Consider the following 130,724-nt stretch of genomic DNA (forward strand, 5'->3'; position numbering starts at 1 on the left):
CTCAGACGCTGGTGCCGTTGGTGGAAGTTTGGGGATTTTTTGATCGTGGGAAGGTTCGTACAGAAAGCAGCCTTCCAGCTCTTCAAGGAGTTAGTCAGCAGGACCCCCTGGGAAGAGGTCCTCAGGGACAAGGGAACAGAAGTGCCGGCAGACCTTGGAAGGTGCATTCCATAGAGCACAGGAGCTCTCAGTTGCCAGGTGTAAGAAATCCGGCAAGGAAGGGAAGAGAGCAGTACGGCTGAGCTGAGATATGCTGGTCAAACTAATGAGCAAGAGGGAACCGCGCAAGCAGTGGAAGCAGTGGAAGCGGGGACAGGTAAGGGATGCAAAGAATAACTAAAGGGCTTCTACAGGTACGACAGCCAGAAAAAGAAGGCTAAAGAAAGTGCACCCGCCCTGCTGAACAAGAATGGTTGCCTAGTATCAAGAGACGAGGAGAGAGCTGAGGTACTCAACAACTTTCTTGCCTCAGTCTTGGCTGGTAGCCTCTCTCCTCAACCCTCTCAAGCCAATGGACCGCAGGATGGAGACGAGGGGGCTAAAGCCCCTCCCACCACCTGAGGAACCGGCACACCCACAAGCCTATGGGACCTGACGAGATGCATCCCAGAGTCCTGAGGGAATTGGCTGGTGGAGCTGCCAAGACACTCTCCATGGTCTCGAAAGGCCATGGCAGTCAGGTGAAGTCCCTGGGGAGTGGAAGAAGGGAAAGAGTGTGTCCATCTTTGAAAAGGGTAGAAAGGAGAACCTGGGGAGCTACCATCCTGTGAGCCTCACCTCTGAATGGGAAGGGGGGTTGCGGACTCTGCGTTACACATAGTCTCTGCCACTCCTTCCTCTTCACGCTGCTCCCCTGCTCCACGGTGGGGTCCCACCCACGGGAGAAGGTCCTTCACAAAATTCTCCAACGTGGGTCCTTCCACCGGGCTGCATTTCTTCACGGGCTGCTCCACCGTGGGTCCCCCACGGGGTCACAGCTCCTGCCAGAGGACCTGCTCCAGCGTGGGCTTCTCTCCGCAGGAGGGCAGTTCCTGCCAGGAACCTCTTCCAGTGCAAGCTCTTTACGGGGTCACAGTGTCCTTCACGGTACATCCACCGGCTCCGGGGTGAGGTCCTCCGTGGTCAGCCCACGACCTGAGGGCAGGAAGGGCATGAGTGGAACCTCACACGGTTCGTGGGGCGCTGTGTGCCCGAGATGTTATTGTGCGCCAAGCGGTGCCTCCAGGAGTTCCTTTTCTGCTCCCAGGAGACCACGGATGGATGCCAGGATTTAGAGCATTGCCTGCGGCTGAAGGCCAAGGTCCAAAAGGAACTTTCAAAGTATAACTGAAAAGCATAACTAGATGTTAGCATTAACAGTCATTTGCGCCACAAGGCATTTGCGCAGGGAAGGTGGACAGCTGAAACAAGCCATGAGGGCCTTGTGGGGGTGTTGGCTTCGCAGGGAGTGTGGCCGATACTAATCCTGACTTGTGCATTACCTCAGGCCTGCCTATCTGGAGAGCAGCTGGGCCCTGCCAGGTGCTGAAGGGCTATATGAGGTCGCTATCTCACCTGCCTGTGCCCATGTGTACCGGCCACGGGCTCTAGATGGCGTAATGCAGTGGAGGGGAAGGTGGAGAGGAGGCTGTGGGCTGTCCGTGTGCATTCTTGTCTTCCCATTCCCCACTCCTGCCGCCCTTTGGAGCCATGCTCTTGCTGATAGCCATTGGCTGTGGAGTAGCCAGGGTTGTCTTTGTTAGCTCCAGGGGAAAGGGCACAAACCAAAATCTACTGCGGTGAGTCCCACCCTCCCCTTGCTCCACCTCTTCCCTGAGCAGACTGGAAGAGCTGCCGCAGAAGGAAGGAGGACTCGCAGGCCCAAGCTTGGATGCAGCACAACTTTAATGAGTCCAAAGAAGAAAAGGAGGTGGTTCACAGAGAGCAGCAGGGGCAGCCACTAAGATGCGGTGGAGCTCCTGCAGGGTGTCCATCTGCCCACCCTGCAGAGGGAGGGAGGCCAACAGGTCCCCGCTAGGCTGGTGTGGGGAGGCGGTGACAGGAAAGGTAAAGAAGAGAGAGAAGGGATTAGAAGAGCAAAACAGTGGCCCGAGGAGGTGAATACAGTGCCCTGAAGCTCTGTCTCCTGTCCAGCAGCACCATGTTCTGAGGTCTTGGAAGTTCTTGGCCAAAGTTGTTGCCAGCCGCTTTAGCAGGGTCGACATCTGCTGCCACAGTAGCGGTTCGTAATGCAGGAGAGGTCAAAGCCCCCGGAGCTGATGGGCACTCCATCACAGCTGAGGATGCTGCCAACAGCAGCGGAGGTGGAGGAGCCCACAACGGTGTTCTGTGGGAAGGAGCTGAGGATGGGGCCGGGCAGGGTCACCACCACGGGGGAGGGCTGGATGACGACGGTGGAGTTCTGGCACTGCCTGACACAGGGCTCATTGCAGCTGTTGGCCAGCGGGGTCGGGCCGCAGGGCGAGCAGGGCTGGCAGGGCTGGCACTGGTCGTAGCAGGACATGTCTCTGGTCCAGCGGTGCACCTGGGAGAGAGGGCAGGGAAGAAGCAGAGCACAGGGATACATGAGGGGCAGCGCTGCACCCAACCACAGTGGAGCCAAGGCACCTCCTGGCCCAGCACGCGCTGCCCAGCCCAAAGGCCACGAGCCACCTCAACTAAGTCCCAGCCCCTCTCTCTGGAAGACCTCCTCTCCCCTTCCCTCTCCCATGAGAATCAGTTCCCAGCCCTGGGCTAGGACAGCCCATATCGGCTGAGGCACCCATCGAGGAAAGACCTGATCCTGAAGGAGGAGGAGGAGGAGACGAGGCTTCACTCTCACCTGATTCCCAAGGAGAAGGAGGCGAGAGAAGTGGATGAGAGGGCAGAGAGTTGGGCTGCCTTTTATAGTAGACCTGCATTGCCTGAGGCCCAGAGGCACCCTTTGGGGAAGTAATAATTTTCTGACAAGCTCACGTCAAATGCGGACCATCCCGGCCAATGGGACGGGCTGTGTCCTGGCTTCCTGCACTGCTGCCTTTTCATTTCCTGGCTTACGCCACGTGCTTTCCCAGATGAAGGCTTCTGTAAGTGCTGGGAGGAGAGGCCTGAGGATTTCCAGGATGGAAACACGTCAGCGCAGGCAGAAGACTCAGATCAAGTGCTGGCGGCCTGCCGTGCAGGCAGGTGATGATGTGCACCTGGGTCATACCTGTGGGCTTGTTTGTGGCAAAGTTTGCAGGAAATGGGCATCGCTCTCATGCTTCTTGTCCGGGTGCACAAAGGCTCCCATGTGAGAGGTCATGTCACATCTAGCCCCCAGCATCTGCTCAGCAGAGTCCACAGTTGCGGATGTGGACTTGGTGATTGACGGTCGGACTTGGTGATCTTTTGGGGTCTTTTCCAACCTTGACGAGTCTATGTTTTCCTGGCTTGCGTTACGTGAGCATAGAGATTTTGGCGTGCTCCCATGGAGGCACGCACGAGCACACGTCGGTCAGCCTGTACTTGTGTGAGCCTCATCATGGGGACGTGCGCAGGTCACAGCAGGGGGACTGTCCCGTGGTGCGTCCAGGAGAACTGCAGAGTAGCACGTTGCCCTTGCCAGAAGGAGCCCATCTGCAGCTGAACGGTGGTGCCTTTGGCCTGGCAGAGAGCTGCTCAGAGAACCAAAATGCACTCCCTTATGCCCTCTCGCGTCCTCCCTTTCTTGCTTTACGTACGGGGAGAAAGAGCAAGAAAGCCTGCCCGCCTATGCAGGCCGTTATCCTGGCATTGTATCCCCTGACGGGGCAGTGTTGCTGGTGACTGGGCGGGACAGAGGCTCCTCATGTCCACGCCAATGCCACCACTCAGCCTGGTGCTGAGTGAGGCAGGGCCTACGACCTCGCACCGAGTGGGTACTGGAGCGAAGGGACCAGGGTCCAGATGATGCTCTGCTGTGAGACGTGGGACTGACTTTCTGGGTGGCACAGGGAGAGTCAGGCAGCTGAGGACGCCTTTGGTGTTGAAGCACCAGGAGTCCCATGCTCCCCACAGAAACCTGAATCTGAGGGCACAGCACCTGTGTCTGGGAAGGCAGGGACATGTGCTTCAGGGCCCAGCTGCAGAAACTCTGCTGCTGTTTCATGAGGGAGGTCAGGCAAGTTCCCTCTTTGTGACAGAGGCTGCAGGTACCTTGTAAGGGACCTAAGTGCGTCCTCCACCCTAGTCTGCCTTGTCTTTGCTCCAGCTTAGAGGCAGTGTAACCGAGGGCCACCCTTCTCCCTTTGTTGACCTTGCTGAGATCATGTCCAGGTGGTGCTGCTGGGAGGCTTCAGCCAGGCCTGACTGCCCTTCCCATGGGAGCCGCTTTCAGACTCAAGTTCAAGGACATTAGATAGCTGTCATATTAGAGCACTTATTCAAACTCTTTAAGCGTGAGGAATAATACCATTTATCTTAAGCTTATTCAGCATTCCATCCGTGCCTTACTGAAGCCTGGACTGGTTCCTCTCTCTTGGAATTCGTATCCCTCTAACTGTGCCTCATACTCTCTTGGACCCACTGCAGCCTGTTTCTGTGGCAAGGCTTTGGGAGGTGGGGGAGAAGGGTGCAGGGGTGCCCCCTGTGAGAAGAATCCAGTGGCTACCGCCATGTCTGACAGAGCCAGTTCCAACCGGCTCCAACACGGACTATCTGCTGCACAGCGCTGAGCCCGTTAGCAATGCTGGCTAACACATCTTAGAGAAAGGGCAAAAGCCTACACAGGAAATGAGGAATGGAGAGAGTAAACCATTTGAGAAACAGTCCCGCAAACACCAAGGCCAGAGGAAAGGGAGGAGGAGGAGGAGGAGCAGGTGCTTCAGGCAATGGTGCAGAGATTGCTGGGCAACCTGTGGGAGAGACCACGGTGCAGCAGACATCCACATGGAGGATCCCGCGCTGGACCAGGAGCCCATGGAGGATCCCACGCTGGACCAGGTGGATATCCCCTGCTGGAAGTGTGGCCTGTGCAGAGCCCACGCTGAAGCAGGCTCCTGGCACCAACTGCGGGCCCTGGAGGACCCCCATGCCGGGGCAGTCTTATCCGGAAGGACTGCAGGCCGTGGACTGGACCTATGATGGAGCTGGTCTTGAAAGACTGCAGCCTATGGGAAGGACTCATGCTGGAGCAGAGAAAAATGTGAGGAGAAAAGAGCGGCAGGAAGGAACTGTTGTGTCCTGCCACAACGCTCCCCCATTCCACAGTACACTGTGCGGCTTGCGGGTGGAGGAGATGGAGAGCCATGAACGAAGGAGGGAAGTCGAGGCTGTGAAAAAGAGGTGGGCATGGAGGTGTTTTAGAGGGTTTTGGTCTGTTTCTCACCATCCTGCTCTATTTGTAATTGGCACTATGTTAAATGAATCTTCCCCAAGTCGAGCCTGCTTTAAGGGTGGCAGCATTTGGTAAGTAATCCCCCTGTCTTTACCTTGACCCACAACCTTACTTTCACCTGACTTTCTCCTTACTATCTCCTTCTGCCCTGTGGAGGAGGGAGCGTGAGAGATCAGCCGGGTGTGTTTGGAAGCCAGCCAAGGTCTCCCTGGTTCTGCAACAACTATGGTAGTTAGAAGTGCCATGTGTGCTTTTTACATTGCCATGCTTTTCTTTTTTTCCTGCTTCCTATCTATGCCATCAGGAGCAGTCTCTTCCTCCCACTGTTGTTCCCTTCAGAGGACGGTGGGCAGTGATGTCAGGTGGCCTTTGTGCTTGTGTACCTGGGCACCAGTGGCAGGTTTAGAGCCATGGGCAGAGCACAGCTCACCAAACCTCCTGCCGTAGCCTCAAATGTACAAGGAGTCCCCACGGTCTGCGCGGGAGGAAAGCCGTGAATGGGAGCTACTCTCTTGATGACCTGCTGTGCTGGTTTTGGCTGAGAAGGGGTTAATTCTCCTCCGGGGTGGGGTGGGGGGTGGGGGGATGGGGGTGTCGACAACCTTTCCAGCCTCCCGCGCTCTGCCGCGTCGGCGGGAGGCTGGGAGGGGCAAGGCCACGGCCGGGGCGGCTGACCCCGACTGGCCAATGGCATGTTCGTTCCATACCATGTGACACCATGACCAGTATAGCAAGGGGGGGCAATCTGCGGCTCAGAGGAGGCGTGGCTTTGGGTCGGCGGGCGGTGAGCGCTTGCGTCGCTTGTGGTCTGTTTCGGCGGTTCATTCCCCTACCCTCTCCCTTCCCCTCCCCCCCACCCCGCGTTTTGCGCCTCTCATTGTTCTCCTTACGTTGCATTTTTGTTGTTGTTTCTTTTAATTTTAATTATTTCACTGTTCTTATCCCAACCCACGAGCGTTACCCTTCTGATTCTCTCCCCCATCTACTGGTGGGGGAGTGAGCGAGCGACTGTGTGGGGCTGAGCTGCCGGCTAAACCACGACACCTGCTCTCTTCAGCTCTTTCTGACTCTGCTAGGAAGAGTCCTGCATGACAACTGGTGACAGAGAAGAAACACCCACTCCCTTGGCTGCCTCAGACCCCCTCCACCTTGCATTTCTTTCCCCAACCATCCAGCCCCTCACTGGCTCTCTTTCCCAGCCCGTTCCCTCTCAACGTCTCCCAGGCAGGTCAGTGCAGATGATCTCGGCTGTCTTTGTAGGCCCAAATTTCTGAGGTTCAAGCACCAAAGGCTGTTCTCCACGAGCGGTAGGCTTCAGGGGAGGAGGGACCTAGGAGAAGGGGCCCAGTACAGTTCTCTTCTCTTGGCAGCCTGGCAGGAGGCCCTTCTGTGCAAGGCTGAGCTGTGGGCAAAGGCCCTCAGCACTCCCGTGGCAGCCCTATTTCCCCTACGCGCCCAGAGATCTGCACCCAAAGATCCTCTTTCTGAGAGGGGCTGGCGTTGGTGGCCTGAGGGAAAAGAGAAGGTGGTGAGAGAGCTTCTGCCATGGAACTGTTCTTCCCTCGCGCGCCAGGATGGGATTGTACTTGCCGTGAGCTGCAGAGAGAGAGCCTGGGCTGTTCTGGTCGGTGCTCTCTCTACAGTACCATGGGAGGAAGGGTCAGTCGCTCACCTGTGTCTTCTTTTAGGCCCATGCAAGAAACCCTTTTTGTCCTGGAGGTGCTCGTTCTGATGGGAGGTGGGGATGTGCGGTGCGCCAGGCACCTCAGCCTTGCAAATCTGTGCAACCACCCGCTGGGCCGCACGGGGCACTGCATGGTGTGGCAGAGGAAGAGGGGATCTGCCCTAGCTATCGTTGCCCTTGGATGTTCTCACTGATTATTCACCCGATTAACACCTGGCTCAGACGCTGGTGCCGTTGGTGGAAGTTTGGGGATTTTTTGATCGTGGGAAGGTTCATACAGAAAGCAGCCTTCCAGCTCTTCAAGGAGTTAGTCAGCAGGACCCCCTGGGAAGAGGTCCTCAGGGACAAGGGAACAGAAGTGCCGGCAGACCTTGGAAGGTGCATTCCATAGAGCACAGGAGCTCTCAGTTGCCAGGTGTAAGAAATCCGGCAAGGAAGGGAAGAGAGCAGTACGGCTGAGCTGAGATATGCTGGTCAAACTAATGAGCAAGGGGGAACCGCGCAAGCAGTGGAAGCAGTGGAAGCGGGGACAGGCAAGGGATGCAAAGAATAACTAAAGGGCTTCTACAGGTACGACAGCCAGAAAAAGAAGGCTAAAGAAAGTGCACCCGCCCTGCTGAACAAGAATGGTTGCCTAGTATCAAGAGACGAGGAGAGAGCTGAGGTACTCAACAACTTTCTTGCCTCAGTCTTCGCTGGTAGCCTCTCTCCTCAACCCTCTCAAGCCAATGGACCGCAGGATGGAGACGAGGGGGCTAAAGCCCCTCCCACCACCTGAGGAACCGGAACACCCACAAGCCTATGGGACCTGACGAGATGCATCCCAGAGTCCTGAGGGAATTGGCTGGTGGAGCTGCCAAGACACTCTCCATGGTCTCGAAAGGCCATGGCAGTCAGGTGAAGTCCCTGGGGAGTGGAAGAAGGGAAAGAGTGTGTCCATCTTTGAAAAGGGTAGAAAGGAGAACCTGGGGAGCTACCGTCCTGTGAGCCTCACCTCTGAATGGGAAGGGGGGTTGCGGACTCTGCGTTACACATAGTCTCTGCCACTCCTTCCTCTTCACGCTGCTCCCCTGCTCCACGGTGGGGTCCCACCCACGGGAGAAGGTCCTTCACAAAATTCTCCAACGTGGGTCCTTCCACCGGGCTGCATTTCTTCACGGGCTGCTCCACCGTGGGTCCCCCACGGGGTCACAGCTCCTGCCAGAGGACCTGCTCCAGCGTGGGCTTCTCTCCGCAGGAGGGCAGTTCCTGCCAGGAACCTCTTCCAGTGCAAGCTCTTTACGGGGTCACAGTGTCCTTCACGGTACATCCACCTGCTCCGGGGTGAGGTCCTCCGTGGTCAGCCCACGACCTGAGGGCAGGAAGGGCATGAGTGGAACCTCACACGGTTCGTGGGGCGCTGTGTGCCCGAGATGTTATTGTGCGCCAAGCGGTGCCTCCAGGAGTTCCTTTTCTGCTCCCAGGAGACCACGGATGGATGCCAGGATTTAGAGCATTGCCTGCGGCTGAAGGCCAAGGTCCAAAAGGAACTTTCAAAGTATAACTGAAAAGCATAACTAGATGTTAGCATTAACAGTCATTTGCGCCACAAGGCATTTGCGCAGGGAAGGTGGACAGGTGAAACAAGCCATGAGGGCCTTGTGGGGGTGTTGGCTTCGCAGGGAGTGTGGCCGATACTAATCCTGACTTGTGCATTACCTCAGGCCTGCCTATCTGGAGAGCAGCTGGGCCCTGCCAGGTGCTGAAGGGCTATATGAGGTCGCTATCTCACCTGCCTGTGCCCATGTGTACCGGCCACGGGCTCTAGATGGCGTAATGCAGTGGAGGGGAAGGTGGAGAGGAGGCTGTGGGCTGTCCGTGTGCATTCTTGTCTTCCCATTCCCCACTCCTGCCGCCCTTTGGAGCCATGCTCTCGCTGATAGCCATTGGCTGTGGAGTAGCCAGGGTTGTCTTTGTTAGCTCCAGGGGAAAGGGCACAAACCAAAATCTACTGCGGTGAGTCCCACCCTCCCCTTGCTCCACCTCTTCCCTGAGCAGACTGGAAGAGCTGCCGCAGAAGGAAGGAGGACTCGCAGGCCCAAGCTTGGATGCAGCACAACTTTAATGAGTCTGAAGAAGAAAAGGAGGTGGTTCACAGAGAGCAGCAGGGGCAGCCACTAAGATGCGGTGGAGCTCCTGCAGGGTGTCCATCTGCCCACCCTGCAGAGGGAGGGAGGCCAACAGGTCCCCGCTAGGCTGGTGTGGGGAGGCGGTGACAGGAAAGGTAAAGAAGAGAGAGAAGGGATTAGAAGAGCAAAACAGTGGCCCGAGGAGGTGAATACAGTGCCCTGAAGCTCTGTCTCCTGTCCAGCAGCACCATGTTCTGAGGTCTTGGAAGTTCTTGGCCAAAGTTGTTGCCAGCCGCTTTAGCAGGGTCGACATCTGCTGCCACAGTAGCGGTTCGTAATGCAGGAGAGGTCAAAGCCCCCGGAGTTGATGGGCACTCCATCACAGCTGAGGATGCTGCCAACAGCAGCGGAGGTGGAGGAGCCCACAACGGTGTTCTGTGGGAAGGAGCTGAGGATGGGGCCGGGCAGGGTCACCACCACGGGGGAGGGCTCGATGACGACGATGGAGTTCTGGCACTGCCTGACACAGGGCTCATTGCAGCTGTTGGCCAGCGGGGTCGGGCCGCAGGGCGAGCAGGGCTGGCAGGGCTGGCACTGGTCGTAGCAGGACATGTCTCTGGTCCAACGGTGCACCTGGGAGAGAGGGCAGGGAAGAAGCAGAGCACAGGGATACATGAGGGGCAGCACTGCACCCAACCACAGTGGAGCCAAGGCACCTCCTGGCCCAGCACGCGCTGCCCAGCCCAAAGGCCACGAGCCACCTCAACTAAGTCCCAGCCCCTCTCTCTGGAAGACCTCCTCTCCCCTTCCCTCTCCCATGAGAATCAGTTCCCAGCCCTGGGCTAGGACAGCCCATATCGGCTGAGGCACCCATCGAGGAAAGACCTGATCCTGAAGGAGGAGGAGGAGGAGACGAGGCTTCACTCTCACCTGATTCCCAAGGAGAAGGAGGCGAGAGAAGTGGATGAGAGGGCAGAGAGTTGGGCCGCCTTTTATAGTAGACCTGCATTGCCTGAGGCCCAGAGGCACCCTTTGGGGAAGTAATAATTTTCTGACAAGCTCACGTCAAATGCGGACCATCCCGGCCAATGGTACGGGCTGTGTCCTGGCTTCCTGCACTGCTGCCTTTTCATTTCCTGGCTTACGCCACGTGCTTTCCCAGATGAAGGCTTCTGTAAGTGCTGGGATGAGAGGCCTGAGGATTTCCAGGATGGAAACACGTCAGCGCAGGCAGAAGACTCAGATCAAGTGCTGGCGGCCTGCCGTGCAGGCAGGTGATGATGTGCACCTGGGTCATACCTGTGGGCTTGTTTGTGGCAAAGTTTGCAGGAAATGGGCATCGCTCTCATGCTTCTTGTCCGGGTGCACAAAGGCTCCCATGTGAGAGGTCATGTCACATCTAGCCCCCAGCATCTGCTCAGCAGAGTCCACAGTTGCGGATGTGGACTTGGTGATTGACGGTCGGACTTGGTGATCTTTTGGGGTCTTTTCCAACCTTGACGAGTCTATGTTTTCCTGGCTTGCGTTACGTGAGCATAGAGATTTTGGCGTGCTCCCATGGAGGCACGCACGAGCACACGTCGGTCAGCCTGTACTTGTGTGAGCCTCATCATGGGGACGTGCGCAGGTCACAGCAGGGGGACTGTCCCGTGGTGCGTCCAGGAGAACTGCAGAGTAGCACGTTGCCCTTGCCAGAAGGAGCCCATCTGCAGCTGAACGGTGGTGCCTTTGGCCTGGCAGAGAGCTGCTCAGAGAACCAAAATGCACTCCCTTATGCCCTCTCGCGTCCTCCCTTTCTTGCTTTACGTACGGGGAGAAAGAGCAAGAAAGCCTGCCCGCCTATGCAGGCCGTTATCCTGGCATTGTATCCCCTGACGAGGCAGTGTTGCTGGTGACTGGGCGGGACAGAGGCTCCTCATGTCCACGCCAATGCCACCACTCAGCCTGGTGCTGAGTGAGGCAGGGCCTACGACCTCGCACCGAGTGGGTACTGGAGCGAATGGACCAGGGTCCAGATGATGCTCTGCTGTGAGACGTGGGACTGACTTTCTGGGTGGCACAGGGAGAGTCAGGCAGCTGAGGACGCCTTTGGTGTTGAAGCACCAGGAGTCCCATGCTCCCCACAGAAACCTGAATCTGAGGGCACAGCACCTGTGTCTAGGAAGGCAGGGACATGTGCTTCAGGGCCCAACTGCAGAAACTCTGCTGCTGTTTCATGAGGGAGGTCAGGCAAGTTCCCTCTTTGTGACAGAGGCTGCAGGTACCTTGTAAGGGACCTAAGTGCGTCCTCCACCCTAGTCTGCCTTGTCTTTGCTCCAGCTTAGAGGCAGTGTAACCGAGGGCCGCCCTTCTCCCTTTGTTGACCTTGCTGAGATCATGTCCAGGTGGTGCTGCTGGGAGGCTTCAGCCAGGCCTGACTGCCCTTCCCATGGGAGCCGCTTTCAAACTCAAGTTCAAGGACAGTAGATAGCTGTCATATTAGAGCACTTATTCAAACTCTTTAAGCGTGAGGAATAATACCATTTCTCTTAAGCTTATTCAGCATTCCATCCGTGCCTTACTGAAGCCTGGACTGGTTCCTCTCTCTTGGAATTCGTACCCCTCTAACTGTGCCTCATACTCTCTTGGACCCACTGCAGCCTGTTTCTGTGGCAAGGCTTTGGGAGGTGGGGGAGAAGGGTGCAGGGGTGCCCCCTGTGAGAAGAATCCAGTGGCTACCGCCATGTCTGACAGAGCCAGTTCCAACCGGCTCCAACACGGACTATCTGCTGCACAGCGCTGAGCCCGTTAGCAATGCTGGCTAACACATCTTAGAGAAAGGGCAAAAGCCTACACAGGAAATGAGGAATGGAGAGAGTAAACCATTTGAGAAACAGTCCCGCAAACACCAAGGCCAGAGGAAAGGGAGGAGGAGGAGGAGGAGGAGGTGCTTCAGGCAATGGTGCAGAGATTGCTGGGCAACCTGTGGGAGAGACCACGGTGGAGCAGACATCCACATGGAGGATCCCGCGCTGGACCAGGAGCCCATGGAGGATCCCACGCTGGACCAGGTGGATATCCCCTGCTGGAAGTGTGGCCTGTGCAGAGCCCACGCTGAAGCAGGCTCCTGGCACCAACTGCGGGCCCTGGAGGACCCCCATGCCGGGGCAGTCTTATCCGGAAGGACTGCAGGCCGTGGACTGGACCTATGATGGAGCTGGTCTTGAAAGACTGCAGCCTATGGGAAGGACTCATGCTGGAGCAGAGAAAAATGTGAGGAGAAAAGAGTGGCAGGAAGGAACTGTTGTGTCCTGCCACAACGCTCCCCCATTCCACAGTACACTGTGCGGCTTGCGGGTGGAGGAGATGGAGAGCCATGAACGAAGGAGGGAAGTCGAGGCTGTGAAAAAGAGGTGGGCATGGAGGTGTTTTAGAGGGTTTTGGTCTGTTTCTCACCATCCTGCTCTATTTGTAACTGGCACTATGTTAAATGAATCTTCCCCAAGTCGAGCCTGCTTTAAGGGTGGCAGCATTTGGTAAGTAATCCCCCTGTCTTTACCTTGACCCACAACCTTACTTTCACCTGACTTTCTCCTTACTATCTCCTTCTGCCCTGTGGAGGAGGGAGCGTGAGAGATCAGCCGGGTGTGTTTGGAAGCCAGCCAAGGTCTCCCTGGTTCTGCAGCCACTATGGTAATTAGAAGTGCCATGTGTGCTTTTTACATTGCCATGCTTTTCTTTTTTTCCTGCTTCCTATCTATGCCATCAGGAGCAGTCTCTTCCTCCCACTGTTGTTCCCTTCAGAGGACGGTGGGCAGTGATGTCAGGTGGCCTTTGTGCTTGTGTACCTGGGCACCAGTGGCAGGTTTAGAGCCATGGGCAGAGCACAGCTCACCAAACCTCCTGCCGTAGCCTCAAATGTACAAGGAGTCCCCACGGTCTGCGCGGGAGGAAAGCCGTGAATGGGAGCTACTCTCTTGATGACCTGCTGTGCTGGTTTTGGCTGAGAAGGGGCTAATTCTCCTCCGGGGTGGGGTGGGGGGTGGGGGGGTGGGGGTGTCGACAACCTTGCCAGCTTCCCGCGCTCTGCCGCGTCGGCGGGAGGCTGGGAGGGGCAAGGCCACGGCCGGGGCGGCTGACCCCGACTGGCCAATGGCACGTTCGTTCCATACCATGTGACACCATGACCAGTATAGCAAGGGGGGGCAATCTGCGGCTCAGAGGAGGCGTGGCTTTGGGTCGGCGGGCGGTGAGCGCTTGCGTCGCTTGTGGTCTGTTTCGGCGGTTCATTCCCCTCCCCTCTCCCTTCCCCTCCCGCCCACCCCGCGTTTCGCGCCTCTCGTTGTTCTCTTTACGTTGCATTTTTGTTGTTGTTTCTTTTAATTTTAATTATTTCACTGTTCTTATCCCAACCCACGAGCGTTACCCTTCTGATTCTCTCCCCCATCTACCGGTGGGGGAGTGAGCGAGCGACTGTGTGGGGCTGAGCTGCCGGCTAAACCACGACACCTGCTCTCTTCAGCTCTTTCTGACTCTGCTAGGAAGAGTCCTGCATGACAACTGGTGACAGAGAAGAAACACCCACTCCCTTGGCTGCCTCAGACCCCCTCCACCTTGCATTTCTTTCCCCAACCATCCAGCCCCTCACTGGCTCTCTTTCCCAGCCCGTTCCCTCTCAACGTCTCCCAGGCAGGTCAGTGCAGATGATCTCGGCTGTCTTTGTAGGCCCAAATTTCTGAGGTTCAAGCACCAAAGGCTGTTCTCCACGAGCGGTAGGCTTCAGGGGAGGAGGGACCTAGGAGAAGGGGCCCAGTACAGTTCTCTTCTCTTGGCAGCCTGGCAGGAGGCCCTTCTGTGCAAGGCTGAGCTGTGGGCAAAGGCCCTCAGCACTCCCGTGGCAGCCCTATTTCCCCTACGCGCCCAGAGATCTGCACCCAAAGATCCTCTTTCTGAGAGGGGCTGGCGTTGGTGGCCTGAGGGAAAAGAGAAGGTGGTGAGAGAGCTTCTGCCATGGAACTGTTCTTCCCTCGCGCGCCAGGATGGGATTGTACTTGCCGTGAGCTGCAGAGAGAGAGCCTGGGCTGTTCTGGTCGGTGCTCTCTCTACAGTACCATGGGAGGAAGGGTCAGTCGCTCACCTGTGTCTTCTTTTAGGCCCATGCAAGAAACCTTTTTTGTCCTGGAGGTGCTCGTTCTGATGGGAGGTGGGGATGTGCAGTGTGCCAGGCACCTCAGCCTTGCAAATCTGTGCAACCACCCGCTGGGCCGCACGGGGCACTGCATGGTGTGGCAGAGGAAGAGGGGATCTGCCCTAGCTATCGTTGCCCTTGGATGTTCTCACTGATTATTCACCCGATTAACACCTGGCTCAGACGCTGGTGCCGTTGGTGGAAGTTTGGGGATTTTTTGATTGTGGGAAGGTTCGTACAGAAAGCAGCCTTCCAGCTCTTCAAGGAGTTAGTCAGCAGGACCCCCTGGGAAGAGGTCCTCAGGGACAAGGGAACAGAAGTGCCGGCAGACCTTGGAAGGTGCATTCCATAGAGCACAGGACCTCTCAGTTGCCAGGTGTAAGAAATCCGGCAAGGAAGGGAAGAGAGCAGTACGGCTGAGCTGAGATATGCTGGTCAAACTAATGAGCAAGGGGGAACCGCGCAAGCAGTGGAAGCAGTGGAAGCGGGGACAGGCAAGGGATGCAAAGAATAACTAAAGGGCTTCTACAGGTACGACAGCCAGAAAAAGAAGGCTAAAGAAAGTGCACCCGCCCTGCTGAACAAGAATGGTTGCCTAGTATCAAGAGACGAGGAGAGAGCTGAGGTACTCAACAACTTTCTTGCCTCAGTCTTGGCTGGTAGCCTCTCTCCTCAACCCTCTCAAGCCAATGGACCGTAGGATGGAGACGAGGGGGCTAAAGCCCCTCCCACCACCTGAGGAACCAGAACACCCACAAGCCTATGGGACCTGACGAGATGCATCCCAGAGTCCTGAGGGAATTGGCTGGTGGAGCTGCCAAGACACTCCATGGTCTTGAAAGGCCATGGCAGTCAGGTGAAGTCCCTGGGGAGTGGAAGAAGGGAAAGAGTGTGTCCATCTTTGAAAAGGGTAGAAAGGAGAACCTGGGGAGCTACCGTCCTGTGAGCCTCACCTCTGAATGGGAAGGGGGGTTGCGGACTCTGCGTTACACATAGTCTCTGCCACTCCTTCCTCTTCACGCTGCTCCCCTGCTCCACGGTGGGGTCCCACCCACGGGAGAAGGTCCTTCACAAAATTCTCCAACGTGGGTCCTTCCACCGGGCTGCATTTCTTCACGGGCTGCTCCACCGTGGGTCCCCCACGGGGTCACAGCTCCTGCCAGAGGACCTGCTCCAGCGTGGGCTTCTCTCCGCAGGAGGGCAGTTCCTGCCAGGAACCTCTTCCAGTGCAAGCTCTTTACAGGGTCACAGTGTCCTTCACGGTACATCCACCTGCTCCGGGGTGAGGTCCTCCGTGGTCAGCCCACGACCTGAGGGCAGGAAGGGCATGAGTGGAACCTCACACGGTTCGTGGGGCGCTGTGTGCCCGAGATGTTATTGTGCGCCAAGCGGTGCCTCCAGGAGTTCCTTTTCTGCTCCCAGGAGACCACGGATGGATGCCAGGATTTAGGGCATTGCCTGCGGCTGAAGGCCAAGGTCCAAAAGGAACTTTCAAAGTATAACTGAAAAGCATAACTAGATGTTAGCATTAACAGTCATTTGCGCCACAAGGCATTTGCGCAGGGAAGGTGGACAGGTGAAACAAGCCATGAGGGCCTTGTGGGGGTGTTGGCTTCGCAGGGAGTGTGGCCGATACTAATCCTGACTTGTGCATTACCTCAGGCCTGCCTATCTGGAGAGCAGCTGGGCCCTGCCAGGTGCTGAAGGGCTATATGAGGTCGCTATCTCACCTGCCTGTGCCCATGTGTACCGGCCACGGGCTCTAGATGGCGTAATGCAGTGGAGGGGAAGGTGGAGAGGAGGCTGTGGGCTGTCCGTGTGCATTCTTGTCTTCCCATTCCCCACTCCTGCCGCCCTTTGGAGCCATGCTCTCGCTGATAGCCATTGGCTGTGGAGTAGCCAGGGTTGTCTTTGTTAGCTCCAGGGGAAAGGGCACAAACCAAAATCTACTGCGGTGAGTCCCACCCTCCCCTTGCTCCACCTCTTCCCTGAGCAGACTGGAAGAGCTGCCGCAGAAGGAAGGAGGACTCGCAGGCCCAAGCTTGGATGCAGCACAACTTTAATGAGTCCGAAGAAGAAAAGGAGGTGGTTCACAGAGAGCAGCAGGGACAGCCACTAAGATGCGGTGGAGCTCCTGCAGGGTGTCCATCTGCCCGCCCTGCAGAGGGAGGGAGGCCAACAGGTCCCCGCTAGGCTGGTGTGGGGAGGCGGTGACAGGAAAGGTAAAGAAGAGAGAGAAGGGATTAGAAGAGCAAAACAGTGGCCCGAGGAGGTGAATACAGTGCCCTGAAGCTCTGTCTCCTGTCCAGCAGCACCATGTTCTGAGGTCTTGGAAGTTCTTGGCCAAAGTTGTTGCCAGCCGCTTTAGCAGGGTCGACATCTGCTGCCACAGTAGCGGCTGGTAATGCAGGAGAGGTCAAAGCCCCCGGAGTTGATGGGCACTCCATCACAGCTGAGGATGCTGCCAACAGCAGCGGAGGTGGAGGAGCCCACAACGGTGCTCTGTGGGAAGGAGCTGAGGATGGGGCCGGGCAGGGTCACCACCACGGGGGAGGGCTGGATGACGACGGTGGAGTTCTGGCACTGCCTGACACAGGGCTCATTGCAGCTGTTGGCCAGCGGGGTCGGGCCACAGGGCGAGCAGGGCAGGCAGGGCTGGCACTTGTCGTAGCAGGACATGTCTCTGGTCCAACGGTGCACCTGGGAGAGAGGGCAGGGAAGAAGCAGAGCACAGGGATACATGAGGGGCAGCACTGCACCCAACCACAGTGGAGCCAAGGCACCTCCTGGCCCAGCACGCGCTGCCCAGCCCAAAGGCCACGAGCCACCTCAACTAAGTCCCAGCCCCTCTCTCTGGAAGACCTCCTCTCCCCTTCCCTCTCCCATGAGAATCAGTTCCCAGCCCTGGGCTAGGACAGCCCATATCGGCTGAGGCACCCATCGAGGAAAGACCTGATCCTGAAGGAGGAGGAGGAGGAGACGAGGCTTCACTCTCACCTGATTCCCAAGGAGAAGGAGGCGAGAGAAGTGGATGAGAGGGCAGAGAGTTGGGCTGCCTTTTATAGTAGACCTGCATTGCCTGAGGCCCAGAGGCACCCTTTGGGGAAGTAATAATTTTCTGACAAGCTCACGTCAAATGCGGACCATCCCGGCCAATGGTACGGGCTGTGTCCTGGCTTCCTGCACTGCTGCCTTTTCATTTCCTGGCTTACGCCACGTGCTTTCCCAGATGAAGGCTTCTGTAAGTGCTGGGAGGAGAGGCCTGAGGATTTCCAGGATGGAAACACGTCAGCGCAGGCAGAAGACTCGGATCAAGTGCTGGCGGCCTGCCGTGCAGGCAGGTGATGATGTGCACCTGGGTCATACCTGTGGGCTTGTTTGTGGCAAAGTTTGCAGGAAATGGGCATCGCTCTCATGCTTCTTGTCCGGGTGCACAAAGGCTCCCATGTGAGAGGTCATGTCACATCTAGCCCCCAGCATCTGCTCAGCAGAGTCCACAGTTGCGGATGTGGACTTGGTGATTGACGGTCGGACTTGGTGATCTTTTGGGGTCTTTTCCAACCTTGACGAGTCTATGTTTTCCTGGCTTGCGTTACGTGAGCATAGAGATTTTGGCGTGCTCCCATGGAGGCACGCACGAGCACACGTCGGTCAGCCTGTACTTGTGTGAGCCTCATCATGGGGACGTGCGCAGGTCACAGCAGGGGGACTGTCCCGTGGTGCGTCCAGGAGAACTGCAGAGTAGCACGTTGCCCTTGCCAGAAGGAGCCCATCTGCAGCTGAACGGTGGTGCCTTTGGCCTGGCAGAGAGCTGCTCAGAGAACCAAAATGCACTCCCTTATGCCCTCTCGCGTCCTCCCTTTCTTGCTTTACGTACGGGGAGAAAGAGCAAGAAAGCCTGCCCGCCTATGCAGGCCGTTATCCTGGCATTGTATCCCCTGACGAGGCAGTGTTGCTGGTGACTGGGTGGGACAGAGGCTCCTCATGTCCACGCCAATGCCACCACTCAGCCTGGTGCTGAGTGAGGCAGGGCCTACGACCTCGCACCGAGTGGGTACTGGAGCGAATGGACCAGGGTCCAGATGATGCTCTGCTGTGAGACGTGGGACTGACTTTCTGGGTGGCACAGGGAGAGTCAGGCAGCTGAGGACGCCTTTGGTGTTGAAGCACCAGGAGTCCCATGCTCCCCACAGAAACCTGAATCTGAGGGCACAGCACCTGTGTCTAGGAAGGCAGGGACATGTGCTTCAGGGCCCAACTGCAGAAACTCTGCTGCTGTTTCATGAGGGAGGTCAGGCAAGTTCCCTCTTTGTGACAGAGGCTGCAGGTACCTTGTAAGGGACCTAAGTGCGTCCTCCACCCTAGTCTGCCTTGTCTTTGCTCCAGCTTAGAGGCAGTGTAACCGAGGGCCGCCCTTCTCCCTTTGTTGACCTTGCTGAGATCATGTCCAGGTGGTGCTGCTGGGAGGCTTCAGCCAGGCCTGACTGCCCTTCCCATGGGAGCCGCTTTCAAACTCAAGTTCAAGGACAGTAGATAGCTGTCATATTAGAGCACTTATTCAAACTCTTTAAGCGTGAGGAATAATACCATTTCTCTTAAGCTTATTCAGCATTCCATCCGTGCCTTACTGAAGCCTGGACTGGTTCCTCTCTCTTGGAATTCGTACCCCTCTAACTGTGCCTCATACTCTCTTGGACCCACTGCAGCCTGTTTCTGTGGCAAGGCTTTGGGAGGTGGGGAAGAAGGGTGCAGGGGTGCCCCCTGTGAGAAGAATCCAGTGGCTACCGCCATGTCTGACAGAGCCAGTTCCACCCGGCTCCAACACGGACTATCTGCTGCACAGCGCTGAGCCCGTTAGCAATGCTGGCTAACACATCTTAGAGAAAGGGCAAAAGCCTACACAGGAAATGAGGAATGGAGAGAGTAAACCATTTGAGAAACAGTCCCGCAAACACCAAGGCCAGAGGAAAGGGAGGAGGAGGAGGAGGAGGAGGTGCTTCAGGCAATGGTGCAGAGATTGCTGGGCAACCTGTGGGAGAGACCACGGTGCAGCAGACATCCACATGGAGGATCCCGCGCTGGACCAGGAGCCCATGGAGGATCCCACGCTGGACCAGGTGGATATCCCCTGCTGGAAGTGTGGCCTGTGCAGAGCCCACGCTGAAGCAGGCTCCTGGCACCAACTGCGGGCCCTGGAGGACCCCCATGCCGGGGCAGTCTTATCCGGAAGGACTGCAGGCCGTGGACTGGACCTATGATGGAGCTGGTCTTGAAAGACTGCAGCCTATGGGAAGGACTCATGCTGGAGCAGAGAAAAATGTGAGGAGAAAAGAGCGGCAGGAAGGAACTGTTGTGTCCTGCCACAACGCTCCCCCATTCCACAGTACACTGTGCGGCTTGCGGGTGGAGGAGATGGAGAGCCATGAACGAAGGAGGGAAGTCGAGGCTGTGAAAAAGAGGTGGGCATGGAGGTGTTTTAGAGGGTTTTGGTCTGTTTCTCACCATCCTGCTCTATTTGTAATTGGCACTATGTTAAATGAATCTTCCCCAAGTCGAGCCTGCTTTAAGGGTGGCAGCATTTGGTAAGTAATCCCCCTGTCTTTACCTTGACCCACAACCTTACTTTCACCTGACTTTCTCCTTACTATCTCCTTCTGCCCTGTGGAGGAGGGAGCGTGAGAGATCAGCCGGGTGTGTTTGGAAGCCAGCCAAGGTCTCCCTGGTTCTGCAACAACTATGGTAATTAGAAGTGCCATGTGTGCTTTTTACATTGCCATGCTTTTCTTTTTTTCCTGCTTCCTATCTATGCCATCAGGAGCAGTCTCTTCCTCCCACTGTTGTTCCCTTCAGAGGACGGTGGGCAGTGATGTCAGGTGGCCTTTGTGCTTGTGTACCTGGGCACCAGTGGCAGGTTTAGAGCCATGGGCAGAGCACAGCTCACCAAACCTCCTGCCGTAGCCTCAAATGTACAAGGAGTCTCCACGGTCTGCGCGGGAGGAAAGCCGTGAATGGGAGCTACTCTCTTGATGACCTGCTGTGCTGGTTTTGGCTGAGAAGGGGTTAATTCTCCTCCGGGGTGGGGTGGGGGGTGGGGGGGTGGGGGTGTCGACAACCTTGCCAGCCTCCCGCGCTCTGCCGCGTCGGCGGGAGGCTGGGAGGGGCAAGGCCACGGCCGGGGCGGCTGACCCCGACTGGCCAATGGCATGTTCGTTCCATACCATGTGACACCATGACCAGTATAGCAAGGGGGGGCAATCTGCGGCTCAGAGGAGGCGTGGCTTTGGGTCGGCGGGCGGTGAGCGCTTGCGTCGCTTGTGGTCTGTTTCGGCGGTTCATTCCCCTCCCCTCTCCCTTCCCCTCCCCCCCACCCCGCGTTTCGCGCCTCTCGTTGTTCTCTTTACGTTGCATTTTTGTTGCTGTTTCTTTTAATTTTAATTATTTCACTGTTCTTATCCCAACCCACGAGCGTTACCCTTCTGATTCTCTCCCCCATCTACCGGTGGGGGGAATGAGCAAGCGACTGTGTGGGGCTGAGCTGCCGGCTAAACCACGACACCTGCTCTCTTCAGCTCTTTCTGACTCTGCTAGGAAGAGTCCTGCATGACAACTGGTGACAGAGAAGAAACACCCACTCCCTTGGCTGCCTCAGACCCCCTCCACCTTGCATTTCTTTCCCCAACCATCCAGCCCCTCACTGGCTCTCTTTCCCAGCCCGTTCCCTCTCAACGTCTCCCAGGCAGGTCAGTGCAGATGATCTCGGCTGTCTTTGTAGGCCCAAATTTCTGAGGTTCAAGCACCAAAGGCTGTTCTCCACGAGCGGTAGGCTTCAGGGGAGGAGGGACCTAGGAGAAGGGGCCCAGTACAGTTCTCTTCTCTTGGCAGCCTGGCAGGAGGCCCTTCTGTGCAAGGCTGAGCTGTGGGCAAAGGCCCTCAGCACTCCCGTGGCAGCCCTATTTCCCCTACGCGCCCAGAGATCTGCACCCAAAGATCCTCTTTCTGAGAGGGGCTGGGGTTGGTGGCCTGAGGGAAAAGAGAAGGTGGTGAGAGAGCTTCTGCCATGGAACTGTTCTTCCCTCGCGCGCCAGGATGGGATTGTACTTGCCGTGAGCTGCAGAGAGAGAGCCTGGGCTCTTCTGGTCGGTGCTCTCTCTACAGTACCATGGGAGGAAGGGTCAGTCGCTCACCTGTGTCTTCTTTTAGGCCCATACAAGAAACCCTTTTTGTCCTGGAGGTGCTCGTTCTGATGGGAGGTGGGGATGTGCGGTGCGCCAGGCACCTCAGCCTTGCAAATCTGTGCAACCACCCGCTGGGCCGCACGGGGCACTGCATGGTGTGGCAGAGGAAGAGGGGATCTGCCCTAGCTATCGTTGCCCTTGGATGTTCTCACTGATTATTCACCCGATTAACACCTGGCTCGGACGCTGGTGCCGTTGGTGGAAGTTTGGGGATTTTTTGATCGTGGGAAGGTTCATACAGAAAGCAGCCTTCCAGCTCTTCAAGGAGTTAGTCAGCAGGACCCCCTGGGAAGAGGTCCTCAGGGACAAGGGAACAGAAGTGCCGGCAGACCTTGGAAGGTGCATTCCATAGAGCACAGGAGCTCTCAGTTGCCAGGTGTAAGAAATCCGGCAAGGAAGGGAAGAGAGCAGTACGGCTGAGCTGAGATATGCTGGTCAAACTAATGAGCAAGAGGGAACCGCGCAAGCAGTGGAAGCAGTGGAAGCGGGGACAGGCAAGGGATGCAAAGAATAACTAAAGGGCTTCTACAGGTACGACAGCCAGAAAAAGAAGGCTAAAGAAAGTGCACCCGCCCTGCTGAACAAGAATGGTTGCCTAGTATCAAGAGACGAGGAGAGAGCTGAGGTACTCAACAACTTTCTTGCCTCAGTCTTGGCTGGTAGCCTCTCTCCTCAACCCTCTCAAGCCAATGGACCGTAGGATGGAGACGAGGGGGCTAAAGCCCCTCCCACCACCTGAGGAACCGGAACACCCACAAGTCTATGGGACCTGACGAGATGCATCCCAGAGTCCTGAGGGAATTGGCTGGTGGAGCTGCCAAGACACTCTCCATGGTCTCGAAAGGCCATGGCAGTCAGGTGAAGTCCCTGGGGAGTGGAAGAAGGGAAAGAGTGTGTCCATCTTGGAAAAGGGTAGAAAGGAGAACCTGGGGAGCTACCGTCCTGTGAGCCTCACCTCTGAATGGGAAGGGGGGTTGCGGACTCTGCGTTACACATAGTCTCTGCCACTCCTTCCTCTTCACGCTGCTCCCCTGCTCCACGGTGGGGTCCCACCCACGGGAGAAGGTCCTTCACAAAATTCTCCAACGTGGGTCCTTCCACCGGGCTGCATTTCTTCACGGGCTGCTCCACCGTGGGTCCCCCACGGGGTCACAGCTCCTGCCAGAGGACCTGCTCCAGCGTGGGCTTCTCTCCGCAGGAGGGCAGTTCCTGCCAGGAACCTCTTCCAGTGCAAGCTCTTTACGGGGTCACAGTGTCCTTCACGGTACATCCACCTGCTCCGGGGTGAGGTCCTCCGTGGTCAGCCCACGACCTGAGGGCAGGAAGGGCATGAGTGGAACCTCACACGGTTCGTGGGGCGCTGTGTGCCTGAGATGTTATTGTGCGCCAAGCGGTGCCTCCAGGAGTTCCTTTTCTGCTCCCAGGAGACCACGGATGGATGCCAGGATTTAGAGCATTGCCTGCGGCTGAAGGCCAAGGTCCAAAAGGAACTTTCAAAGTATAACTGAAAAGCATAACTAGATGTTAGCATTAACAGTCATTTGCGCCACAAGGCATTTGCGCAGGGAAGGTGGACAGGTGAAACAAGCCATGAGGGCCTTGTGGGGGTGTTGGCTTCGCAGGGAGTGTGGCCGATACTAATCCTGACTTGTGCATTACCTCAGGCCTGCCTATCTGGAGAGCAGCTGGGCCCTGCCAGGTGCTTGTCATGGTTTCAGCTGCGATAGAGTTAATTTTCTTCACTCTAGCTGGTATAGTGCTGTGCTTTGGAATTAGCATGGAAAAAACCTGTTGAGATAACACACAGATGTTTAGGCTGTTGCTGGGCAGCGCTGATACTAGTCAAGGACATGTCTAGCCTCCCATGCTCTGCTGGGTGCACAAGAAGCCGGGAGGGGAGGGGGCACAGCTAAGAGAGCGGATTCAAACTGACCAAAGGGATATTCCATATCATGTAACGTCATGCCCAGTATGCTACCTGGGAGGGGCTGGCCGGGAGAGGGAGGGAGCAATCGCGGCTCGGGGACGGGCAGCGTCGGTCGGCGGGTGGTGAGCGGTTGTATCGTTCGTGTTTCTGCGTTTTTGTTCCCTGTTTTCCCTTTCCTTCCTTCCCCCTTTTATTATATTAACCTTACTGTCATTATTATCATAATCATTTATCATCATCATTCTATTGTAGTTATTAAACTGTGCTTATCTCAACCCACAAGTTCTTTTGCTCGTCCGATTCTCTTCCCCATCCCACGGGGGTGGGGGGGGGGGGTGAGCGAGCGACTGCGTGGTGTTCAGTTGCCAGCTGAGGCTGAACCACGACAGTCTATTTTTGGCGCCCAACGTGGGGCGAGAAGGGTTTGAGATAATAACAGTTGCTGGTCACAGCATTGATTAATCTGCTCGCAGTATTAGCTTGTCCAGTCTTTACCATGCTGATTGTAAAGTACATGTTAAAACTTGCTGTTGGTTCTGTCAGCTGGCTGTGCTCTGCAGTGATTAGAGATATTTTGCCTAGGAGACTTGTTATTAAAACACTGGCCTTGACTGTTATCAGTTATTTAGGTTTTGCATGGAAGCCGTTACTGTACTACAGCTACCACCTCATGGAGGCAATTAGCAATTATACCTCCTCCTCTGAGGAGTTTTTTATGGAGGAAATACAGAATGGCACCGTAGCTAATATCTTATGTAATGTCTCCTCCCTCCTTACAACAACTTTTCAGTATCTTGAACATCCTTGTGTAGTTAAGATACATCTGTTGATATTGCTTTGGCAAGTGGTATCAGATCTGTCTAAGGTTAGTAAGCAAGTTAAGAATATAATCCAGAGATCTGTCCCAAGGCTTGATAGCTATGCGTGGCAGGGTATGTGGGAAAGTATGGGCAAATGCCTAAGACGGTGGGCACCCCCTGTGGTGTGGGACTTCACCCCTGAACAAGTGCAGAATCCTGAAAAATTAGTAGAACATTTGGAGGAAATATGTTGTCACCCTGGCAATTCCAGAGAGATACAGATCACTGCCATGTGCTGGGGTCTGGCTTATGCCTATCGAGCCCTATTTAACACTATTCAGTACCCCCAAGGGAAAGAGAAGGGAACTACTCCGACCCCCGTGACAAGTACTGCGGCCACCCAAACCCTCATGACAGACACTGCAGCTACTCCAACCCCAGCGACAAGCACTGCGGCCACCCAAACCGCCGTGACAGAGACTGCAGTTACTCCAACCCCGGTGATGAGCACTGTGGCCACCCAACCTGCCGCGACAGAGACTGCAGTTACTCCAACCCCGGTGATGAGCACGGCGGCCACCCAACCCGCCGCGACAGAGACTGCAGCTACTCCAACCCCGGTGATGAGCACGGCGGCCACCCAACCCGCCGCAACAGAGAATGCAGCTACTCCAACCCCGGTGACAAACACTGCGGCCACCCAACCCGCCGCGACAGAGACTGCAGCTACTCCAACCCCGGTGATGAGCACGGCGGCCACCCAACCCGCCGCAACAGAGAATGCAGTTACTCCAACCCCGGTGACGAGCACTGCAGCCACCCAACCCGTTGCGACAGATACTGCAGCTGCTCCAACCCCGGTGATGAGCACGGCGGCCACCCAACCCATTGCGACAGATACTGCAGCTGCTCCAACCCCGGTGATGAGCACGGCGGCCACTCAAACCCCCACGACAGGCACTGCAGCTACTCAAACCCCAGTGCCAAGCGTTGCAGCTGAACCAGAGGACCAACCTGTGCCAGTATCAGTCGCCCCTATACGCAAGAAGAAATCATGGAAGAGAAAGTCAACTCGTTTAGAAAGAGATTACGATGAACCAGGGCCATCACGAGAAGAGGAGGAGGAGGAGGAACCATGTGTACAAGAAACGGAAACTACCCGATCTCTATCCTTGAGTGAGTTGCGGGATATACGGAAAGATTTCGGGCGTCATTCAGGTGAGCACGTTATCACCTGGCTGCTCCGATTCTGGGATAATGGGGCCAGTAGTTTGGAATTAGAGGGGAAGGAAGCCAAACAACTGGGATCCCTCTCTAGGGAAGGGGGCATTGATAAAGCAATTGGAAAAGGAACACAAGCCCTCAGCCTCTGGAGGCGGCTCCTGGCCGCGGTGAGAGAGAGGTATCCCTTCAAAGAAGATATTGTATTTCGCCTAGGAAAATGGACGACCATGGAGAAAGGCGTTCAGCATCTAAGGGAATTAGCCGTGCTTGAGGTGGTTTATGGTGACCTGGACGATCAACGGTCCTCCAAAGATCCAGATGAAGCCGAGTGCACACGACCCATGTGGCGGAAGTTTGTACGGAGCGCACCATCCTCGTATGCAAACTCATTGGCAGTGATGTCCTGGAAAGATGACGAGACACCAACGGTGGCTGAGTTGATTGATAGACTCCGGGAATATGAAGCGAATCTCTCTTCCTCGCTCATCTCTGCTGTTGAGAAACTGTCCCGAGAGTTCCAGCAACTCAAAGAAGATATGTCCTACTCCCCACCAGTACGGACCAGTATCTCAGCCATTAGGAGTAATCGTCCCTTGGCTCAAGAGAAGGGATACACACGACGGGGCACCCTATGGTTTTACCTGCGTGATCACGGAGAGGACATGAAGAAGTGGGATGGAAAACCTACCTCAGCCTTAGAGGCGCGGGTACGTGAGCTGCAAGGGAGAACAATTACTCAGGGAAGTTTCTCCAGGAGAGCTGCTGCCCCAGTTTCCCGTAAGCAATTCTCTAGACAGAGGAGCAGAAGTGCTGATGGCCTGACTGATCTTAACAGAGACACCCGTGATTCATATCTACCGGAAGTGAGTGATGAATACTATGATCAGGACTAGGGGGGCCCTGCCTCCAGCCAGGTGGAGGAAAGGGATAACCGGGTTTACTGGACTGTGTGGATCTGATGGCCTGGCACATCTAACCCACAGGAATATAGAGCTTTAGTGGACACCGGTGCACAGTGTACCTTAATGCCATCAAACTATATAGGGGCAGAACCCATCAGCATTGCTGGAGTGACAGGGGGATCCCAAGAGCTAACTGTATTGGAGGCCGAAGTGAGCCTAACTGGCAATGAGTGGCAGAAGCACCCCATTGTGACTGGCCCCGAGGCTCCGTGCATCCTTGGCATAGACTATCTCAGGAGAGGGTATTTCAAGGACCCAAAAGGTTACAAGTGGGCTTTTGGTGTAGCCGCCTTGGAGACGGCGGAAATTAAACAGCTGTCTACTTTGCCTGGCCTCTCGAAGGACCCTTCTGTTGTGGGGTTGCTGAAGGTCAAAGAACAACAGGTGCCGATCGCCACCACAACAGTGCACCGACGGCAATATCGCACCAACAGAGACTCTCTGATCCCTATCCACGGGCTCATTCGTCGACTGGAGAGCCAAGGAGTCATCAGTAAAACCCACTCACCCTTTAACAGTCCCATATGGCCAGTCCGGAAGTCTAATGGAGAGTGGAGGCTAACGGTAGACTATCGTGGCCTGAATGAAGTCACCCCACCGTTGAGTGCTGCTGTGCCAGACATGCTAGAACTTCAATATGAACTGGAGTCCAAGGCAGCCAAGTGGTATGCCACAACCGATATCGCTAATGCATTCTTCTCAACCCCTCTGGCAGCAGAGTGCAGGCCACAGTTTGCTTTTACTTGGAGGGGGGTCCAGTACACCTGGAATCGACTGCCCCAGGGGTGGAAACACAGCCCTACCATTTGCCATGGACTGATCCATAATGCTTTGGAACAAGGTGGAGCTCCCGAACACCTACAATACATTGATGACATTATCGTGTGGGGCAATACAGCAGAAGAAGTCTTTGAGAAAGGGAAGGAAATAGTTCAAATCCTCCTGAAAGCTGGTTTCGCCATAAAACAAAGTAAAGTTAAGGGACCTGCACGAGAAATCCAGTTCTTAGGAATCAAATGGCAAGATGGTCGTCGTCAGATCCCCATGGATGTGATCAACAAAATAACAGCCATGTCTCCACCAACCAGCAAAAAGGAAACACAAGCTTTCTTGGGCGTTGTGGGTTTTTGGAGAATGCATATTCCACACTACAGCCTGATCGTAAGCCCCCTCCATCAAGTGACCCGGAAAAAGAATGATTTCAAATGGGGCCCTGAACAACAACAAGCCTTTGAACAGATTAAACGGGAAATAGTTCATGCAGTAGCTCTTGGGCCAGTCCGGGCAGGACAAGATATTAAAAATGTGCTCTACACCGCAGCCGGGGAGAATGGCCCTACCTGGAGCCTCTGGCAGAAAGCACACGGGGAGACCCGGGGTCGACCCCTAGGGTTTTGGAGTCGGGGATACAGAGGGTCCGAAGCCCGCTATACTCCAACTGAAAAAGAGATATTGGCAGCATATGAAGGGGTTCGAGCTGCTTCAGAAGTGGTTGGTACTGAAGCACAGTTGCTCCTGGCACCCCGACTGCCAGTGCTGGGCTGGATGTTCAAAGGAAATGTCCCCTCTACACACCATGCAACTGATGCTACGTGGAGTAAATGGGTTGCACTGATCACCCAGCGGGCTCGAGTAGGAAACCCCAGTCGCCCAGGAATCTTGGAAGTGATTATGGACTGGCCAGAAGGCAAAGATTTTGGAATATCACCAGAGGAGGAGGTGGCACGTGCTGAAGAAGCCCCACTGTATAACACACTGCCAGAAGATGAGAAGCAATATGCCCTGTTTACTGATGGGTCCTGTCGCCTTGTGGGAAAGCACCGGAGATGGAAGGCTGCTGTATGGAGTCCTACAGGACAAGTCGCAGAACCTGCTGAAGGAGAAGGTGAATCGAGCCAGTTTGCAGAGGTAAAGGCCATCCAGCTGGCCTTAGACATCGCTGAACGGGAATAGTGGCCAGTGCTCTATCTCTATACTGATTCCTGGATGGTGGCAAATGCCCTGTGGGGCTGGCTGCAGCAGTGGAAGCAGAACTGGCAGCGCAGAGGCAAACCCATCTGGGCTGCCGCACTGGGGCAAGATATTGCTGCCCGGGTAGAGAACCTGGTTGTAAAGGTACGGCATGTGGATGCTCACGTCCCTAAGAGTCGGGCCACTGAAGAGCATCGAAACAACCAGCAGGTGGATCAGGCTGCCAAGATTGAAGTGGCTGAGGTGGGTCTGGACTGGCAGCATAAGGGTGAACTATTTCTAGCTCGGTGGGCCCATGACACCTCAGGCCATCAAGGGAGAGATGCAACATACAGGTGGGCTCGTGATCGAGGGGTGGACTTGACCATGGACGTTATTGCGCAGGTTATCCACGAATGTGACACATGCGCTGCAATCAAGCAAGCGAAGCGGGTAAAGCCTCTGTGGTGTGGGGGACGACGGCTGAAATATAAATATGGGGAGGCCTGGCAAATTGACTATATCACACTCCCACAGACCCGCCAAGGTAAGCGCCATGTTCTCACCATGGTAGAAGCAACCACTGGCTGGCTGGAAACATCTCCTGTCCCCCACGCCACTGCCCGGAACACTATCCTGGGTCTCGAAAAACAAGTCCTGTGGCGACATGGCACCCCAGAGAGAATTGAGTCAGATAATGGGACTCATTTCCGAAATAACCTTATAGACACCTGGGCCAAAGAGCACGGCATTGAGTGGGTGTATCACATCCCCTATCACGCACCAGCCTCTGGGAAAATCGAAAGATACAATGGACTATTAAAGATGACACTGAGAGCAATGGGGGGTGGAACATTTAAACACTGGGATACACATTTAGCAAAGGCCACCTGGTTAGTCAACACAAGGGGATCTGCCAGGCGAGGTGGCCCGGCCCAATCAGAATCCTTACGTACTGTGGAAGGGGATAGAGTCCCTGTAGTGCACATAAAAAATATGCTGGGCAAGACAGTCTGGGTTATTCCTGCTTCCAGCAGAGGCAAACCCACTCGTGGGATTGCGTTTGCTCGAGGACCTGGGTGCACTTGGTGGGTGATGCGGGAGGATGGAGGAGTTCGGTGTGTACCCCAGGGGGATTTAATTTTGGGTGAAAACAGCCAATGAACTGAATAATATGCTGTTAATTGTAATATGATGTTGTATGTCATCACTACTATGGTTGCATCAGTGGAATGTTATCATGGTGGGAATCTCCCAATTAATGATAATAGCAAATGAACTTTCAATGGAACCGAGCAAAGTGCAGCAGTGAGAGAACACGAACTACCAGTGCAGCGGTGATGGAACAAGGACTGACATGCAACAACCTGACCCCACGCACACCGCCGCACCGAAAGACCCTTACAAGAGATGAAATCCAAAGTCATGGACTAAATGAACTCAATGGATATTTCACAGGCATTCTACAGGGGTGTTCCATAAACTAGTGGAATGATAAATGAAAATCTGTATATATATATATATATATATTGTTAAAGGATAAGAAGATGGATAAGGATTATTGAAGTTGTACTGAATAGTATGGGACCTGAGCATGATGTCAATGATACGGAATAAGGGGTGGATACTGTCATGGTTTCAGCTGGGATAGAGTTAATTTTCTTCACTCTAGCTGGTATAGTGCTGTGCTTTGGAATTAGCATGGAAAAAACCTGTTGAGATAACACACAGATGTTTAGGCTGTTGCTGGGCAGCGCTGATACTAGTCAAGGACACGTCTAGCTTCCCATGCTCTGCTGGGTGCACAAGAAGCCGGGAGGGGAGGGGGCACAGCTAAGAGAGCGGATTCAAACTGACCAAAGGGATATTCCATATCATGTAACGTCATGCCCAGTATGCTACCTGGGAGGGGCTGGCCGGGAGAGGGAGGGAGCAATCGCGGCTCGGGGACGGGCAGCGTCGGTAGGCGGGTGGTGAGCGGTTGTATCGTTCGTGTTTCTGCGTTTTTGTTCCCTGTTTTCCCTTTCCTTCCTTTTCCCTTTTATTATATTAACCTTACTGTCATTATTATCATAATCATTTATCATCATCATTCTATTGTAGTTATTAAACTGTGCTTATCTCAACCCACAAGTTCTTTTGCTCGTCCGATTCTCTTCCCCATCCCACGGGGGTGGGGGGGGGGGTGAGCGAGCGACTGCGTGGTGTTCAGTTGCCAGCTGAGGCTGAACCACGACAGTGCTGAAGGGCTATATGAGGTCGCTATCTCACCTGCCTGTGCCCATGTGTACCGGCCACGGGCTCTAGATGGCGTAATGCAGTGGAGGGGAAGGTGGAGAGGAGGCTGTGGGCTGTCCGTGTGCATTCTTGTCTTCCCATTCCCCACTCCTGCCGCCCTTTGGAGCCATGCTCTCGCTGATAGCCATTGGCTGTGGAGTAGCCAGGGTTGTCTTTGTTAGCTCCAGGGGAAAGGGCACAAACCAAAATCTACTGCGGTGAGTCCCACCCTCCCCTTGCTCCACCTCTTCCCTGAGCAGACTGGAAGAGCTGCCGCAGAAGGAAGGAGGACTCGCAGGCCCAAGCTTGGATGCAGCACAACTTTAATGAGTCCGAAGAAGAAAAGGAGGTGGTTCACAGAGAGCAGCAGGGGCAGCCACTAAGATGCGGTGGAGCTCCTGCAGGGTGTCCATCTGCCCGCCCTGCAGAGGGAGGGAGGCCAACAGGTCCCCGCTAGGCTGGTGTGGGGAGGCGGTGACAGGAAAGGTAAAGAAGAGAGAGAAGGGATTAGAAGAGCAAAACAGTGGCCCGAGGAGGTGAATACAGTGCCCTGAAGCTCTGTCTCCTGTCCAGCAGCACCATGTTCTGAGGTCTTGGAAGTTCTTGGCCAAAGTTGTTGCCAGCCGCTTTAGCAGGGTCGACATCTGCTGCCACAGTAGCGGTTCGTAATGCAGGAGAGGTCAAAGCCCCCGGAGTTGATGGGCACTCCATCACAGCTGAGGATGCTGCCAACAGCAGCGGAGGTGGAGGAGCCCACAACGGTGTTCTGTGGGAAGGAGCTGAGGATGGGGCCGGGCAGGGTCACCACCACGGGGGAGGGCTCGATGACGACGATGGAGTTCTGGCACTGCCTGACACAGGGCTCATTGCAGCTGTTGGCCAGCGGGGTCGGGCCACAGGGCGAGCAGGGCTGGCAGGGCTGGCACTGGTCGTAGCAGGACATGTCTCTGGTCCAACGGTGCACCTGGGAGAGAGGGCAGGGAAGAAGCAGAGCACAGGGATACATGAGGGGCAGCACTGCACCCAACCACAGTGGAGCCAAGGCACCTCCTGGCCCAGCACGCGCTGCCCAGCCCAAAGGCCACGAGCCACCTCAACTAAGTCCCAGCCCCTCTCTCTGGAAGACCTCCTCTCCCCTTCCCTCTCCCATGAGAATCAGTTCCCAGCCCTGGGCTAGGACAGCCCATATCGGCTGAGGCACCCATCGAGGAAAGACCTGATCCTGAAGGAGGAGGAGGAAGAGACGAGGCTTCACTCTCACCTGATTCCCAAGGAGAAGGAGGCGAGAGAAGTGGATGAGAGGGCAGAGAGTTGGGCTGCCTTTTATAGTAGACCTGCATTGCCTGAGGCCCAGAGGCACCCTTTGGGGAAGTAATAATTTTCTGACAAGCTCACGTCAAATGCGGACCATCCCGGCCAATGGTACGGGCTGTGTCCTGGCTTCCTGCACTGCTGCCTTTTCATTTCCTGGCTTACGCCACGTGCTTTCCCAGATGAAGGCTTCTGTAAGTGCTGGGAGGAGAGGCCTGAGGATTTCCAGGATGGAAACACGTCAGCGCAGGCAGAAGACTCAGATCAAGTGCTGGCGGCCTGCCGTGCAGGCAGGTGATGATGTGCACCTGGGTCATACCTGTGGGCTTGTTTGTGGCAAAGTTTGCAGGAAATGGGCATCGCTCTCATGCTTCTTGTCCGGGTGCACAAAGGCTCCCATGTGAGAGGTCATGTCACATCTAGCCCCCAGCATCTGCTCAGCAGAGTCCACAGTTGCGGATGTGGACTTGGTGATTGACGGTCGGACTTGGTGATCTTTTGGGGTCTTTTCCAACCTTGACGAGTCTATGTTTTCCTGGCTTGCGTTACGTGAGCATAGAGATTTTGGCGTGCTCCCATGGAGGCACGCACGAGCACACGTCGGTCAGCCTGTACTTGTGTGAGCCTCATCATGGGGACGTGCGCAGGTCACAGCAGGGGGACTGTCCCGTGGTGCGTCCAGGAGAACTGCAGAGTAGCACGTTGCCCTTGCCAGAAGGAGCCCATCTGCAGCTGAACGGTGGTGCCTTTGGCCTGGCAGAGAGCTGCTCAGAGAACCAAAATGCACTCCCTTATGCCCTCTCGCGTCCTCCCTTTCTTGCTTTACGTACGGGGAGAAAGAGCAAGAAAGCCTGCCCGCCTATGCAGGCCGTTATCCTGGCATTGTATCCCCTGACGAGGCAGTGTTGCTGGTGACTGGGCGGGACAGAGGCTCCTCATGTCCACGCCAATGCCACCACTCAGCCTGGTGCTGAGTGAGGCAGGGCCTACGACCTCGCACCGAGTGGGTACTGGAGCGAAGGGACCAGGGTCCAGATGATGCTCTGCTGTGAGACGTGGGACTGACTTTCTGGGTGGCACAGGGAGAGTCAGGCAGCTGAGGACGCCTTTGGTGTTGAAGCACCAGGAGTCCCATGCTCCCCACAGAAACCTGAATCTGAGGGCACAGCACCTGTGTCTAGGAAGGCAGGGACATGTGCTTCAGGGCCCAACTGCAGAAACTCTGCTGCTGTTTCATGAGGGAGGTCAGGCAAGTTCCCTCTTTGTGACAGAGGCTGCAGGTACCTTGTAAGGGACCTAAGTGCGTCCTCCACCCTAGTCTGCCTTGTCTTTGCTCCAGCTTAGAGGCAGTGTAACCGAGGGCCACCCTTCTCCCTTTGTTGACCTTGCTGAGATCATGTCCAGGTGGTGCTGCTGGGAGGCTTCAGCCAGGCCTGACTGCCCTTCCCATGGGAGCCGCTTTCAAACTCAAGTTCAAGGACATTAGATAGCTGTCATATTAGAGCACTTATTCAAACTCTTTAAGCGTGAGGAATAATACCATTTCTCTTAAGCGTATTCAGCATTCCATCCGTGCCTTACTGAAGCCTGGACTGGTTCCTCTCTCTTGGAATTCGTATCCCTCTAACTGTGCCTCATACTCTCTTGGACCCACTGCAGCCTGTTTCTGTGGCAAGGCTTTGGGAGGTGGGGAAGAAGGGTGCAGGGGTGCCCCCTGTGAGAAGAATCCAGTGGCTACCGCCATGTCTGACAGAGCCAGTTCCAACCGGCTCCAACACGGACTATCTGCTGCACAGCGCTGAGCCCGTTAGCAATGCTGGCTAACACATCTTAGAGAAAGGGCAAAAGCCTACACAGGAAATGAGGAATGGAGAGAGTAAACCATTTGAGAAACAGTCCCGCAAACACCAAGGCCAGAGGAAAGGGAGGAGGAGGAGGAGGAGGAGGTGCTTCAGGCAATGGTGCAGAGATTGCTGGGCAACCTGTGGGAGAGACCACGGTGGAGCAGACATCCACATGGAGGATCCCGCGCTGGACCAGGAGCCCATGGAGGATCCCACGCTGGACCAGGTGGATATCCCCTGCTGGAAGTGTGGCCTGTGCAGAGCCCATGCTGAAGCAGGCTCCTGGCACCAACTGCGGGCCCTGGAGGACCCCCATGCCGGGGCAGTCTTATCCGGAAGGGCTGCAGGCCGTGGACTGGACCTATGATGGAGCTGGTCTTGAAAGACTGCAGCCTATGGGAAGGACTCATGCTGGAGCAGAGAAAAATGTGAGGAGAAAAGAGCGGCAGGAAGGAACTGTTGTGTCCTGCCACAACGCTCCCCCATTCCACAGTACACTGTGCGGCTTGCGGGTGGAGGAGATGGAGAGCCATGAACGAAGGAGGGAAGTCGAGGCTGTGAAAAAGAGGTGGGCATGGAGGTGTTTTAGAGGGTTTTGGTCTGTTTCTCACCATCCTGCTCTATTTGTAATTGGCACTATGTTAAATGAATCTTCCCCAAGTCGAGCCTGCTTTAAGGGTGGCAGCATTTGGTAAGTAATCCCCCTGTCTTTACCTTGACCCACAACCTTACTTTCACCTGACTTTCTCCTTACTATCTCCTTCTGCCCTGTGGAGGAGGGAGCGTGAGAGATCAGCCGGGTGTGTTTGGAAGCCAGCCAAGGTCTCCCTGGTTCTGCAACAACTATGGTAATTAGAAGTGCCATGTGTGCTTTTTACATTGCCATGCTTTTCTTTTTTTCCTGCTTCCTATCTATGCCATCAGGAGCAGTCTCTTCCTCCCACTGTTGTTCCCTTCAGAGGACGGTGGGCAGTGATGTCAGGTGGCCTTTGTGCTTGTGTACCTGGGCACCAGTGGCAGGTTTAGAGCCATGGGCAGAGCACAGCTCACCAAACCTCCTGCCGTAGCCTCAAATGTACAAGGAGTCCCCACGGTCTGCGCGGGAGGAAAGCCGTGAATGGGAGCTACTCTCTTGATGACCTGCTGTGCTGGTTTTGGCTGAGAAGGGGCTAATTCTCCTCCGGGGTGGGGTGGGGGGTGGGGGGGTGGGGGTGTCGACAACCTTGCCAGCTTCCCGCGCTCTGCCGCGTCGGCGGGAGGCTGGGAGGGGCAAGGCCACGGCCGGGGCGGCTGACCCCGACTGGCCAATGGCACGTTCGTTCCATACCATGTGACACCATGACCAGTATAGCAAGGGGGGGCAATCTGCGGCTCAGAGGAGGCGTGGCTTTGGGTCGGCGGGCGGTGAGCGCTTGCGTCGCTTGTGGTCTGTTTCGGCGGTTCATTCCCCTCCCCTCTCCCTTCCCCTCCCCCCCACCCCGCGTTTCGCGCCTCTCGTTGTTCTCTTTACGTTGCATTTTTGTTGTTGTTTCTTTTAATTTTAATTATTTCACTGTTCTTATCCCAACCCACGAGCGTTACCCTTCTGATTCTCTCCCCCATCTACCGGTGGGGGAGTGAGCGAGCGACTGTGTGGGGCTGAGCTGCCGGCTAAACCACGACACCTGCTCTCTTCAGCTCTTTCTGACTCTGCTAGGAAGAGTCCTGCATGACAACTGGTGACAGAGAAGAAACACCCACTCCCTTGGCTGCCTCAGACCCCCTCCACCTTGCATTTCTTTCCCCAACCATCCAGCCCCTCACTGGCTCTCTTTCCCAGCCCGTTCCCTCTCAACGTCTCCCAGGCAGGTCAGTGCAGATGATCTCGGCTGTCTTTGTAGGCCCAAATTTCTGAGGTTCAAGCACCAAAGGCTGTTCTCCACGAGCGGTAGGCTTCAGGGGAGGAGGGACCTAGGAGAAGGGGCCCAGTACAGTTCTCTTCTCTTGGCAGCCTGGCAGGAGGCCCTTCTGTGCAAGGCTGAGCTGTGGGCAAAGGCCCTCAGCACTCCCGTGGCAGCCCTATTTCCCCTACGCGCCCAGAGATCTGCACCCAAAGATCCTCTTTCTGAGAGGGGCTGGGGTTGGTGGCCTGAGGGAAAAGAGAAGGTGGTGAGAGAGCTTCTGCCATGGAACTGTTCTTCCCTCGCGCGCCAGGATGGGATTGTACTTGCCGTGAGCTGCAGAGAGAGAGCCTGGGCTCTTCTGGTCGGTGCTCTCTCTACAGTACCATGGGAGGAAGGGTCAGTCGCTCACCTGTGTCTTCTTTTAGGCCCATGCAAGAAACCCTTTTTGTCCTGGAGGTGCTCGTTCTGATGGGAGGTGGGGATGTGCAGTGCGCCAGGCACCTCAGCCTTGCAAATCTGTGCAACCACCCGCTGGGCCGCACGGGGCACTGCATGGTGTGGCAGAGGAAGAGGGGATCTGCCCTAGCTATCGTTGCCCTTGGATGTTCTCACTGATTATTCACCCGATTAACACCTGGCTCAGACGCTGGTGCCGTTGGTGGAAGTTTGGGGATTTTTTGATCGTGGGAAGGTTCATACAGAAAGCAGCCTTCCAGCTCTTCAAGGAGTTAGTCAGCAGGACCCCCTGGGAAGAGGTCCTCAGGGACAAGGGAACAGAAGTGCCGGCAGACCTTGGAAGGTGCATTCCATAGAGCACAGGAGCTCTCAGTTGCCAGGTGTAAGAAATCCGGCAAGGAAGGGAAGAGAGCAGTACGGCTGAGCTGAGATATGCTGGTCAAACTAATGAGCAAGAGGGAACCGCGCAAGCAGTGGAAGCAGTGGAAGCGGGGACAGGTAAGGGATGCAAAGAATAACTAAAGGGCTTCTACAGGTACGACAGCCAGAAAAAGAAGGCTAAAGAAAGTGCACCCGCCCTGCTGAACAAGAATGGTTGCCTAGTATCAAGAGACGAGGAGAGAGCTGAGGTACTCAACAACTTTCTTGCCTCAATCTTGGCTGGTAGCCTCTCTCCTCAACCCTCTCAAGCCAATGGACCGCAGGATGGAGACGAGGGGGCTAAAGCCCCTCCCACCACCTGAGGAACCGGCACACCCACAAGTCTATGGGACCTGACGAGATGCATCCCAGAGTCCTGAGGGAATTGGCTGGTGGAGCTGCCAAGACACTCTCCATGGTCTCGAAAGGCCATGGCAGTCAGGTGAAGTCCCTGGGGAGTGGAAGAAGGGAAAGAGTGTGTCCATCTTTGAAAAGGGTAGAAAGGAGAACCTGGGGAGCTACCGTCCTGTGAGCCTCACCTCTGAATGGGAAGGGGGGTTGCGGACTCTGCGTTACACATAGTCTCTGCCACTCCTTCCTCTTCACGCTGCTCCCCTGCTCCACGGTGGGGTCCCACCCACGGGAGAAGGTCCTTCACAAAATTCTCCAACGTGGGTCCTTCCACCGGGCTGCATTTCTTCACGGGCTGCTCCACCATGGGTCCCCCACGGGGTCACAGCTCCTGCCAGAGGACCTGCTCCAGCGTGGGCTTCTCTCCGCAGGAGGGCAGTTCCTGCCAGGAACCTCTTCCAGTGCAAGCTCTTTACGGGGTCACAGTGTCCTTCACGGTACATCCACCTGCTCCGGGGTGAGGTCCTCCGTGGTCAGCCCACGACCTGAGGGCAGGAAGGGCATGAGTGGAACCTCACACGGTTCGTGGGGCGCTGTGTGCCCGAGATGTTATTGTGCGCCAAGCGGTGCCTCCAGGAGTTCCTTTTCTGCTCCCAGGAGACCACGGATGGATGCCAGGATTTAGGGCATTGCCTGCGGCTGAAGGCCAAGGTCCAAAAGGAACTTTCAAAGTATAACTGAAAAGCATAACTAGATGTTAGCATTAACAGTCATTTGCGCCACAAGGCATTTGCGCAGGGAAGGTGGACAGCTGAAACAAGCCATGAGGGCCTTGTGGGGGTGTTGGCTTCGCAGGGAGTGTGGCCGATACTAATCCTGACTTGTGCATTACCTCAGGCCTGCCTATCTGGAGAGCAGCTGGGCCCTGCCAGGTGCTGAAGGGCTATATGAGGTCGCTATCTCACCTGCCTGTGCCCATGTGTACCGGCCACGGGCTCTAGATGGCGTAATGCAGTGGAGGGGAAGGTGGAGAGGAGGCTGTGGGCTGTCCGTGTGCATTCTTGTCTTCCCATTCCCCACTCCTGCCGCCCTTTGGAGCCATGCTCTCGCTGATAGCCATTGGCTGTGGAGTAGCCAGGGTTGTCTTTGTTAGCTCCAGGGGAAAGGGCACAAACCAAAATCTACTGCGGTGAGTCCCACCCTCCCCTTGCTCCACCTCTTCCCTGAGCAGACTGGAAGAGCTGCCGCAGAAGGAAGGAGGACTCGCAGGCCCAAGCTTGGATGCAGCACAACTTTAATGAGTCCGAAGAAGAAAAGGAGGTGGTTCACAGAGAGCAGCAGGGGCAGCCACTAAGATGCGGTGGAGCTCCTGCAGGGTGTCCATCTGCCCGCCCTGCAGAGGGAGGGAGGCCAACAGGTCCCCGCTAGGCTGGTGTGGGGAGGCGGTGACAGGAAAGGTAAAGAAGAGAGAGAAGGGATTAGAAGAGCAAAACAGTGGCCCGAGGAGGTGAATACAGTGCCCTGAAGCTCTGTCTCCTGTCCAGCAGCACCATGTTCTGAGGTCTTGGAAGTTCTTGGCCAAAGTTGTTGCCAGCCGCTTTAGCAGGGTCGACATCTGCTGCCACAGTAGCGGTTCGTAATGCAGGAGAGGTCAAAGCCCCCGGAGTTGATGGGCACTCCATCACAGCTGAGGATGCTGCCAACAGCAGCGGAGGTGGAGGAGCCCACAACGGTGTTCTGTGGGAAGGAGCTGAGGATGGGGCCGGGCAGGGTCACCACCACGGGGGAGGGCTCGATGACGACGATGGAGTTCTGGCACTGCCTGACACAGGGCTCATTGCAGCTGTTGGCCAGCGGGGTCGGGCCACAGGGCGAGCAGGGCTGGCAGGGCTGGCACTTGTCGTAGCAGGACATGTCTCTGGTCCAACGGTGCACCTGGGAGAGAGGGCAGGGAAGAAGCAGAGCACAGGGATACATGAGGGGCAGCGCTGCACCCAACCACAGTGGAGCCAAGGCACCTCCTGGCCCAGCACGCGCTGCCCAGCCCAAAGGCCACGAGCCACCTCAACTAAGTCCCAGCCCCTCTCTCTGGAAGACCTCCTCTCCCCTTCCCTCTCCCATGAGAATCAGTTCCCAGCCCTGGGCTAGGACAGCCCATATCGGCTGAGGCACCCATCGAGGAAAGACCTGATCCTGAAGGAGGAGGAGGAGGAGACGAGGCTTCACTCTCACCTGATTCCCAAGGAGAAGGAGGCGAGAGAAGTGGATGAGAGGGCAGAGAGTTGGGCTGCCTTTTATAGTAGACCTGCATTGCCTGAGGCCCAGAGGCACCCTTTGGGGAAGTAATAATTTTCTGACAAGCTCACGTCAAATGCGGACCATCCCGGCCAATGGTACGGGCTGTGTCCTGGCTTCCTGCACTGCTGCCTTTTCATTTCCTGGCTTATGCCACGTGCTTTCCCAGATGAAGGCTTCTGTAAGTGCTGGGAGGAGAGGCCTGAGGATTTCCAGGATGGAAACACGTCAGCGCAGGCAGAAGACTCAGATCAAGTGCTGGCGGCCTGCCGTGCAGGCAGGTGATGATGTGCACCTGGGTCATACCTGTGGGCTTGTTTGTGGCAAAGTTTGCAGGAAATGGGCATCGCTCTCATGCTTCTTGTCCGGGTGCACAAAGGCTCCCATGTGAGAGGTCATGTCACATCTAGCCCCCAGCATCTGCTCAGCAGAGTCCACAGTTGCGGATGTGGACTTGGTGATTGACGGTCGGACTTGGTGATCTTTTGGGGTCTTTTCCAACCTTGACGAGTCTATGTTTTCCTGGCTTGCGTTACGTGAGCATACAGATTTTGGCGTGCTCCCATGGAGGCACGCACGAGCACACGTCGGTCAGCCTGTACTTGTGTGAGCCTCATCATGGGGACGTGCGCAGGTCACAGCAGGGGGACTGTCCCGTGGTGCGTCCAGGAGAACTGCAGAGTAGCACGTTGCCCTTGCCAGAAGGAGCCCATCTGCAGCTGAACGGTGGTGCCTTTGGCCTGGCAGAGAGCTGCTCAGAGAACCAAAATGCACTCCCTTATGCCCTCTCGCGTCCTCCCTTTCTTGCTTTACGTACGGGGAGAAAGAGCAAGAAAGCCTGCCCGCCTATGCAGGCCGTTATCCTGGCATTGTATCCCCTGACGAGGCAGTGTTGCTGGTGACTGGGCGGGACAGAGGCTCCTCATGTCCACGCCAATGCCACCACTCAGCCTGGTGCTGAGTGAGGCAGGGCCTACGACCTCGCACCGAGTGGTTACTGGAGCGAAGGGACCAGGGTCCAGATGATGCTCTGCTGTGAGACGTGGGACTGACTTTCTGGGTGGCACAGGGAGAGTCAGGCAGCTGAGGACGCCTTTGGTGTTGAAGCACCAGGAGTCCCATGCTCCCCACAGAAACCTGAATCTGAGGGCACAGCACCTGTGTCTAGGAAGGCAGGGACATGTGCTTCAGGGCCCAACTGCAGAAACTCTGCTGCTGTTTCATGAGGGAGGTCAGGCAAGTTCCCTCTTTGTGACAGAGGCTGCAGGTACCTTGTAAGGGACCTAAGTGCGTCCTCCACCCTAGTCTGCCTTGTCTTTGCTCCAGCTTAGAGGCAGTGTAACCGAGGGCCACCCTTCTCCCTTTGTTGACCTTGCTGAGATCATGTCCAGGTGGTGCTGCTGGGAGGCTTCAGCCAGGCCTGACTGCCCTTCCCATGGGAGCCGCTTTCAAACTCAAGTTCAAGGACATTAGATAGCTGTCATATTAGAGCACTTATTCAAACTCTTTAAGCGTGAGGAATAATACCATTTCTCTTAAGCGTATTCAGCATTCCATCCGTGCCTTACTGAAGCCTGGACTGGTTCCTCTCTCTTGGAATTCGTATCCCTCTAACTGTGCCTCATACTCTCTTGGACCCACTGCAGCCTGTTTCTGTGGCAAGGCTTTGGGAGGTGGGGAAGAAGGGTGCAGGGGTGCCCCCTGTGAGAAGAATCCAGTGGCTACCGCCATGTCTGACAGAGCCAGTTCCAACCGGCTCCAACACGGACTATCTGCTGCACAGCGCTGAGCCCGTTAGCAATGCTGGCTAACACATCTTAGAGAAAGGGCAAAAGCCTACACAGGAAATGAGGAATGGAGAGAGTAAACCATTTGAGAAACAGTCCCGCAAACACCAAGGCCAGAGGAAAGGGAGGAGGAGGAGGAGGAGGAGGAGGTGCTTCAGGCAATGGTGCAGAGATTGCTGGGCAACCTGTGGGAGAGACCACGGTGGAGCAGACATCCACATGGAGGATCCCGCGCTGGACCAGGAGCCCATGGAGGATCCCACGCTGGACCAGGTGGATATCCCCTGCTGGAAGTGTGGCCTGTGCAGAGCCCATGCTGAAGCAGGCTCCTGGCACCAACTGCGGGCCCTGGAGGACCCCCATGCCGGGGCAGTCTTATCCGGAAGGGCTGCAGGCCGTGGACTGGACCTATGATGGAGCTGGTCTTGAAAGACTGCAGCCTATGGGAAGGACTCATGCTGGAGCAGAGAAAAATGTGAGGAGAAAAGAGCGGCAGGAAGGAACTGTTGTGTCCTGCCACAACGCTCCCCCATTCCACAGTACACTGTGCGGCTTGCGGGTGGAGGAGATGGAGAGCCATGAACGAAGGAGGGAAGTCGAGGCTGTGAAAAAGAGGTGGGCATGGAGGTGTTTTAGAGGGTTTTGGTCTGTTTCTCACCATCCTGCTCTATTTGTAATTGGCACTATGTTAAATGAATCTTCCCCAAGTCGAGCCTGCTTTAAGGGTGGCAGCATTTGGTAAGTAATCCCCCTGTCTTTACCTTGACCCACAACCTTACTTTCACCTGACTTTCTCCTTACTATCTCCTTCTGCCCTGTGGAGGAGGGAGCGTGAGAGATCAGCCGGGTGTGTTTGGAAGCCAGCCAAGGTCTCCCTGGTTCTGCAACAACTATGGTAATTAGAAGTGCCATGTGTGCTTTTTACATTGCCATGCTTTTCTTTTTTTCCTGCTTCCTATCTATGCCATCAGGAGCAGTCTCTTCCTCCCACTGTTGTTCCCTTCAGAGGACGGTGGGCAGTGATGTCAGGTGGCCTTTGTGCTTGTGTACCTGGGCACCAGTGGCAGGTTTAGAGCCATGGGCAGAGCACAGCTCACCAAACCTCCTGCCGTAGCCTCAAATGTACAAGGAGTCCCCACGGTCTGCGCGGGAGGAAAGCCGTGAATGGGAGCTACTCTCTTGATGACCTGCTGTGCTGGTTTTGGCTGAGAAGGGGTTAATTCTCCTCCGGGGTGGGGTGGGGGGTGGGGGGGTGGGGGTGTCAACAACCTTGCCAGCCTCCCGCGCTCTGCCGCGTCGGCGGGAGGCTGGGAGGGGCAAGGCCACGGCCGGGGCGGCTGACCCCGACTGGCCAATGGCATGTTCGTTCCATACCATGTGACACCATGACCAGTATAGCAAGGGGGGGCAATCTGCGGCTCAGAGGAGGCGTGGCTTTGGGTCGGCGGGCGGTGAGCGCTTGCGTCGCTTGTGGTTTGTTTCGGCGGTTCATTCCCCTCCCCTCTCCCTTCCCCTCCCCCCCACCCCGCGTTTCGCGCCTCTCGTTGTTCTCTTTACGTTGCATTTTTGTTGCTGTTTCTTTTAATTTTAATTATTTCACTGTTCTTATCCCAACCCACGAGCGTTACCCTTCTGATTCTCTCCCCCATCTACCGGTGGGGGAGTGAGCGAGCGACTGTGTGGGGCTGAGCTGCCGGCTAAACCACGACACCTGCTCTCTTCAGCTCTTTCTGACTCTGCTAGGAAGAGTCCTGCATGACAACTGGTGACAGAGAAGAAACACCCACTCCCTTGGCTGCCTCAGACCCCCTCCACCTTGCATTTCTTTCCCCAACCATCCAGCCCCTCACTGGCTCTCTTTCCCAGCCCGTTCCCTCTCAACGTCTCCCAGGCAGGTCAGTGCAGATGATCTCGGCTGTCTTTGTAGGCCCAAATTTCTGAGGTTCAAGCACCAAAGGCTGTTCTCCACGAGCGGTAGGCGTCAGGGGAGGAGGGACCTAGGAGAAGGGGCCCAGTACAGTTCTCTTCTCTTGGCAGCCTGGCAGGAGGCCCTTCTGTGCAAGGCTGAGCTGTGGGCAAAGGCCCTCAGCACTCCCGTGGCAGCCCTATTTCCCCTACGCGCCCAGAGATCTGCACCCAAAGATCCTCTTTCTGAGAGGGGCTGGGGTTGGTGGCCTGAGGGAAAAGAGAAGGTGGTGAGAGAGCTTCTGCCATGGAACTGTTCTTCCCTCGCGCGCCAGGATGGGATTGTACTTGCCGTGAGCTGCAGAGAGAGAGCCTGGGCTGTTCTGGTCGGTGCTCTCTCTACAGTACCATGGGAGGAAGGGTCAGTCGCTCACCTGTGTCTTCTTTTAGGCCCATGCAAGAAACCCTTTTTGTCCTGGAGGTGCTCGTTCTGATGGGAGGTGGGGATGTGCGGTGCGCCAGGCACGTCAGCCTTGCAAATCTGTGCAACCACCCGCTGGGCCGCACGGGGCACTGCATGGTGTGGCAGAGGAAGAGGGGATCTGCCCTAGCTATCGTTGCCCTTGGATGTTCTCACTGATTATTCACCCGATTAACACCTGGCTCAGACGCTGGTGCCGTTGGTGGAAGTTTGGGGATTTTTTGATCGTGGGAAGGTTCATACAGAAAGCAGCCTTCCAGCTCTTCAAGGAGTTAGTCAGCAGGACCCCCTGGGAAGAGGTCCTCAGGGACAAGGGAACAGAAGTGCCGGCAGACCTTGGAAGGTGCATTCCATAGAGCACAGGAGCTCTCAGTTGCCAGGTGTAAGAAATCCGGCAAGGAAGGGAAGAGAGCAGTACGGCTGAGCTGAGATATGCTGGTCAAACTAATGAGCAAGAGGGAACCGCGCAAGCAGTGGAAGCAGTGGAAGCGGGGACAGGTAAGGGATGCAAAGAATAACTAAAGGGCTTCTACAGGTACGACAGCCAGAAAAAGAAGGCTAAAGAAAGTGCACCCGCCCTGCTGAACAAGAATGGTTGCCTAGTATCAAGAGACGAGGAGAGAGCTGAGGTACTCAACAACTTTCTTGCCTCAGTCTTGGCTGGTAGCCTCTCTCCTCAACCCTCTCAAGCCAATGGACCGCAGGATGGAGACGAGGGGGCTAAAGCCCCTCCCACCACCTGAGGAACCGGAACACCCACAAGCCTATGGGACCTGACGAGATGCATCCCAGAGTCCTGAGGGAATTGGCTGGTGGAGCTGCCAAGACACTCTCCATGGTCTCGAAAGGCCATGGCAGTCAGGTGAAGTCCCTGGGGAGTGGAAGAAGGGAAAGAGTGTGTCCATCTTTGAAAAGGGTAGAAAGGAGAACCTGGGGAGCTACCGTCCTGTGAGCCTCACCTCTGAATGGGAAGGGGGGTTGCGGACTCTGCGTTACACATAGTCTCTGCCACTCCTTCCTCTTCACGCTGCTCCCCTGCTCCACGGTGGGGTCCCACCCACGGGAGAAGGTCCTTCACAAAATTCTCCAACGTGGGTCCTTCCACCGGGCTGCATTTCTTCACGGGCTGCTCCACCGTGGGTCCCCCACGGGGTCACAGCTCCTGCCAGAGGACCTGCTCCAGCGTGGGCTTCTCTCCGCAGGAGGGCAGTTCCTGCCAGGAACCTCTTCCAGTGCAAGCTCTTTACGGGGTCACAGTGTCCTTCACGGTACATCCACCTGCTCCGGGGTGAGGTCCTCCGTGGTCAGCCCACGACCTGAGGGCAGGAAGGGCATGAGTGGAACCTCACACGGTTCGTGGGGCGCTGTGTGCCCGAGATGTTATTGTGCGCCAAGCGGTGCCTCCAGGAGTTCCTTTTCTGCTCCCAGGAGACCACGGATGGATGCCAGGATTTAGAGCATTGCCTGCGGCTGAAGGCCAAGGTCCAAAAGGAACTTTCAAAGTATAACTGAAAAGCATAACTAGATGTTAGCATTAACAGTCATTTGCGCCACAAGGCATTTGCGCAGGGAAGGTGGACAGGTGAAACAAGCCATGAGGGCCTTGTGGGGGTGTTGGCTTCGCAGGGAGTGTGGCCGATACTAATCCTGACTTGTGCATTACCTCAGGCCTGCCTATCTGGAGAGCAGCTGGGCCCTGCCAGGTGCTGAAGGGCTATATGAGGTCGCTATCTCACCTGCCTGTGCCCATGTGTACCGGCCACGGGCTCTAGATGGCGTAATGCAGTGGAGGGGAAGGTGGAGAGGAGGCTGTGGGCTGTCCGTGTGCATTCTTGTCTTCCCATTCCCCACTCCTGCTGCCCTTTGGAGCCATGCTCTCGCTGATAGCCATTGGCTGTGGAGTAGCCAGGGTTGTCTTTGTTAGCTCCAGGGGAAAGGGCACAAACCAAAATCTACTGCGGTGAGTCCCACCCTCCCCTTGCTCCACCTCTTCCCTGAGCAGACTGGAAGAGCTGCCGCAGAAGGAAGGAGGACTCGCAGGCCCAAGCTTGGATGCAGCACAACTTTAATGAGTCCAAAGAAGAAAAGGAGGTGGTTCACAGAGAGCAGCAGGGGCAGCCACTAAGATGCGGTGGAGCTCCTGCAGGGTGTCCATCTGCCCACCCTGCAGAGGGAGGGAGGCCAACAGGTCCCCGCTAGGCTGGTGTGGGGAGGCGGTGACAGGAAAGGTAAAGAAGAGAGAGAAGGGATTAGAAGAGCAAAACAGTGGCCCGAGGAGGTGAATACAGTGCCCTGAAGCTCTGTCTCCTGTCCAGCAGCACCATGTTCTGAGGTCTTGGAAGTTCTTGGCCAAAGTTGTTGCCAGCCGCTTTAGCAGGGTCGACATCTGCTGCCACAGTAGCGGTTCGTAATGCAGGAGAGGTCAAAGCCCCCGGAGTTGATGGGCACTCCATCACAGCTGAGGATGCTGCCAACAGCAGCGGAGGTGGAGGAGCCCACAACGGTGTTCTGTGGGAAGGAGCTGAGGATGGGGCCGGGCAGGGTCACCACCACGGGGGAGGGCTGGATGACGACGGTGGAGTTCTGGCACTGCCTGACACAGGGCTCATTGCAGCTGTTGGCCAGCGGGGTCGGGCCACAGGGCGAGCAGGGCTGGCAGGGCTGGCACTGGTCGTAGCAGGACATGTCTCTGGTCCAACGGTGCACCTGGGAGAGAGGGCAGGGAAGAAGCAGAGCACAGGGATACATGAGGGGCAGCACTGCACCCAACCACAGTGGAGCCAAGGCACCTCCTGGCCCAGCACGCGCTGCCCAGCCCAAAGGCCACGAGCCACCTCAACTAAGTCCCAGCCCCTCTCTCTGGAAGACCTCCTCTCCCCTTCCCTCTCCCATGAGAATCAGTTCCCAGCCCTGGGCTAGGACAGCCCATATCAGCTGAGGCACCCATCGAGGAAAGACCTGATCCTGAAGGAGGAGGAGGAGGAGACGAGGCTTCACTCTCACCTGATTCCCAAGGAGAAGGAGGCGAGAGAAGTGGATGAGAGGGCAGAGAGTTGGGCTGCCTTTTATAGTAGACCTGCATTGCCTGAGGCCCAGAGGCACCCTTTGGGGAAGTAATAATTTTCTGACAAGCTCACGTCAAATGCGGACCATCCCGGCCAATGGTACGGGCTGTGTCCTGGCTTCCTGCACTGCTGCCTTTTCATTTCCTGGCTTACGCCACGTGCTTTCCCAGATGAAGGCTTCTGTAAGTGCTGGGATGAGAGGCCTGAGGATTTCCAGGATGGAAACACGTCAGCGCAGGCAGAAGACTCAGATCAAGTGCTGGCGGCCTGCCGTGCAGGCAGGTGATGATGTGCACCTGGGTCATACCTGTGGGCTTGTTTGTGGCAAAGTTTGCAGGAAATGGGCATCGCTCTCATGCTTCTTGTCCGGGTGCACAAAGGCTCCCATGTGAGAGGTCATGTCACATCTAGCCCCCAGCATCTGCTCAGCAGAGTCCACAGTTGCGGATGTGGACTTGGTGATTGACGGTCGGACTTGGTGATCTTTTGGGGTCTTTTCCAACCTTGACGAGTCTATGTTTTCCTGGCTTGCGTTACGTGAGCATAGAGATTTTGGCGTGCTCCCATGGAGGCACGCACGAGCACACGTCGGTCAGCCTGTACTTGTGTGAGCCTCATCATGGGGACGTGCGCAGGTCACAGCAGGGGGACTGTCCCGTGGTGCGTCCAGGAGAACTGCAGAGTAGCACGTTGCCCTTGCCAGAAGGAGCCCATCTGCAGCTGAACGGTGGTGCCTTTGGCCTGGCAGAGAGCTGCTCAGAGAACCAAAATGCACTCCCTTATGCCCTCTCGCGTCCTCCCTTTCTTGCTTTACGTACGGGGAGAAAGAGCAAGAAAGCCTGCCCGCCTATGCAGGCCGTTATCCTGGCATTGTATCCCCTGACGAGGCAGTGTTGCTGGTGACTGGGCGGGACAGAGGCTCCTCATGTCCACGCCAATGCCACCACTCAGCCTGGTGCTGAGTGAGGCAGGGCCTACGACCTCGCACCGAGTGGGTACTGGAGTGAAGGGACCAGGGTCCAGATGATGCTCTGCTGTGAGACGTGGGACTGACTTTCTGGGTGGCACAGGGAGAGTCAGGCAGCTGAGGACGCCTTTGGTGTTGAAGCACCAGGAGTCCCATGCTCCCCACAGAAACCTGAATCTGAGGGCACAGCACCTGTGTCTAGGAAGGCAGGGACATGTGCTTCAGGGCCCAACTGCAGAAACTCTGCTGCTGTTTCATGAGGGAGGTCAGGCAAGTTCCCTCTTTGTGACAGAGGCTGCAGGTACCTTGTAAGGGACCTAAGTGCGTCCTCCACCCTAGTCTGCCTTGTCTTTGCTCCAGCTTAGAGGCAGTGTAACCGAGGGCCACCCTTCTCCCTTTGTTGACCTTGCTGAGATCATGTCCAGGTGGTGCTGCTGGGAGGCTTCAGCCAGGCCTGACTGCCCTTCCCATGGGAGCCGCTTTCAGACTCAAGTTCAAGGACATTAGATAGCTGTCATATTAGAGCACTTATTCAAACTCTTTAAGCGTGAGGAATAATACCATTTCTCTTAAGCTTATTCAGCATTCCATCCGTGCCTTACTGAAGCCTGGACTGGTTCCTCTCTCTTGGAATTCGTACCCCTCTAACTGTGCCTCATACTCTCTTGGACCCACTGCAGCCTGTTTCTGTGGCAAGGCTTTGGGAGGTGGGGAAGAAGGGTGCAGGGGTGCCCCCTGTGAGAAGAATCCAGTGGCTACCGCCATGTCTGACAGAGCCAGTTCCAACCGGCTCCAACACGGACTATCTGCTGCACAGCGCTGAGCCCGTTAGCAATGCTGGCTAACACATCTTAGAGAAAGGGCAAAAGCCTACACAGGAAATGAGGAATGGAGAGAGTAAACCGTTTGAGAAACAGTCCCGCAAACACCAAGGCCAGAGGAAAGGGAGGAGGAGGAGGAGGAGGAGGTGCTTCAGGCAATGGTGCAGAGATTGCTGGGCAACCCGTGGGAGAGACCACGGTGGAGCAGACATCCACATGGAGGATCCCGCGCTGGACCAGGAGCCCATGGAGGATCCCACGCTGGACCAGGTGGATATCCCCTGCTGGAAGTGTGGCCTGTGCAGAGCCCACGCTGAAGCAGGCTCCTGGCACCAACTGCGGGCCCTGGAGGACCCCCATGCTGGGGCAGTCTTATCCGGAAGGACTGCAGGCCGTGGACTGGACCTATGATGGAGCTGGTCTTGAAAGACTGCAGCCTATGGGAAGGACTCATGCTGGAGCAGAGGAGGAGGAGAGAGATGTGAGGAGATGTGAGGAGAAAAGAGCGGCAGGAAGGAACTGTTGTGTCCTGCCACAACGCTCCCCCATTCCACAGTACACTGTGCGGCTTGCGGGTGGAGGAGATGGAGAGCCATGAACGAAGGAGGGAAGTCGAGGCTGTGAAAAAGAGGTGGGCATGGAGGTGTTTTAGAGGGTTTTGGTCTGTTTCTCACCATCCTGCTCTATTTGTAATTGGCACTATGTTAAATGAATCTTCCCCAAGTCGAGCCTGCTTTAAGGGTGGCAGCATTTGGTAAGTAATCCCCCTGTCTTTACCTTGACCCACAACCTTACTTTCACCTGACTTTCTCCTTACTATCTCCTTCTGCCCTGTGGAGGAGGGAGCGTGAGAGATCAGCCGGGTGTGTTTGGAAGCCAGCCAAGGTCTCCCTGGTTCTGCAACAACTATGGTAATTAGAAGTGCCATGTGTGCTTTTTACATTGCCATGCTTTTCTTTTTTTCCTGCTTCCTATCTATGCCATCAGGAGCAGTCTCTTCCTCCCACTGTTGTTCCCTTCAGAGGACGGTGGGCAGTGATGTCAGGTGGCCTTTGTGCTTGTGTACCTGGGCACCAGTGGCAGGTTTAGAGCCATGGGCAGAGCACAGCTCACCAAACCTCCTGCCGTAGCCTCAAATGTACAAGGAGTCCCCACGGTCTGCGCGGGAGGAAAGCCGTGAATGGGAGCTACTCTCTTGATGACCTGCTGTGCTGGTTTTGGCTGAGAAGGGGTTAATTCTCCTCCGGGGTGGGGTGGGGGGTGGGGGGGTGGGGGTGTCGACAACCTTTCCAGCTTCCCGCGCTCTGCCGCGTCGGCGGGAGGCTGGGAGGGGCAAGGCCACGGCCGGGGCGGCTGACCCCGACTGGCCAATGGCATGTTCGTTCCATACCATGTGACACCATGACCAGTATAGCAAGGGGGGGCAATCTGCGGCTCAGAGGAGGCGTGGCTTTGGGTCGGCGGGCGGTGAGCGCTTGCGTCGCTTGTGGTCTGTTTCGGCGGTTCATTCCCCTCCCCTCTCCCTTCCCCTCCCCCCCACCCCGCGTTTCGCGCCTCTCGTTGTTCTCCTTACGTTGCATTTTTGTTGTTGTTTCTTTTAATTTTAATTATTTCACTGTTCTTATCCCAACCCACGAGCGTTACCCTTCTGATTCTCTCCCCCATCTACCGGTGGGGGAGTGAGCGAGCGACTGTGTGGGGCTGAGCTGCCGGCTAAACCACGACACCTGCTCTCTTCAGCTCTTTCTGACTCTGCTAGGAAGAGTCCTGCATGACAACTGGTGACAGAGAAGAAACACCCACTCCCTTGGCTGCCTCAGACCCCCTCCACCTTGCATTTCTTTCCCCAACCATCCAGCCCCTCACTGGCTCTCTTTCCCAGCCCGTTCCCTCTCAACGTCTCCCAGGCAGGTCAGTGCAGATGATCTCGGCTGTCTTTGTAGGCCCAAATTTCTGAGGTTCAAGCACCAAAGGCTGTTCTCCACGAGCGGTAGGCTTCAGGGGAGGAGGGACCTAGGAGAAGGGGCCCAGTACAGTTCTCTTCTCTTGGCAGCCTGGCAGGAGGCCCTTCTGTGCAAGGCTGAGCTGTGGGCAAAGGCCCTCAGCACTCCCGTGGCAGCCCTATTTCCCCTACGCGCCCAGAGATCTGCACCCAAAGATCCTCTTTCTGAGAGGGGCTGGGGTTGGTGGCCTGAGGGAAAAGAGAAGGTGGTGAGAGAGCTTCTGCCATGGAACTGTTCTTCCCTCGCGCGCCAGGATGGGATTGTACTTGCCGTGAGCTGCAGAGAGAGAGCCTGGGCTGTTCTGGTCGGTGCTCTCTCTACAGTACCATGGGAGGAAGGGTCAGTCGCTCACCTGTGTCTTCTTTTAGGCCCATGCAAGAAACCTTTTTTGTCCTGGAGGTGCTCGTTCTGATGGGAGGTGGGGATGTGCGGTGCGCCAGGCACCTCAGCCTTGCAAATCTGTGCAACCACCCGCTGGGCCGCACGGGGCACTGCATGGTGTGGCAGAGGAAGAGGGGATCTGCCCTAGCTATCGTTGCCCTTGGATGTTCTCACTGATTATTCACCCGATTAACACCTGGCTCAGACGCTGGTGCCGTTGGTGGAAGTTTGGGGATTTTTTGATCGTGGGAAGGTTCATACAGAAAGCAGCCTTCCAGCTCTTCAAGGAGTTAGTCAGCAGGACCCCCTGGGAAGAGGTCCTCAGGGACAAGGGAACAGAAGTGCCGGCAGACCTTGGAAGGTGCATTCCATAGAGCACAGGAGCTCTCAGTTGCCAGGTGTAAGAAATCCGGCAAGGAAGGGAAGAGAGCAGTACGGCTGAGCTGAGATATGCTGGTCAAACTAATGAGCAAGAGGGAACCGCGCAAGCAGTGGAAGCAGTGGAAGCGGGGACAGGCAAGGGATGCAAAGAATAACTAAAGGGCTTCTACAGGTACGACAGCCAGAAAAAGAAGGCTAAAGAAAGTGCACCCGCCCTGCTGAACAAGAATGGTTGCCTAGTATCAAGAGACGAGGAGAGAGCTGAGGTACTCAACAACTTTCTTGCCTCAGTCTTGGCTGGTAGCCTCTCTCCTCAACCCTCTCAAGCCAATGGACCGCAGGATGGAGACGAGGGGGCTAAAGCCCCTCCCACCACCTGAGGAACCGGAACACCCACAAGTCTATGGGACCTGACGAGATGCATCCCAGAGTCCTGAGGGAATTGGCTGGTGGAGCTGCCAAGACACTCTCCATGGTCTCGAAAGGCCATGGCAGTCAGGTGAAGTCCCTGGGGAGTGGAAGAAGGGAAAGAGTGTGTCCATCTTGGAAAAGGGTAGAAAGGAGAACCTGGGGAGCTACCGTCCTGTGAGCCTCACCTCTGAATGGGAAGGGGGGTTGCGGACTCTGCGTTACACATAGTCTCTGCCACTCCTTCCTCTTCACGCTGCTCCCCTGCTCCACGGTGGGGTCCCACCCACGGGAGAAGGTCCTTCACAAAATTCTCCAACGTGGGTCCTTCCACCGGGCTGCATTTCTTCACGGGCTGCTCCACCGTGGGTCCCCCACGGGGTCACAGCTCCTGCCAGAGGACCTGCTCCAGCGTGGGCTTCTCTCCGCAGGAGGGCAGTTCCTGCCAGGAACCTCTTCCAGTGCAAGCTCTTTACGGGGTCACAGTGTCCTTCACGGTACATCCACCTGCTCCGGGGTGAGGTCCTCCGTGGTCAGCCCACGACCTGAGGGCAGGAAGGGCATGAGTGGAACCTCACACGGTTCGTGGGGCGCTGTGTGCCTGAGATGTTATTGTGCGCCAAGCGGTGCCTCCAGGAGTTCCTTTTCTGCTCCCAGGAGACCACGGATGGATGCCAGGATTTAGAGCATTGCCTGCGGCTGAAGGCCAAGGTCCAAAAGGAACTTTCAAAGTATAACTGAAAAGCATAACTAGATGTTAGCATTAACAGTCATTTGCGCCACAAGGCATTTGCGCAGGGAAGGTGGACAGGTGAAACAAGCCATGAGGGCCTTGTGGGGGTGTTGGCTTCGCAGGGAGTGTGGCCGATACTAATCCTGACTTGTGCATTACCTCCGGCCTGCCTATCTGGAGAGCAGCTGGGCCCTGCCAGGTGCTGAAGGGCTATAGGAGGTCGCTATCTCACCTGCCTGTGCCCATGTGTACCGGCCACGGGCTCTAGATGGCGTAATGCAGTGGAGGGGAAGGTGGAGAGGAGGCTGTGGGCTGTCCGTGTGCATTCTTGTCTTCCCATTCCCCACTCCTGCCGCCCTTTGGAGCCATGCTCTCGCTGATAGCCATTGGCTGTGGAGTAGCCAGGGTTGTCTTTGTTAGCTCCAGGGGAAAGGGCACAAACCAAAATCTACTGCGGTGAGTCCCACCCTCCCCTTGCTCCACCTCTTCCCTGAGCAGACTGGAAGAGCTGCCGCAGAAGGAAGGAGGACTCGCAGGCCCAAGCTTGGATGCAGCACAACTTTAATGAGTCCGAAGAAGAAAAGGAGGTGGTTCACAGAGAGCAGCAGGGGCAGCCACTAAGATGCGGTGGAGCTCCTGCAGGGTGTCCATCTGCCCGCCCTGCAGAGGGAGGGAGGCCAACAGGTCCCCGCTAGGCTGGTGTGGGGAGGCGGTGACAGGAAAGGTAAAGAAGAGAGAGAAGGGATTAGAAGAGCAAAACAGTGGCCCGAGGAGGTGAATACAGTGCCCTGAAGCTCTGTCTCCTGTCCAGCAGCACCATGTTCTGAGGTCTTGGAAGTTCTTGGCCAAAGTTGTTGCCAGCTGCTTTAGCAGGGTCGACATCTGCTGCCACAGTAGCGGCTGGTAATGCAGGAGAGGTCAAAGCCCCCGGAGTTGATGGGCACTCCATCACAGCTCAGGATGCTGCCAACAGCAGCGGAGGTGGAGGAGCCCACAACGGTGCTCTGTGGGAAGGAGCTGAGGATGGGGCCGGGCAGGGTCACCACCACGGGGGAGGGCTGGATGACGACGGTGGAGTTCTGGCACTGCCTGACACAGGGCTCATTGCAGCTGTTGGCCAGCGGGGTCGGGCCACAGGGCGAGCAGGGCAGGCAGGGCTGGCACTTGTCGTAGCAGGACATGTCTCTGGTCCAGCGGTGCACCTGGGAGAGAGGGCAGGGAAGAAGCAGAGCACAGGGATACATGAGGGGCAGCACTGCACCCAACCACAGTGGAGCCAAGGCACCTCCTGGCCCAGCACGCGCTGCCCAGCCCAAAGGCCACGAGCCACCTCAACTAAGTCCCAGCCCCTCTCTCTGGAAGACCTCCTCTCCCCTTCCCTCTCCCATGAGAATCAGTTCCCAGCCCTGGGCTAGGACAGCCCATATCAGCTGAGGCACCCATCGAGGAAAGACCTGATCCTGAAGGAGGAGGAGGAGGAGACGAGGCTTCACTCTCACCTGATTCCCAAGGAGAAGGAGGCGAGAGAAGTGGATGAGAGGGCAGAGAGTTGGGCTGCCTTTTATAGTAGACCTGCATTGCCTGAGGCCCAGAGGCACCCTTTGGGGAAGTAATAATTTTCTGACAAGCTCACGTCAAATGCGGACCATCCCGGCCAATGGGACGGGCTGTGTCCTGGCTTCCTGCACTGCTGCCTTTTCATTTCCTGGCTTACGCCACGTGCTTTCCCAGATGAAGGCTTCTGTAAGTGCTGGGAGGAGAGGCCTGAGGATTTCCAGGATGGAAACACGTCAGCGCAGGCAGAAGACTCGGATCAAGTGCTGGCGGCCTGCCGTGCAGGCAGGTGATGATGTGCACCTGGGTCATACCTGTGGGCTTGTTTGTGGCAAAGTTTGCAGGAAATGGGCATCGCTCTCATGCTTCTTGTCCGGGTGCACAAAGGCTCCCATGTGAGAGGTCATGTCACATCTAGCCCCCAGCATCTGCTCAGCAGAGTCCACAGTTGCGGATGTGGACTTGGTGATTGACGGTCGGACTTGGTGATCTTTTGGGGTCTTTTCCAACCTTGACGAGTCTATGTTTTCCTGGCTTGCGTTACGTGAGCATAGAGATTTTGGCGTGCTCCCATGGAGGCACGCACGAGCACACGTCGGTCAGCCTGTACTTGTGTGAGCCTCATCATGGGGACGTGCGCAGGTCACAGCAGGGGGACTGTCCCGTGGTGCGTCCAGGAGAACTGCAGAGTAGCACGTTGCCCTTGCCAGAAGGAGCCCATCTGCAGCTGAACGGTGGTGCCTTTGGCCTGGCAGAGAGCTGCTCAGAGAACCAAAATGCACTCCCTTCTACCCTCTCGCGTCCTCCCTTTCTTGCTTTACGTACGGGGAGAAAGAGCAAGAAAGCCTGCCCGCCTATGCAGGCCGTTATCCTGGCATTGTATCCCCTGACGGGGCAGTGTTGCTGGTGACTGGGCGGGACAGAGGCTCCTCATGTCCACGCCAATGCCACCACTCAGCCTGGTGCTGAGTGAGGCAGGGCCTACGACCTCGCACCGAGTGGGTACTGGAGCGAAGGGACCAGGGTCCAGATGATGCTCTGCTGTGAGACGTGGGACTGACTTTCTGGGTGGCACAGGGAGAGTCAGGCAGCTGAGGACGCCTTTGGTGTTGAAGCACCAGGAGTCCCATGCTCCCCACAGAAACCTGAATCTGAGGGCACAGCACCTGTGTCTAGGAAGGCAGGGACATGTGCTTCAGGGCCCAACTGCAGAAACTCTGCTGCTGTTTCATGAGGGAGGTCAGGCAAGTTCCCTCTTTGTGACAGAGGCTGCAGGTACCTTGTAAGGGACCTAAGTGCGTCCTCCACCCTAGTCTGCCTTGTCTTTGCTCCAGCTTAGAGGCAGTGTAACCGAGGGCCACCCTTCTCCCTTTGTTGACCTTGCTGAGATCATGTCCAGGTGGTGCTGCTGGGAGGCTTCAGCCAGGCCTGACTGCCCTTCCCATGGGAGCCGCTTTCAAACTCAAGTTCAAGGACAGTAGATAGCTGTCATATTAGAGCACTTATTCAAACTCTTTAAGCGTGAGGAATAATACCATTTATCCTAAGCTTATTCAGCATTCCATCCGTGCCTTACTGAAGCCTGGACTGGTTCCTCTCTCTTGGAATTCGTACCCCTCTAACTGTGCCTCATACTCTCTTGGACCCACTGCAGCCTGTTTCTGTGGCAAGGCTTTGGGAGGTGGGGGAGAAGGGTGCAGGGGTGCCCCCTGTGAGAAGAATCCAGTGGCTACCGCCATGTCTGACAGAGCCAGTTCCAACCGGCTCCAACACGGACTATCTGCTGCACAGCGCTGAGCCCGTTAGCAATGCTGGCTAACACATCTTAGAGAAAGGGCAAAAGCCTACACAGGAAATGAGGAATGGAGAGAGTAAACCATTTGAGAAACAGTCCCGCAAACACCAAGGCCAGAGGAAAGGGAGGAGGAGGAGGAGGAGGAGGTGCTTCAGGCAATGGTGCAGAGATTGCTGGGCAACCTGTGGGAGAGACCACGGTGGAGCAGACATCCACATGGAGGATCCCGCGCTGGACCAGGAGCCCATGGAGGATCCCACGCTGGACCAGGTGGATATCCCCTGCTGGAAGTGTGGCCTGTGCAGAGCCCACACTGAAGCAGGCTCCTGGCACCAACTGCGGGCCCTGGAGGACCCCCATGCCGGGGCAGTCTTATCCGGAAGGACTGCAGGCCGTGGACTGGACCTATGATGGAGCTGGTCTTGAAAGACTGCAGCCTATGGGAAGGACTCATGCTGGAGCAGAGAAAAATGTGAGGAGAAAAGAGCGGCAGGAAGGAACTGTTGTGTCCTGCCACAACGCTCCCCCATTCCACAGTACACTGTGCGGCTTGCGGGTGGAGGAGATGGAGAGCCATGAACGAAGGAGGGAAGTCGAGGCTGTGAAAAAGAGGTGGGCATGGAGGTGTTTTAGAGGGTTTTGGTCTGTTTCTCACCATCCTGCTCTATTTGTAATTGGCACTATGTTAAATGAATCTTCCCCAAGTCGAGCCTGCTTTAAGGGTGGCAGCATTTGGTAAGTAATCCCCCTGTCTTTACCTTGACCCACAACCTTACTTTCACCTGACTTTCTCCTTACTATCTCCTTCTGCCCTGTGGAGGAGGGAGCGTGAGAGATCAGCCGGGTGTGTTTGGAAGCCAGCCAAGGTCTCCCTGGTTCTGCAACAACTATGGTAATTAGAAGTGCCATGTGTGCTTTTTACATTGCCATGCTTTTCTTTTTTTCCTGCTTCCTATCTATGCCATCAGGAGCAGTCTCTTCCTCCCGCTGTTGTTCCCTTCAGAGGACGGTGGGCAGTGATGTCAGGTGGCCTTTGTGCTTGTGTACCTGGGAACCAGTGGCAGGTTTAGAGCCATGGGCAGAGCACAGCTCACCAAACCTCCTGCCGTAGCCTCAAATGTACAAGGAGTCCCCACGGTCTGCGCGGGAGGAAAGCCGTGAATGGGAGCTACTCTCTTGATGACCTGCTGTGCTGGTTTTGGCTGAGAAGGGGTTAATTCTCCTCCGGGGTGGGGTGGGGGGTGGGGGGGTGGGGGTGTCGACAACCTTTCCAGCTTCCCGCGCTCTGCCGCGTCGGCGGGAGGCTGGGAGGGGCAAGGCCACGGCCGGGGCGGCTGACCCCGACTGGCCAATGGCACGTTCGTTCCATACCATGTGACACCATGACCAGTATAGCAAGGGGGGGCAATCTGCGGCTCAGAGGAGGCGTGGCTTTGGGTCGGCGGGCGGTGAGCGCTTGCGTCGCTTGTGGTCTGTTTCGGCGGTTCATTCCCCTCCCCTCTCCCTTCCCCTCCCCCCCACCCCGCGTTTCGCGCCTCTCGTTGTTCTCTTTACGTTGCATTTTTGTTGTTGTTTCTTTTAATTTTAATTATTTCACTGTTCTTATCCCAACCCACGAGCGTTACCCTTCTGATTCTCTCCCCCATCTACCGGTGGGGGAGTGAGCGAGCGACTGTGTGGGGCTGAGCTGCCGGCTAAACCACGACACCTGCTCTCTTCAGCTCTTTCTGACTCTGCTAGGAAGAGTCCTGCATGACAACTGGTGACAGAGAAGAAACACCCACTCCCTTGGCTGCCTCAGACCCCCTCCACCTTGCATTTCTTTCCCCAACCATCCAGCCCCTCACTGGCTCTCTTTCCCAGCCCGTTCCCTCTCAACATCTCACAGGCAGGTCAGTGCAGATGATCTCGGCTGTCTTTGTAGGCCCAAATTTCTGAGGTTCAAGCACCAAAGGCTGTTCTCCACGAGCGGTAGGCTTCAGGGGAGGAGGGACCTAGGAGAAGGGGCCCAGTACAGTTCTCTTCTCTTGGCAGCCTGGCAGGAGGCCCTTCTGTGCAAGGCTGAGCTGTGGGCAAAGGCCCTCAGCACTCCCGTGGCAGCCCTATTTCCCCTACGCGCCCAGAGATCTGCACCCAAAGATCCTCTTTCTGAGAGGGGCTGGGGTTGGTGGCCTGAGGGAAAAGAGAAGGTGGTGAGAGAGCTTCTGCCATGGAACTGTTCTTCCCTCGCGCGCCAGGATGGGATTGTACTTGCCGTGAGCTGCAGAGAGAGAGCCTGGGCTCTTCTGGTCGGTGCTCTCTCTACAGTACCATGGGAGGAAGGGTCAGTCGCTCACCTGTGTCTTCTTTTAGGCCCATGCAAGAAACCCTTTTTGTCCTGGAGGTGCTCGTTCTGATGGGAGGTGGGGATGTGCGGTGCGCCAGGCACCTCAGCCTTGCAAATCTGTGCAACCACCCGCTGGGCCGCACGGGGCACTGCATGGTGTGGCAGAGGAAGAGGGGATCTGCCCTAGCTATCGTTGCCCTTGGATGTTCTCACTGATTATTCACCCGATTAACACCTGGCTCAGACGCTGGTGCCGTTGGTGGAAGTTTGGGGATTTTTTGATCGTGGGAAGGGTCGTACAGAAAGCAGCCTTCCAGCTCTTCAAGGAGTTAGTCAGCAGGACCCCCTGGGAAGAGGTCCTCAGGGACAAGGGAACAGAAGTGCCGGCAGACCTTGGAAGGTGCATTCCATAGAGCACAGGAGCTCTCAGTTGCCAGGTGTAAGAAATCCGGCAAGGAAGGGAAGAGAGCAGTACGGCTGAGCTGAGATATGCTGGTCAAACTAATGAGCAAGAGGGAACCGCGCAAGCAGTGGAAGCAGTGGAAGCGGGGACAGGCAAGGGATGCAAAGAATAACTAAAGGGCTTCTACAGGTACGACAGCCAGAAAAAGAAGGCTAAAGAAAGTGCACCCGCCCTGCTGAACAAGAATGGTTGCCTAGTATCAAGAGACGAGGAGAGAGCTGAGGTACTCAACAACTTTCTTGCCTCAGTCTTGGCTGGTAGCCTCTCTCCTCAACCCTCTCAAGCCAATGGACCGCAGGATGGAGACGAGGGGGCTAAAGCCCCTCCCACCACCTGAGGAACCGGCACACCCACAAGTCTATGGGACCTGACGAGATGCATCCCAGAGTCCTGAGGGAATTGGCTGGTGGAGCTGCCAAGACACTCTCCATGGTCTCGAAAGGCCATGGCAGTCAGGTGAAGTCCCTGGGGAGTGGAAGAAGGGAAAGAGTGTGTCCATCTTTGAAAAGGGTAGAAAGGAGAACCTGGGGAGCTACCGTCCTGTGAGCCTCACCTCTGAATGGGAAGGGGGGTTGCGGACTCTGCGTTACACATAGTCTCTGCCACTCCTTCCTCTTCACGCTGCTCCCCTGCTCCACGGTGGGGTCCCACCCACGGGAGAAGGTCCTTCACAAAATTCTCCAACGTGGGTCCTTCCACCGGGCTGCATTTCTTCACGGGCTGCTCCACCGTGGGTCCCCCACGGGGTCACAGCTCCTGCCAGAGGACCTGCTCCAGCGTGGGCTTCTCTCCGCAGGAGGGCAGTTCCTGCCAGGAACCTCTTCCAGTGCAAGCTCTTTACGGGGTCACAGTGTCCTTCACGGTACATCCACCTGCTCCGGGGTGAGGTCCTCCGTGGTCAGCCCACGACCTGAGGGCAGGAAGGGCATGAGTGGAACCTCACACGGTTCGTGGGGCGCTGTGTGCCCGAGATGTTATTGTGCGCCAAGCGGTGCCTCCAGGAGTTCCTTTTCTGCTCCCAGGAGACCACGGATGGATGCCAGGATTTAGAGCATTGCCTGCGGCTGAAGGCCAAGGTCCAAAAGGAACTTTCAAAGTATAACTGAAAAGCATAACTAGATGTTAGCATTAACAGTCATTTGCGCCACAAGGCATTTGCGCAGGGAAGGTGGACAGGTGAAACAAGCCATGAGGGCCTTGTGGGGGTGTTGGCTTCGCAGGGAGTGTGGCCGATACTAATCCTGACTTGTGCATTACCTCAGGCCTGCCTATCTGGAGAGCAGCTGGGCCCTGCCAGGTGCTGAAGGGCTATATGAGGTCGCTATCTCACCTGCCTGTGCCCATGTGTACCGGCCACGGGCTCTAGATGGCGTAATGCAGTGGAGGGGAAGGTGGAGAGGAGGCTGTGGGCTGTCCGTGTGCATTCTTGTCTTCCCATTCCCCACTCCTGCCGCCCTTTGGAGCCATGCTCTTGCTGATAGCCATTGGCTGTGGAGTAGCCAGGGTTGTCTTTGTTAGCTCCAGGGGAAAGGGCACAAACCAGAATCTACTGTGGTGAGTCCCACCCTCCCCTTGCTCCACCTCTTCCCTGAGCAGACTGGAAGAGCTGCCGCAGAAGGAAGGAGGACTCGCAGGCCCAAGCTTGGATGCAGCACAACTTTAATGAGTCCAAAGAAGAAAAGGAGGTGGTTCACAGAGAGCAGCAGGGGCAGCCACTAAGATGCGGTGGAGCTCCTGCAGGGTGTCCATCTGCCCGCCCTGCAGAGGGAGGGAGGCCAACAGGTCCCCGCTAGGCTGGTGTGGGGAGGCGGTGACAGGAAAGGTAAAGAAGAGAGAGAAGGGATTAGAAGAGCAAAACAGTGGCCCGAGGAGGTGAATACAGTGCCCTGAAGCTCTGTCTCCTGTCCAGCAGCACCATGTTCTGAGGTCTTGGAAGTTCTTGGCCAAAGTTGTTGCCAGCCGCTTTAGCAGGGTCGACATCTGCTGCCACAGTAGCGGTTCGTAATGCAGGAGAGGTCAAAGCCCCCGGAGCTGATGGGCACTCCATCACAGCTCAGGATGCTGCCAACAGCAGCGGAGGTGGAGGAGCCCACAACGGTGTTCTGTGGGAAGGAGCTGAGGATGGGGCCGGGCAGGGTCACCACCACGGGGGAGGGCTGGATGACGACGGTGGAGTTCTGGCACTGCCTGACACAGGGCTCATTGCAGCTGTTGGCCAGCGGGGTCGGGCCACAGGGCGAGCAGGGCAGGCAGGGCTGGCACTTGTCGTAGCAGGACATGTCTCTGGTCCAGCGGTGCACCTGGGAGAGAGGGCAGGGAAGAAGCAGAGCACAGGGATACATGAGGGGCAGCACTGCACCCAACCACAGTGGAGCCAAGGCACCTCCTGGCCCAGCACGCGCTGCCCAGCCCAAAGGCCACGAGCCACCTCAACTAAGTCCCAGCCCCTCTCTCTGGAAGACCTCCTCTCCCCTTCCCTCTCCCATGAGAATCAGTTCCCAGCCCTGGGCTAGGACAGCCCATATCGGCTGAGGCACCCATCGAGGAAAGACCTGATCCTGAAGGAGGAGGAGGAGGAGGAGACGAGGCTTCACTCTCACCTGATTCCCAAGGAGAAGGAGGCGAGAGAAGTGGATGAGAGGGCAGAGAGTTGGGCTGCCTTTTATAGTAGACCTGCATTGCCTGAGGCCCAGAGGCACCCTTTGGGGAAGTAATAATTTTCTGACAAGCTCACGTCAAATGCGGACCATCCCGGCCAATGGGACGGGCTGTGTCCTGGCTTCCTGCACTGCTGCCTTTTCATTTCCTGGCTTACGCCACGTGCTTTCCCAGATGAAGGCTTCTGTAAGTGCTGGGATGAGAGGCCTGAGGATTTCCAGGATGGAAACACGTCAGCGCAGGCAGAAGACTCAGATCAAGTGCTGGCGGCCTGCCGTGCAGGCAGGTGATGATGTGCACCTGGGTCATACCTGTGGGCTTGTTTGTGGCAAAGTTTGCAGGAAATGGGCATCGCTCTCATGCTTCTTGTCCGGGTACACAAAGGCTCCCATGTGAGAGGTCATGTCACATCTAGCCCCCAGCATCTGCTCAGCAGAGTCCACAGTTGCGGATGTGGACTTGGTGATTGACGGTCGGACTTGGTGATCTTTTGGGGTCTTTTCCAACCTTGACGAGTCTATGTTTTCCTGGCTTGCGTTACGTGAGCATAGAGATTTTGGCGTGCTCCCATGGAGGCACGCACGAGCACACGTCGGTCAGCCTGTACTTGTGTGAGCCTCATCATGGGGACGTGTGCAGGTCACAGCAGGGGGACTGTCCCGTGGTGCGTCCAGGAGAACTGCAGAGTAGCACGTTGCCCTTGCCAGAAGGAGCCCATCTGCAGCTGAACGGTGGTGCCTTTGGCCTGGCAGAGAGCTGCTCAGAGAACCAAAATGCACTCCCTTATGCCCTCTTGCGTCCTCCCTTTCTTGCTTTACGTACGGGGAGAAAGAGCAAGAAAGCCTGCCCGCCTATGCAGGCCGTTATCCTGGCATTGTATCCCCTGACGGGGCAGTGTTGCTGGTGACTGGGCGGGACAGAGGCTCCTCATGTCCACGCCAATGCCACCACTCAGCCTGGTGCTGAGTGAGGCAGGGCCTACGACCTCGCACCGAGTGGGTACTGGAGCGAAGGGACCAGGGTCCAGATGATGCTCTGCTGTGAGACGTGGGACTGACTTTCTGGGTGGCACAGGGAGAGTCAGGCAGCTGAGGACGCCTTTGGTGTTGAAGCACCAGGAGTCCCATGCTCCCCACAGAAACCTGAATCTGAGGGCACAGCACCTGTGTCTAGGAAGGCAGGGACATGTGCTTCAGGGCCCAACTGCAGAAACTCTGCTGCTGTTTCATGAGGGAGGTCAGGCAAGTTCCCTCTTTGTGACAGAGGCTGCAGGTACCTTGTAAGGGACCTAAGTGCGTCCTCCACCCTAGTCTGCCTTGTCTTTGCTCCAGCTTAGAGGCAGTGTAACCGAGGGCCGCCCTTCTCCCTTTGTTGACCTTGCTGAGATCATGTCCAGGTGGTGCTGCTGGGAGGCTTCAGCCAGGCCTGACTGCCCTTCCCATGGGAGCCGCTTTCAGACTCAAGTTCAAGGACAGTAGATAGCTGTCATATTAGAGCACTTATTCAAACTCTTTAAGCGTGAGGAATAATACCATTTCTCTTAAGCTTATTCAGCATTCCATCCGTGCCTTACTGAAGCCTGGACTGGTTCCTCTCTCTTGGAATTCGTACCCCTCTAACTGTGCCTCATACTCTCTTGGACCCACTGCAGCCTGTTTCTGTGGCAAGGCTTTGGGAGGTGGGGGAGAAGGGTGCAGGGGTGCCCCCTGTGAGAAGAATCCAGTGGCTACCGCCATGTCTGACAGAGCCAGTTCCAACCGGCTCCAACACGGACTATCTGCTGCACAGCGCTGAGCCCGTTAGCAATGCTGGCTAACACATCTTAGAGAAAGGGCAAAAGCCTACACAGGAAATGAGGAATGGAGAGAGTAACCCATTTGAGAAACAGTCCCGCAAACACCAAGGCCAGAGGAAAGGGAGGAGGAGGAGGAGGAGGAGGTGCTTCAGGCAATGGTGCAGAGATTGCTGGGCAACCCGTGGGAGAGACCACGGTGGAGCAGACATCCACATGGAGGATCCCGCGCTGGACCAGGAGCCCATGGAGGATCCCACGCTGGACCAGGTGGATATCCCCTGCTGGAAGTGTGGCCTGTGCAGAGCCCACGCTGAAGCAGGCTCCTGGCACCAACTGCGGGCCCTGGAGGACCCCCATGCCGGGGCAGTCTTATCCGGAAGGACTGCAGGCCGTGGACTGGACCTATGATGGAGCTGGTCTTGAAAGACTGCAGCCTATGGGAAGGACTCATGCTGGAGCAGAGGAGGAGGAGAGAGATGTGAGGAGATGTGAGGAGAAAAGAGCGGCAGGAAGGAACTGTTGTGTCCTGCCACAACGCTCCCCCATTCCACAGTACACTGTGCGGCTTGCGGGTGGAGGAGATGGAGAGCCATGAACGAAGGAGGGAAGTCGAGGCTGTGAAAAAGAGGTGGGCATGGAGGTGTTTTAGAGGGTTTTGGTCTGTTTCTCACCATCCTGCTCTATTTGTAATTGGCACTATGTTAAATGAATCTTCCCCAAGTCGAGCCTGCTTTAAGGGTGGCAGCATTTGGTAAGTAATCCCCCTGTCTTTACCTTGACCCACAACCTTACTTTCACCTGACTTTCTCCTTACTATCTCCTTCTGCCCTGTGGAGGAGGGAGCGTGAGAGATCAGCCGGGTGTGTTTGGAAGCCAGCCAAGGTCTCCCTGGTTCTGCAACAACTATGGTAATTAGAAGTGCCATGTGTGCTTTTTACATTGCCATGCTTTTCTTTTTTTTCCTGCTTCCTATCTATGCCATCAGGAGCAGTCTCTTCCTCCCACTGTTGTTCCCTTCAGAGGACGGTGGGCAGTGATGTCAGGTGGCCTTTGTGCTTGTGTACCTGGGAACCAGTGGCAGGTTTAGAGCCATGGGCAGAGCACAGCTCACCAAACCTCCTGCCGTAGCCTCAAATGTACAAGGAGTCCCCACGGTCTGCGCGGGAGGAAAGCCGTGAATGGGAGCTACTCTCTTGATGACCTGCTGTGCTGGTTTTGGCTGAGAAGGGGTTAATTCTCCTCCAGGGTGGGGTGGGGGGTGGGGGGGTGGGGGTGTCGACAACCTTGCCAGCTTCCCGCGCTCTGCCGCGTCGGCGGGAGGCTGGGAGGGGCAAGGCCACGGCCGGGGCGGCTGACCCCGACTGGCCAATGGCACGTTCGTTCCATACCATGTGACACCATGACCAGTATAGCAAGGGGGGGCAATCTGCGGCTCAGAGGAGGCGTGGCTTTGGGTCGGCGGGTGGTGAGCGGTTGCGTCGCTTGTGGTCTGTTTCGGCGGTTCATTCCCCTCCCCTCTCCCTTCCCCTCCCCCCCACCCCGCGTTTCGCGCCTCTCGTTGTTCTCTTTACGTTGCATTTTTGTTGTTGTTTCTTTTAATTTTAATTATTTCACTGTTCTTATCCCAACCCACGAGCGTTACCCTTCTGATTCTCTCCCCCATCTACCGGTGGGGGAGTGAGCGAGCGACTGTGTGGGGCTGAGCTGCCGGCTAAACCACGACACCTGCTCTCTTCAGCTCTTTCTGACTCTGCTAGGAAGAGTCCTGCATGACAACTGGTGACAGAGAAGAAACACCCACTCCCTTGGCTGCCTCAGACCCCCTCCACCTTGCATTTCTTTCCCCAACCATCCAGCCCCTCACTGGCTCTCTTTCCCAGCCCGTTCCCTCTCAACGTCTCCCAGGCAGGTCAGTGCAGATGATCTCGGCTGTCTTTGTAGGCCCAAATTTCTGAGGTTCAAGCACCAAAGGCTGTTCTCCACGAGCGGTAGGCTTCAGGGGAGGAGGGACCTAGGAGAAGGGGCCCAGTACAGTTCTCTTCTCTTGGCAGCCTGGCAGGAGGCCCTTCTGTGCAAGGCTGAGCTGTGGGCAAAGGCCCTCAGCACTCCCGTGGCAGCCCTATTTCCCCTACGCGCCCAGAGATCTGCACCCAAAGATCCTCTTTCTGAGAGGGGCTGGGGTTGGTGGCCTGAGGGAAAAGAGAAGGTGGTGAGAGAGCTTCTGCCATGGAACTGTTCTTCCCTCGCGCGCCAGGATGGGATTGTACTTGCCGTGAGCTGCAGAGAGAGAGCCTGGGCTGTTCTGGTCGGTGCTCTCTCTACAGTACCATGGGAGGAAGGGTCAGTCGCTCACCTGTGTCTTCTTTTAGGCCCATGCAAGAAACCCTTTTTGTCCTGGAGGTGCTCGTTCTGATGGGAGGTGGGGATGTGCAGTGCGCCAGGCACCTCAGCCTTGCAAATCTGTGCAACCACCCGCTGGGCCGCACGGGGCACTGCATGGTGTGGCAGAGGAAGAGGGGATCTGCCCTAGCTATCGTTGCCCTTGGATGTTCTCACTGATTATTCACCCGATTAACACCTGGCTCAGACGCTGGTGCCGTTGGTGGAAGTTTGGGGATTTTTTGATCGTGGGAAGGTTCATACAGAAAGCAGCCTTCCAGCTCTTCAAGGAGTTAGTCAGCAGGACCCCCTGGGAAGAGGTCCTCAGGGACAAGGGAACAGAAGTGCCGGCAGACCTTGGAAGGTGCATTCCATAGAGCACAGGAGCTCTCAGTTGCCAGGTGTAAGAAATCCGGCAAGGAAGGGAAGAGAGCAGTACGGCTGAGCTGAGATATGCTGGTCAAACTAATGAGCAAGAGGGAACCGCGCAAGCAGTGGAAGCAGTGGAAGCGGGGACAGGCAAGGGATGCAAAGAATAACTAAAGGGCTTCTACAGGTACGACAGCCAGAAAAAGAAGGCTAAAGAAAGTGCACCCGCCCTGCTGAACAAGAATGGTTGCCTAGTATCAAGAGACGAGGAGAGAGCTGAGGTACTCAACAACTTTCTTGCCTCAGTCTTGGCTGGTAGCCTCTCTCCTCAACCCTCTCAAGCCAATGGACCGCAGGATGGAGACGAGGGGGCTAAAGCCCCTCCCACCACCTGAGGAACCGGCACACCCACAAGTCTATGGGACCTGACGAGATGCATCCCAGAGTCCTGAGGGAATTGGCTGGTGGAGCTGCCAAGACACTCTCCATGGTCTCGAAAGGCCATGGCAGTCAGGTGAAGTCCCTGGGGAGTGGAAGAAGGGAAAGAGTGTGTCCATCTTTGAAAAGGGTAGAAAGGAGAACCTGGGGAGCTACCGTCCTGTGAGCCTCACCTCTGAATGGGAAGGGGGGTTGCGGACTCTGCGTTACACATAGTCTCTGCCACTCCTTCCTCTTCACGCTGCTCCCCTGCTCCACGGTGGGGTCCCACCCACGGGAGAAGGTCCTTCACAAAATTCTCCAACGTGGGTCCTTCCACCGGGCTGCATTTCTTCACGGGCTGCTCCACCGTGGGTCCCCCACGGGGTCACAGCTCCTGCCAGAGGACCTGCTCCAGCGTGGGCTTCTCTCCGCAGGAGGGCAGTTCCTGCCAGGAACCTCTTCCAGTGCAAGCTCTTTACGGGGTCACAGTGTCCTTCACGGTACATCCACCTGCTCCGGGGTGAGGTCCTCCGTGGTCAGCCCACGACCTGAGGGCAGGAAGGGCATGAGTGGAACCTCACACGGTTCGTGGGGCGCTGTGTGCCCGAGATGTTATTGTGCGCCAAGCGGTGCCTCCAGGAGTTCCTTTTCTGCTCCCAGGAGACCACGGATGGATGCCAGGATTTAGAGCATTGCCTGCGGCTGAAGGCCAAGGTCCAAAAGGAACTTTCAAAGTATAACTGAAAAGCATAACTAGATGTTAGCATTAACAGTCATTTGCGCCACAAGGCATTTGCGCAGGGAAGGTGGACAGGTGAAACAAGCCATGAGGGCCTTGTGGGGGTGTTGGCTTCGCAGGGAGTGTGGCCGATACTAATCCTGACTTGTGCATTACCTCAGGCCTGCCTATCTGGAGAGCAGCTGGGCCCTGCCAGGTGCTGAAGGGCTATATGAGGTCGCTATCTCACCTGCCTGTGCCCATGTGTACCGGCCACGGGCTCTAGATGGCGTAATGCAGTGGAGGGGAAGGTGGAGAGGAGGCTGTGGGCTGTCCGTGTGCATTCTTGTCTTCCCATTCCCCACTCCTGCCGCCCTTTGGAGCCATGCTCTCGCTGATAGCCATTGGCTGTGGAGTAGCCAGGGTTGTCTTTGTTAGCTCCAGGGGAAAGGGCACAAACCAAAATCTACTGCGGTGAGTCCCACCCTCCCCTTGCTCCACCTCTTCCCTGAGCAGACTGGAAGAGCTGCCGCAGAAGGAAGGAGGACTCGCAGGCCCAAGCTTGGATGCAGCACAACTTTAATGAGTCCGAAGAAGAAAAGGAGGTGGTTCACAGAGAGCAGCAGGGGCAGCCACTAAGATGCGGTGGAGCTCCTGCAGGGTGTCCATCTGCCCGCCCTGCAGAGGGAGGGAGGCCAACAGGTCCCCGCTAGGCTGGTGTGGGGAGGCGGTGACAGGAAAGGTAAAGAAGAGAGAGAAGGGATTAGAAGAGCAAAACAGTGGCCCGAGGAGGTGAATACAGTGCCCTGAAGCTCTGTCTCCTGTCCAGCAGCACCATGTTCTGAGGTCTTGGAAGTTCTTGGCCAAAGTTGTTGCCAGCCGCTTTAGCAGGGTCGACATCTGCTGCCACAGTAGCGGTTCGTAATGCAGGAGAGGTCAAAGCCCCCGGAGTTGATGGGCACTCCATCACAGCTGAGGATGCTGCCAACAGCAGCGGAGGTGGAGGAGCCCACAACGGTGTTCTGTGGGAAGGAGCTGAGGATGGGGCCGGGCAGGGTCACCACCACGGGGGAGGGCTCGATGACGACGATGGAGTTCTGGCACTGCCTGACACAGGGCTCATTGCAGCTGTTGGCCAGCGGGGTCGGGCCGCAGGGCGAGCAGGGCTGGCAGGGCTGGCACTGGTCGTAGCAGGACATGTCTCTGGTCCAGCGGTGCACCTGGGAGAGAGGGCAGGGGGAAGAAGCAGAGCACAGGGATACATGAGGGGCAGCACTGCACCCAACCACAGTGGAGCCAAGGCACCTCCTGGCCCAGCACGCGCTGCCCAGCCCAAAGGCCACGAGCCACCTCAACTAAGTCCCAGCCCCTCTCTCTGGAAGACCTCCTCTCCCCTTCCCTCTCCCATGAGAATCAGTTCCCAGCCCTGGGCTAGGACAGCCCATATCGGCTGAGGCACCCATCGAGGAAAGACCTGATCCTGAAGGAGGAGGAGGAGGAGGAGACGAGGCTTCACTCTCACCTGATTCCCAAGGAGAAGGAGGCGAGAGAAGTGGATGAGAGGGCAGAGAGTTGGGCTGCCTTTTATAGTAGACCTGCATTGCCTGAGGCCCAGAGGCACCCTTTGGGGAAGTAATAATTTTCTGACAAGCTCACGTCAAATGCGGACCATCCCGGCCAATGGGACGGGCTGTGTCCTGGCTTCCTGCACTGCTGCCTTTTCATTTCCTGGCTTATGCCACGTGCTTTCCCAGATGAAGGCTTCTGTAAGTGCTGGGAGGAGAGGCCTGAGGATTTCCAGGATAGAAACACGTCAGCGCAGGCAGAAGACTCAGATCAAGTGCTGGTGGCCTGCCGTGCAGGCAGGTGATGATGTGCACCTGGGTCATACCTGTGGGCTTGTTTGTGGCAAAGTTTGCAGGAAATGGGCATCGCTCTCATGCTTCTTGTCCGGGTGCACAAAGGCTCCCATGTGAGAGGTCATGTCACATCTAGCCCCCAGCATCTGCTCAGCAGAGTCCACAGTTGCGGATGAGGACTTGGTGATTGACGGTCGGACTTGGTGATCTTTTGGGGTCTTTTCCAACCTTGACGAGTCTATGTTTTCCTGGCTTGCGTTACGTGAGCATAGAGATTTTGGCGTGCTCCCATGGAGGCACGCACGAGCACACGTCGGTCAGCCTGTACTTGTGTGAGCCTCATCATGGGGACGTGCGCAGGTCACAGCAGGGGGACTGTCCCGTGGTGCGTCCAGGAGAACTGCAGAGTAGCACGTTGCCCTTGCCAGAAGGAGCCCATCTGCAGCTGAACGGTGGTGCCTTTGGCCTGGCAGAGAGCTGCTCAGAGAACCAAAATGCACTCCCTTATGCCCTCTCGCGTCCTCCCTTTCTTGCTTTACGTACGGGGAGAAAGAGCAAGAAAGCCTGCCCGCCTATGCAGGCCGTTATCCTGGCATTGTATCCCCTGACGGGGCAGTGTTGCTGGTGACTGGGCGGGACAGAGGCTCCTCATGTCCACGCCAATGCCACCACTCAGCCTGGTGCTGAGTGAGGCAGGGCCTACGACCTCGCACCGAGTGGGTACTGGAGCGAAGGGACCAGGGTCCAGATGATGCTCTGCTGTGAGACGTGGGACTGACTTTCTGGGTGGCACAGGGAGAGTCAGGCAGCTGAGGACGCCTTTGGTGTTGAAGCACCAGGAGTCCCATGCTCCCCACAGAAACCTGAATCTGAGGGCACAGCACCTGTGTCTAGGAAGGCAGGGACATGTGCTTCAGGGCCCAACTGCAGAAACTCTGCTGCTGTTTCATGAGGGAGGTCAGGCAAGTTCCCTCTTTGTGACAGAGGCTGCAGGTACCTTGTAAGGGACCTAAGTGCGTCCTCCACCCTAGTCTGCCTTGTCTTTGCTCCAGCTTAGAGGCAGTGTAACCGAGGGCCACCCTTCTCCCTTTGTTGACCTTGCTGAGATCATGTCCAGGTGGTGCTGCTGGGAGGCTTCAGCCAGGCCTGACTGCCCTTCCCATGGGAGCCGCTTTCAGACTCAAGTTCAAGGACAGTAGATAGCTGTCATATTAGAGCACTTATTCAAACTCTTTAAGCGTGAGGAGTAATACCATTTCTCTTAAGCTTATTCAGCATTCCATCCGTGCCTTACTGAAGCCTGGACTGGTTCCTCTCTCTTGGAATTCGTATCCCTCTAACTGTGCCTCATACTCTCTTGGACCCACTGCAGCCTGTTTCTGTGGCAAGGCTTTGGGAGGTGGGGGAGAAGGGTGCAGGGGTGCCCCCTGTGAGAAGAATCCAGTGGCTACCGCCATGTCTGACAGAGCCAGTTCCAACCGGCTCCAACACGGACTATCTGCTGCACAGCGCTGAGCCCGTTAGCAATGCTGGCTAACACATCTTAGAGAAAGGGCAAAAGCCTACACAGGAAATGAGGAATGGAGAGAGTAACCCATTTGAGAAACAGTCCCGCAAACACCAAGGCCAGAGGAAAGGGAGGAGGAGGAGGAGGAGGAGGTGCTTCAGGCAATGGTGCAGAGATTGCTGGGCAACCTGTGGGAGAGACCACGGTGGAGCAGACATCCACATGGAGGATCCCGCGCTGGACCAGGAGCCCATGGAGGATCCCACGCTGGACCAGGTGGATATCCCCTGCTGGAAGTGTGGCCTGTGCAGAGCCCACGCTGAAGCAGGCTCCTGGCACCAACTGCGGGCCCTGGAGGACCCCCATGCCGGGGCAGTCTTATCCGGAAGGACTGCAGGCCGTGGACTGGACCTATGATGGAGCTGGTCTTGAAAGACTGCAGCCTATGGGAAGGACTCATGCTGGAGCAGAGGAGGAGGAGAGAGATGTGAGGAGATGTGAGGAGAAAAGAGTGGCAGGAAGGAACTGTTGTGTCCTGCCACAACGCTCCCCCATTCCACAGTACATTGTGCGGCTTGCGGGTGGAGGAGATGGAGAGCCATGAACGAAGGAGGGAAGTCGAGGCTGTGAAAAAGAGGTGGGCATGGAGGTGTTTTAGAGGGTTTTGGTCTGTTTCTCACCATCCTGCTCTATTTGTAATTGGCACTATGTTAAATGAATCTTCCCCAAGTCGAGCCTGCTTTAAGGGTGGCAGCATTTGGTAAGTAATCCCCCTGTCTTTACCTTGACCCACAACCTTACTTTCACCTGACTTTCTCCTTACTATCTCCTTCTGCCCTGTGGAGGAGGGAGCGTGAGAGATCAGCCGGGTGTGTTTGGAAGCCAGCCAAGGTCTCCCTGGTTCTGCAACAACTATGGTAATTAGAAGTGCCATGTGTGCTTTTTACATTGCCATGCTTTTCTTTTTTTCCTGCTTCCTATCTATGCCATCAGGAGCAGTCTCTTCCTCCCACTGTTGTTCCCTTCAGAGGACGGTGGGCAGTGATGTCAGGTGGCCTTTGTGCTTGTGTACCTGGGAACCAGTGGCAGGTTTAGAGCCATGGGCAGAGCACAGCTCACCAAACCTCCTGCCGTAGCCTCAAATGTACAAGGAGTCCCCACGGTCTGCGCGGGAGGAAAGCCGTGAATGGGAGCTACTCTCTTGATGACCTGCTGTGCTGGTTTTGGCTGAGAAGGGGTTAATTCTCCTCCGGGGTGGGGTGGGGGGTGGGGGGTGGGGGTGTCGACAACCTTGCCAGCTTCCCGCGCTCTGCCGCGTCGGCGGGAGGCTGGGAGGGGCAAGGCCACGGCCGGGGCGGCTGACCCCGACTGGCCAATGGCACGTTCGTTCCATACCATGTGACACCATGACCAGTATAGCAAGGGGGGGCAATCTGCGGCTCAGAGGAGGCGTGGCTTTGGGTCGGCGGGCGGTGAGTGCTTGCGTCGCTTGTGGTCTGTTTCGGCGGTTCATTCCCCTCCCCTCTCCCTTCCCCTCCCCCCCACCCCGCGTTTCGCGCCTCTCGTTGTTCTCTTTACGTTGCATTTTTGTTGTTGTTTCTTTTAATTTTAATTATTTCACTGTTCTTATCCCAACCCACGAGCGTTACCCTTCTGATTCTCTCCCCCATCTACCGGTGGGGGAGTGAGCGAGCGACTGTGTGGGGCTGAGCTGCCGGCTAAACCACGACACCTGCTCTCTTCAGCTCTTTCTGACTCTGCTAGGAAGAGTCCTGCATGACAACTGGTGACAGAGAAGAAACACCCACTCCCTTGGCTGCCTCAGATCCCCTCCACCTTGCATTTCTTTCCCCAACCATCCAGCCCCTCACTGGCTCTCTTTCCCAGCCCGTTCCCTCTCAACGTCTCCCAGGCAGGTCAGTGCAGATGATCTCGGCTGTCTTTGTAGGCCCAAATTTCTGAGGTTCAAGCACCAAAGGCTGTTCTCCACGAGCGGTAGGCGTCAGGGGAGGAGGGACCTAGGAGAAGGGGCCCAGTACAGTTCTCTTCTCTTGGCAGCCTGGCAGGAGGCCCTTCTGTGCAAGGCTGAGCTGTGGGCAAAGGCCCTCAGCACTCCCGTGGCAGCCCTATTTACCCTACGCGCCCAGAGATCTGCACCCAAAGATCCTCTTTCTGAGAGGGGCTGGGGTTGGTGGCCTGAGGGAAAAGAGAAGGTGGTGAGAGAGCTTCTGCCATGGAACTGTTCTTCCCTCGCGCGCCAGGATGGGATTGTACTTGCCGTGAGCTGCAGAGAGAGAGCCTGGGCTGTTCTGGTCGGTGCTCTCTCTACAGTACCATGGGAGGAAGGGTCAGTCGCTCACCTGTGTCTTCTTTTAGGCCCATGCAAGAAACCTTTTTTGTCCTGGAGGTGCTCGTTCTGATGGGAGGTGGGGATGTGCGGTGCGCCAGGCACCTCAGCCTTGCAAATCTGTGCAACCACCCGCTGGGCCGCACGGGGCACTGCATGGTGTGGCAGAGGAAGAGGGGATCTGCCCTAGCTATCGTTGCCCTTGGATGTTCTCACTGATTATTCACCCGATTAACACCTGGCTCAGACGCTGGTGCCGTTGGTGGAAGTTTGGGGATTTTTTGATCGTGGGAAGGTTCATACAGAAAGCAGCCTTCCAGCTCTTCAAGGAGTTAGTCAGCAGGACCCCCTGGGAAGAGGTCCTCAGGGACAAGGGAACAGAAGTGCCGGCAGACCTTGGAAGGTGCATTCCATAGAGCACAGGAGCTCTCAGTTGCCAGGTGTAAGAAATCCGGCAAGGAAGGGAAGAGAGCAGTACGGCTGAGCTGAGATATGCTGGTCAAACTAATGAGCAAGAGGGAACCGCGCAAGCAGTGGAAGCAGTGGAAGCGGGGACAGGTAAGGGATGCAAAGAATAACTAAAGGGCTTCTACAGGTACGACAGCCAGAAAAAGAAGGCTAAAGAAAGTGCACCCGCCCTGCTGAACAAGAATGGTTGCCTAGTATCAAGAGACGAGGAGAGAGCTGAGGTACTCAACAACTTTCTTGCCTCAGTCTTGGCTGGTAGCCTCTCTCCTCAACCCTCTCAAGCCAATGGACCGCAGGATGGAGACGAGGGGGCTAAAGCCCCTCCCACCACCTGAGGAACCGGCACACCCACAAGTCTATGGGACCTGACGAGATGCATCCCAGAGTCCTGAGGGAACTGGCTGGTGGAGCTGCCAAGACACTCTCCATGGTCTCGAAAGGCCATGGCAGTCAGGTGAAGTCCCTGGGGAGTGGAAGAAGGGAAAGAGTGTGTCCATCTTTGAAAAGGGTAGAAAGGAGAACCTGGGGAGCTACCGTCCTGTGAGCCTCACCTCTGAATGGGAAGGGGGGTTGCGGACTCTGCGTTACACATAGTCTCTGCCACTCCTTCCTCTTCACGCTGCTCCCCTGCTCCACGGTGGGGTCCCACCCACGGGAGAAGGTCCTTCACAAAATTCTCCAACGTGGGTCCTTCCACCGGGCTGCATTTCTTCACGGGCTGCTCCACCGTGGGTCCCCCACGGGGTCACAGCTCCTGCCAGAGGACCTGCTCCAGCGTGGGCTTCTCTCCGCAGGAGGGCAGTTCCTGCCAGGAACCTCTTCCAGTGCAAGCTCTTTACGGGGTCACAGTGTCCTTCACGGTACATCCACCGGCTCCGGGGTGAGGTCCTCCGTGGTCAGCCCACGACCTGAGGGCAGGAAGGGCATGAGTGGAACCTCACACGGTTCGTGGGGCGCTGTGTGCCCGAGATGTTATTGTGCGCCAAGCGGTGCCTCCAGGAGTTCCTTTTCTGCTCCCAGGAGACCACGGATGGATGCCAGGATTTAGAGCATTGCCTGCGGCTGAAGGCCAAGGTCCAAAAGGAACTTTCAAAGTATAACTGAAAAGCATAACTAGATGTTAGCATTAACAGTCATTTGCGCCACAAGGCATTTGCGCAGGGAAGGTGGACAGGTGAAACAAGCCATGAGGGCCTTGTGGGGGTGTTGGCTTCGCAGGGAGTGTGGCCGATACTAATCCTGACTTGTGCATTACCTCAGGCCTGCCTATCTGGAGAGCAGCTGGGCCCTGCCAGGTGCTGAAGGGCTATATGAGGTCGCTATCTCACCTGCCTGTGCCCATGTGTACCGGCCACGGGCTCTAGATGGCGTAATGCAGTGGAGGGGAAGGTGGAGAGGAGGCTGTGGGCTGTCCGTGTGCATTCTTGTCTTCCCATTCCCCACTCCTGCCGCCCTTTGGAGCCATGCTCTCGCTGATAGCCATTGGCTGTGGAGTAGCCAGGGTTGTCTTTGTTAGCTCCAGGGGAAAGGGCACAAACCAAAATCTACTGCGGTGAGTCCCACCCTCCCCTTGCTCCACCTCTTCCCTGAGCAGACTGGAAGAGCTGCCGCAGAAGGAAGGAGGACTCGCAGGCCCAAGCTTGGATGCAGCACAACTTTAATGAGTCCGAAGAAGAAAAGGAGGTGGTTCACAGAGAGCAGCAGGGGCAGCCACTAAGATGCGGTGGAGCTCCTGCAGGGTGTCCATCTGCCCGCCCTGCAGAGGGAGGGAGGCCAACAGGTCCCCGCTAGGCTGGTGTGGGGAGGCGGTGACAGGAAAGGTAAAGAAGAGAGAGAAGGGATTAGAAGAGCAAAACAGTGGCCCGAGGAGGTGAATACAGTGCCCTGAAGCTCTGTCTCCTGTCCAGCAGCACCATGTTCTGAGGTCTTGGAAGTTCTTGGCCAAAGTTGTTGCCAGCCGCTTTAGCAGGGTCGACATCTGCTGCCACAGTAGCGGTTCGTAATGCAGGAGAGGTCAAAGCCCCCGGAGTTGATGGGCACTCCATCACAGCTGAGGATGCTGCCAACAGCAGCGGAGGTGGAGGAGCCCACAACGGTGTTCTGTGGGAAGGAGCTGAGGATGGGGCCGGGCAGGGTCACCACCACGGGGGAGGGCTCGATGACGACGATGGAGTTCTGGCACTGCCTGACACAGGGCTCATTGCAGCTGTTGGCCAGCGGGGTCGGGCCACAGGGCGAGCAGGGCTGGCAGGGCTGGCACTGGTCGTAGCAGGACATGTCTCTGGTCCAGCGGTGCACCTGGGAGAGAGGGCAGGGGGAAGAAGCAGAGCACAGGGATACATGAGGGGCAGCACTGCACCCAACCACAGTGGAGCCAAGGCACCTCCTGGCCCAGCACGCGCTGCCCAGCCCAAAGGCCACGAGCCACCTCAACTAAGTCCCAGCCCCTCTCTCTGGAAGACCTCCTCTCCCCTTCCCTCTCCCATGAGAATCAGTTCCCAGCCCTGGGCTAGGACAGCCCATATCGGCTGAGGCACCCATCGAGGAAAGACCTGATCCTGAAGGAGGAGGAGGAGGAGGAGACGAGGCTTCACTCTCACCTGATTCCCAAGGAGAAGGAGGCGAGAGAAGTGGATGAGAGGGCAGAGAGTTGGGCTGCCTTTTATAGTAGACCTGCATTGCCTGAGGCCCAGAGGCACCCTTTGGGGAAGTAATAATTTTCTGACAAGCTCACGTCAAATGCGGACCATCCCGGCCAATGGTACGGGCTGTGTCCTGGCTTCCTGCACTGCTGCCTTTTCATTTCCTGGCTTACGCCACGTGCTTTCCCAGATGAAGGCTTCTGTAAGTGCTGGGAGGAGAGGCCTGAGGATTTCCAGGATAGAAACACGTCAGCGCAGGCAGAAGACTCAGATCAAGTGCTGGTGGCCTGCCGTGCAGGCAGGTGATGATGTGCACCTGGGTCATACCTGTGGGCTTGTTTGTGGCAAAGTTTGCAGGAAATGGGCATCGCTCTCATGCTTCTTGTCCGGGTGCACAAAGGCTCCCATGTGAGAGGTCATGTCACATCTAGCCCCCAGCATCTGCTCAGCAGAGTCCACAGTTGCGGATGAGGACTTGGTGATTGACGGTCGGACTTGGTGATCTTTTGGGGTCTTTTCCAACCTTGACGAGTCTATGTTTTCCTGGCTTGCGTTACGTGAGCATACAGATTTTGGCGTGCTCCCATGGAGGCACGCACGAGCACACGTCGGTCAGCCTGTACTTGTGTGAGCCTCATCATGGGGACGTGCGCAGGTCACAGCAGGGGGACTGTCCCGTGGTGCGTCCAGGAGAACTGCAGAGTAGCACGTTGCCCTTGCCAGAAGGAGCCCATCTGCAGCTGAACGGTGGTGCCTTTGGCCTGGCAGAGAGCTGCTCAGAGAACCAAAATGCACTCCCTTATGCCCTCTCGCGTCCTCCCTTTCTTGCTTTAAGTACGGGGAGAAAGAGCAAGAAAGCCTGCCCGCCTATGCAGGCCGTTATCCTGGCATTGTATCCCCTGACGGGGCAGTGTTGCTGGTGACTGGGCGGGACAGAGGCTCCTCATGTCCACGCCAATGCCACCACTCAGCCTGGTGCTGAGTGAGGCAGGGCCTACGACCTTGCACCGAGTGGGTACTGGAGCGAAGGGACCAGGGTCCAGATGATGCTCTGCTGTGAGACGTGGGACTGACTTTCTGGGTGGCACAGGGAGAGTCAGGCAGCTGAGGACGCCTTTGGTGTTGAAGCACCAGGAGTCCCATGCTCCCCACAGAAACCTGAATCTGAGGGCACAGCACCTGTGTCTAGGAAGGCAGGGACATGTGCTTCAGGGCCCAACTGCAGAAACTCTGCTGCTGTTTCATGAGGGAGGTCAGGCAAGTTCCCTCTTTGTGACAGAGGCTGCAGGTACCTTGTAAGGGACCTAAGTGCGTCCTCCACCCTAGTCTGCCTTGTCTTTGCTCCAGCTTAGAGGCAGTGTAACCGAGGGCCACCCTTCTCCCTTTGTTGACCTTGCTGAGATCATGTCCAGGTGGTGCTGCTGGGAGGCTTCAGCCAGGCCTGACTGCCCTTCCCATGGGAGCCGCTTTCAGACTCAAGTTCAAGGACATTAGATAGCTGTCATATTAGAGCACTTATTCAAACTCTTTAAGCGTGAGGAATAATACCATTTCTCTTAAGCTTATTCAGCATTCCATCCGTGCCTTACTGAAGCCTGGACTGGTTCCTCTCTCTTGGAATTCGTATCCCTCTAACTGTGCCTCATGCTCTCTTGGACCCACTGCAGCCTGTTTCTGTGGCAAGGCTTTGGGAGGTGGGGGAGAAGGGTGCAGGGGTGCCCCCTGTGAGAAGAATCCAGTGGCTACCGCCATGTCTGACAGAGCCAGTTCCAACCGGCTCCAACACGGACTATCTGCTGCACAGCGCTGAGCCCGTTAGCAATGCTGGCTAACACATCTTAGAGAAAGGGCAAAAGCCTACACAGGAAATGAGGAATGGAGAGAGTAAACCATTTGAGAAACAGTCCCGCAAACACCAAGGCCAGAGGAAAGGGAGGAGGAGGAGGAGGAGGAGGTGCTTCAGGCAATGGTGCAGAGATTGCTGGGCAACCTGTGGGAGAGACCACGGTGGAGCAGACATCCACATGGAGGATCCCGCACTGGACCAGGAGCCCATGGAGGATCCCACGCTGGACCAGGTGGATATCCCCTGCTGGAAGTGTGGCCTGTGCAGAGCCCACGCTGAAGCAGGCTCCTGGCACCAACTGCGGGCCCTGGAGGACCCCCATGCCGGGGCAGTCTTATCCGGAAGGACTGCAGGCCGTGGACTGGACCTATGATGGAGCTGGTCTTGAAAGACTGCAGCCTATGGGAAGGACTCATGCTGGAGCAGAGGAGGAGGAGAGAGATGTGAGGAGATGTGAGGAGAAAAGAGTGGCAGGAAGGAACTGTTGTGTCCTGCCACAACGCTCCCCCATTCCACAGTACATTGTGCGGCTTGCGGGTGGAGGAGATGGAGAGCCATGAACGAAGGAGGGAAGTCGAGGCTGTGAAAAAGAGGTGGGCATGGAGGTGTTTTAGAGGGTTTTGGTCTGTTTCTCACCATCCTGCTCTATTTGTAATTGGCACTATGTTAAATGAATCTTCCCCAAGTCGAGCCTGCTTTAAGGGTGGCAGCATTTGGTAAGTAATCCCCCTGTCTTTACCTTGACCCACAACCTTACTTTCACCTGACTTTCTCCTTACTATCTCCTTCTGCCCTGTGGAGGAGGGAGCATGAGAGATCAGCCGGGTGTGTTTGGAAGCCAGCCAAGGTCTCCCTGGTTCTGCAACAACTATGGTAATTAGAAGTGCCATGTGTGCTTTTTACATTGCCATGCTTTTCTTTTTTTCCTGCTTCCTATCTATGCCATCAGGAGCAGTCTCTTCCTCCCACTGTTGTTCCCTTCAGAGGACGGTGGGCAGTGATGTCAGGTGGCCTTTGTGCTTGTGTACCTGGGCACCAGTGGCAGGTTTAGAGCCATGGGCAGAGCACAGCTCACCAAACCTCCTGCCGTAGCCTCAAATGTACAAGGAGTCCCCACGGTCTGCGCGGGAGGAAAGCCGTGAATGGGAGCTACTCTCTTGATGACCTGCTGTGCTGGTTTTGGCTGAGAAGGGGTTAATTCTCCTCCGGGGTGGGGTGGGGGGTGGGGGGGTGGGGGTGTCGACAACCTTGCCAGCTTCCCGCGCTCTGCCGTGTCGGCGGGAGGCTGGGAGGGGCAAGGCCACGGCCGGGGCGGCTGACCCCGACTGGCCAATGGCATGTTCGTTCCATACCATGTGACACCATGACCAGTATAGCAAGGGGGGGCAATCTGCGGCTCAGAGGAGGCGTGGCTTTGGGTCGGCGGGCGGTGAGCGGTTGCGTCGCTTGTGGTTTGTTTCGGCGGTTCATTCCCCTCCCCTCTCCCTTCCCCTCCCCCCCACCCCGCGTTTCGCGCCTCTCGTTGTTCTCTTTACGTTGCATTTTTGTTGCTGTTTCTTTTAATTTTAATTATTTCACTGTTCTTATCCCAACCCACGAGCGTTACCCTTCTGATTCTCTCCCCCATCTACCGGTGGGGGAGTGAGCGAGCGACTGTGTGGGGCTGAGCTGCCGGCTAAACCACGACACCTGCTCTCTTCAGCTCTTTCTGACTCTGCTAGGAAGAGTCCTGCATGACAACTGGTGACAGAGAAGAAACACCCACTCCCTTGGCTGCCTCAGACCCCCTCCACCTTGCATTTCTTTCCCCAACCATCCAGCCCCTCACTGGCTCTCTTTCCCAGCCCGTTCCCTCTCAACGTCTCCCAGGCAGGTCAGTGCAGATGATCTCGGCTGTCTTTGTAGGCCCAAATTTCTGAGGTTCAAGCACCAAAGGCTGTTCTCCACGAGCGGTAGGCTTCAGGGGAGGAGGGACCTAGGAGAAGGGGCCCAGTACAGTTCTCTTCTCTTGGCAGCCTGGCAGGAGGCCCTTCTGTGCAAGGCTGAGCTGTGGGCAAAGGCCCTCAGCACTCCCGTGGCAGCCCTATTTCCCCTACGCGCCCAGAGATCTGCACCCAAAGATCCTCTTTCTGAGAGGGGCTGGCGTTGGTGGCCTGAGGGAAAAGAGAAGGTGGTGAGAGAGCTTCTGCCATGGAACTGTTCTTCCCTCGCGCGCCAGGATGGGATTGTACTTGCCGTGAGCTGCAGAGAGAGAGCCTGGGCTGTTCTGGTCGGTGCTCTCTCTACAGTACCATGGGAGGAAGGGTCAGTCGCTCACCTGTGTCTTCTTTTAGGCCCATGCAAGAAACCCTTTTTGTCCTGGAGGTGCTCGTTCTGATGGGAGGTGGGGATGTGCGGTGCGCCAGGCACCTCAGCCTTGCAAATCTGTGCAACCACCCGCTGGGCCGCACGGGGCACTGCATGGTGTGGCAGAGGAAGAGGGGATCTGCCCTAGCTATCGTTGCCCTTGGATGTTCTCACTGATTATTCACCCGATTAACACCTGGCTCAGACGCTGGTGCCGTTGGTGGAAGTTTGGGGATTTTTTGATCGTGGGAAGGGTCGTACAGAAAGCAGCCTTCCAGCTCTTCAAGGAGTTAGTCAGCAGGACCCCCTGGGAAGAGGTCCTCAGGGACAAGGGAACAGAAGTGCCGGCAGACCTTGGAAGGTGCATTCCATAGAGCACAGGAGCTCTCAGTTGCCAGGTGTAAGAAATCCGGCAAGGAAGGGAAGAGAGCAGTACGGCTGAGCTGAGATATGCTGGTCAAACTAATGAGCAAGAGGGAACCGCGCAAGCAGTGGAAGCAGTGGAAGCGGGGACAGGTAAGGGATGCAAAGAATAACTAAAGGGCTTCTACAGGTACGACAGCCAGAAAAAGAAGGCTAAAGAAAGTGCACCCGCCCTGCTGAACAAGAATGGTTGCCTAGTATCAAGAGACGAGGAGAGAGCTGAGGTACTCAACAACTTTCTTGCCTCAGTCTTGGCTGGTAGCCTCTCTCCTCAACCCTCTCAAGCCAATGGACCGCAGGATGGAGACGAGGGGGCTAAAGCCCCTCCCACCACCTGAGGAACCGGCACACCCACAAGCCTATGGGACCTGACGAGATGCATCCCAGAGTCCTGAGGGAATTGGCTGGTGGAGCTGCCAAGACACTCTCCATGGTCTCGAAAGGCCATGGCAGTCAGGTGAAGTCCCTGGGGAGTGGAAGAAGGGAAAGAGTGTGTCCATCTTTGAAAAGGGTAGAAAGGAGAACCTGGGGAGCTACCGTCCTGTGAGCCTCACCTCTGAATGGGAAGGGGGGTTGCGGACTCTGCGTTACACATAGTCTCTGCCACTCCTTCCTCTTCACGCTGCTCCCCTGCTCCACGGTGGGGTCCCACCCACGGGAGAAGGTCCTTCACAAAATTCTCCAACGTGGGTCCTTCCACCGGGCTGCATTTCTTCACGGGCTGCTCCACCGTGGGTCCCCCACGGGGTCACAGCTCCTGCCAGAGGACCTGCTCCAGCGTGGGCTTCTCTCCGCAGGAGGGCAGTTCCTGCCAGGAACCTCTTCCAGTGCAAGCTCTTTACGGGGTCACAGTGTCCTTCACGGTACATCCACCTGCTCCGGGGTGAGGTCCTCCGTGGTCAGCCCACGACCTGAGGGCAGGAAGGGCATGAGTGGAACCTCACACGGTTCGTGGGGCGCTGTGTGCCCGAGATGTTATTGTGCGCCAAGCGGTGCCTCCAGGAGTTCCTTTTCTGCTCCCAGGAGACCACGGATGGATGCCAGGATTTAGAGCATTGCCTGCGGCTGAAGGCCAAGGTCCAAAAGGAACTTTCAAAGTATAACTGAAAAGCATAACTAGATGTTAGCATTAACAGTCATTTGCGCCACAAGGCATTTGCGCAGGGAAGGTGGACAGCTGAAACAAGCCATGAGGGCCTTGTGGGGGTGTTGGCTTCGCAGGGAGTGTGGCCGATACTAATCCTGACTTGTGCATTACCTCAGGCCTGCCTATCTGGAGAGCAGCTGGGCCCTGCCAGGTGCTGAAGGGCTATATGAGGTCGCTATCTCACCTGCCTGTGCCCATGTGTACCGGCCACGGGCTCTAGATGGCGTAATGCAGTGGAGGGGAAGGTGGAGAGGAGGCTGTGGGCTGTCCGTGTGCATTCTTGTCTTCCCATTCCCCACTCCTGCCACCCTTTGGAGCCATGCTCTCGCTGATAGCCATTGGCTGTGGAGTAGCCAGGGTTGTCTTTGTTAGCTCCAGGGGAAAGGGCACAAACTAAAATCTACTGCGGTGAGTCCCACCCTCCCCTTGCTCCACCTCTTCCCTGAGCAGACTGGAAGAGCTGCCGCAGAAGGAAGGAGGACTCGCAGGCCCAAGCTTGGATGCAGCACAACTTTAATGAGTCCGAAGAAGAAAAGGAGGTGGTTCACAGAGAGCAGCAGGGGCAGCCACTAAGATGCGGTGGAGCTCCTGCAGGGTGTCCATCTGCCCGCCCTGCAGAGGGAGGGAGGCCAACAGGTCCCCGCTAGGCTGGTGTGGGGAGGCGGTGACAGGAAAGGTAAAGAAGAGAGAGAAGGGATTAGAAGAGCAAAACAGTGGCCCGAGGAGGTGAATACAGTGCCCTGAAGCTCTGTCTCCTGTCCAGCAGCACCATGTTCTGAGGTCTTGGAAGTTCTTGGCCAAAGTTGTTGCCAGCCGCTTTAGCAGGGTCGACATCTGCTGCCACAGTAGCGGTTCGTAATGCAGGAGAGGTCAAAGCCCCCGGAGTTGATGGGCACTCCATCACAGCTGAGGATGCTGCCAACAGCAGCGGAGGTGGAGGAGCCCACAACGGTGTTCTGTGGGAAGGAGCTGAGGATGGGGCCGGGCAGGGTCACCACCACGGGGGAGGGCTGGATGACGATGGTGGAGTTCTGGCACTGCCTGACACAGGGCTCATTGCAGCTGTTGGCCAGCGGGGTCGGGCCACAGGGCGAGCAGGGCTGGCAGGGCTGGCACTGGTCGTAGCAGGACATGTCTCTGGTCCAACGGTGCACCTGGGAGAGAGGGCAGGGAAGAAGCAGAGCACAGGGATACATGAGGGGCAGCACTGCACCCAACCACAGTGGAGCCAAGGCACCTCCTGGCCCAGCACGCGCTGCCCAGCCCAAAGGCCACGAGCCACCTCAACTAAGTCCCAGCCCCTCTCTCTGGAAGACCTCCTCTCCCCTTCCCTCTCCCATGAGAATCAGTTCCCAGCCCTGGGCTAGGACAGCCCATATCGGCTGAGGCACCCATCGAGGAAAGACCTGATCCTGAAGGAGGAGGAGGAGGAGGAGACGAGGCTTCACTCTCACCTGATTCCCAAGGAGAAGGAGGCGAGAGAAGTGGATGAGAGGGCAGAGAGTTGGGCTGCCTTTTATAGTAGACCTGCATTGCCTGAGGCCCAGAGGCACCCTTTGGGGAAGTAATAATTTTCTGACAAGCTCACGTCAAATGCGGACCATCCCGGCCAATGGTACGGGCTGTGTCCTGGCTTCCTGCACTGCTGCCTTTTCATTTCCTGGCTTACGCCACGTGCTTTCCCAGATGAAGGCTTCTGTAAGTGCTGGGAGGAGAGGCCTGAGGATTTCCAGGATGGAAACACGTCAGCGCAGGCAGAAGACTCAGATCAAGTGCTGGCGGCCTGCCGTGCAGGCAGGTGATGATGTGCACCTGGGTCATACCTGTGGGCTTGTTTGTGGCAAAGTTTGCAGGAAATGGGCATCGCTCTCATGCTTCTTGTCCGGGTGCACAAAGGCTCCCATGTGAGAGGTCATGTCACATCTAGCCCCCAGCATCTGCTCAGCAGAGTCCACAGTTGCGGATGTGGACTTGGTGATTGACGGTCGGACTTGGTGATCTTTTGGGGTCTTTTCCAACCTTGACGAGTCTATGTTTTCCTGGCTTGCGTTACGTGAGCATAGAGATTTTGGCGTGCTCCCATGGAGGCACGCACGAGCACACGTCGGTCAGCCTGTACTTGTGTGAGCCTCATCATGGGGACGTGCGCAGGTCACAGCAGGGGGACTGTCCCGTGGTGCGTCCAGGAGAACTGCAGAGTAGCACGTTGCCCTTGCCAGAAGGAGCCCATCTGCAGCTGAACGGTGGTGCCTTTGGCCTGGCAGAGAGCTGCTCAGAGAACCAAAATGCACTCCCTTATGCCCTCTCGCGTCCTCCCTTTCTTGCTTTACGTACGGGGAGAAAGAGCAAGAAAGCCTGCCCGCCTATGCAGGCCGTTATCCTGGCATTGTATCCCCTGACGAGGCAGTGTTGCTGGTGACTGGGCGGGACAGAGGCTCCTCATGTCCATGCCAATGCCACCACTCAGCCTGGTGCTGAGTGAGGCAGGGCCTACGACCTCGCACCGAGTGGGTACTGGAGCGAAGGGACCAGGGTCCAGATGATGCTCTGCTGTGAGACGTGGGACTGACTTTCTGGGTGGCACAGGGAGAGTCAGGCAGCTGAGGACGCCTTTGGTGTTGAAGCACCAGGAGTCCCATGCTCCCCACAGAAACCTGAATCTGAGGGCACAGCACCTGTGTCTGGGAAGGCAGGGACATGTGCTTCAGGGCCCAACTGCAGAAACTCTGCTGCTGTTTCATGAGGGAGGTCAGGCAAGTTCCCTCTTTGTGACAGAGGCTGCAGGTACCTTGTAAGGGACCTAAGTGCGTCCTCCACCCTAGTCTGCCTTGTCTTTGCTCCAGCTTAGAGGCAGTGTAACCGAGGGCCGCCCTTCTCCCTTTGTTGACCTTGCTGAGATCATGTCCAGGTGGTGCTGCTGGGAGGCTTCAGCCAGGCCTGACTGCCCTTCCCATGGGAGCCGCTTTCAAACTCAAGTTCAAGGACATTAGATAGCTGTCATATTAGAGCACTTATTCAAACTCTTTAAGCGTGAGGAATAATACCATTTCTCTTAAGCTTATTCAGCATTCCATCCGTGCCTTACTGAAGCCTGGACTGGTTCCTCTCTCTTGGAATTCGTATCCCTCTAACTGTGCCTCATACTCTCTTGGACCCACTGCAGCCTGTTTCTGTGGCAAGGCTTTGGGAGGTGGGGGAGAAGGGTGCAGGGGTGCCCCCTGTGAGAAGAATCCAGTGGCTACCGCCATGTCTGACAGAGCCAGTTCCAACCGGCTCCAACACGGACTATCTGCTGCACAGCGCTGAGCCCGTTAGCAATGCTGGCTAACACATCTTAGAGAAAGGGCAAAAGCCTACACAGGAAATGAGGAATGGAGAGAGTAAACCATTTGAGAAACAGTCCCGCAAACACCAAGGCCAGAGGAAAGGGAGGAGGAGGAGGAGGAGGAGGTGCTTCAGGCAATGGTGCAGAGATTGCTGGGCAACCTGTGGGAGAGACCACGGTGGAGCAGACATCCACATGGAGGATCCCGCGCTGGACCAGGAGCCCATGGAGGATCCCACGCTGGACCAGGTGGATATCCCCTGCTGGAAGTGTGGCCTGTGCAGAGCCCACGCTGAAGCAGGCTCCTGGCACCAACTGCGGGCCCTGGAGGACCCCCATGCCGGGGCAGTCTTATCCGGAAGGACTGCAGGCCGTGGACTGGACCTATGATGGAGCTGGTCTTGAAAGACTGCAGCCTATGGGAAGGACTCATGCTGGAGCAGAGAAAAATGTGAGGAGAAAAGAGCGGCAGGAAGGAACTGTTGTGTCCTGCCACAACGCTCCCCCATTCCACAGTACACTGTGCGGCTTGCGGGTGGAGGAGATGGAGAGCCATGAACGAAGGAGGGAAGTCGAGGCTGTGAAAAAGAGGTGGGCATGGAGGTGTTTTAGAGGGTTTTGGTCTGTTTCTCACCATCCTGCTCTATTCGTAATTGGCACTATGTTAAATGAATCTTCCCCAAGTCGAGCCTGCTTTAAGGGTGGCAGCATTTGGTAAGTAATCCCCCTGTCTTTACCTTGACCCACAACCTTACTTTCACCTGACTTTCTCCTTACTATCTCCTTCTGCCCTGTGGAGGAGGGAGCATGAGAGATCAGCCGGGTGTGTTTGGAAGCCAGCCAAGGTCTCCCTGGTTCTGCAACAACTATGGTAATTAGAAGTGCCATGTGTGCTTTTTACATTGCCATGCTTTTCTTTTTTTCCTGCTTCCTATCTATGCCATCAGGAGCAGTCTCTTCCTCCCACTGTTGTTCCCTTCAGAGGACGGTGGGCAGTGATGTCAGGTGGCCTTTGTGCTTGTGTACCTGGGCACCAGTGGCAGGTTTAGAGCCATGGGCAGAGCACAGCTCACCAAACCTCCTGCCGTAGCCTCAAATGTACAAGGAGTCCCCACGGTCTGCGCGGGAGGAAAGCCGTGAATGGGAGCTACTCTCTTGATGACCTGCTGTGCTGGTTTTGGCTGAGAAGGGGTTAATTCTCCTCCGGGGTGGGGTGGGGGGTGGGGGGGTGGGGGTGTCGACAACCTTGCCAGCTTCCCGCGCTCTGCCGTGTCGGCGGGAGGCTGGGAGGGGCAAGGCCACGGCCGGGGCGGCTGACCCCGACTGGCCAATGGCATGTTCGTTCCATACCATGTGACACCATGACCAGTATAGCAAGGGGGGGCAATCTGCGGCTCAGAGGAGGCGTGGCTTTGGGTCGGCGGGCGGTGAGCGCTTGCGTCGCTTGTGGTTTGTTTCGGCGGTTCATTCCCCTCCCCTCTCCCTTCCCCTCCCCCCCACCCCGCGTTTCGCGCCTCTCGTTGTTCTCTTTACGTTGCATTTTTGTTGCTGTTTCTTTTAATTTTAATTATTTCACTGTTCTTATCCCAACCCACGAGCGTTACCCTTCTGATTCTCTCCCCCATCTACCGGTGGGGGAGTGAGCGAGCGACTGTGTGGGGCTGAGCTGCCGGCTAAACCACGACACCTGCTCTCTTCAGCTCTTTCTGACTCTGCTAGGAAGAGTCCTGCATGACAACTGGTGACAGAGAAGAAACACCCACTCCCTTGGCTGCCTCAGACCCCCTCCACCTTGCATTTCTTTCCCCAACCATCCAGCCCCTCACTGGCTCTCTTTCCCAGCCCGTTCCCTCTCAACGTCTCCCAGGCAGGTCAGTGCAGATGATCTCGGCTGTCTTTGTAGGCCCAAATTTCTGAGGTTCAAGCACCAAAGGCTGTTCTCCACGAGCGGTAGGCTTCAGGGGAGGAGGGACCTAGGAGAAGGGGCCCAGTACAGTTCTCTTCTCTTGGCAGCCTGGCAGGAGGCCCTTCTGTGCAAGGCTGAGCTGTGGGCAAAGGCCCTCAGCACTCCCGTGGCAGCCCTATTTCCCCTACGCGCCCAGAGATCTGCACCCAAAGATCCTCTTTCTGAGAGGGGCTGGCGTTGGTGGCCTGAGGGAAAAGAGAAGGTGGTGAGAGAGCTTCTGCCATGGAACTGTTCTTCCCTCGCGCGCCAGGATGGGATTGTACTTGCCGTGAGCTGCAGAGAGAGAGCCTGGGCTGTTCTGGTCGGTGCTCTCTCTACAGTACCATGGGAGGAAGGGTCAGTCGCTCACCTGTGTCTTCTTTTAGGCCCATGCAAGAAACCCTTTTTGTCCTGGAGGTGCTCGTTCTGATGGGAGGTGGGGATGTGCGGTGCGCCAGGCACCTCAGCCTTGCAAATCTGTGCAACCACCCGCTGGGCCGCACGGGGCACTGCATGGTGTGGCAGAGGAAGAGGGGATCTGCCCTAGCTATCGTTGCCCTTGGATGTTCTCACTGATTATTCACCCGATTAACACCTGGCTCAGACGCTGGTGCCGTTGGTGGAAGTTTGGGGATTTTTTGATCGTGGGAAGGGTCGTACAGAAAGCAGCCTTCCAGCTCTTCAAGGAGTTAGTCAGCAGGACCCCCTGGGAAGAGGTCCTCAGGGACAAGGGAACAGAAGTGCCGGCAGACCTTGGAAGGTGCATTCCATAGAGCACAGGAGCTCTCAGTTGCCAGGTGTAAGAAATCCGGCAAGGAAGGGAAGAGAGCAGTACGGCTGAGCTGAGATATGCTGGTCAAACTAATGAGCAAGAGGGAACCGCGCAAGCAGTGGAAGCAGTGGAAGCGGGGACAGGTAAGGGATGCAAAGAATAACTAAAGGGCTTCTACAGGTACGACAGCCAGAAAAAGAAGGCTAAAGAAAGTGCACCCGCCCTGCTGAACAAGAATGGTTGCCTAGTATCAAGAGACGAGGAGAGAGCTGAGGTACTCAACAACTTTCTTGCCTCAGTCTTGGCTGGTAGCCTCTCTCCTCAACCCTCTCAAGCCAATGGACCGCAGGATGGAGACGAGGGGGCTAAAGCCCCTCCCACCACCTGAGGAACCGGCACACCCACAAGCCTATGGGACCTGACGAGATGCATCCCAGAGTCCTGAGGGAATTGGCTGGTGGAGCTGCCAAGACACTCTCCATGGTCTCGAAAGGCCATGGCAGTCAGGTGAAGTCCCTGGGGAGTGGAAGAAGGGAAAGAGTGTGTCCATCTTTGAAAAGGGTAGAAAGGAGAACCTGGGGAGCTACCGTCCTGTGAGCCTCACCTCTGAATGGGAAGGGGGGTTGCGGACTCTGCGTTACACATAGTCTCTGCCACTCCTTCCTCTTCACGCTGCTCCCCTGCTCCACGGTGGGGTCCCACCCACGGGAGAAGGTCCTTCACAAAATTCTCCAACGTGGGTCCTTCCACCGGGCTGCATTTCTTCACGGGCTGCTCCACCGTGGGTCCCCCACGGGGTCACAGCTCCTGCCAGAGGACCTGCTCCAGCGTGGGCTTCTCTCCGCAGGAGGGCAGTTCCTGCCAGGAACCTCTTCCAGTGCAAGCTCTTTACGGGGTCACAGTGTCCTTCACGGTACATCCACCTGCTCCGGGGTGAGGTCCTCCGTGGTCAGCCCACGACCTGAGGGCAGGAAGGGCATGAGTGGAACCTCACACGGTTCGTGGGGCGCTGTGTGCCCGAGATGTTATTGTGCGCCAAGCGGTGCCTCCAGGAGTTCCTTTTCTGCTCCCAGGAGACCACGGATGGATGCCAGGATTTAGAGCATTGCCTGCGGCTGAAGGCCAAGGTCCAAAAGGAACTTTCAAAGTATAACTGAAAAGCATAACTAGATGTTAGCATTAACAGTCATTTGCGCCACAAGGCATTTGCGCAGGGAAGGTGGACAGCTGAAACAAGCCATGAGGGCCTTGTGGGGGTGTTGGCTTCGCAGGGAGTGTGGCCGATACTAATCCTGACTTGTGCATTACCTCAGGCCTGCCTATCTGGAGAGCAGCTGGGCCCTGCCAGGTGCTGAAGGGCTATATGAGGTCGCTATCTCACCTGCCTGTGCCCATGTGTACCGGCCACGGGCTCTAGATGGCGTAATGCAGTGGAGGGGAAGGTGGAGAGGAGGCTGTGGGCTGTCCGTGTGCATTCTTGTCTTCCCATTCCCCACTCCTGCCACCCTTTGGAGCCATGCTCTCGCTGATAGCCATTGGCTGTGGAGTAGCCAGGGTTGTCTTTGTTAGCTCCAGGGGAAAGGGCACAAACTAAAATCTACTGCGGTGAGTCCCACCCTCCCCTTGCTCCACCTCTTCCCTGAGCAGACTGGAAGAGCTGCCGCAGAAGGAAGGAGGACTCGCAGGCCCAAGCTTGGATGCAGCACAACTTTAATGAGTCCGAAGAAGAAAAGGAGGTGGTTCACAGAGAGCAGCAGGGGCAGCCACTAAGATGCGGTGGAGCTCCTGCAGGGTGTCCATCTGCCCGCCCTGCAGAGGGAGGGAGGCCAACAGGTCCCCGCTAGGCTGGTGTGGGGAGGCGGTGACAGGAAAGGTAAAGAAGAGAGAGAAGGGATTAGAAGAGCAAAACAGTGGCCCGAGGAGGTGAATACAGTGCCCTGAAGCTCTGTCTCCTGTCCAGCAGCACCATGTTCTGAGGTCTTGGAAGTTCTTGGCCAAAGTTGTTGCCAGCCGCTTTAGCAGGGTCGACATCTGCTGCCACAGTAGCGGTTCGTAATGCAGGAGAGGTCAAAGCCCCCGGAGTTGATGGGCACTCCATCACAGCTGAGGATGCTGCCAACAGCAGCGGAGGTGGAGGAGCCCACAACGGTGTTCTGTGGGAAGGAGCTGAGGATGGGGCCGGGCAGGGTCACCACCACGGGGGAGGGCTGGATGACGATGGTGGAGTTCTGGCACTGCCTGACACAGGGCTCATTGCAGCTGTTGGCCAGCGGGGTCGGGCCACAGGGCGAGCAGGGCTGGCAGGGCTGGCACTGGTCGTAGCAGGACATGTCTCTGGTCCAACGGTGCACCTGGGAGAGAGGGCAGGGAAGAAGCAGAGCACAGGGATACATGAGGGGCAGCACTGCACCCAACCACAGTGGAGCCAAGGCACCTCCTGGCCCAGCACGCGCTGCCCAGCCCAAAGGCCACGAGCCACCTCAACTAAGTCCCAGCCCCTCTCTCTGGAAGACCTCCTCTCCCCTTCCCTCTCCCATGAGAATCAGTTCCCAGCCCTGGGCTAGGACAGCCCATATCGGCTGAGGCACCCATCGAGGAAAGACCTGATCCTGAAGGAGGAGGAGGAGGAGGAGACGAGGCTTCACTCTCACCTGATTCCCAAGGAGAAGGAGGCGAGAGAAGTGGATGAGAGGGCAGAGAGTTGGGCTGCCTTTTATAGTAGACCTGCATTGCCTGAGGCCCAGAGGCACCCTTTGGGGAAGTAATAATTTTCTGACAAGCTCACGTCAAATGCGGACCATCCCGGCCAATGGTACGGGCTGTGTCCTGGCTTCCTGCACTGCTGCCTTTTCATTTCCTGGCTTACGCCACGTGCTTTCCCAGATGAAGGCTTCTGTAAGTGCTGGGAGGAGAGGCCTGAGGATTTCCAGGATGGAAACACGTCAGCGCAGGCAGAAGACTCAGATCAAGTGCTGGCGGCCTGCCGTGCAGGCAGGTGATGATGTGCACCTGGGTCATACCTGTGGGCTTGTTTGTGGCAAAGTTTGCAGGAAATGGGCATCGCTCTCATGCTTCTTGTCCGGGTGCACAAAGGCTCCCATGTGAGAGGTCATGTCACATCTAGCCCCCAGCATCTGCTCAGCAGAGTCCACAGTTGCGGATGTGGACTTGGTGATTGACGGTCGGACTTGGTGATCTTTTGGGGTCTTTTCCAACCTTGACGAGTCTATGTTTTCCTGGCTTGCGTTACGTGAGCATAGAGATTTTGGCGTGCTCCCATGGAGGCACGCACGAGCACACGTCGGTCAGCCTGTACTTGTGTGAGCCTCATCATGGGGACGTGCGCAGGTCACAGCAGGGGGACTGTCCCGTGGTGCGTCCAGGAGAACTGCAGAGTAGCACGTTGCCCTTGCCAGAAGGAGCCCATCTGCAGCTGAACGGTGGTGCCTTTGGCCTGGCAGAGAGCTGCTCAGAGAACCAAAATGCACTCCCTTATGCCCTCTCGCGTCCTCCCTTTCTTGCTTTACGTACGGGGAGAAAGAGCAAGAAAGCCTGCCCGCCTATGCAGGCCGTTATCCTGGCATTGTATCCCCTGACGAGGCAGTGTTGCTGGTGACTGGGCGGGACAGAGGCTCCTCATGTCCATGCCAATGCCACCACTCAGCCTGGTGCTGAGTGAGGCAGGGCCTACGACCTCGCACCGAGTGGGTACTGGAGCGAAGGGACCAGGGTCCAGATGATGCTCTGCTGTGAGACGTGGGACTGACTTTCTGGGTGGCACAGGGAGAGTCAGGCAGCTGAGGACGCCTTTGGTGTTGAAGCACCAGGAGTCCCATGCTCCCCACAGAAACCTGAATCTGAGGGCACAGCACCTGTGTCTGGGAAGGCAGGGACATGTGCTTCAGGGCCCAACTGCAGAAACTCTGCTGCTGTTTCATGAGGGAGGTCAGGCAAGTTCCCTCTTTGTGACAGAGGCTGCAGGTACCTTGTAAGGGACCTAAGTGCGTCCTCCACCCTAGTCTGCCTTGTCTTTGCTCCAGCTTAGAGGCAGTGTAACCGAGGGCCGCCCTTCTCCCTTTGTTGACCTTGCTGAGATCATGTCCAGGTGGTGCTGCTGGGAGGCTTCAGCCAGGCCTGACTGCCCTTCCCATGGGAGCCGCTTTCAAACTCAAGTTCAAGGACATTAGATAGCTGTCATATTAGAGCACTTATTCAAACTCTTTAAGCGTGAGGAATAATACCATTTCTCTTAAGCTTATTCAGCATTCCATCCGTGCCTTACTGAAGCCTGGACTGGTTCCTCTCTCTTGGAATTCGTATCCCTCTAACTGTGCCTCATACTCTCTTGGACCCACTGCAGCCTGTTTCTGTGGCAAGGCTTTGGGAGGTGGGGGAGAAGGGTGCAGGGGTGCCCCCTGTGAGAAGAATCCAGTGGCTACCGCCATGTCTGACAGAGCCAGTTCCAACCGGCTCCAACACGGACTATCTGCTGCACAGCGCTGAGCCCGTTAGCAATGCTGGCTAACACATCTTAGAGAAAGGGCAAAAGCCTACACAGGAAATGAGGAATGGAGAGAGTAAACCGTTTGAGAAACAGTCCCGCAAACACCAAGGCCAGAGGAAAGGGAGGAGGAGGAGGAGGAGGAGGTGCTTCAGGCAATGGTGCAGAGATTGCTGGGCAACCTGTGGGAGAGACCACGGTGGAGCAGACATCCACATGGAGGATCCCGCGCTGGACCAGGAGCCCATGGAGGATCCCACGCTGGACCAGGTGGATATCCCCTGCTGGAAGTGTGGCCTGTGCAGAGCCCACGCTGAAGCAGGCTCCTGGCACCAACTGCGGGCCCTGGAGGACCCCCATGCCGGGGCAGTCTTATCCGGAAGGACTGCAGGCCGTGGACTGGACCTATGATGGAGCTGGTCTTGAAAGACTGCAGCCTATGGGAAGGACTCATGCTGGAGCAGAGAAAAATGTGAGGAGAAAAGAGCGGCAGGAAGGAACTGTTGTGTCCTGCCACAACGCTCCCCCATTCCACAGTACACTGTGCGGCTTGCGGGTGGAGGAGATGGAGAGCCATGAACGAAGGAGGGAAGTCGAGGCTGTGAAAAAGAGGTGGGCATGGAGGTGTTTTAGAGGGTTTTGGTCTGTTTCTCACCATCCTGCTCTATTCGTAATTGGCACTATGTTAAATGAATCTTCCCCAAGTCGAGCCTGCTTTAAGGGTGGCAGCATTTGGTAAGTAATCCCCCTGTCTTTACCTTGACCCACAACCTTACTTTCACCTGACTTTCTCCTTACTATCTCCTTCTGCCCTGTGGAGGAGGGAGCATGAGAGATCAGCCGGGTGTGTTTGGAAGCCAGCCAAGGTCTCCCTGGTTCTGCAACAACTATGGTAATTAGAAGTGCCATGTGTGCTTTTTACATTGCCATGCTTTTCTTTTTTTCCTGCTTCCTATCTATGCCATCAGGAGCAGTCTCTTCCTCCCACTGTTGTTCCCTTCAGAGGACGGTGGGCAGTGATGTCAGGTGGCCTTTGTGCTTGTGTACCTGGGCACCAGTGGCAGGTTTAGAGCCATGGGCAGAGCACAGCTCACCAAACCTCCTGCCGTAGCCTCAAATGTACAAGGAGTCCCCACGGTCTGCGCGGGAGGAAAGCCGTGAATGGGAGCTACTCTCTTGATGACCTGCTGTGCTGGTTTTGGCTGAGAAGGGGTTAATTCTCCTCCGGGGTGGGGTGGGGGGTGGGGGGGTGGGGGTGTCGACAACCTTTCCAGCTTCCCGCGCTCTGCCGCGTCGGCGGGAGGCTGGGAGGGGCAAGGCCACGGCCGGGGCGGCTGACCCCGACTGGCCAATGGCATGTTCGTTCCATACCATGTGACACCATGACCAGTATAGCAAGGGGGGGCAATCTGCGGCTCAGAGGAGGCGTGGCTTTGGGTCGGCGGGCGGTGAGCGCTTGCGTCGCTTGTGGTCTGTTTCGGCGGTTCATTCCCCTCCCCTCTCCCTTCCTCTCCCCCCCATCCCGCGTTTCGCGCCTCTCGTTGTTCTCCTTACGTTGCATTTTTGTTGTTGTTTCTTTTAATTTTAATTATTTCACTGTTCTTATCCCAACCCACGAGCGTTACCCTTCTGATTCTCTCCCCCATCTACCGGTGGGGGAGTGAGCGAGCGACTGTGTGGGGCTGAGCTGCCGGCTAAACCACGACACCTGCTCTCTTCAGCTCTTTCTGACTCTGCTAGGAAGAGTCCTGCATGACAACTGGTGACAGAGAAGAAACACCCACTCCCTTGGCTGCCTCAGACCCCCTCCACCTTGCATTTCTTTCCCCAACCATCCAGCCCCTCACTGGCTCTCTTTCCCAGCCCGTTCCCTCTCAACGTCTCCCAGGCAGGTCAGTGCAGATGATCTCGGCTGTCTTTGTAGGCCCAAATTTCTGAGGTTCAAGCACCAAAGGCTGTTCTCCACGAGCGGTAGGCTTCAGGGGAGGAGGGACCTAGGAGAAGGGGCCCAGTACAGTTCTCTTCTCTTGGCAGCCTGGCAGGAGGCCCTTCTGTGCAAGGCTGAGCTGTGGGCAAAGGCCCTCAGCACTCCCGTGGCAGCCCTATTTCCCCTACGCGCCCAGAGATCTGCACCCAAAGATCCTCTTTCTGAGAGGGGCTGGGGTTGGTGGCCTGAGGGAAAAGAGAAGGTGGTGAGAGAGCTTCTTCCATGGAACTGTTCTTCCCTCGCGCGCCAGGATGGGATTGTACTTGCCGTGAGCTGCAGAGAGAGAGCCTGGGCTGTTCTGGTCGGTGCTCTCTCTACAGTACCATGGGAGGAAGGGTCAGTCGCTCACCTGTGTCTTCTTTTAGGCCCATGCAAGAAACCCTTTTTGTCCTGGAGGTGCTCGTTCTGATGGGAGGTGGGGATGTGCGGTGCGCCAGGCACCTCAGCCTTGCAAATCTGTGCAACCACCCGCTGGGCCGCACGGGGCACTGCATGGTGTGGCAGAGGAAGAGGGGATCTGCCCTAGCTATCGTTGCCCTTGGATGTTCTCACTGATTATTCACCCGATTAACACCTGGCTCAGACGCTGGTGCCGTTGGTGGAAGTTTGGGGATTTTTTGATCGTGGGAAGGGTCGTACAGAAAGCAGCCTTCCAGCTCTTCAAGGAGTTAGTCAGCAGGACCCCCTGGGAAGAGGTCCTCAGGGACAAGGGAACAGAAGTGCCGGCAGACCTTGGAAGGTGCATTCCATAGAGCACAGGAGCTCTCAGTTGCCAGGTGTAAGAAATCCGGCAAGGAAGGGAAGAGAGCAGTACGGCTGAGCTGAGATATGCTGGTCAAACTAATGAGCAAGAGGGAACCGCGCAAGCAGTGGAAGCAGTGGAAGCGGGGACAGGTAAGGGATGCAAAGAATAACTAAAGGGCTTCTACAGGTACGACAGCCAGAAAAAGAAGGCTAAAGAAAGTGCACCCGCCCTGCTGAACAAGAATGGTTGCCTAGTATCAAGAGACGAGGAGAGAGCTGAGGTACTCAACAACTTTCTTGCCTCAGTCTTGGCTGGTAGCCTCTCTCCTCAACCCTCTCAAGCCAATGGACCGCAGGATGGAGACGAGGGGGCTAAAGCCCCTCCCACCACCTGAGGAACCGGCACACCCACAAGTCTATGGGACCTGACGAGATGCATCCCAGAGTCCTGAGGGAATTGGCTGGTGGAGCTGCCAAGACACTCTCCATGGTCTCGAAAGGCCATGGCAGTCAGGTGAAGTCCCTGGGGAGTGGAAGAAGGGAAAGAGTGTGTCCATCTTGGAAAAGGGTAGAAAGGAGAACCTGGGGAGCTACCGTCCTGTGAGCCTCACCTCTGAATGGGAAGGGGGGTTGCGGACTCTGCGTTACACATAGTCTCTGCCACTCCTTCCTCTTCACGCTGCTCCCCTGCTCCACGGTGGGGTCCCACCCACGGGAGAAGGTCCTTCACAAAATTCTCCAACGTGGGTCCTTCCACCGGGCTGCATTTCTTCACGGGCTGCTCCACCGTGGGTCCCCCACGGGGTCACAGCTCCTGCCAGAGGACCTGCTCCAGCGTGGGCTTCTCTCCGCAGGAGGGCAGTTCCTGCCAGGAACCTCTTCCAGTGCAAGCTCTTTACGGGGTCACAGTGTCCTTCACGGTACATCCACCTGCTCCGGGGTGAGGTCCTCCGTGGTCAGCCCACGACCTGAGGGCAGGAAGGGCATGAGTGGAACCTCACACGGTTCGTGGGGCGCTGTGTGCCCGAGATGTTATTGTGCGCCAAGCGGTGCCTCCAGGAGTTCCTTTTCTGCTCCCAGGAGACCACGGATGGATGCCAGGATTTAGAGCATTGCCTGCGGCTGAAGGCCAAGGTCCAAAAGGAACTTTCAAAGTATAACTGAAAAGCATAACTAGATGTTAGCATTAACAGTCATTTGCGCCACAAGGCATTTGCGCAGGGAAGGTGGACAGCTGAAACAAGCCATGAGGGCCTTGTGGGGGTGTTGGCTTCGCAGGGAGTGTGGCCGATACTAATCCTGACTTGTGCATTACCTCAGGCCTGCCTATCTGGAGAGCAGCTGGGCCCTGCCAGGTGCTGAAGGGCTATATGAGGTCGCTATCTCACCTGCCTGTGCCCATGTGTACCGGCCACGGGCTCTAGATGGCGTAATGCAGTGGAGGGGAAGGTGGAGAGGAGGCTGTGGGCTGTCCGTGTGCATTCTTGTCTTCCCATTCCCCACTCCTGCCGCCCTTTGGAGCCATGCTCTCGCTGATAGCCATTGGCTGTGGAGTAGCCAGGGTTGTCTTTGTTAGCTCCAGGGGAAAGGGCACAAACCAAAATCTACTGCGGTGAGTCCCACCCTCCCCTTGCTCCACCTCTTCCCTGAGCAGACTGGAAGAGCTGCCGCAGAAGGAAGGAGGACTCGCAGGCCCAAGCTTGGATGCAGCACAACTTTAATGAGTCCGAAGAAGAAAAGGAGGTGGTTCACAGAGAGCAGCAGGGGCAGCCACTAAGATGCGGTGGAGCTCCTGCAGGGTGTCCATCTGCCCGCCCTGCAGAGGGAGGGAGGCCAACAGGTCCCCGCTAGGCTGGTGTGGGGAGGCGGTGACAGGAAAGGTAAAGAAGAGAGAGAAGGGATTAGAAGAGCAAAACAGTGGCCCGAGGAGGTGAATACAGTGCCCTGAAGCTCTGTCTCCTGTCCAGCAGCACCATGTTCTGAGGTCTTGGAAGTTCTTGGCCAAAGTTGTTGCCAGCCGCTTTAGCAGGGTCGACATCTGCTGCCACAGTAGCGGTTCGTAATGCAGGAGAGGTCAAAGCCCCCGGAGTTGATGGGCACTCCATCACAGCTGAGGATGCTGCCAACAGCAGCGGAGGTGGAGGAGCCCACAACGGTGTTCTGTGGGAAGGAGCTGAGGATGGGGCCGGGCAGGGTCACCACCACGGGGGAGGGCTCGATGACGACGATGGAGTTCTGGCACTGCCTGACACAGGGCTCATTGCAGCTGTTGGCCAGCGGGGTCGGGCCGCAGGGCGAGCAGGGCTGGCAGGGCTGGCACTGGTCGTAGCAGGACATGTCTCTGGTCCAGCGGTGCACCTGGGAGAGAGGGCAGGGGGAAGAAGCAGAGCACAGGGATACATGAGGGGCAGCACTGCACCCAACCACAGTGGAGCCAAGGCACCTCCTGGCCCAGCACGCGCTGCCCAGCCCAAAGGCCACGAGCCACCTCAACTAAGTCCCAGCCCCTCTCTCTGGAAGACCTCCTCTCCCCTTCCCTCTCCCATGAGAATCAGTTCCCAGCCCTGGGCTAGGACAGCCCATATCGGCTGAGGCACCCATCGAGGAAAGACCTGATCCTGAAGGAGGAGGAGGAGGAGGAGACGAGGCTTCACTCTCACCTGATTCCCAAGGAGAAGGAGGCGAGAGAAGTGGATGAGAGGGCAGAGAGTTGGGCTGCCTTTTATAGTAGACCTGCATTGCCTGAGGCCCAGAGGCACCCTTTGGGGAAGTAATAATTTTCTGACAAGCTCACGTCAAATGCGGACCATCCCGGCCAATGGTACGGGCTGTGTCCTGGCTTCCTGCACTGCTGCCTTTTCATTTCCTGGCTTACGCCACGTGCTTTCCCAGATGAAGGCTTCTGTAAGTGCTGGGAGGAGAGGCCTGAGGATTTCCAGGATAGAAACACGTCAGCGCAGGCAGAAGACTCAGATCAAGTGCTGGCGGCCTGCCGTGCAGGCAGGTGATGATGTGCACCTGGGTCATACCTGTGGGCTTGTTTGTGGCAAAGTTTGCAGGAAATGGGCATCGCTCTCATGCTTCTTGTCCGGGTGCACAAAGGCTCCCATGTGAGAGGTCATGTCACATCTAGCCCCCAGCATCTGCTCAGCAGAGTCCACAGTTGCGGATGAGGACTTGGTGATTGACGGTCGGACTTGGTGATCTTTTGGGGTCTTTTCCAACCTTGACGAGTCTATGTTTTCCTGGCTTGCGTTACGTGAGCATAGAGATTTTGGCGTGCTCCCATGGAGGCACGCACGAGCACACGTCGGTCAGCCTGTACTTGTGTGAGCCTCATCATGGGGACGTGCGCAGGTCACAGCAGGGGGACTGTCCCGTGGTGCGTCCAGGAGAACTGCGGAGTAGCACGTTGCCCTTGCCAGAAGGAGCCCATCTGCAGCTGAACGGTGGTGCCTTTGGCCTGGCAGAGAGCTGCTCAGAGAACCAAAATGCACTCCCTTATGCCCTCTCGCGTCCTCCCTTTCTTGCTTTACGTACGGGGAGAAAGAGCAAGAAAGCCTGCCCGCCTATGCAGGCCGTTATCCTGGCATTGTATCCCCTGACGGGGCAGTGTTGCTGGTGACTGGGCGGGACAGAGGCTCCTCATGTCCACGCCAATGCCACCACTCAGCCTGGTGCTGAGTGAGGCAGGGCCTACGACCTCGCACCGAGTGGGTACTGGAGCGAAGGGACCAGGGTCCAGATGATGCTCTGCTGTGAGACGTGGGACTGACTTTCTGGGTGGCACAGGGAGAGTCAGGCAGCTGAGGACGCCTTTGGTGTTGAAGCACCAGGAGTCCCATGCTCCCCACAGAAACCTGAATCTGAGGGCACAGCACCTGTGTCTGGGAAGGCAGGGACATGTGCTTCAGGGCCCAACTGCAGAAACTCTGCTGCTGTTTCATGAGGGAGGTCAGGCAAGTTCCCTCTTTGTGACAGAGGCTGCAGGTACCTTGTAAGGGACCTAAGTGCGTCCTCCACCCTAGTCTGCCTTGTCTTTGCTCCAGCTTAGAGGCAGTGTAACCGAGGGCCGCCCTTCTCCCTTTGTTGACCTTGCTGAGATCATGTCCAGGTGGTGCTGCTGGGAGGCTTCAGCCAGGCCTGACTGCCCTTCCCATGGGAGCCGCTTTCAAACTCAAGTTCAAGGACATTAAATAGCTGTCATATTAGAGCACTTATTCAAACTCTTTAAGCGTGAGGAATAATACCATTTCTCTTAAGCTTATTCAGCATTCCATCCGTGCCTTACTGAAGCCTGGACTGGTTCCTCTCTCTTGGAATTCGTACCCCTCTAACTGTGCCTCATACTCTCTTGGACCCACTGCAGCCTGTTTCTGTGGCAAGGCTTTGGGAGGTGGGGGAGAAGGGTGCAGGGGTGCCCCCTGTGAGAAGAATCCAGTGGCTACCGCCATGTCTGACAGAGCCAGTTCCAACCGGCTCCAACACGGACTATCTGCTGCACAGCGCTGAGCCCGTTAGCAATGCTGGCTAACACATCTTAGAGAAAGGGCAAAAGCCTACACAGGAAATGAGGAATGGAGAGAGTAACCCATTTGAGAAACAGTCCCGCAAACACCAAGGCCAGAGGAAAGGGAGGAGGAGGAGGTGCTTCAGGCAATGGTGCAGAGATTGCTGGGCAACCTGTGGGAGAGACCACGGTGGAGCAGACATCCACATGGAGGATCCCGCGCTGGACCAGGAGCCCATGGAGGATCCCACGCTGGACCAGGTGGATATCCCCTGCTGGAAGTGTGGCCTGTGCAGAGCCCACGCTGAAGCAGGCTCCTGGCACCAACTGCGGGCCCTGGAGGACCCCCATGCCGGGGCAGTCTTATCCGGAAGGACTGCAGGCCGTGGACTGGACCTATGATGGAGCTGGTCTTGAAAGACTGCAGCCTATGGGAAGGACTCATGCTGGAGCAGAGGAGGAGGAGAGAGATGTGAGGAGATGTGAGGAGAAAAGAGTGGCAGGAAGGAACTGTTGTGTCCTGCCACAACGCTCCCCCATTCCACAGTACATTGTGCGGCTTGCGGGTGGAGGAGATGGAGAGCCATGAACGAAGGAGGGAAGTCGAGGCTGTGAAAAAGAGGTGGGCATGGAGGTGTTTTAGAGGGTTTTGGTCTGTTTCTCACCATCCTGCTCTATTTGTAATTGGCACTATGTTAAATGAATCTTCCCCAAGTCGAGCCTGCTTTAAGGGTGGCAGCATTTGGTAAGTAATCCCCCTGTCTTTACCTTGACCCACAACCTTACTTTCACCTGACTTTCTCCTTACTATCTCCTTCTGCCCTGTGGAGGAGGGAGCGTGAGAGATCAGCCGGGTGTGTTTGGAAGCCAGCCAAGGTCTCCCTGGTTCTGCAACAACTATGGTAATTAGAAGTGCCATGTGTGCTTTTTACATTGCCATGCTTTTCTTTTTTTCCTGCTCCCTATCTATGCCATCAGGAGCAGTCTCTTCCTCCCACTGTTGTTCCCTTCAGAGGACGGTGGGCAGTGATGTCAGGTGGCCTTTGTGCTTGTGTACCTGGGCACCAGTGGCAGGTTTAGAGCCATGGGCAGAGCACAGCTCACCAAACCTCCTGCCGTAGCCTCAAATGTACAAGGAGTCCCCACGGTCTGCGCGGGAGGAAAGCCGTGAATGGGAGCTACTCTCTTGATGACCTGCTGTGCTGGTTTTGGCTGAGAAGGGGTTAATTCTCCTCCGGGGTGGGGTGGGGGATGGGGGGTGGGGGTGTCGACAACCTTGCCAGCTTCCCGCGCTCTGCCGTGTCGGCGGGAGGCTGGGAGGGGCAAGGCCACGGCCGGGGCGGCTGACCCCGACTGGCCAATGGCACGTTCGTTCCATACCATGTGACACCATGACCAGTATAGCAAGGGGGGGCAATCTGCGGCTCAGAGGAGGCGTGGCTTTGGGTCGGCGGGCGGTGAGCGGTTGCGTCGCTTGTGGTCTGTTTCGGCGGTTCATTCCCCTCCCCTCTCCCTTCCCCTCCCCCCCACCCCGCGTTTCGCGCCTCTCGTTGTTCTCTTTACGTTGCATTTTTGTTGCTGTTTCTTTTAATTTTAATTATTTCACTGTTCTTATCCCAACCCACGAGCGTTACCCTTCTGATTCTCTCCCCCATCTACCGGTGGGGGAGTGAGCGAGCGACTGTGTGGGGCTGAGCTGCCGGCTAAACCACGACACCTGCTCTCTTCAGCTCTTTCTGACTCTGCTAGGAAGAGTCCTGCATGACAACTGGTGACAGAGAAGAAACACCCACTCCCTTGGCTGCCTCAGACCCCCTCCACCTTGCATTTCTTTCCCCAACCATCCAGCCCCTCACTGGCTCTCTTTCCCAGCCCGTTCCCTCTCAACGTCTCCCAGGCAGGTCAGTGCAGATGATCTCGGCTGTCTTTGTAGGCCCAAATTTCTGAGGTTCAAGCACCAAAGGCTGTTCTCCACGAGCGGTAGGCTTCAGGGGAGGAGGGACCTAGGAGAAGGGGCCCAGTACAGTTCTCTTCTCTTGGCAGCCTGGCAGGAGGCCCTTCTGTGCAAGGCTGAGCTGTGGGCAAAGGCCCTCAGCACTCCCGTGGCAGCCCTATTTCCCCTACGCGCCCAGAGATCTGCACCCAAAGATCCTCTTTCTGAGAGGGGCTGGCGTTGGTGGCCTGAGGGAAAAGAGAAGGTGGTGAGAGAGCTTCTGCCATGGAACTGTTCTTCCCTCGCGCGCCAGGATGGGATTGTACTTGCCGTGAGCTGCAAAGAGAGAGCCTGGGCTGTTCTGGTCGGTGCTCTCTCTACAGTACCATGGGAGGAAGGGTCAGTCGCTCACCTGTGTCTTCTTTTAGGCCCATGCAAGAAACCCTTTTTGTCCTGGAGGTGCTCGTTCTGATGGGAGGTGGGGATGTGCGGTGCGCCAGGCACCTCAGCCTTGCAAATCTGTGCAACCACCCGCTGGGCCGCACGGGGCACTGCATGGTGTGGCAGAGGAAGAGGGGATCTGCCCTAGCTATCGTTGCCCTTGGATGTTCTCACTGATTATTCACCCGATTAACACCTGGCTCAGACGCTGGTGCCGTTGGTGGAAGTTTGGGGATTTTTTGATCGTGGGAAGGGTCGTACAGAAAGCAGCCTTCCAGCTCTTCAAGGAGTTAGTCAGCAGGACCCCCTGGGAAGAGGTCCTCAGGGACAAGGGAACAGAAGTGCCGGCAGACCTTGGAAGGTGCATTCCACAGAGCACAGGAGCTCTCAGTTGCCAGGTGTAAGAAATCCGGCAAGGAAGGGAAGAGAGCAGTACGGCTGAGCTGAGATATGCTGGTCAAACTAATGAGCAAGAGGGAACCGCGCAAGCAGTGGAAGCAGTGGAAGCGGGGACAGGTAAGGGATGCAAAGAATAACTAAAGGGCTTCTACAGGTACGACAGCCAGAAAAAGAAGGCTAAAGAAAGTGCACCCGCCCTGCTGAACAAGAATGGTTGCCTAGTATCAAGAGACGAGGAGAGAGCTGAGGTACTCAACAACTTTCTTGCCTCAGTCTTGGCTGGTAGCCTCTCTCCTCAACCCTCTCAAGCCAATGGACCGCAGGATGGAGACGAGGGGGCTAAAGCCCCTCCCACCACCTGAGGAACCGGCACACCCACAAGCCTATGGGACCTGACGAGATGCATCCCAGAGTCCTGAGGGAATTGGCTGGTGGAGCTGCCAAGACACTCTCCATGGTCTCGAAAGGCCATGGCAGTCAGGTGAAGTCCCTGGGGAGTGGAAGAAGGGAAAGAGTGTGTCCATCTTTGAAAAGGGTAGAAAGGAGAACCTGGGGAGCTACCGTCCTGTGAGCCTCACCTCTGAATGGGAAGGGGGGTTGCGGACTCTGCGTTACACATAGTCTCTGCCACTCCTTCCTCTTCACGCTGCTCCCCTGCTCCACGGTGGGGTCCCACCCACGGGAGAAGGTCCTTCACAAAATTCTCCAACGTGGGTCCTTCCACCGGGCTGCATTTCTTCACGGGCTGCTCCACCGTGGGTCCCCCACGGGGTCACAGCTCCTGCCAGAGGACCTGCTCCAGCGTGGGCTTCTCTCCGCAGGAGGGCAGTTCCTGCCAGGAACCTCTTCCAGTGCAAGCTCTTTACGGGGTCACAGTGTCCTTCACGGTACATCCACCTGCTCCGGGGTGAGGTCCTCCGTGGTCAGCCCACGACCTGAGGGCAGGAAGGGCATGAGTGGAACCTCACACGGTTCGTGGGGCGCTGTGTGCCCGAGATGTTATTGTGCGCCAAGCGGTGCCTCCAGGAGTTCCTTTTCTGCTCCCAGGAGACCACGGATGGATGCCAGGATTTAGAGCATTGCCTGCGGCTGAAGGCCAAGGTCCAAAAGGAACTTTCAAAGTATAACTGAAAAGCATAACTAGATGTTAGCATTAACAGTCATTTGCGCCACAAGGCATTTGCGCAGGGAAGGTGGACAGGTGAAACAAGCCATGAGGGCCTTGTGGGGGTGTTGGCTTCGCAGGGAGTGTGGCCGATACTAATCCTGACTTGTGCATTACCTCAGGCCTGCCTATCTGGAGAGCAGCTGGGCCCTGCCAGGTGCTGAAGGGCTATATGAGGTCGCTATCTCACCTGCCTGTGCCCATGTGTACCGGCCACGGGCTCTAGATGGCGTAATGCAGTGGAGGGGAAGGTGGAGAGGAGGCTGTGGGCTGTCCGTGTGCATTCTTGTCTTCCCATTCCCCACTCCTGCCGCCCTTTGGAGCCATGCTCTCGCTGATAGCCATTGGCTGTGGAGTAGCCAGGGTTGTCTTTGTTAGCTCCAGGGGAAAGGGCACAAACCAAAATCTACTGCGGTGAGTCCCACCCTCCCCTTGCTCCACCTCTTCCCTGAGCAGACTGGAAGAGCTGCCGCAGAAGGAAGGAGGACTCGCAGGCCCAAGCTTGGATGCAGCACAACTTTAATGAGTCCGAAGAAGAAAAGGAGGTGGTTCACAGAGAGCAGCAGGGGCAGCCACTAAGATGCGGTGGAGCTCCTGCAGGGTGTCCATCTGCCCGCCCTGCAGAGGGAGGGAGGCCAACAGGTCCCCGCTAGGCTGGTGTGGGGAGGCGGTGACAGGAAAGGTAAAGAAGAGAGAGAAGGGATTAGAAGAGCAAAACAGTGGCCCGAGGAGGTGAATACAGTGCCCTGAAGCTCTGTCTCCTGTCCAGCAGCACCATGTTCTGAGGTCTTGGAAGTTCTTGGCCAAAGTTGTTGCCAGCCGCTTTAGCAGGGTCGACATCTGCTGCCACAGTAGCGGTTCGTAATGCAGGAGAGGTCAAAGCCCCCGGAGTTGATGGGCACTCCATCACAGCTGAGGATGCTGCCAACAGCAGCGGAGGTGGAGGAGCCCACAACGGTGTTCTGTGGGAAGGAGCTGAGGATGGGGCCGGGCAGGGTCACCACCACGGGGGAGGGCTCGATGACGACGATGGAGTTCTGGCACTGCCTGACACAGGGCTCATTGCAGCTGTTGGCCAGCGGGGTCGGGCCGCAGGGCGAGCAGGGCTGGCAGGGCTGGCACTGGTCGTAGCAGGACATGTCTCTGGTCCAGCGGTGCACCTGGGAGAGAGGGCAGGGGGAAGAAGCAGAGCACAGGGATACATGAGGGGCAGCACTGCACCCAACCACAGTGGAGCCAAGGCACCTCCTGGCCCAGCACGCGCTGCCCAGCCCAAAGGCCACGAGCCACCTCAACTAAGTCCCAGCCCCTCTCTCTGGAAGACCTCCTCTCCCCTTCCCTCTCCCATGAGAATCAGTTCCCAGCCCTGGGCTAGGACAGCCCATATCGGCTGAGGCACCCATCGAGGAAAGACCTGATCCTGAAGGAGGAGGAGGAGGAGACGAGGCTTCACTCTCACCTGATTCCCAAGGAGAAGGAGGCGAGAGAAGTGGATGAGAGGGCAGAGAGTTGGGCTGCCTTTTATAGTAGACCTGCATTGCCTGAGGCCCAGAGGCACCCTTTGGGGAAGTAATAATTTTCTGACAAGCTCACGTCAAATGCGGACCATCCCGGCCAATGGGACGGGCTGTGTCCTGGCTTCCTGCACTGCTGCCTTTTCATTTCCTGGCTTACGCCACGTGCTTTCCCAGATGAAGGCTTCTGTAAGTGCTGGGAGGAGAGGCCTGAGGATTTCCAGGATAGAAACACGTCAGCGCAGGCAGAAGACTCAGATCAAGTGCTGGCAGCCTTCCGTGCAGGCAGGTGATGATGTGCACCTGGGTCATACCTGTGGGCTTGTTTGTGGCAAAGTTTGCAGGAAATGGGCATCGCTCTCATGCTTCTTGTCCGGGTGCACAAAGGCTCCCATGTGAGAGGTCATGTCACATCTAGCCCCCAGCATCTGCTCAGCAGAGTCCACAGTTGCGGATGTGGACTTGGTGATTGACGGTCGGACTTGGTGATCTTTTGGGGTCTTTTCCAACCTTGACGAGTCTATGTTTTCCTGGCTTGCGTTACGTGAGCATACAGATTTTGGCGTGCTCCCATGGAGGCACGCACGAGCACACGTCGGTCAGCCTGTACTTGTGTGAGCCTCATCATGGGGACGTGCGCAGGTCACAGCAGGGGGACTGTCCCGTGGTGCGTCCAGGAGAACTGCAGAGTAGCACGTTGCCCTTGCCAGAAGGAGCCCATCTGCAGCTGAACGGTGGTGCCTTTGGCCTGGCAGAGAGCTGCTCAGAGAACCAAAATGCACTCCCTTATGCCCTCTCGCGTCCTCCCTTTCTTGCTTTACGTACGGGGAGAAAGAGCAAGAAAGCCTGCCCGCCTATGCAGGCCGTTATCCTGGCATTGTATCCCCTGACGGGGCAGTGTTGCTGGTGACTGGGCGGGACAGAGGCTCCTCATGTCCACGCCAATGCCACCACTCAGCCTGGTGCTGAGTGAGGCAGGGCCTACGACCTCGCACCGAGTGGGTACTGGAGCGAAGGGACCAGGGTCCAGATGATGCTCTGCTGTGAGACGTGGGACTGACTTTCTGGGTGGCACAGGGAGAGTCAGGCAGCTGAGGACGCCTTTGGTGTTGAAGCACCAGGAGTCCCATGCTCCCCACAGAAACCTGAATCTGAGGGCACAGCACCTGTGTCTAGGAAGGCAGGGACATGTGCTTCAGGGCCCAACTGCAGAAACTCTGCTGCTGTTTCATGAGGGAGGTCAGGCAAGTTCCCTCTTTGTGACAGAGGCTGCAGGTACCTTGTAAGGGACCTAAGTGCGTCCTCCACCCTAGTCTGCCTTGTCTTTGCTCCAGCTTAGAGGCAGTGTAACCGAGGGCCACCCTTCTCCCTTTGTTGACCTTGCTGAGATCATGTCCAGGTGGTGCTGCTGGGAGGCTTCAGCCAGGCCTGACTGCCCTTCCCATGGGAGCCGCTTTCAGACTCAAGTTCAAGGACAGTAGATAGCTGTCATATTAGAGCACTTATTCAAACTCTTTAAGCGTGAGGAATAATACCATTTCTCTTAAGCTTATTCAGCATTCCATCCGTGCCTTACTGAAGCCTGGACTGGTTCCTCTCTCTTGGAATTCGTATCCCTCTAACTGTGCCTCATACTCTCTTGGACCCGCTGCAGCCTGTTTCTGTGGCAAGGCTTTGGGAGGTGGGGGAGAAGGGTGCAGGGGTGCCCCCTGTGAGAAGAATCCAGTGGCTACCGCCATGTCTGACAGAGCCAGTTCCAACCGGCTCCAACACGGACTATCTGCTGCACAGCGCTGAGCCCGTTAGCAATGCTGGCTAACACATCTTAGAGAAAGGGCAAAAGCCTACACAGGAAATGAGGAATGGAGAGAGTAAACCATTTGAGAAACAGTCCCGCAAACACCAAGGCCAGAGGAAAGGGAGGAGGAGGAGGAGGAGGAGGTGCTTCAGGCAATGGTGCAGAGATTGCTGGGCAACCTGTGGGAGAGACCACGGTGGAGCAGACATCCACATGGAGGATCCCGCGCTGGACCAGGAGCCCATGGAGGATCCCACGCTGGACCAGGTGGATATCCCCTGCTGGAAGTGTGGCCTGTGCAGAGCCCACGCTGAAGCAGGCTCCTGGCACCAACTGCGGGCCCTGGAGGACCCCCATGCCGGGGCAGTCTTATCCGGAAGGACTGCAGGCCGTGGACTGGACCTATGATGGAGCTGGTCTTGAAAGACTGCAGCCTATGGGAAGGACTCATGCTGGAGCAGAGGAGGAGGAGAGAGATGTGAGGAGATGTGAGGAGAAAAGAGTGGCAGGAAGGAACTGTTGTGTCCTGCCACAACGCTCCCCCATTCCACAGTACAGTGTGCGGCTTGCGGGTGGAGGAGATGGAGAGCCATGAACGAAGGAGGGAAGTCGAGGCTGTGAAAAAGAGGTGGGCATGGAGGTGTTTTAGAGGGTTTTGGTCTGTTTCTCACCATCCTGCTCTATTTGTAATTGGCACTATGTTAAATGAATCTTCCCCAAGTCGAGCCTGCTTTAAGGGTGGCAGCATTTGGTAAGTAATCCCCCTGTCTTTACCTTGACCCACAACCTTACTTTCACCTGACTTTCTCCTTACTATCTCCTTCTGCCCTGTGGAGGAGGGAGCGTGAGAGATCAGCCGGGTGTGTTTGGAAGCCAGCCAAGGTCTTCCTGGTTCTGCAACAACTATGGTAATTAGAAGTGCCATGTGTGCTTTTTACATTGCCATGCTTTTCTTTTTTTCCTGCTTCCTATCTATGCCATCAGGAGCAGTCTCTTCCTCCCACTGTTGTTCCCTTCAGAGGACGGTGGGCAGTGATGTCAGGTGGCCTTTGTGCTTGTGTACCTGGGCACCAGTGGCAGGTTTAGAGCCATGGGCAGAGCACAGCTCACCAAACCTCCTGCCGTAGCCTCAAATGTACAAGGAGTCCCCACGGTCTGCGCGGGAGGAAAGCCGTGAATGGGAGCTACTCTCTTGATGACCTGCTGTGCTGGTTTTGGCTGAGAAGGGGTTAATTCTCCTCCGGGGTGGGGTGGGGGGTGGGGGGGTGGGGGTGTCGACAACCTTGCCAGCTTCCCGCGCTCTGCCGTGTCGGCGGGAGGCTGGGAGGGGCAAGGCCACGGCCGGGGCGGCTGACCCCGACTGGCCAATGGCACGTTCGTTCCATACCATGTGACACCATGACCAGTATAGCAAGGGGGGGCAATCTGCGGCTCAGAGGAGGCGTGGCTTTGGGTCGGCGGGCGGTGAGCGGTTGCGTCGCTTGTGGTCTGTTTCGGCGGTTCATTCCCCTCCCCTCTCCCTTCCCCTCCCCCCCACCCCGCGTTTCGCGCCTCTCGTTGTTCTCTTTACGTTGCATTTTTGTTGCTGTTTCTTTTAATTTTAATTATTTCACTGTTCTTATCCCAACCCACGAGCGTTACCCTTCTGATTCTCTCCCCCATCTACCGGTGGGGGAGTGAGCGAGCGACTGTGTGGGGCTGAGCTGCCGGCTAAACCACGACACCTGCTCTCTTCAGCTCTTTCTGACTCTGCTAGGAAGAGTCCTGCATGACAACTGGTGACAGAGAAGAAACACCCACTCCCTTGGCTGCCTCAGACCCCCTCCACCTTGCATTTCTTTCCCCAACCATCCAGCCCCTCACTGGCTCTCTTTCCCAGCCCGTTCCCTCTCAACGTCTCCCAGGCAGGTCAGTGCAGATGATCTCGGCTGTCTTTGTAGGCCCAAATTTCTGAGGTTCAAGCACCAAAGGCTGTTCTCCACGAGCGGTAGGCTTCAGGGGAGGAGGGACCTAGGAGAAGGGGCCCAGTACAGTTCTCTTCTCTTGGCAGCCTGGCAGGAGGCCCTTCTGTGCAAGGCTGAGCTGTGGGCAAAGGCCCTCAGCACTCCCGTGGCAGCCCTATTTCCCCTACGCGCCCAGAGATCTGCACCCAAAGATCCTCTTTCTGAGAGGGGCTGGCGTTGGTGGCCTGAGGGAAAAGAGAAGGTGGTGAGAGAGCTTCTGCCATGGAACTGTTCTTCCCTCGCGCGCCAGGATGGGATTGTACTTGCCGTGAGCTGCAGAGAGAGAGCCTGGGCTGTTCTGGTCGGTGCTCTCTCTACAGTACCATGGGAGGAAGGGTCAGTCGCTCACCTGTGTCTTCTTTTAGGCCCATGCAAGAAACCCTTTTTGTCCTGGAGGTGCTCGTTCTGATGGGAGGTGGGGATGTGCGGTGCGCCAGGCACCTCAGCCTTGCAAATCTGTGCAACCACCCGCTGGGCCGCACGGGGCACTGCATGGTGTGGCAGAGGAAGAGGGGATCTGCCCTAGCTATCGTTGCCCTTGGATGTTCTCACTGATTATTCACCCGATTAACACCTGGCTCAGACGCTGGTGCCGTTGGTGGAAGTTTGGGGATTTTTTGATCGTGGGAAGGGTCGTACAGAAAGCAGCCTTCCAGCTCTTCAAGGAGTTAGTCAGCAGGACCCCCTGGGAAGAGGTCCTCAGGGACAAGGGAACAGAAGTGCCGGCAGACCTTGGAAGGTGCATTCCATAGAGCACAGGAGCTCTCAGTTGCCAGGTGTAAGAAATCCGGCAAGGAAGGGAAGAGAGCAGTACGGCTGAGCTGAGATATGCTGGTCAAACTAATGAGCAAGAGGGAACCGCGCAAGCAGTGGAAGCAGTGGAAGCGGGGACAGGTAAGGGATGCAAAGAATAACTAAAGGGCTTCTACAGGTACGACAGCCAGAAAAAGAAGGCTAAAGAAAGTGCACCCGCCCTGCTGAACAAGAATGGTTGCCTAGTATCAAGAGACGAGGAGAGAGCTGAGGTACTCAACAACTTTCTTGCCTCAGTCTTGGCTGGTAGCCTCTCTCCTCAACCCTCTCAAGCCAATGGACCGCAGGATGGAGACGAGGGGGCTAAAGCCCCTCCCACCACCTGAGGAACCGGCACACCCACAAGTCTATGGGACCTGACGAGATGCATCCCAGAGTCCTGAGGGAATTGGCTGGTGGAGCTGCCAAGACACTCTCCATGGTCTCGAAAGGCCATGGCAGTCAGGTGAAGTCCCTGGGGAGTGGAAGAAGGGAAAGAGTGTGTCCATCTTGGAAAAGGGTAGAAAGGAGAACCTGGGGAGCTACCGTCCTGTGAGCCTCACCTCTGAATGGGAAGGGGGGTTGCGGACTCTGCGTTACACATAGTCTCTGCCACTCCTTCCTCTTCACGCTGCTCCCCTGCTCCACGGTGGGGTCCCACCCACGGGAGAAGGTCCTTCACAAAATTCTCCAACATGGGTCCTTCCACCGGGCTGCATTTCTTCACGGGCTGCTCCACCGTGGGTCCCCCACGGGGTCACAGCTCCTGCCAGAGGACCTGCTCCAGCGTGGGCTTCTCTCCGCAGGAGGGCAGTTCCTGCCAGGAACCTCTTCCAGTGCAAGCTCTTTACGGGGTCACAGTGTCCTTCACGGTACATCCACCTGCTCCGGGGTGAGGTCCTCCGTGGTCAGCCCACGACCTGAGGGCAGGAAGGGCATGAGTGGAACCTCACACGGTTCGTGGGGCGCTGTGTGCCCGAGATGTTATTGTGCGCCAAGCGGTGCCTCCAGGAGTTCCTTTTCTGCTCCCAGGAGACCACGGATGGATGCCAGGATTTAGAGCATTGCCTGCGGCTGAAGGCCAAGGTCCAAAAGGAACTTTCAAAGTATAACTGAAAAGCATAACTAGATGTTAGCATTAACAGTCATTTGCGCCACAAGGCATTTGTGCAGGGAAGGTGGACAGCTGAAACAAGCCATGAGGGCCTTGTGGGGGTGTTGGCTTCGCAGGGAGTGTGGCCGATACTAATCCTGACTTGTGCATTACCTCAGGCCTGCCTATCTGGAGAGCAGCTGGGCCCTGCCAGGTGCTGAAGGGCTATATGAGGTCGCTATCTCACCTGCCTGTGCCCATGTGTACCGGCCACGGGCTCTAGATGGCGTAATGCAGTGGAGGGGAAGGTGGAGAGGAGGCTGTGGGCTGTCCGTGTGCATTCTTGTCTTCCCATTCCCCACTCCTGCCGCCCTTTGGAGCCATGCTCTCGCTGATAGCCATTGGCTGTGGAGTAGCCAGGGTTGTCTTTGTTAGCTCCAGGGGAAAGGGCACAAACCAAAATCTACTGCGGTGAGTCCCACCCTCCCCTTGCTCCACCTCTTCCCTGAGCAGACTGGAAGAGCTGCCGCAGAAGGAAGGAGGACTCGCAGGCCCAAGCTTGGATGCAGCACAACTTTAATGAGTCCGAAGAAGAAAAGGAGGTGGTTCACAGAGAGCAGCAGGGGCAGCCACTAAGATGCGGTGGAGCTCCTGCAGGGTGTCCATCTGCCCGCCCTGCAGAGGGAGGGAGGCCAACAGGTCCCCGCTAGGCTGGTGTGGGGAGGCGGTGACAGGAAAGGTAAAGAAGAGAGAGAAGGGATTAGAAGAGCAAAACAGTGGCCCGAGGAGGTGAATACAGTGCCCTGAAGCTCTGTCTCCTGTCCAGCAGCACCATGTTCTGAGGTCTTGGAAGTTCTTGGCCAAAGTTGTTGCCAGCCGCTTTAGCAGGGTCGACATCTGCTGCCACAGTAGCGGCTGGTAATGCAGGAGAGGTCAAAGCCCCCGGAGTTGATGGGCACTCCATCACAGCTGAGGATGCTGCCAACAGCAGCGGAGGTGGAGGAGCCCACAACGGTGTTCTGTGGGAAGGAGCTGAGGATGGGGCCGGGCAGGGTCACCACCACGGGGGAGGGCTCGATGACGACGATGGAGTTCTGGCACTGCCTGACACAGGGCTCATTGCAGCTGTTGGCCAGCGGGGTCGGGCCGCAGGGCGAGCAGGGCTGGCAGGGCTGGCACTTGTCGTAGCAGGACATGTCTCTGGTCCAACGGTGCACCTGGGAGAGAGGGCAGGGGGAAGAAGCAGAGCACAGGGATACATGAGGGGCAGCACTGCACCCAACCACAGTGGAGCCAAGGCACCTCCTGGCCCAGCACGCGCTGCCCAGCCCAAAGGCCACGAGCCACCTCAACTAAGTCCCAGCCCCTCTCTCTGGAAGACCTCCTCTCCCCTTCCCTCTCCCATGAGAATCAGTTCCCAGCCCTGGGCTAGGACAGCCCATATCGGCTGAGGCACCCATCGAGGAAAGACCTGATCCTGAAGGAGGAGGAGGAGGAGACGAGGCTTCACTCTCACCTGATTCCCAAGGAGAAGGAGGCGAGAGAAGTGGATGAGAGGGCAGAGAGTTGGGCTGCCTTTTATAGTAGACCTGCATTGCCTGAGGCCCAGAGGCACCCTTTGGGGAAGTAATAATTTTCTGACAAGCTCACGTCAAATGCGGACCATCCCGGCCAATGGGACGGGCTGTGTCCTGGCTTCCTGCACTGCTGCCTTTTCATTTCCTGGCTTACGCCACGTGCTTTCCCAGATGAAGGCTTCTGTAAGTGCTGGGATGAGAGGCCTGAGGATTTCCAGGATGGAAACACGTCAGCGCAGGCAGAAGACTCAGATCAAGTGCTGGCGGCCTGCCGTGCAGGCAGGTGATGATGTGCACCTGGGTCATACCTGTGGGCTTGTTTGTGGCAAAGTTTGCAGGAAATGGGCATCGCTCTCATGCTTCTTGTCCGGGTGCACAAAGGCTCCCATGTGAGAGGTCATGTCACATCTAGCCCCCAGCATCTGCTCAGCAGAGTCCACAGTTGCGGATGTGGACTTGGTGATTGACGGTCGGACTTGGTGATCTTTTGGGGTCTTTTCCAACCTTGACGAGTCTATGTTTTCCTGGCTTGCGTTACGTGAGCATACAGATTTTGGCGTGCTCCCATGGAGGCACGCACGAGCACACGTCGGTCAGCCTGTACTTGTGTGAGCCTCATCATGGGGACGTGCGCAGGTCACAGCAGGGGGACTGTCCCGTGGTGCGTCCAGGAGAACTGCGGAGTAGCACGTTGCCCTTGCCAGAAGGAGCCCATCTGCAGCTGAACGGTGGTGCCTTTGGCCTGGCAGAGAGCTGCTCAGAGAACCAAAATGCACTCCCTTATGCCCTCTCGCGTCCTCCCTTTCTTGCTTTACGTACGGGGAGAAAGAGCAAGAAAGCCTGCCCGCCTATGCAGGCCGTTATCCTGGCATTGTATCCCCTGACGAGGCAGTGTTGCTGGTGACTGGGCGGGACAGAGGCTCCTCATGTCCACGCCAATGCCACCACTCAGCCTGGTGCTGAGTGAGGCAGGGCCTACGACCTCGCACCGAGTGGGTACTGGAGCGAAGGGACCAGGGTCCAGATGATGCTCTGCTGTGAGACGTGGGACTGACTTTCTGGGTGGCACAGGGAGAGTCAGGCAGCTGAGGACGCCTTTGGTGTTGAAGCACCAGGAGTCCCATGCTCCCCACAGAAACCTGAATCTGAGGGCACAGCACCTGTGTCTAGGAAGGCAGGGACATGTGCTTCAGGGCCCAACTGCAGAAACTCTGCTGCTGTTTCATGAGGGAGGTCAGGCAAGTTCCCTCTTTGTGACAGAGGCTGCAGGTACCTTGTAAGGGACCTAAGTGCATCCTCCACCCTAGTCTGCCTTGTCTTTGCTCCAGCTTAGAGGCAGTGTAACCGAGGGCCACCCTTCTCCCTTTGTTGACCTTGCTGAGATCATGTCCAGGTGGTGCTGCTGGGAGGCTTCAGCCAGGCCTGACTGCCCTTCCCATGGGAGCCGCTTTCAAACTCAAGTTCAAGGACATTAGATAGCTGTCATATTAGAGCACTTATTCAAACTCTTTAAGCGTGAGGAATAATACCATTTCTCTTAAGCTTATTCAGCATTCCATCCGTGCCTTACTGAAGCCTGGACTGGTTCCTCTCTCTTGGAATTCGTACCCCTCTAACTGTGCCTCATACTCTCTTGGACCCACTGCAGCCTGTTTCTGTGGCAAGGCTTTGGGAGGTGGGGGAGAAGGGTGCAGGGGTGCCCCCTGTGAGAAGAATCCAGTGGCTACCGCCATGTCTGACAGAGCCAGTTCCAACCGGCTCCAACACGGACTATCTGCTGCACAGCGCTGAGCCCGTTAGCAATGCTGGCTAACACATCTTAGAGAAAGGGCAAAAGCCTACACAGGAAATGAGGAATGGAGAGAGTAAACCGTTTGAGAAACAGTCCCGCAAACACCAAGGCCAGAGGAAAGGGAGGAGGAGGAGGAGGAGGAGGTGCTTCAGGCAATGGTGCAGAGATTGCTGGGCAACCCGTGGGAGAGACCACGGTGGAGCAGACATCCACATGGAGGATCCCGCGCTGGACCAGGAGCCCATGGAGGATCCCACGCTGGACCAGGTGGATATCCCCTGCTGGAAGTGTGGCCTGTGCAGAGCCCACGCTGAAGCAGGCTCCTGGCACCAACTGCGGGCCCTGGAGGACCCCCATGCCGGGGCAGTCTTATCCGGAAGGACTGCAGGCCGTGGACTGGACCTATGATGGAGCTGGTCTTGAAAGACTGCAGCCTATGGGAAGGACTCATGCTGGAGCAGAGGAGGAGGAGAGAGATGTGAGGAGATGTGAGGAGAAAAGAGTGGCAGGAAGGAACTGTTGTGTCCTGCCACAACGCTCCCCCATTCCACAGTACAGTGTGCGGCTTGCGGGTGGAGGAGATGGAGAGCCATGAACGAAGGAGGGAAGTCGAGGCTGTGAAAAAGAGGTGGGCATGGAGGTGTTTTAGAGGGTTTTGGTCTGTTTCTCACCATCCTGCTCTATTTGTAATTGGCACTATGTTAAATGAATCTTCCCCAAGTCGAGCCTGCTTTAAGGGTGGCAGCATTTGGTAAGTAATCCCCCTGTCTTTACCTTGACCCACAACCTTACTTTCACCTGACTTTCTCCTTACTATCTCCTTCTGCCCTGTGGAGGAGGGAGCGTGAGAGATCAGCCGGGTGTGTTTGGAAGCCAGCCAAGGTCTTCCTGGTTCTGCAACAACTATGGTAATTAGAAGTGCCATGTGTGCTTTTTACATTGCCATGCTTTTCTTTTTTTCCTGCTTCCTATCTATGCCATCAGGAGCAGTCTCTTCCTCCCACTGTTGTTCCCTTCAGAGGACGGTGGGCAGTGATGTCAGGTGGCCTTTGTGCTTGTGTACCTGGGCACCAGTGGCAGGTTTAGAGCCATGGGCAGAGCACAGCTCACCAAACCTCCTGCCGTAGCCTCAAATGTACAAGGAGTCCCCACGGTCTGCGCGGGAGGAAAGCCGTGAATGGGAGCTACTCTCTTGATGACCTGCTGTGCTGGTTTTGGCTGAGAAGGGGTTAATTCTCCTCCGGGGTGGGGTGGGGGGTGGGGGGGTGGGGGTGTCGACAACCTTGCCAGCCTCCCGCGCTCTGCCGCGTCGGCGGGAGGCTGGGAGGGGCAAGGCCACGGCCGGGGCGGCTGACCCCGACTGGCCAATGGCATGTTCGTTCCATACCATGTGACACCATGACCAGTATAGCAAGGGGGGGCAATCTGCGGCTCAGAGGAGGCGTGGCTTTGGGTCGGCGGGCGGTGAGCGCTTGCGTCGCTTGTGGTCTGTTTCGGCGGTTCATTCCCCTCCCCTCTCCCTTCCCCTCCCCCCCACCCCGCGTTTCGCGCCTCTCGTTGTTCTCTTTACGTTGCATTTTTGTTGCTGTTTCTTTTAATTTTAATTATTTCACTGTTCTTATCCCAACCCACGAGCGTTACCCTTCTGATTCTCTCCCCCATCTACCGGTGGGGGAGTGAGCGAGCGACTGTGTGGGGCTGAGCTGCCGGCTAAACCACGACACCTGCTCTCTTCAGCTCTTTCTGACTCTGCTAGGAAGAGTCCTGCATGACAACTGGTGACAGAGAAGAAACACCCACTCCCTTGGCTGCCTCAGATCCCCTCCACCTTGCATTTCTTTCCTCAACCATCCAGCCCCTCACTGGCTCTCCTTCCCAGCCCGTTCCCTCTCAACGTCTCCCAGGCAGGTCAGTGCAGATGATCTCGGCTGTCTTTGTAGGCCCAAATTTCTGAGGTTCAAGCACCAAAGGCTGTTCTCCACGAGCGGTAGGCTTCAGGGGAGGAGGGACCTAGGAGAAGGGGCCCAGTACAGTTCTCTTCTCTTGGCAGCCTGGCAGGAGGCCCTTCTGTGCAAGGCTGAGCTGTGGGCAAAGGCCCTCAGCACTCCCGTGGCAGCCCTATTTCCCCTACGCGCCCAGAGATCTGCACCCAAAGATCCTCTTTCTGAGAGGGGCTGGGGTTGGTGGCCTGAGGGAAAAGAGAAGGTGGTGAGAGAGCTTCTGCCATGGAACTGTTCTTCCCTCGCGCGCCAGGATGGGATTGTACTTGCCGTGAGCTGCAGAGAGAGAGCCTGGGCTGTTCTGGTCGGTGCTCTCTCTACAGTACCATGGGAGGAAGGGTCAGTCGCTCACCTGTGTCTTCTTTTAGGCCCATGCAAGAAACCGTTTTTGTCCTGGAGGTGCTCGTTCTGATGGGAGGTGGGGATGTGCGGTGCGCCAGGCACCTCAGCCTTGCAAATCTGTGCAACCACCCGCTGGGCCGCACGGGGCACTGCATGGTGTGGCAGAGGAAGAGGGGATCTGCCCTAGCTATCGTTGCCCTTGGATGTTCTCACTGATTATTCACCCGATTAACACCTGGCTCAGACGCTGGTGCCGTTGGTGGAAGTTTGGGGATTTTTTGATCGTGGGAAGGTTCATACAGAAAGCAGCCTTCCAGCTCTTCAAGGAGTTAGTCAGCAGGACCCCCTGGGAAGAGGTCCTCAGGGACAAGGGAACAGAAGTGCCGGCAGACCTTGGAAGGTGCATTCCATAGAGCACAGGAGCTCTCAGTTGCCAGGTGTAAGAAATCCGGCAAGGAAGGGAAGAGAGCAGTACGGCTGAGCTGAGATATGCTGGTCAAACTAATGAGCAAGAGGGAACCGCGCAAGCAGTGGAAGCAGTGGAAGCGGGGACAGGTAAGGGATGCAAAGAATAACTAAAGGGCTTCTACAGGTACGACAGCCAGAAAAAGAAGGCTAAAGAAAGTGCACCCGCCCTGCTGAACAAGAATGGTTGCCTAGTATCAAGAGACGAGGAGAGAGCTGAGGTACTCAACAACTTTCTTGCCTCAGTCTTGGCTGGTAGCCTCTCTCCTCAACCCTCTCAAGCCAATGGACCGCAGGATGGAGACGAGGGGGCTAAAGCCCCTCCCACCACCTGAGGAACCGGCACACCCACAAGTCTATGGGACCTGACGAGATGCATCCCAGAGTCCTGAGGGAATTGGCTGGTGGAGCTGCCAAGACACTCTCCATGGTCTCGAAAGGCCATGGCAGTCAGGTGAAGTCCCTGGGGAGTGGAAGAAGGGAAAGAGTGTGTCCATCTTTGAAAAGGGTAGAAAGGAGAACCTGGGGAGCTACCGTCCTGTGAGCCTCACCTCTGAATGGGAAGGGGGGTTGCGGACTCTGCGTTACACATAGTCTCTGCCACTCCTTCCTCTTCACGCTGCTCCCCTGCTCCACGGTGGGGTCCCACCCACGGGAGAAGGTCCTTCACAAAATTCTCCAACGTGGGTCCTTCCACCGGGCTGCATTTCTTCACGGGCTGCTCCACCGTGGGTCCCCCACGGGGTCACAGCTCCTGCCAGAGGACCTGCTCCAGCGTGGGCTTCTCTCCGCAGGAGGGCAGTTCCTGCCAGGAACCTCTTCCAGTGCAAGCTCTTTACGGGGTCACAGTGTCCTTCACGGTACATCCACCTGCTCCGGGGTGAGGTCCTCCGTGGTCAGCCCACGACCTGAGGGCAGGAAGGGCATGAGTGGAACCTCACACGGTTCGTGGGGCGCTGTGTGCCCGAGATGTTATTGTGCGCCAAGCGGTGCCTCCAGGAGTTCCTTTTCTGCTCCCAGGAGACCACGGATGGATGCCAGGATTTAGAGCATTGCCTGCGGCTGAAGGCCAAGGTCCAAAAGGAACTTTCAAAGTATAACTGAAAAGCATAACTAGATGTTAGCATTAACAGTCATTTGCGCCACAAGGCATTTGCGCAGGGAAGGTGGACAGCTGAAACAAGCCATGAGGGCCTTGTGGGGGTGTTGGCTTCGCAGGGAGTGTGGCCGATACTAATCCTGACTTGTGCATTACCTCAGGCCTGCCTATCTGGAGAGCAGCTGGGCCCTGCCAGGTGCTGAAGGGCTATATGCGGTCGCTATCTCACCTGCCTGTGCCCATGTGTACCGGCCACGGGCTCTAGATGGCGTAATGCAGTGGAGGGGAAGGTGGAGAGGAGGCTGTGGGCTGTCCGTGTGCATTCTTGTCTTCCCATTCCCCACTCCTGCCGCCCTTTGGAGCCATGCTCTCGCTGATAGCCATTGGCTGTGGAGTAGCCAGGGTTGTCTTTGTTAGCTCCAGGGGAAAGGGCACAAACCAAAATCTACTGCGGTGAGTCCCACCCTCCCCTTGCTCCACCTCTTCCCTGAGCAGACTGGAAGAGCTGCCGCAGAAGGAAGGAGGACTCGCAGGCCCAAGCTTGGATGCAGCACAACTTTAATGAGTCCGAAGAAGAAAAGGAGGTGGTTCACAGAGAGCAGCAGGGGCAGCCACTAAGATGCGGTGGAGCTCCTGCAGGGTGTCCATCTGCCCGCCCTGCAGAGGGAGGGAGGCCAACAGGTCCCCGCTAGGCTGGTGTGGGGAGGCGGTGACAGGAAAGGTAAAGAAGAGAGAGAAGGGATTAGAAGAGCAAAACAGTGGCCCGAGGAGGTGAATACAGTGCCCTGAAGCTCTGTCTCCTGTCCAGCAGCACCATGTTCTGAGGTCTTGGAAGTTCTTGGCCAAAGTTGTTGCCAGCCGCTTTAGCAGGGTCGACATCTGCTGCCACAGTAGCGGCTGGTAATGCAGGAGAGGTCAAAGCCCCCGGAGTTGATGGGCACTCCATCACAGCTGAGGATGCTGCCAACAGCAGCGGAGGTGGAGGAGCCCACAACGGTGTTCTGTGGGAAGGAGCTGAGGATGGGGCCGGGCAGGGTCACCACCACGGGGGAGGGCTGGATGACGACGGTGGAGTTCTGGCACTGCCTGACACAGGGCTCATTGCAGCTGTTGGCCAGCGGGGTCGGGCCGCAGGGCGAGCAGGGCTGGCAGGGCTGGCACTGGTCGTAGCAGGACATGTCTCTGGTCCAACGGTGCACCTGGGAGAGAGGGCAGGGAAGAAGCAGAGCACAGGGATACATGAGGGGCAGCACTGCACCCAACCACAGTGGAGCCAAGGCACCTCCTGGCCCAGCACGCGCTGCCCAGCCCAAAGGCCACGAGCCACCTCAACTAAGTCCCAGCCCCTCTCTCTGGAAGACCTCCTCTCCCCTTCCCTCTCCCATGAGAATCAGTTCCCAGCCCTGGGCTAGGACAGCCCATATCGGCTGAGGCACCCATCGAGGAAAGACCTGATCCTGAAGGAGGAGGAGGAGGAGACGAGGCTTCACTCTCACCTGATTCCCAAGGAGAAGGAGGCGAGAGAAGTGGATGAGAGGGCAGAGAGTTGGGCTGCCTTTTATAGTAGACCTGCATTGCCTGAGGCCCAGAGGCACCCTTTGGGGAAGTAATAATTTTCTGACAAGCTCACGTCAAATGCGGACCATCCCGGCCAATGGGACGGGCTGTGTCCTGGCTTCCTGCACTGCTGCCTTTTCATTTCCTGGCTTACGCCACGTGCTTTCCCAGATGAAGGCTTCTGTAAGTGCTGGGATGAGAGGCCTGAGGATTTCCAGGATGGAAACACGTCAGCGCAGGCAGAAGACTCAGATCAAGTGCTGGCGGCCTGCCGTGCAGGCAGGTGATGATGTGCACCTGGGTCATACCTGTGGGCTTGTTTGTGGCAAAGTTTGCAGGAAATGGGCATCGCTCTCATGCTTCTTGTCCGGGTGCACAAAGGCTCCCATGTGAGAGGTCATGTCACATCTAGCCCCCAGCATCTGCTCAGCAGAGTCCACAGTTGCGGATGTGGACTTGGTGATTGACGGTCGGACTTGGTGATCTTTTGGGGTCTTTTCCAACCTTGACGAGTCTATGTTTTCCTGGCTTGCGTTACGTGAGCATACAGATTTTGGCGTGCTCCCATGGAGGCACGCACGAGCACACGTCGGTCAGCCTGTACTTGTGTGAGCCTCATCATGGGGACGTGCGCAGGTCACAGCAGGGGGACTGTCCCGTGGTGCGTCCAGGAGAACTGCGGAGTAGCACGTTGCCCTTGCCAGAAGGAGCCCATCTGCAGCTGAACGGTGGTGCCTTTGGCCTGGCAGAGAGCTGCTCAGAGAACCAAAATGCACTCCCTTATGCCCTCTCGCGTCCTCCCTTTCTTGCTTTACGTACGGGGAGAAAGAGCAAGAAAGCCTGCCCGCCTATGCAGGCCGTTATCCTGGCATTGTATCCCCTGACGGGGCAGTGTTGCTGGTGACTGGGCGGGACAGAGGCTCCTCATGTCCACGCCAATGCCACCACTCAGCCTGGTGCTGAGTGAGGCAGGGCCTACGACCTCGCACCGAGTGGGTACTGGAGCGAAGGGACCAGGGTCCAGATGATGCTCTGCTGTGAGACGTGGGACTGACTTTCTGGGTGGCACAGGGAGAGTCAGGCAGCTGAGGACGCCTTTGGTGTTGAAGCACCAGGAGTCCCATGCTCCCCACAGAAACCTGAATCTGAGGGCACAGCACCTGTGTCTAGGAAGGCAGGGACATGTGCTTCAGGGCCCAACTGCAGAAACTCTGCTGCTGTTTCATGAGGGAGGTCAGGCAAGTTCCCTCTTTGTGACAGAGGCTGCAGGTACCTTGTAAGGGACCTAAGTGCGTCCTCCACCCTAGTCTGCCTTGTCTTTGCTCCAGCTTAGAGGCAGTGTAACCGAGGGCCGCCCTTCTCCCTTTGTTGACCTTGCTGAGATCATGTCCAGGTGGTGCTGCTGGGAGGCTTCAGCCAGGCCTGACTGCCCTTCCCATGGGAGCCGCTTTCAAACTCAAGTTCAAGGACATTAGATAGCTGTCATATTAGAGCACTTATTCAAACTCTTTAAGCGTGAGGAATAATACCATTTCTCTTAAGCTTATTCAGCATTCCATCCGTGCCTTACTGAAGCCTGGACTGGTTCCTCTCTCTTGGAATTCGTACCCCTCTAACTGTGCCTCATACTCTCTTGGACCCACTGCAGCCTGTTTCTGTGGCAAGGCTTTGGGAGGTGGGGGAGAAGGGTGCAGGGGTGCCCCCTGTGAGAAGAATCCAGTGGCTACCGCCATGTCTGACAGAGCCAGTTCCAACCGGCTCCAACACGGACTATCTGCTGCACAGCGCTGAGCCCGTTAGCAATGCTGGCTAACACATCTTAGAGAAAGGGCAAAAGCCTACACAGGAAATGAGGAATGGAGAGAGTAAACCGTTTGAGAAACAGTCCCGCAAACACCAAGGCCAGAGGAAAGGGAGGAGGAGGAGGAGGAGGAGGAGGTGCTTCAGGCAATGGTGCAGAGATTGCTGGGCAACCCGTGGGAGAGACCACGGTGGAGCAGACATCCACATGGAGGATCCCGCGCTGGACCAGGAGCCCATGGAGGATCCCACGCTGGACCAGGTGGATATCCCCTGCTGGAAGTGTGGCCTGTGCAGAGCCCACGCTGAAGCAGGCTCCTGGCACCAACTGCGGGCCCTGGAGGACCCCCATGCCGGGGCAGTCTTATCCGAAAGGACTGCAGGCCGTGGACTGGACCTATGATGGAGCTGGTCTTGAAAGACTGCAGCCTATGGGAAGGACTCATGCTGGAGCAGAGGAGGAGGAGAGAGATGTGAGGAGATGTGAGGAGAAAAGAGTGGCAGGAAGGAACTGTTGTGTCCTGCCACAACGCTCCCCCATTCCACAGTACAGTGTGCGGCTTGCGGGTGGAGGAGATGGAGAGCCATGAACGAAGGAGGGAAGTCGAGGCTGTGAAAAAGAGGTGGGCATGGAGGTGTTTTAGAGGGTTTTGGTCTGTTTCTCACCATCCTGCTCTATTTGTAATTGGCACTATGTTAAATGAATCTTCCCCAAGTCGAGCCTGCTTTAAGGGTGGCAGCATTTGGTAAGTAATCCCCCTGTCTTTACCTTGACCCACAACCTTACTTTCACCTGACTTTCTCCTTACTATCTCCTTCTGCCCTGTGGAGGAGGGAGCGTGAGAGATCAGCCGGGTGTGTTTGGAAGCCAGCCAAGGTCTCCCTGGTTCTGCAACAACTATGGTAATTAGAAGTGCCATGTGTGCTTTTTACATTGCCATGCTTTTCTTTTTTTCCTGCTTCCTATCTATGCCATCAGGAGCAGTCTCTTCCTCCCACTGTTGTTCCCTTCAGAGGACGGTGGGCAGTGATGTCAGGTGGCCTTTGTGCTTGTGTACCTGGGCACCAGTGGCAGGTTTAGAGCCATGGGCAGAGCACAGCTCACCAAACCTCCTGCCGTAGCCTCAAATGTACAAGGAGTCTCCACGGTCTGCGCGGGAGGAAAGCCGTGAATGGGAGCTACTCTCTTGATGACCTGCTGTGCTGGTTTTGGCTGAGAAGGGGTTAATTCTCCTCCGGGGTGGGGTGGGGGGTGGGGGGGTGGGGGTGTCGACAACCTTGCCAGCCTCCCGCGCTCTGCCGCGTCGGCGGGAGGCTGGGAGGGGCAAGGCCACGGCCGGGGCGGCTGACCCCGACTGGCCAATGGCATGTTCGTTCCATACCATGTGACACCATGACCAGTATAGCAAGGGGGGGCAATCTGCGGCTCAGAGGAGGCGTGGCTTTGGGTCGGCGGGCGGTGAGCGCTTGCGTCGCTTGTGGTCTGTTTCGGCGGTTCATTCCCCTCCCCTCTCCCTTCCCCTCCCCCCCACCCCGCGTTTCGCGCCTCTCGTTGTTCTCTTTACGTTGCATTTTTGTTGCTGTTTCTTTTAATTTTAATTATTTCACTGTTCTTATCCCAACCCACGAGCGTTACCCTTCTGATTCTCTCCCCCATCTACCGGTGGGGGGAATGAGCAAGCGACTGTGTGGGGCTGAGCTGCCGGCTAAACCACGACACCTGCTCTCTTCAGCTCTTTCTGACTCTGCTAGGAAGAGTCCTGCATGACAACTGGTGACAGAGAAGAAACACCCACTCCCTTGGCTGCCTCAGACCCCCTCCACCTTGCATTTCTTTCCCCAACCATCCAGCCCCTCACTGGCTCTCTTTCCCAGCCCGTTCCCTCTCAACGTCTCACAGGCAGGTCAGTGCAGATGATCTCGGCTGTCTTTGTAGGCCCAAATTTCTGAGGTTCAAGCACCAAAGGCTGTTCTCCACGAGCGGTAGGCTTCAGGGGAGGAGGGACCTAGGAGAAGGGGCCCAGTACAGTTCTCTTCTCTTGGCAGCCTGGCAGGAGGCCCTTCTGTGCAAGGCTGAGCTGTGGGCAAAGGCCCTCAGCACTCCCGTGGCAGCCCTATTTCCCCTACGCGCCCAGAGATCTGCACCCAAAGATCCTCTTTCTGAGAGGGGCTGGGGTTGGTGGCCTGAGGGAAAAGAGAAGGTGGTGAGAGAGCTTCTGCCATGGAACTGTTCTTCCCTCGCGCGCCAGGATGGGATTGTACTTGCCGTGAGCTGCAGAGAGAGAGCCTGGGCTGTTCTGGTCGGTGCTCTCTCTACAGTACCATGGGAGGAAGGGTCAGTCGCTCACCTGTGTCTTCTTTTAGGCCCATACAAGAAACCCTTTTTGTCCTGGAGGTGCTCGTTCTGATGGGAGGTGGGGATGTGCGGTGCGCCAGGCACCTCAGCCTTGCAAATCTGTGCAACCACCCGCTGGGCCGCACGGGGCACTGCATGGTGTGGCAGAGGAAGAGGGGATCTGCCCTAGCTATCGTTGCCCTTGGATGTTCTCACTGATTATTCACCCGATTAACACCTGGCTCGGACGCTGGTGCCGTTGGTGGAAGTTTGGGGATTTTTTGATTGTGGGAAGGTTCATACAGAAAGCAGCCTTCCAGCTCTTCAAGGAGTTAGTCAGCAGGACCCCCTGGGAAGAGGTCCTCAGGGACAAGGGAACAGAAGTGCCGGCAGACCTTGGAAGGTGCATTCCATAGAGCACAGGAGCTCTCAGTTGCCAGGTGTAAGAAATCCGGCAAGGAAGGGAAGAGAGCAGTACGGCTGAGCTGAGATATGCTGGTCAAACTAATGAGCAAGAGGGAACCGCGCAAGCAGTGGAAGCAGTGGAAGCGGGGACAGGCAAGGGATGCAAAGAATAACTAAAGGGCTTCTACAGGTACGACAGCCAGAAAAAGAAGGCTAAAGAAAGTGCACCCGCCCTGCTGAACAAGAATGGTTGCCTAGTATCAAGAGACGAGGAGAGAGCTGAGGTACTCAACAACTTTCTTGCCTCAGTCTTGGCTGGTAGCCTCTCTCCTCAACCCTCTCAAGCCAATGGACCGCAGGATGGAGACGAGGGGGCTAAAGCCCCTCCCACCACCTGAGGAACCGGCACACCCACAAGTCTATGGGACCTGACGAGATGCATCCCAGAGTCCTGAGGGAATTGGCTGGTGGAGCTGCCAAGACACTCTCCATGGTCTCGAAAGGCCATGGCAGTCAGGTGAAGTCCCTGGGGAGTGGAAGAAGGGAAAGAGTGTGTCCATCTTTGAAAAGGGTAGAAAGGAGAACCTGGGGAGCTACCGTCCTGTGAGCCTCACCTCTGAATGGGAAGGGGGGTTGCGGACTCTGCGTTACACATAGTCTCTGCCACTCCTTCCTCTTCACGCTGCTCCCCTGCTCCACGGTGGGGTCCCACCCACGGGAGAAGGTCCTTCACAAAATTCTCCAACGTGGGTCCTTCCACCGGGCTGCATTTCTTCACGGGCTGCTCCACCGTGGGTCCCCCACGGGGTCACAGCTCCTGCCAGAGGACCTGCTCCAGCGTGGGCTTCTCTCCGCAGGAGGGCAGTTCCTGCCAGGAACCTCTTCCAGTGCAAGCTCTTTACGGGGTCACAGTGTCCTTCACGGTACATCCACCTGCTCCGGGGTGAGGTCCTCCGTGGTCAGCCCACGACCTGAGGGCAGGAAGGGCATGAGTGGAACCTCACACGGTTCGTGGGGCGCTGTGTGCCTGAGATGTTATTGTGCGCCAAGCGGTGCCTCCAGGAGTTCCTTTTCTGCTCCCAGGAGACCACGGATGGATGCCAGGATTTAGAGCATTGCCTGCGGCTGAAGGCCAAGGTCCAAAAGGAACTTTCAAAGTATAACTGAAAAGCATAACTAGATGTTAGCATTAACAGTCATTTGCGCCACAAGGCATTTGCGCAGGGAAGGTGGACAGGTGAAACAAGCCATGAGGGCCTTGTGGGGGTGTTGGCTTCGCAGGGAGTGTGGCCGATACTAATCCTGACTTGTGCATTACCTCAGGCCTGCCTATCTGGAGAGCAGCTGGGCCCTGCCAGGTGCTTGTCATGGTTTCAGCTGCGATAGAGTTAATTTTCTTCACTCTAGCTGGTATAGTGCTGTGCTTTGGAATTAGCATGGAAAAAACCTGTTGAGATAACACACAGATGTTTAGGCTGTTGCTGGGCAGCGCTGATACTAGTCAAGGACATGTCTAGCCTCCCATGCTCTGCTGGGTGCACAAGAAGCCGGGAGGGGAGGGGGCACAGCTAAGAGAGCGGATTCAAACTGACCAAAGGGATATTCCATATCATGTAACGTCATGCCCAGTATGCTACCTGGGAGGGGCTGGCCGGGAGAGGGAGGGAGCAATCGCGGCTCGGGGACGGGCAGCGTCGGTCGGCGGGTGGTGAGCGGTTGTATCGTTCGTGTTTCTGCGTTTTTGTTCCCTGTTTTCCCTTTCCTTCCTTCCCCCTTTTATTATATTAACCTTACTGTCATTATTATCATAATCATTTATCATCATCATTCTATTGTAGTTATTAAACTGTGCTTATCTCAACCCACAAGTTCTTTTGCTCGTCCGATTCTCTTCCCCATCCCACGGGGGTGGGGGGGGGGGGGTGAGCGAGCGACTGCGTGGTGTTCAGTTGCCAGCTGAGGCTGAACCACGACAGTCTATTTTTGGCGCCCAACGTGGGGCGAGAAGGGTTTGAGATAATAACAGTTGCTGGTCACAGCATTGATTAATCTGCTCGCAGTATTAGCTTGTCCAGTCTTTACCATGCTGATTGTAAAGTACATGTTAAAACTTGCTGTTGGTTCTGTCAGCTGGCTGTGCTCTGCAGTGATTAGAGATATTTTGCCTAGGAGACTTGTTATTAAAACACTGGCCTTGACTGTTATCAGTTATTTAGGTTTTGCATGGAAGCCGTTACTGTACTACAGCTACCACCTCATGGAGGCAATTAGCAATTATACCTCCTCCTCTGAGGAGTTTTTTATGGAGGAAATACAGAATGGCACCGTAGCTAATATCTTATGTAATGTCTCCTCCCTCCTTACAACAACTTTTCAGTATCTTGAACATCCTTGTGTAGTTAAGATACATCTGTTGATATTGCTTTGGCAAGTGGTATCAGATCTGTCTAAGGTTAGTAAGCAAGTTAAGAATATAATCCAGAGATCTGTCCCAAGGCTTGATAGCTATGCGTGGCAGGGTATGTGGGAAAGTATGGGCAAATGCCTAAGACGGTGGGCACCCCCTGTGGTGTGGGACTTCACCCCTGAACAAGTGCAGAATCCTGAAAAATTAGTAGAACATTTGGAGGAAATATGTTGTCACCCTGGCAATTCCAGAGAGATACAGATCACTGCCATGTGCTGGGGTCTGGCTTATGCCTATCGAGCCCTATTTAACACTATTCAGTACCCCCAAGGGAAAGAGAAGGGAACTACTCCGACCCCCGTGACAAGTACTGCGGCCACCCAAACCCTCATGACAGACACTGCAGCTACTCCAACCCCAGCGACAAGCACTGCGGCCACCCAAACCGCCGTGACAGAGACTGCAGTTACTCCAACCCCGGTGATGAGCACTGTGGCCACCCAACCTGCCGCGACAGAGACTGCAGTTACTCCAACCCCGGTGATGAGCACGGCGGCCACCCAACCCGCCGCGACAGAGACTGCAGCTACTCCAACCCCGGTGATGAGCACGGCGGCCACCCAACCCGCCGCAACAGAGAATGCAGCTACTCCAACCCCGGTGACAAACACTGCGGCCACCCAACCCGCCGCGACAGAGACTGCAGCTACTCCAACCCCGGTGATGAGCACGGCGGCCACCCAACCCGCCGCAACAGAGAATGCAGCTACTCCAACCCCGGTGACAAACACTGCGGCCACCCAACCCGCCGCGACAGAGACTGCAGCTACTCCAACCCCGGTGATGAGCACGGCGGCCACCCAACCCGCCGCAACAGAGAATGCAGTTACTCCAACCCCGGTGACGAGCACTGCAGCCACCCAACCCGTTGCGACAGATACTGCAGCTGCTCCAACCCCGGTGATGAGCACGGCGGCCACCCAACCCATTGCGACAGATACTGCAGCTGCTCCAACCCCGGTGATGAGCACGGCGGCCACTCAAACCCCCACGACAGGCACTGCAGCTACTCAAACCCCAGTGCCAAGCGTTGCAGCTGAACCAGAGGACCAACCTGTGCCAGTATCAGTCGCCCCTATACGCAAGAAGAAATCATGGAAGAGAAAGTCAACTCGTTTAGAAAGAGATTACGATGAACCAGGGCCATCACGAGAAGAGGAGGAGGAGGAGGAACCATGTGTACAAGAAACGGAAACTACCCGATCTCTATCCTTGAGTGAGTTGCGGGATATACGGAAAGATTTCGGGCGTCATTCAGGTGAGCACGTTATCACCTGGCTGCTCCGATGCTGGGATAATGGGGCCAGTAGTTTGGAATTAGAGGGGAAGGAAGCCAAACAACTGGGATCCCTCTCTAGGGAAGGGGGCATTGATAAAGCAATTGGAAAAGGAACACAAGCCCTCAGCCTCTGGAGGCGGCTCCTGGCCGCGGTGAGAGAGAGGTATCCCTTCAAAGAAGATATTGTATTTCGCCTAGGAAAATGGACGACCATGGAGAAAGGCGTTCAGCATCTAAGGGAATTAGCCGTGCTTGAGGTGGTTTATGGTGACCTGGACGATCAACGGTCCTCCAAAGATCCAGATGAAGCCGAGTGCACACGACCCATGTGGCGGAAGTTTGTACGGAGCGCACCATCCTCGTATGCAAACTCATTGGCAGTGATGTCCTGGAAAGATGACGAGACACCAACGGTGGCTGAGTTGATTGATAGACTCCGGGAATATGAAGCGAATCTCTCTTCCTCGCTCATCTCTGCTGTTGAGAAACTGTCCCGAGAGTTCCAGCAACTCAAAGAAGATATGTCCTACTCCCCACCAGTACGGACCAGTATCTCAGCCATTAGGAGTAATCGTCCCTTGGCTCAAGAGAAGGGATACACACGACGGGGCACCCTATGGTTTTACCTGCGTGATCACGGAGAGGACATGAAGAAGTGGGATGGAAAACCTACCTCAGCCTTAGAGGCGCGGGTACGTGAGCTGCAAGGGAGAACAATTACTCAGGGAAGTTTCTCCAGGAGAGCTGCTGCCCCAGTTTCCCGTAAGCAATTCTCTAGACAGAGGAGCAGAAGTGCTGATGGCCTGACTGATCTTAACAGAGACACCCGTGATTCATATCTACCGGAAGTGAGTGATGAATACTATGATCAGGACTAGGGGGGCCCTGCCTCCAGCCAGGTGGAGGAAAGGGATAACCGGGTTTACTGGACTGTGTGGATCTGATGGCCTGGCACATCTGACCCACAGGAATATAGAGCTTTAGTGGACACCGGTGCACAGTGTACCTTAATGCCATCAAACTATATAGGGGCAGAACCCATCAGCATTGCTGGAGTGACAGGGGGATCCCAAGAGCTAACTGTATTGGAGGCCGAAGTGAGCCTAACTGGCAATGAGTGGCAGAAGCACCCCATTGTGACTGGCCCCGAGGCTCCGTGCATCCTTGGCATAGACTATCTCAGGAGAGGGTATTTCAAGGACCCAAAAGGTTACAAGTGGGCTTTTGGTGTAGCCGCCTTGGAGACGGCGGAAATTAAACAGCTGTCTACTTTGCCTGGCCTCTCGAAGGACCCTTCTGTTGTGGGGTTGCTGAAGGTCAAAGAACAACAGGTGCCGATCGCCACCACAACAGTGCACCGACGGCAATATCGCACCAACAGAGACTCTCTGATCCCTATCCACGGGCTCATTCGTCGACTGGAGAGCCAAGGAGTCATCAGTAAAACCCACTCACCCTTTAACAGTCCCATATGGCCAGTCCGGAAGTCTAATGGAGAGTGGAGGCTAACGGTAGACTATCGTGGCCTGAATGAAGTCACCCCACCGTTGAGTGCTGCTGTGCCAGACATGCTAGAACTTCAATATGAACTGGAGTCCAAGGCAGCCAAGTGGTATGCCACAATCGATATCGCTAATGCATTCTTCTCAATCCCTCTGGCAGCAGAGTGCAGGCCACAGTTTGCTTTTACTTGGAGGGGGGTCCAGTACACCTGGAATCGACTGCCCCAGGGGTGGAAACACAGCCCTACCATTTGCCATGGACTGATCCATAATGCTTTGGAACAAGGTGGAGCTCCCGAACACCTACAATACATTGATGACATTATCGTGTGGGGCAATACAGCAGAAGAAGTCTTTGAGAAAGGGAAGGAAATAGTTCAAATCCTCCTGAAAGCTGGTTTCGCCATAAAACAAAGTAAAGTTAAGGGACCTGCACGAGAAATCCAGTTCTTAGGAATCAAATGGCAAGATGGTCGTCGTCAGATCCCCATGGATGTGATCAACAAAATAACAGCCATGTCTCCACCAACCAGCAAAAAGGAAACACAAGCTTTCTTGGGCGTTGTGGGTTTTTGGAGAATGCATATTCCACACTACAGCCTGATCGTAAGCCCCCTCCATCAAGTGACCCGGAAAAAGAATGATTTCAAATGGGGCCCTGAACAACAACAAGCCTTTGAACAGATTAAACGGGAAATAGTTCATGCAGTAGCTCTTGGGCCAGTCCGGGCAGGACAAGATATTAAAAATGTGCTCTACACCGCAGCCGGGGAGAATGGCCCTACCTGGAGCCTCTGGCAGAAAGCACACGGGGAGACCCGGGGTCGACCCCTAGGGTTTTGGAGTCGGGGATACAGAGGGTCCGAAGCCCGCTATACTCCAACTGAAAAAGAGATATTGGCAGCATATGAAGGGGTTCGAGCTGCTTCAGAAGTGGTTGGTACTGAAGCACAGTTGCTCCTGGCACCCCGACTGCCAGTGCTGGGCTGGATGTTCAAAGGAAACATCCCCTCCACACACCATGCAACTGATGCTACGTGGAGTAAATGGGTTGCACTGATCACCCAGCGGGCTCGAGTAGGAAACCCCAGTCGCCCAGGAATCTTGGAAGTGATCATGGACTGGCCAGAAGGCAAAGATTTTGGAATATCACCAGAGGAGGAGGTGGCACGTGCTGAAGAAGCCCCACTGTATAACACACTGCCAGAAGATGAGAAGCAATACGCCCTGCTCACTGATGGGTCCTGTCGCCTTGTGGGAAAGCACCGGAGATGGAAGGCTGCTGTATGGAGTCCTACAGGACAAGTCGCAGAACCTGCTGAAGGAGAAGGTGAATCGAGCCAGTTTGCAGAGGTAAAGGCCATCCAGCTGGCCTTAGACATCGCTGAACGGGAAAAGTGGCCAGTGCTCTATCTCTATACTGATTCCTGGATGGTGGCAAATGCCCTGTGGGGCTGGCTGCAGCAGTGGAAGCAGAACTGGCAGCGCAGAGGCAAACCCATCTGGGCTGCCGCACTGGGGCAAGATATTGCTGCCCGGGTAGAGAACCTGGTTGTAAAGGTACGGCATGTGGATGCTCACGTCCCTAAGAGTCGGGCCACTGAAGAGCATCGAAACAACCAGCAGGTGGATCAGGCTGCCAAGATTGAAGTGGCTGAGGTGGGTCTGGACTGGCAGCATAAGGGTGAACTATTTCTAGCTCGGTGGGCCCATGACACCTCAGGCCATCAAGGGAGAGATGCAACATACAGGTGGGCTCGTGATCGAGGGGTGGACTTGACCATGGACGTTATTGCGCAGGTTATCCACGAATGTGAAACATGCGCTGCAATCAAGCAAGCGAAGCGGGTAAAGCCTCTGTGGTATGGGGGACGATGGCTGAAATATAAATATGGGGAGGCCTGGCAAATTGACTATATCACACTCCCACAGACCCGCCAAGGTAAGCGCCATGTTCTC

At 56.4% G+C, this 130,724-nt stretch overlaps 16 protein-coding genes across 16 annotated transcripts; all 16 read right to left on the reverse strand.

Moving 5' to 3' along the window:
• Window positions 1–2,188: 2,188 nt before the first annotated feature.
• LOC135317266 (feather keratin Cos1-1/Cos1-3/Cos2-1-like) lies at window positions 2,189–2,503 on the reverse strand. Its single transcript, XM_064473211.1, has one exon. The coding sequence runs from the start codon at window positions 2,501–2,503 to the stop codon at window positions 2,189–2,191; it is 315 nt and encodes a 104-aa protein (XP_064329281.1).
• Window positions 2,504–9,424: 6,921 nt separating this feature from the next.
• On the reverse strand, window positions 9,425–9,739 carry LOC135317279 (feather keratin Cos1-1/Cos1-3/Cos2-1-like). Its single transcript, XM_064473233.1, has one exon. It carries the CDS (start codon window positions 9,737–9,739, stop codon window positions 9,425–9,427), a length of 315 nt encoding a protein of 104 aa, XP_064329303.1.
• A 6,919-nt stretch (window positions 9,740–16,658) lies between these two features.
• Window positions 16,659–16,973, reverse strand: LOC135317332 (feather keratin Cos1-1/Cos1-3/Cos2-1). Its single transcript, XM_064473405.1, has one exon. The coding sequence runs from the start codon at window positions 16,971–16,973 to the stop codon at window positions 16,659–16,661; it is 315 nt and encodes a 104-aa protein (XP_064329475.1).
• A 14,324-nt stretch (window positions 16,974–31,297) lies between these two features.
• LOC135317267 (feather keratin Cos1-1/Cos1-3/Cos2-1-like) lies at window positions 31,298–31,612 on the reverse strand. The gene has a single exon (XM_064473213.1). The coding sequence runs from the start codon at window positions 31,610–31,612 to the stop codon at window positions 31,298–31,300; it is 315 nt and encodes a 104-aa protein (XP_064329283.1).
• Window positions 31,613–38,533: 6,921 nt separating this feature from the next.
• On the reverse strand, window positions 38,534–38,848 carry LOC135317288 (feather keratin Cos1-1/Cos1-3/Cos2-1-like). The gene has a single exon (XM_064473262.1). The coding sequence runs from the start codon at window positions 38,846–38,848 to the stop codon at window positions 38,534–38,536; it is 315 nt and encodes a 104-aa protein (XP_064329332.1).
• A 6,924-nt stretch (window positions 38,849–45,772) lies between these two features.
• On the reverse strand, window positions 45,773–46,087 carry LOC135317249 (feather keratin Cos1-1/Cos1-3/Cos2-1-like). Its single transcript, XM_064473167.1, has one exon. It carries the CDS (start codon window positions 46,085–46,087, stop codon window positions 45,773–45,775), a length of 315 nt encoding a protein of 104 aa, XP_064329237.1.
• Window positions 46,088–53,027: 6,940 nt separating this feature from the next.
• Window positions 53,028–53,342, reverse strand: LOC135317336 (feather keratin Cos1-1/Cos1-3/Cos2-1). Its single transcript, XM_064473426.1, has one exon. It carries the CDS (start codon window positions 53,340–53,342, stop codon window positions 53,028–53,030), a length of 315 nt encoding a protein of 104 aa, XP_064329496.1.
• A 6,921-nt stretch (window positions 53,343–60,263) lies between these two features.
• Window positions 60,264–60,578, reverse strand: LOC135317273 (feather keratin Cos1-1/Cos1-3/Cos2-1-like). The gene has a single exon (XM_064473226.1). The coding sequence runs from the start codon at window positions 60,576–60,578 to the stop codon at window positions 60,264–60,266; it is 315 nt and encodes a 104-aa protein (XP_064329296.1).
• Window positions 60,579–67,522: 6,944 nt separating this feature from the next.
• On the reverse strand, window positions 67,523–67,837 carry LOC135317278 (feather keratin Cos1-1/Cos1-3/Cos2-1-like). The gene has a single exon (XM_064473231.1). It carries the CDS (start codon window positions 67,835–67,837, stop codon window positions 67,523–67,525), a length of 315 nt encoding a protein of 104 aa, XP_064329301.1.
• Window positions 67,838–74,781: 6,944 nt separating this feature from the next.
• On the reverse strand, window positions 74,782–75,096 carry LOC135317276 (feather keratin Cos1-1/Cos1-3/Cos2-1-like). Its single transcript, XM_064473229.1, has one exon. The coding sequence runs from the start codon at window positions 75,094–75,096 to the stop codon at window positions 74,782–74,784; it is 315 nt and encodes a 104-aa protein (XP_064329299.1).
• A 6,945-nt stretch (window positions 75,097–82,041) lies between these two features.
• On the reverse strand, window positions 82,042–82,356 carry LOC135317252 (feather keratin Cos1-2-like). The gene has a single exon (XM_064473192.1). The coding sequence runs from the start codon at window positions 82,354–82,356 to the stop codon at window positions 82,042–82,044; it is 315 nt and encodes a 104-aa protein (XP_064329262.1).
• Window positions 82,357–89,280: 6,924 nt separating this feature from the next.
• Window positions 89,281–89,595, reverse strand: LOC135317253 (feather keratin Cos1-2-like). Its single transcript, XM_064473194.1, has one exon. It carries the CDS (start codon window positions 89,593–89,595, stop codon window positions 89,281–89,283), a length of 315 nt encoding a protein of 104 aa, XP_064329264.1.
• A 6,924-nt stretch (window positions 89,596–96,519) lies between these two features.
• LOC135317277 (feather keratin Cos1-1/Cos1-3/Cos2-1-like) lies at window positions 96,520–96,834 on the reverse strand. The gene has a single exon (XM_064473230.1). It carries the CDS (start codon window positions 96,832–96,834, stop codon window positions 96,520–96,522), a length of 315 nt encoding a protein of 104 aa, XP_064329300.1.
• A 6,935-nt stretch (window positions 96,835–103,769) lies between these two features.
• LOC135317275 (feather keratin Cos1-1/Cos1-3/Cos2-1-like) lies at window positions 103,770–104,084 on the reverse strand. Its single transcript, XM_064473228.1, has one exon. It carries the CDS (start codon window positions 104,082–104,084, stop codon window positions 103,770–103,772), a length of 315 nt encoding a protein of 104 aa, XP_064329298.1.
• A 6,942-nt stretch (window positions 104,085–111,026) lies between these two features.
• LOC135317323 (feather keratin Cos1-1/Cos1-3/Cos2-1-like) lies at window positions 111,027–111,341 on the reverse strand. Its single transcript, XM_064473380.1, has one exon. It carries the CDS (start codon window positions 111,339–111,341, stop codon window positions 111,027–111,029), a length of 315 nt encoding a protein of 104 aa, XP_064329450.1.
• A 6,942-nt stretch (window positions 111,342–118,283) lies between these two features.
• LOC135317251 (feather keratin Cos1-1/Cos1-3/Cos2-1-like) lies at window positions 118,284–118,995 on the reverse strand. The gene is made up of 2 exons (XM_064473184.1): window positions 118,917–118,995; window positions 118,284–118,600 (listed from the first exon to the last, which is right to left on the reverse strand). Exons 1-2 carry the CDS (start codon window positions 118,993–118,995, stop codon window positions 118,284–118,286), a joined length of 396 nt encoding a protein of 131 aa, XP_064329254.1.
• Window positions 118,996–130,724: the final 11,729 nt, after the last annotated feature.

The sequence above is a fragment of the Phalacrocorax carbo genome, chromosome 25, assembly GCF_963921805.1.
Source record: "Phalacrocorax carbo chromosome 25, bPhaCar2.1, whole genome shotgun sequence".
NCBI classification, from domain to species: domain Eukaryota; kingdom Metazoa; phylum Chordata; class Aves; order Suliformes; family Phalacrocoracidae; genus Phalacrocorax; species Phalacrocorax carbo.

Excerpts from the sequence above, each read along its gene's own strand:
- LOC135317253 (XM_064473194.1), bottom strand. The coding sequence starts at position 89,595 with ATGTCCTGCTACGACCAGTGCCAGCCCTGCCAGCCCTGCTCGCCCTGT.
- LOC135317332 (XM_064473405.1), bottom strand. The coding sequence starts at position 16,973 with ATGTCCTGCTACGACAAGTGCCAGCCCTGCCTGCCCTGCTCGCCCTGT.
- LOC135317278 (XM_064473231.1), bottom strand. The coding sequence starts at position 67,837 with ATGTCCTGCTACGACCAGTGCCAGCCCTGCCAGCCCTGCTCGCCCTGC.
- LOC135317273 (XM_064473226.1), bottom strand. The coding sequence starts at position 60,578 with ATGTCCTGCTACGACAAGTGCCAGCCCTGCCTGCCCTGCTCGCCCTGT.
- LOC135317277 (XM_064473230.1), bottom strand. The coding sequence starts at position 96,834 with ATGTCCTGCTACGACCAGTGCCAGCCCTGCCAGCCCTGCTCGCCCTGC.
- LOC135317251 (XM_064473184.1), bottom strand. The coding sequence starts at position 118,995 with ATGCAGGTCTACTATAAAAGGCAGCCCAACTCTCTGCCCTCTCATCCA. Across the intron at positions 118,601-118,916 it reads TCCTTCTCCTTGGGAATCAG|ACATGTCCTGCTACGACCAG; the intron begins GTGAGAGTGAAG and ends GTTGGACCAGAG.
- LOC135317266 (XM_064473211.1), bottom strand. The coding sequence starts at position 2,503 with ATGTCCTGCTACGACCAGTGCCAGCCCTGCCAGCCCTGCTCGCCCTGC.
- LOC135317323 (XM_064473380.1), bottom strand. The coding sequence starts at position 111,341 with ATGTCCTGCTACGACAAGTGCCAGCCCTGCCAGCCCTGCTCGCCCTGC.
- LOC135317252 (XM_064473192.1), bottom strand. The coding sequence starts at position 82,356 with ATGTCCTGCTACGACCAGTGCCAGCCCTGCCAGCCCTGCTCGCCCTGT.
- LOC135317267 (XM_064473213.1), bottom strand. The coding sequence starts at position 31,612 with ATGTCCTGCTACGACCAGTGCCAGCCCTGCCAGCCCTGCTCGCCCTGT.
- LOC135317275 (XM_064473228.1), bottom strand. The coding sequence starts at position 104,084 with ATGTCCTGCTACGACCAGTGCCAGCCCTGCCAGCCCTGCTCGCCCTGC.
- LOC135317336 (XM_064473426.1), bottom strand. The coding sequence starts at position 53,342 with ATGTCCTGCTACGACAAGTGCCAGCCCTGCCTGCCCTGCTCGCCCTGT.
- LOC135317288 (XM_064473262.1), bottom strand. The coding sequence starts at position 38,848 with ATGTCCTGCTACGACAAGTGCCAGCCCTGCCAGCCCTGCTCGCCCTGT.
- LOC135317276 (XM_064473229.1), bottom strand. The coding sequence starts at position 75,096 with ATGTCCTGCTACGACCAGTGCCAGCCCTGCCAGCCCTGCTCGCCCTGT.
- LOC135317279 (XM_064473233.1), bottom strand. The coding sequence starts at position 9,739 with ATGTCCTGCTACGACCAGTGCCAGCCCTGCCAGCCCTGCTCGCCCTGC.
- LOC135317249 (XM_064473167.1), bottom strand. The coding sequence starts at position 46,087 with ATGTCCTGCTACGACCAGTGCCAGCCCTGCCAGCCCTGCTCGCCCTGT.